The sequence below is a fragment of the Pavona decussata genome, unplaced genomic scaffold (assembly GCF_977016875.1).
Source record: "Pavona decussata unplaced genomic scaffold, jaPavDecu1.1 SCAFFOLD_234, whole genome shotgun sequence".
Classification (NCBI taxonomy): domain Eukaryota; kingdom Metazoa; phylum Cnidaria; class Anthozoa; order Scleractinia; family Agariciidae; genus Pavona; species Pavona decussata.
The window spans coordinates 1,818,619-1,962,797 of NW_028145639.1; the positions used below are offsets into that span (position 1 = coordinate 1,818,619).

The following is a 144,179-nucleotide window of genomic DNA, read 5'->3' on the forward strand; positions in this document are numbered from 1 at the left end:
CACAAGTGTGAAAATGAAACAATTTGGCAACTTCAAAAGTGGTTTGCATTTAAATCAGCTGGACTTCATAAAAGCGTGTCCTTTTTTGTGTACATTTGATATCAATTTTATTGTTTTAGTTTGTTTAAATTTGAGATCGGAGAGAAAAATGTGCATAAAAAGGTTTTTGCCTATCAGTTGCTAATAAAGAGCTGTTCTTAGTTCCAAGAAACAAATATTTAACACCGTGTGTCGAAATTGCATCCTGTAAAAAACTTTGTGCTTGATAAACTGTCATTTGCCAACTTAAAATACAAAGCATTCGACGACATCGACTGAGCCTACAATAACTAATTTATACCTACACGTTGAGCGATCAACAAATCAAAACAAAATCGTATTTCTTCTGTAGGTCCGAAGATTCAGTAAACAACCAATTTTCGTCAACACGAGATAAAAATTCGTCCAGACACTTTGACATAAAGTTTTAACACGAAATAAACCCACGAACTAAATCGTTACCCATCGAATGAATTAGAAGATCGCTCAACGTTCAAATGGTGGCTGATATTAACCTTAGTTATCACAAGTTCTTTTGTTTTTCTCCCACAACATGGACTCAACCCCGAAGTCGATCGCTTTGTGTTTGCACACACGCAATAAAATCGAAGTTGTTTTACTTCTCAAACATCTGCATTGTTTATTTCAATAAACGTTTTGGCTGGAAAAGCTTTTATAAATTCTTCTGTTTTTGCAAATTCATATTTGCGGTGTAAACATTGACAATTTGCATATCAAAGTTACTTGAAATTTGATATCAGCTGGCGCGGCCAATTTCAGCAACTGGCGTTTTAAAAATACATATAACAATTTTAGAGCTGTAGTCACTCTAAATTTTGTTGATTAGTTTGTTCTTTCCAGATCGGTCATTGTATTTCTTTGTGATGCAAAGAATCAAATCTCGTTCACATGTTGCTTTTGCAAGTCGATGGTCCCAGTCCAAAAGGGAGGTTCGTCCTTGCCCCATATCAAGTCCTATGTCAAGCTAAGATTTAGACTAGATAATGTTAACAATTCCGTCTGCGAATTCATTTCAAAATCCAATTCAAGTCAGTATTACGACAATTTGGAGAGTAGAGTCAAACAATTGGCACCGAGATCATTTCAAAATTCTTAAACTAAATTCATTTATAACGGGCCAAATTTCCGTGCAAAATAATTTAATTCCTGCCCCGTGTCAATTTTTACGGCTACACTGGGTGAATACGAAATCAGTTCACTCTTCTGTAAATTGAACGCATATAATAATACTACAAGCTAACAAACTTTTTCAGCCACCATTTTTCGTTTAACTAGAAAACATCAAAGTTCTTATCTTTGCCAAGTTCCTTCTGCCCTGTTCGTCCATTCCAGTTTGTTCTCTTGAATATCTTTCGTGTTTCCTTCCAACATAGTTTAGCTGTCTTTCTGAAAATGAATGATGCGGCAGATTAGTGCAATTGCTCAATGTTAAAACACAAAACGGAGAAACTCGTAAATACTGACAAATAATGTTTCAATTTTAAGGCGAGAAACAGTCCCTGCAAGCTTAGGTGAACGTCTTAAAAAGAGAACACAAACTACAAGCTCAGCTCAAACTGAAGCGACGCTGGAAGCACGTGCTAACTTCATGGAGAAACTATTTGCGCTCTTTAAGCCTTCTGGACAAATTTTAGGTTATAAATTTTAAGAAACAATGCTTACCTTGATTGGAGTTGTCTTATAGACTCTTTTCACTGTCGTTAATCTTTCCAGCGTCCTCACGTTTCTCTCAGAGTTCCCTCAAAAGCACGAACTTTTCTCTACAATTACAAGACATCTTCACACAGTCACGGCCTGTGTGGTTATGGCAAATTCAACAGTGTGTCATGAATATTGATTAGAAAATGAAACCAATCGCGGGCTACTACTTCACTTGACAATAGTTTGGTATGTGTGAACGTTATTTTACGCATTTTTTTAGCTGAAATGAATCCCAAAGCGAAAAAGGAATAACGAAGAAAAAAAGACGGCCATTGCGCGCGCTAATGGCAAATGGCTCGCGCGAGTGGCAAATCTCTGAATGTTATTGCCGCATAAATCGCTTTTGCCCCATCAAATTCAACGACTTTCATAATGCGATCTAATGATTCTAGTTTATGAAAGCATTTTTTAAAATTGGGACAGATAAGGCACGAATCTGCTCTTAGATTCAGAATTGGAAAAATATTCAACGAATGTTTGGTTTATCAACAGAATTACTAACTAAAGGTAAATTGACTAACGTAAAGATATTCGAATCCAAAAAAGGAGTTCTAGCATTTATCGAGGATGAATGAGCAAGGAAATAAAAGGAAATAGAAACATCGCAAAACCTTATTTGTTGATTTCATTTTCTAAACGCCAAGTTTTCTTAAAATTGGTTTGCATAACGCGGATGCTGTACTGATTATGTCATATTTTTAATGTTTTGCTCTCAAATTAATAGCTTTAGGTCAAGATGGTGTCACAAATTTAGCAGCCAAGTGAAATAAGCGATCATCGAGAGGCATCTATTATGATCTGTTTGACACGTTTTCAATGAATTTGGCAAAGTTAATTATCGCCATTTGAAGGCTTCGTACAACAAGTGCCAACAAACAGCCGTAGTCTACTGTATTTGCGAAACTATTTCTGTGTTTTCTGGATGTTGGAGAGCGTTTTTCGAGTCATATTTTCTTTTAAGTTACATGGAAAGGTTTAGGCTCCCAATCTGGATAATTGAGAAATACTATTTGGAAGCACCGCTGTTGCTGCTTTTCAAGTTCTTGAAACCAATATGTGGAAACATCAATGATATATTTTATTTAGTATAAGGAAGACTTGTGCTTGTCAACCAATCGTGGTATTTGTCCTTGCATCAAATTTTAATCGTTGTGAGAAGCTACCAAAGCTGTTAACATTTTGCATTTCTTCATTACAAAAAAATTTAATGTTGGCTCACTGAGGCCACGCATTAACTTTTACAGCGAGAATTTAGGGACGTTGCCTCCAAATACAGAGGTATTTTTGCTCATTTTATAAATATGGGAAAAGCAGATCTTATCAAGGGCTATTGGAATCCAGGAAGACCTTGTTGGGTAGACCAAACATTTTAGTGCGAAACTTGGAGGGAAAACAAATTAAAGCACAATACACAAAAACCTGGGCCCGGTTGTTCGAAAGGCGATTAACGCTAATCCCCGATTAAAAGTTAACAGAGGTTTGTATCTTGCCCGGTAAAACTGTTTTTAAAGGCTGATTTTTAGCTGAAGGTAAAGACACGTCTAAGTCAAAACTGAAGGGCAAAAATCTTTTGGAAAAACAATTAATATTGATTAGTAATTAAACTCGGATCAAACTTCACGTTAACCCAGGATTAGCTTAATCGGGCTTTGAACAACTGGGCCCATGTTCAGTCTGCTCACCGCACACTGAAATAAGCAGCGTATCACCTGTTCTAGCTATAGGAATTTTACAGGTTAAAAACAACTTCATGGATTGATATTTATTATTCACAAACGCAAGGTTCAAGCTCAACAGGTTTTCACAAACTTCCTTCTACAATTACATTTATTACATAAGTGAGCAACAATGACTGAACAAATAGAGCCACCATACATATCTCATGCATGCCATATTCTCTGAGAACTCGTTTATCACTTCACGTTTGATTAAACAAATTGCCATTCTGCGAAAGAGGTAAATAGAATTTTTACGGTGGCTTTTTTTAAAAGCATGATATTCGTAAAAACACATGCACTGGAACTCATAGGGCCAGTTATTTAAACAGTCTAACTTAGGCCGTGACTTTAGACAATCAGTGGGCCTCTAAATCTGTTGATAAGTGTTTTATTTTAAGAAGATAAATAATTTTCTAGTCTGGGATGCAAGCCTTCTTGCTACCGTCAGCAATAGACAATGTTTAGATATGACTGTTGGCAAAACTGAAAAAACTGTCCTTAACAACCGACCCATATTGTCTTCTTATCGACTGTTCCTTGTGCTTATGTACTGTTCGGTGAGTTTTTTTTTTTTTTTTTCGTTCGTACGTTCGTTCTTCTTGACATAACTCTTCTGTCTTTTATCATGTACATGTAATTGCGAACACAGCGCTTCATAGAGTAAGTGTTCATCTGGCGACCGGCATGGACACATCTCCAGAACTGGACTCTCGCGGCGGACTCTGACAAGGGACACAAACACGGCGCTTTAGTACCAAATGATGGATCACAGAATAAGGTTTCAAGTTTTCAAGTTCAAGTTAATTCAAAAATTTAGCAAAAAAGAGAGACTGGCCCGCAGGTAGCGCCGGAGAGCTAATCTAGATGGGCCAGACTTACAACTGTTTAAGGACAAAATTAATAATATTACAGTTATTACAATCAAAGACAGAACAAATAGAATTTAGGGGAGGTACAGAAATCACGACGAACACATAAAAAAAGAGTCGAGAGTCGAAAAATGAACGAAAAACAAAAATTGACGAGTTGCAACTAAGGTCGCGATCGTTTGACCGTATTCTGGAATAAGAATAAACGAATATCAAGATCTGTCACAGAGTAAATCTGGAAAAACGTAGCAGCAAACGTTTGCTTGCACACGATGTTGCAGACCGGCTGCTCGAAAATTCTTCTAATAATTTGGGGATTTTCAGTAATGATTGCATGTATTCTTATTCCGGAATAGGGCCAATCGAAGATGCTCAAACTCTGCAGAGTATGTTTTAAAGTGAACCCATGAATTTCCTACTGAGACCACACGAGGCAAAGAAACAATCTCAGTTCGACCTGTATTGGACAGGGGGATTTCTGTAACTCCCGCCTCCAAGACAACGAATCCAGTCGCACATTGTGCAGCTGAAGAAAGAATTTCAACGTAATTCCTCTGGAGAGGAAATGTTCCATCGCAGTAAAAGTTGATTAAATCACACACTAGAAGTTAGAATTTTCTGCTTGCACTCTGCCAGATGGTTTGATTTCCGTTGCTCTAGTACCCTTGATTATTATATTCACCCTGTCATGTCAAATGCAAGAGTCTCGAAGAATAACAAGTCCCCTCGTCTCGCCTATAGGACATTAAGGCCCCGTTTACAAGGAGAAAAGTTGTCCAGGGAAAGAGGGTTACCCTCCCAGCCGAGTCAACTTCAGCGAGCGTTTATATGAGAAAAAAAGTTGACTCCTTTGCCCGAGCCAACAGCGCTCGCGCATGCTCTGTTGTCTTACATTGACGGAGTTGACCCGGCTGGGCGAGCCGAAGTGTTTATATGGAGAAAAGTTGGACCGGCTAGGAGGGTGACCCTACCATCAAAAAAGGGTGACCCGGCGAGGCGGGTCACCCTTCCAGCCGAGCCAACTTTTTGTTTCTCATGTAAACGGTTCGCCAAGTTTTGTAAGGAAATGTAGGAAAAGTTGGCTCGCCCAGGGTAGCTCGGGTAGGCGAGTGACCCTTCTACTCGGGACAACTTTTCTCCGGCCATATAAACGGGGCCTAAGAAACTCACAAACTATATCAAATGAAGCATTCTCGGCCAATGTATAAAGAGGAAAAGAGTGCTTACTTTTACAACGAGTTGGTTGCGCAGGATAGCTCCACGGAGAATTAACGCCTGAAAAAAATAAATCAATAAATAAAAGCCGTGGTTAGCATTCACACTCTAGTAAAAAGTATACAATTTATAAATATAAATTCACACTGTTTAACATCAGCAATCGTAGCAACCTTTATATGGAAATCAGGCTGATTTAAAGCATAATTACCAATTCATGGTACTAATCGTTCACCGACCTTGGTTCGTTTGTGATAATCCTTTCCCATTTCCAACGCTTTTTCAAACGTGACACTTCGTTGATCCACGTTTCGTGCGAACAGGACCTAAAAATACGAACAACGAACCAATCAGAGCACTTAATGAGCGGATATGAGGGGACGAAACTCCATGGCATGATGGGGCAGTAAATGATGACAGCATCTTTTACAGACAAATAGGTTGAAAAACTAAAAAAACAAACAAACAAACAAACAAGCAAAAAACAGCACTTTGAAATGACCTCTCCTTTTTACTGTAGCTTAAGTACAATGTATTTTTGTAAGCACTGTAACTATTGTTAGAGAAAACGTTGTTCCTTGATCCTGTCATATTGTATCAAACAAAAAAGTTTCGTTTTCAGGATCGACAATTTATATTGAAACGCAAGCTACACCACTACACCACTTGACAAAGATTCCGAGACTGAATCGAAAGCTTGTGTTTCAATATAAATTTTCGATCCTGAAAATGAAACTTTTTTGTTTGATACTGTAACTATTGTTTTTTGTATTTGTGGTTTTAGTTTATGCCTGTACCTTTTCTCCAACACGTTTTGAAACTAATGTAATCATTATATCGTCCCTCCTTGTAATTAGTCCGTATCGTAAATTTTGCCTCTTGTCACTCTGAAGCTAGGGGGAGCCTGGACCTTATAAGCCCCCGGCTTCAAATTCAGGCTTTCCAGTCACCAAACCTATTTTGTACGTGTAGTGTGTAATATTAAGTTACGTGCGACGAAACATATAAAATCGTTTAACTTGTTTTGCTCATCTTGCAGTGTAAATCAGAGTTCAACTTTCAAGAGCCTCTCTTTTCCCATTTTTTAATCAATAAATTAAAAAAATCAAGATACCTTTAGAACAAATATCTATCTACAAATGTACAATCTCCCATCATCCCGGGACATCTAGTTATCACGAGGAGTTGGTGAAGCAAACGTTCAGTAGAGTGCTTAGTAGAGCAGGATTGATACGCTTTCAAATCCAGAATGTGAATCACTTCAGTTCAGCTGATTCCAGAGCGATTTGGTTTTGTTTTTGTCCTTTTTTTCACCTTAGCTAACTCGTTTTACATTGGCTGGGGAAACTCTTTCAAGAAAGCGGAGAAATGAACCAAATCTAGGATTCGTGTGAGTATTTTTTTTCTTTCTTCAAAAACCTGGGTCAAGAAGAATCTCTGAAAATAACTTCAGCTATTACTAATACGGACTCATGTTGTTACAGACACCAAATCCATGTCCTTCACTGTGATATTTATCCACTATACCTTGTTGTGCGAGTCAATCCTGGCCTGTATCTGCCCATCAAGTATCAGGTTTGACAGCTCGTCTTCTAGATTTGACACTGTTGTGTTAAACGCACGCGCCATCTTCTCCATGTCGGCCGACACGTAAGGGCTAAAGTACTTCAAAAGAGAGGGCGTATTATCAACATCTATATTCTCCTTAATGTTCTCTGCATTCCTTAAGTTTCTAGTTGCGAGAATATCTTTAAAAATCAAGTTACTTCGTCTTCGGCTTTGTTCTCATGACTTGTATTTTATGCATTTAGTAGTGATGCTGTGTGGAGAAATCAGAATCTGATCACTGCTGTTAGAAGTGTTGTTCCACTAAGCAATTTTCCTTGCAACTTGTCTCGCAATCTTGTTGCGCTGTTACGACAGAAGTTGCATGGATCGTTGCCTAGTGTAACATACATGAACATGTCTCGCAACGCTTTTGTTGCAATGACCGTTACACGAAGTAGAATCGACTTGTACGTTTCGCAACGGTTGCAGGAACAAAAAATTTGCGACATATTCATTTCAGGGCATATTACACTAGGTAACCATTCGTGCAACTTATGTTACAACAAAATTGCGAGACAGGTTGAAATATTGCCCAGTGTAACAGCGCCTTAACTGTCATCAGGTTGTGCTGGTATGACTTCCGAAAGCTGAAAAATAATTTTATGGTATTTCAACCAAAACTGCTTAACCACTTAAACAGTTCTTATAAAATTATCACTTCACTGGAAAAGTTGGAAAATTAATTTAAATACAGTGTCATACACGTAAATGACATGAAACTAAACGATTAAGAAGATTTCAAATTTTATACATGTTCTGAGCAAATTCTGTATAAACATTTAAGTGCGTCAAGTAAAATTGCTTAATAACTGAGAACGTCTGTAAATTTGTAAGATTGAAGCATCACATTGTTCCCCAAGCTGTAAAAGGGATTTAGTGCCACTCACCTGTACAAGAGCTCTGTTCCTGATTTGGCTGTACAGGGTGTTGACGTGTGGCGATAAATACATGTCTAACATGAAGTTGTCCTATAAGATGAAAGAACTGAAGCTATTGAAATGTGATTTGACTGTACAAACTAATGACATGGTACTACAGTCAACTCCCTTTACTGCGGACACCCTCGGGGCGGCGAGTTAGTGTCCTTAATAGCGAGCGTCCATAATAGCGGGAATTTATTTCAGCCATGCATCTGTAATTTATTTATGCTGGGAATTTAGCTGCTGTCCGTATTATCGGGGTGTCCGTAATAGCGAGCTGTGGGCAAGGCGAGAGTTGACTGTACTAACAAAGCCACCTGTCACGCCTGATAAATACATTAATTTTTTTCTCAGCACGTAAGCGGGCGCAATGATCTGATGGGTTCCGGCAACGGGCGGAATTTTTCGATCTTACCCGCTAACTCGAGAGGGATTTGTTGCAAGATCTGGGCCTTGTTTTCTTGCGAAAAAAATGTTACTCACCGCTCAGGAGCTCCGTATTGGGGAAAAACTACTGTGCCCTCTGTCTTGAGTATGACCCTCGGCCGCGTTACTCAAGACCTAAGGTACAGTACGGACCTCCCGGGCGGTGAATAACATAATATTTATGCACTGATTACAATCATCAACATCGACCTACCCTGCTAGCAGAGGTTTCTTTCTAGCAAATCTTTTAGCATGTACCAAGTCGTTCGCGTCTCTAGTACTTCACGTGGTCGGCGTGTTTACTTCCCCGAGTACGCGAAATACGAGACGCGAACGACTTCGTACATGCTAAAAGATTTGCCAGAAAGAAACCTTTGCTAGCAGGGTAATATCCACCATAACCTGTCGTATTAATCTTAAGCAGCTTACAATTCTTTATGTAGATCCTGAACCTTGGAGTTCTCTTCCATCACATAACACTGGTTCATCTACAATCCTGCCCAATATTTTCTGGGACAGATACGAAAATAGCGTTTGCAGTGTACCTTTGTGTTCTGGAAATCTATAACCAGTCACCTTAAGTGATGCCGTGCATTGCGGCGTTTTGGAAGCCCTCCCCCCTCCCCCAAGCAATGTTGATAGCCACTAAAATCATTCGGACTGTAGATAAACACAGCAACAGGAGAACATTGCATGCAGGCGGGGTGGTATTTCGTGTTGAGTTTTGGAAATCGTCCCGACATTTTTGGCCAGGATTGTAGCTTTTCTACCTTCAGGAAACAAAAGTACGAGGTTTTATTGCAAAAATTCTGATTTGTTCTTGCCACACATATGCAGCACTATTCTGTATTATTTTGTGTTTTCGAGGTGAACTCTTTATATAATCCCGATAGTTTCTTGAGGTCTCCTCGCCATATCATTGCTGCTACTTTTGTCTTTGATTAATGTGTTTTATTGGAAATAAAGATGATGATGATGATGATGATGATGATGATGATGATGTTGATGATGATGATGGTGATGATGATGACGATGACGATTAAGATTTGCATACCAGACATCCATGTACATGACCTACCCTCATTTCATCCAGTAGTTTGAGACAGGCGGCATACTGTGACTCGTGGAACTTGTACAGCACGTCTCTCAACTGTGGCTCCAATTCCAGAAACAGCTTAAATGAACTGCAAACACGTACAAACAACACTTTGTAGCTTTTGAAAAATTTACAATGCCCTGGCAAGAAAAACTACTCTCTAACAGGTCACGAACGTAAAAAGGGCACCTTGAAATGCGCAAAACTTGTTACTTTGAGTATTAAATATCTCGCAAAAAGCTGATTATAATACAGCGTAAAAACAGAAATTTGTTTTGAAATCTTGAGAACATGGTAGACAATTAAAATTACATGATACACTGCCATACATTAAAAATTAATTTTTACTCGAAAATAATTTTCATGTACCTATATTACACATCCTCGTTTAAATGCTAGACATGCACTGTACTTCTACAGTACATGTATGTACAGTACATGCAACGATCAAACTTGTAAGTTTTTCTACAAGTAATTTACAAACTGCGCTTGTTTTTAACATGTTACAAATTATTTTAAGCTAATTCCCACTCATCTACAGGGACAACAAAGGAATTTAAAAGGTTGCGAGAACTCCACACAATTAAACAAATAGTAGAAACATTCAACTGTGGCTTGTTTCCATAAGCTTAGAACTCGTTTGCCGAGACTTTTTTCCCGTGTTTAATTTCCATCATGTTGCTATCACGCGTATATCTCGACTCTATAGAAGTACAGGTGTTTTCTTTTTCTTATGTAGTACTTAATAAATTCTCTAGGTTGAGTGAATCAACCACAGCAATTGGGATCAAAAGCCCAGCCTTTCAACTACCTAAGAGAGATGTGGTACCTGCTTGATAAGACCTTCTTTTGAAGCTCTTGTCTGTCAAAGGAAGCTAGAGCACACAAGCCTCCATACACAGCTACATTGTTGGGTGAGATAATCTGGAGCATTACAATAAAAACACATAATTATTAAAAAGAATGAACGTCTCAGCATAAAGCGTTCAAAGAGAAGAACTCTACTTCTAATATTAATTTTAACATCTGGACCCAATAATGAATCCGGGATTATGATGTAAAGGGGAGTTAGGGACGGTGCCTCCTATGCTTCTGTGCAAACAATGTACGCATCTTGAGATGGTCTGAGAAGCTCAGACTTCTTAAGGACAGTCAGAGCGTCTACTAATTCAAAGAAAGAAAGAAAGAAAGAAAGAAAATCTTGGCAAGGGCTATTTAAATCCCCCCCCCTCCCCCCCCAAAAAAGAAAGAAATTGCATTTATGTTTTGTTGAAAAAAAATAGCACACAGATGAGAATACTAAAAAATAACTCTGACCTCTGATGATAGTAATGCAAAACTACTCAGTTTTTGAGAATGATGTATTAACCAGTAAATGACACAGTCATACTCGGAAAAAAACCTGAGTGCTCCTATCAGGAGTTGAACCTAAGACCTTCTGATTACTAGTTTGGATACTCTACCACTGAGCTACAGGAGACTCGTGGGAGTTAAGGCCATTAAACTAGGTTCAGTTTAAACTGAGAAACTGAAAATATAGGGTAAACATGGTCACATGGTCATTTCTGCTATTTGCTGTAAACATACATGTTATTCTAAGTCTCTCTATTGTTTCCCACTGACCTCAGGACATTCACAATTGTCAAAGGAGGCTTGCAAGAAATTCTTGGCAGCTGATTTGTATTTTCTGGCAGCAAGCTCTGCGAGACCTAATAACACAACATAAACAGTGGCTAACCATGCACGACCCGTAGGTAGCTGAAGTTAATCAAGGAAGGTTGTGCTTATACATCTTTCGTCGATATGAAAAGAAATTATTTACAGATATCAACATTACACAAAACATTATTAGAGGTTTACATAGAAATTGATCACTGCCAGAATACAATCAAATGATGAAAATAAATGATCAAATTATACAATTGACCGGTAAGTTTCAAATTCTTTTAAAATTCGAGAGTTGGTTGCTACTAGTTAGCCGAGATATTTTGCCCTTTAGAAAGAAAAGTTGGTGCTTCAACATACGTGTCCTCTGCATCAAAAATTGGAAAGAGCAAAATTATCATGAATTTTCCTTTTGAAGGCAGTTTTCGGCAGTTCACACACTTGAATTGAGAGGCAATTCCATACTTTAGCCCCAAAATGTGTAATACATGTAGAGTTATGGCATTGAGACTTTACAGTGTATTTCAACACTTTGTACAGTTTAGATGCATGCAGATGAAAGTATCCCTCTGAATGCCAAAAAACAAACAGATGTATTTTCATCATACAACATTTTTAATAAAGTTACCATACCTGCTGCGCACTTAAGCCTTGTGAGGGTCACTAAGTTTGGGCGTCGGTCTTTCTGCTGTAAAAAAGTGATCAATGCATGTTGAATAACTTTCATGTAATAATCATTTCTTTGAAAACATGAACACTCAATAGTTAAATAATATAGATTCAGTGCAGAATTTCTGTATGATCCTTACCTCTGCAAGTTCAGAAGTGTTCTCAGCCTTGTTGACATAATTCAACACATGCGACCAGTTACCCAAATGGATACTGACCTGTCAATCAAATGTGTCAATAATTTTCACTCATGTCTTGGTCAGAGGAATTTTTAACATACAGTGTACATTAATTTGTTCTTGGGAATCTATTTGTTGCATAAAAGCAACTTTCCCTGTGCATTTCACGATTTTTCCTCAGACACAAAAAAACAATATACCGGTAAGTTCAATAAATAAATTGTTATAAAAATTAATATCTAATGATTTTTCTTAGCCAATACATGTAACAAACTTACTATAAGACTCCCTAACTCAGGATATTAGTTAATCTAATTAACCACATTGACTTACTAAATTGTAGTCGTTTTAACTGCCCAAGCGAAAGAAATATTTGACAAAATACAGGGATGCTCAAAAGTGAAAACAATTCCTCTAACAAATTAATGTAAAAAATTAATCAATCAATGATACCTCCAAAAACCAACAAACACTTTGTTTTTTGAACTACCATCATTTGCAATCATTTACGACACAACCAATCCCACCAGGGAAATTTCTACCCAGATTTGGATAGAAATTACGCCACAAGCTGACTAGCACACAATTTCTACAGTCATTGCTCAGACGCCACTTTCACAGAGAGATTAGTAGTGGCTTCCCAAAACAATGTATGATTACTAATGTCGTAAACTCTTTTGTTGCTTGATTTGCTTTTTTGATCGTACATGCACATCCAAGCAGTACATTGTTGATTGACATTTGATCCCATATTTTGATTGACATGTGCCTCATGATTCCATTGGCACATTTTCCTAATAAATCTTTCATATTGTTTGCATGCGTATGACGCTTAGTTGCTGTATTATGCAGTTTGTGTAGAGATCGGTGAATTTTGATTAAACTGTTAAAATGCATGCACAGCACGTGGTTTTCTTCTGGTTCTATTTTACAACAACTGAGGCCGCAACCAATTGGCTGTGAAAATACAGAAACCAACAATAAAAACCCACCAAACACAGTGTACAAATGTGGACCTATTGACTAATTGCTAGATATGTACATGTACATACCTTGATGACGTTAACACACATATTTACAACTTGTTTAGCACTCATGCAGTAATCTCTTGCCCTGGAATAGCACTTCAAAGCATTGCTGTCAATTGTTATGGCAAGAAAAAAAATCAAATGAATAAATTATACCATTATTTAACCAGCTATAAGCCAAGAGATTTTTATACAAACTCAAGCTAGTTTTCAGAAAAAATGAATCAAAGAAGGGGGTTTGGATAAAGCCTAAATATTTTGCCAAACAAACAAATTAAATAAAAAATTTTCAGTAAATACAAATGTGCACATTTAAAATAATAAAATGAACAGAACAAACAAGTTACAAGTTATCTGCCTGGATATAAATTTTACAAACTAACTTGACTATTACATGTATATTCTTTTGTTTTGAACTGATTATGGATTGGACACTTTAATGATTGTATATGAGACAAATTAGTTGCAGTAAATAAAAATTAAACTGGTTGGGAATTATAAAACATAAAATAATTTATTTCTGCAATACCTGAGTGTACATCTAGATACTCACTTTAGGTCTCCACATTCAAAGTAGTGATCTCCAAGATCATCATGTCCACGCCTGCCAAATGTGATAAACAAAGCAATTCAATGACCAAGTTAACAGTTACGTGAGGTGAATTATTATAAGCTGCTACTGTAGCTTTTAACTTGAAATATAATACTTCTTCTGTAAATTAAACTGTGAATCAATAAAAATTACCCTTCTCCCAAAGGTATGTGAATAAGTATTCATTTAGAAAAATTGTGATAAACAAAGCAATTCAATAATCAAGTTAACAGTTACGTGAGGTGAATAATTAAAAGCTGCTACTGTAGCTTTTAACATGAAATATAATACTTCTTCTGTAAATCAAACTGTGAATCAATAAAGATTACCCTTCTCCCAAAGGTAAATGAATAATTAGAAATTTAGAAAAATTGGGCACACTGTTTATGCCCCACACCCCGCTGTAACAATAACTGAGTGTGATATTATTACTTACATAGAATGTCTCCCTGGACTGTGTTCATGTTGTTGTATAAGTAAAATAAACTTTAAGTGAATGACTTTCTTTCAATACACAGCTGTACCTTTATTTAGGTCCTCACCTGATGCTTTCCTTGATAGAATTACTCTTGTAATTTTTCAAATCTGTGTCAAGCTTCTCAAGCTGCATTGAAAATAAAATACCAGTAGATCTAAAACAGAATTCTTTATTTAATAGTCAGAACAAAAGAAAAAAAAAAGGACAGTAACCCACGCTGCAAGGTACATTATGCAGTTAATAATGACAGTTGAATCGCTTTGTTTTTAAACAAATATATAATATTTTAGTGAATACAGGAGGTAGCCAATTCATCAGGGCTGGTAGTCAGGACTACATTTATATTATTTGAATTAATTAATTAATTAATTAATTTGTCAATAGTAAATACATACGGTATAATTACATTGAAATAACACAAATGAATATGTACAAAATTGCCAATTAAAAAGGATGGAACAAAAAATAATTGACATTAAAGAGGTTCACTAGTCACTGCTCTTTTGAATTCAGTTTTTTTTATTGATCTAATGATAATTACCCTAGGGAGTGTGTTTCAAATTTTTGTGCCATTTATTTGAAAAGACACTGGAAACTTCTTAAAGTTCATGTAGTTCTCAAAAGCAGGAGCCATAACAGTTCCTTCATCCTTATCCTATCCTATGTCCAAGTGGACATACATGTTCATGTACTGTATGATGAGAATCATTTTTAGTACATGTACTGTAGTTAATCTGGGACACTGGTGCTAGCCTGTAAATCCGCTTGAACTCAGGCATGAACTTGAAGAAGTCTTGATGACATTGGAGACTAGGCAAATAAACTCAACAACTTTATTGCACATAGAGCATAATTCATGCTACCTTGAGCGCAGCCTTTTTGCTTGTAGTCTCCATCCATGCAGTGTCAATAGGAGGAGATTCCAGTTCACTGCGACTGCTGAAAGTAAAAAATATTCCAATTAACGCCTATGTCGCAAATGGTTGGGTGCCTAGGAGCCAGGGGCTGGTACTGCCAACCCAAACCCAGGTAGGTAGAACACCCCATAAGCCTGCCCTACCCACAACCCAGCCACGAGCCCCGCCTGCAACCCAACCCCAACCCTAGCACCTGTCACACTGAGACTAGAAGCTCAGTGAAAAAATAATAAGTATACAAGACAAAGAACTAACCCTAACCCAAACCAATCCCCTAACACTAACACCAATCCCAAACAATAACAACCTAACACTACCGGGAGGGAAGGGAGAGAAAAAAAACCCGAACAAAATGCGATAAACTAACCATGCCACGAAAACGCTGCGTAGAGTAAAATTCCGAGCACGTGCAAAGGAGCATGCCTAAACTGCAAGAGAATACCGCTGGCCATGCAACTGCCTGCAGACCTGACCCAGGCCCAAACAGTAATGTAACAAACGCCCAAACGCTAATGTGCCACCAGTGCCCAAACTATACGCCAACAAACGCTAACGCCACACTATGCCACCAGGGAGCAAACTTGCTCCAAGTCGTTAACTACGTTAAATTACATTTAACCCTATTTAAAGGCAAGTCATACCGTACATGTACATGTAGATGTATACTGTGTATAGTCATAAAAAAAAGAAACTTGCAGTACTAGTACATGTATGCAATAAACTGAATACAGTGTACATGTACATGTAAAGAGCCTGGGTTGTCACTAGTCAAAATTATAATGTGTGGTTCCAGAAAGTATCCATACCGCGCCCCCCCCCCCCCTCGAAGAAGACCCACCCACCCACCCACCTCGAAGAAGACCCCCCTTTGAAGACCCACCCACCCCCTAGGAATTTCCAACTTTTGCTTTTCACCTGAAATGATGTCCTTTGCAAATAAAAATTCCCAGACTGTTCACTGACAAAACACCAGTTTTCACTGATCACAAAAAACAATTTCTTCCCCCATATGTAAAGCCACAGACTGAAATAAATTCCTTTGTAGATGTCTTCTGAAGCACTATTATTTTATTTAATTACCTAATGATGCCAACAAGAAAGCACTCTGCTAAACCTCGTGGCTAACCTAAAATAACATTCCCTGACTTTGATGGAGAATTTAGCATTTCCCTGACTTGATACAGAATTCCCTGTTTTTTCCCTGCTTTCCCCTGATTATAACAGGGTGCATGCATAGTGGAGTCAGATAAAGCAAACTGTTACTCTGAGGCTTATTGTGTAGCAGACAGTAACAAAGACTTCTGGCTTCAGAAGTCTTTGTTACACAGTTCATCCTGTGACAAAGTTTTTCTCTACGAAAGAATAATTTTTCTGATACAAAATTTGTTGTCAAAGTTCTCAGCAAGCAACAAGTGTACAACATAACACATAATATACCAAAATAACTAACCAGGCTTCAGTCATTCTTTTCACAATTTCCTGATACAACTGCACATTGAATGTTTGCTTTACATAACTCAGGGCTATCCTAAAACCAAAAAAAAAAAATAATAATTTATACATGTAGTACTGTTTAAATAAAAGTTGATAGAATTAATTAGAGCTGGAACACTGAGCATTCTGTGCACTCATTGTTTCTACGTGTAAGTGTATAGTACGGCATAATCAAAAAGAGATTTCTAGCACTCAAGTTGAAGCAGAATGTTTCAAATACTTAAGTTTGGATGAGTTCTTCAAACAGTATGTGCATGTAAATAATTTTTTTCAAGTTTATCCAAGTTCTACATACACTGTACTAGTCTTTTTTTCTTTTTTAAATTTTACAAATGATTTTTTCTGCCAATATTGTTTAATATTGTTTGAGTATTACAGGCTAAACCAGGGATCTTTACAAAACAACATATTAAATACATGACTACATAGCATTCTTGAAAACAACAAAGTGCAGAGTTCTTGGTGTTGATGGTTAATTTGTTGACCATCAGTCAGCTCTTATTAAAAATCCTACAGACTGTACTGGCCACAGAAATAGCAGCACCTACATATGCATATAAAAAAACACACACAGTATGGCAAATTAACATGTAAAATAGTGCATGCATAACACAAACTAATTACACACAAGCCTGCATGTAATTTGTCCAAAGAGAAATTGCCTTGTCCGTTACACGTGAGGTTTACATGTAATCTTAACTAAGCAATGTTCATGAAAAAAAATGACAAAAGCTTGGGGTAATATAAGTATTTGAAAGGAAGGTAAGAATCTCAGAGTCCATATTTCAATCTTTGAAAAATTCAGCCTCGTTTGTATTCTGAGAATCAGTTTTTATCTTTGGATTATTTCTGTAAGCTTTACCTCAATGCATCCACTTCCAGTGCAGGGCAGTGACGGGCCACAAACAATAACCTGTTGAGCTTTGTTAGGCCAGTGTAATTAGATGCATATACATCAAGGTCCTGAAAGCACAATTCCGTAATAAACTTGTTAAACAAATAGATTCCATTTTGCCTATGTCTGTACTCTGATAACCCACAAAATAATGATGCGGTAAGATTAAAGAACAAAGTACATGCTGCAGATGGTTAGCGTGACTTCAATGTTCTTACCATGTTTTGATGTCCTCTGTGCATTATCAGAGTACAGACCCCATTTGTTTTATACAATAACCAAGACATTTTAGGAGTGAGCATCACGTTGACTGAGCTGCATCAAAAACTTCAAGCAACTTTCTAGACTACTGCACACGTGCAACTGTGATGACTGATCTTCCAAATTAGAGGACAATACAAAAGAATTTTACAAAGTACATGTAACAATATTTTCAAAACTAACATTTATCCTACAGTGTAGAACGAATTACTGACCCCAAAAACATTACAGCATGTCAGTCCCTATCAGTGACATTATTATTTGGGCAAATACTTCCTTCCTTTTCACATCACAACAAAGTTCTAAATATATTTCTTTAACCTGGTTGAAGTCACTCGCAAATTTTGCAATGGTCATTGTTGGATTTGTCACCAGATAGTTTTACTTTCCTGCTAAAATTTTGCCTAAAGTAATATGTTTGTCCTTCTTAGGACTACACTCACCCGAGTAATTGTAATTTACCTACTTATGAGTAGTATTTTTCTTACCAAAGTTGCAGACTCAATGGTGAAGTTGTCTTCATGGGGAGTGTGGTTGCTTTCAGCTGATATATCAACCTGCATTGGCTCTACTGGATTCTTCACCAAATTAACAAAATAAAAAATAAATGAAATATTTTTTTAAAAGAACTAATAAAATTAATAATTATGTAAGTAAAGGTTTGGTAATCTAGATCAAGCAAGACCTAGCAATATTAATAATTGTAATTGGTAAGGAACCAAGAAAACACTTGAAAGGTGAACTCTTTCCAGCTCGAGCATGCACGTGCGCACATCGCTCCAACAAAAATGCAAACACAGTTGGCTGTCTCTGCAGAGTTGGTTCCTGTAAAAAAGAACCAAACTGTAGCCTCGGATAAGACGTGTGAAAAACTAATCACATGAAAAGTTCTTTGTTTCCCTGTCTGGAAACTCGATGCACTTGACTCGATACTTGATGCACTCGACTTGAGCCTCAATGCTTGAAGCTTTCGAGTTTCGAGGATCGAGGATCGAGTCGCGAAGTTCAAGTTTCGAGGGACTGTCAACTTACATTTGCAGGGTACTGTATCCTTTACCTTAATGATGAGACATTATTATTTTTGTAAGTAAACACTCAAGGGACTAACAAGCTCTAGAGCAGATGGCAAAACCTACAAAGTACATTGTACAGTATAGGCGGTTAAAGTGCCTATGAAGTAAAAAATCATTTATGCCTGCAGTGTAGTTGAAAGACCTTTCAAAGAGAACATCATCAGTTTTGAACAAAAACCTGCAAATTTCTGGAAAAAGAGAAGACATTAAAAAAAAAAAGATTCCATTCCTGTTCTTCTTGAAAGGCCTTTAAAAAAGCATAAATTATTTTTCTCTTTAAAGGCCACCAATTCTTACCAGAAAGCTGTCAGTTTCAGAGAAATTAAACCGCAAATTTAGGTTAATTTGTTTCACATACATGTAAATGGTACATTTTGCTATTTTCCAGCTGTTATTGAAACCTCTGCACTCTTATGTACAAAGTACACACATGTCTTCTTTTTCATTTTCAACTGCTGTTTGTGCCTTTGTTTACAAATTTACATTTACATACTTTACATGTATGTTGTACCCATGGATGCACTTGGTCTAACATGGACTCTGATAAATTGTACTGTGGAAAATACAGTGTATGCACCTACACACATCAACATAAATTAGATCAAAAACCAAAACGTTTTGTCAAGTTCCTTTGCTTTGTAGCCTGCAAATACAGCCGCCTCTCATCGCTCCAGGCCCCCGAGGGTCATTTCTCGCGAATGCCCCTCAGGAGCCAAGAGCGATGAGAGGTGGCTGTGGCTGTATTCGCCGGCTACTTGCTTTGGAGAAGCATTTGTTATTAAATCAAACATCTCAGAGAGAGGATGGATCTTGCCATGAAATCCCCTCCTCTTAACTGCTTTCCCTCCCCCATTCCCCTGTGGGATTTGTGTACACTGATAGGTACTGTACATAATTATGTATATTACATTTAGTGGCTTGAAGATCAACTCTTCAAAGTTTTTTTTTTTTTTCTTGCTGTGAACAGTGACAGCACTGGGATGGACCTACTGTGGAAAGGCTATCAAAGACTATCTTAAGTTCAATACAAGAGTCATAATTATGTACATGTACACTCATACAGGTACAGCTGCATATATATTTTAACTACACTGCTGGCTAGCATCACAAACTGCAAAGTCTTGACCACATTCCTATTTGATCTTTGTCGCTTTCTAACGTTGTTTAAAAGAGTTTTAAATAGAAGTTATGTACACATCTTATGTACGTGTACTACATCAAGAATCAATTTTGTAGTCAACTTTGTTGAAAAACGTTTGCCCTGCACAATCTACCAAATTACTCACAACAATGCCTTGCAATAAAAAAATTATTTGACTAAGCATTGAGCAGAGGGGAGAATCGTGTACATTCATAGGTGCATTATTTTATCCAAGTGTGATTAGTATAAACTGTGGCGAGCACCGATGGTTATGGTTTACTAGTGCAAATTTGCAGAAATTTGAACAGGCCCAGCAATTATTTTTCGGAATAGAAGAAGAAGTCAGATTCCACAAAAAAATTAACAGTCTAGATGCAAAATAGAAAGTTAAAGGAATTCTACGTACCTCATGAGGTCGACCTATTCTGGCCGGTAAAGGCATTTTCCTTGTTATAAACTATAAATTAACCTTTCCTTTCTTGCAGTAAAGTGAACTCCTCACACTCAATCAGTGCGTCATGTAACTGGTCACCAAAAGTTGATCAGCGGCTTGCTTACAAGGTCGTGTAGCTCTCATGGAACGTCACATTTCAAACCTCCCTGGTCAAGCGAGGAAGACCATTTTTAAATCGGTGAATTTTCCGCTTGAATCTTCTTCGCCGAATCTTTTTTCACCCGTTTTGACTTGCCCTTGGCTTTGTGTGTCCAGGCATCGGGGATACTGCCTTTGGGCAGGCTAGTGTTGTGTGACGAACGAGTGACAAACTTAGAAAAGAGCTTGAGGGAAGGAAAAATAGAATGACGTCATTTTAGTAATATGGTTGCCCTTGCGTAATTTGACCAATCGATGTGAAAGCAAACCGTGTAGTTGCTGAACTTTAGACCAGAATTACAAAGGAGGGTGTTTGAATTAAGCTGATGCAAGGTTTCTTCAAAGTTATATGTATATAAATCTGCGAAGGACGACACTCTATGACCTTAAAAGCACTCGTTTCGTTTGTTTGCTTCAGCTCTATCCTGTGGCTTCCAAGGTGACAATTCATGATCCATTGGGGATTTCCTTCAATAGGTGCTAAAATCCCTGGTGAAAAAGTGTGAAAATGTCAGAGAAAGACGATGAAAGCGAGAAGTGGTGTGCCGTGTGCAAAGACAGCTCTTCAGGCTATCATTACGGCGCAAACACTTGCGAGGGATGTAAAAGTTTTTTCAAAAGAACAGTGCAGAAAGATTTGCTCGATAAGTACGTGTGCATGCAAGCGTCTGGCGATTGCCCTGTTGACAAACAGTCTCGTGCTAAATGCCAGGCCTGCAGGCTGAAAAAATGCTTTACGGTGGGCATGGTTGCAGAAGGTATTGTTTAATTGATCATAAAGCTTGTTTACTTAATCAAAATATAAGCTTAACTGCAGATGTTCTCGCATAAAGTTACATTTAAATTCAGACCATTTATCTAGAGTTGAGCTCATTGATATAATAATTGTTATGCTGTACAGTATACCAGTCTTGCCTACAAAGGACAGACCACGAGCTCAGTTAAGGTTGATTAATGATCATCGACACTTGCAGTTTAACATTTACAATAGCATAATAGGAATTATTTGAACTGCAGTCCAGCAATCAGTTGTCATTGGCCGGATTGGTAGGTGGCGGTGGAAACATTCAGGAACATGGCTGAGAAGGGGGCAGGGACTTGGGGAAATAGTAAAATTGGGCAATTGGGGTTCGGGGGGTGGGGTCAGAACCTGGAGAGAAGCAGAAGGCAATTTGAGGAAAAGGGGATCATGACCTAATTGAAAAAGGGGCCAGTTTCAATCTTGCATCTGGCATGACAGAAATACAATATGTAATAACAATGCATGTAGTGTGGGTGATATACAGGCCCAATGATATTAGAGGCTCTAACGAGCTGCATGCTATCTACTTTTTTATTCCAGGAGTCAGGAAAGAGAAGAAGCGTGGTGGACGATCATTCTATCCCTTGAAGAAAGAAAAAAGTGAACAAGGAACTCAAACTTCCTCAAATCAAGATATACCAAGCAATGTCACATATTGTTCTGAACTCATTGAAAACTTAATGAATAGCAGTCCATGCATCATACCCCCAGGTGAACCAAGAACCTCAGGGGACGAAGTACAAGAGAGCAAGCAAGGACTACTGATAAGGCTTTCAAATGCAATCACTAAAGAATTGTACTTGATAGTAGAATGGGCCAAACTCGTTCCAGGATTTGACAAGCTTTGTCGACAGGATCAGATGGCTCTTCTAACAGCTGGCGGCATGGAACTAATTGTATTCAGAGTCATTTATAGGTCTATTCCTTATAAGGAGTATGTCTATATGAACAGTACCACACTTCTTGTGAGGGAAGATTGCTACAATGTATTGAACAAGGAAATTGTTGACATGATTTTAGACGTTGTGGAAAGGCTTAGGCCTCTTGCTATGGATGAGGTAGAATTTGCCTGTTTAAAGACTATTCTCCTTGTCGACCCAGGTAAAATATTTTAATGTATCATTCTTTCAGCGTGGCAGGGAGGGAGGGGAGCAAGAAATGTAATTTCCTTGTTTCCACCTCTCTGGAAAATTATTCAAGTTTTGCTTTCTTGGTTTGCTTTAATAATTTGGCTTTCGTAACCCCCGACCCCTAAGTATTTTCCAATAACCCACCTTGGAGTAAGCATGGATAATTTGTGGAAACATGCATTTCCAAGATTTGACAGCATAAAATCCAAAATGGCACCATGGGGGTAACTGCTCATTTTTCAGAGATAATTTTAAAAGCAACAAAAATCCTAAAAAGCTTTAAGATGTACAGATGACAAATTATGTATGGAATTTTTTCCAACTTGAAGTTTAATTATCTCTCAAAATGTTTGGCTACTCCCTGAACTTTCTTTTAAAATTTTAATAGCCCCTGCTAAGATCTTCTTTTCCCACTAAGTCATAAACTGTACAAAATACCTTTGAATTAGTAGCCACCGTCCTTAAGAAATCAGAGTTGCTCATACTGTACCATTCTGTGATATGCAGAACATACAGTGTATGGACAGTAACAAAATTAGGCACCATCCTTAAATGCCCTCGTCAATTTTTAATGTACGGTTATAAATGGTGGATTTCCAGGAAATATTTTAAATATCAACCATTGGTTTCCTGTAAGGATGGTGCCTATACTATTGTTACTGGGCATAATTTTATGTTCTGTGCATCTCTAGATACTCAGGTTTCCTACTGCTGATGCCTACTAATACAGGGATATTTTTGCGCAGTTTAAAACTATGCGGAGAAAGGAGAACTTATCAAGTGCTCTCAGTATCCAAATAGAAAATCTGGGGTAACCATGCATTTTTCAGAGATAACAAAGCTTCAATTTGGAAAAAAGAAGCGCTATACATTGCTTTGTGTTTCACTGCTTTTTAGAATAATTGTTGCTTAATTATCTCTAAAAAAATGCGTGGTTTAACCCCCAATTTCCTCTTTAAATTTCAGTAGTCCTTGCTAAGATCTGCTTTCCCCGCATAGTCATAAACCGCGCAAAAATACTTCTGTATTAGTAGGCACTGTCCTTAAGGTGCATTTACATAATACATACCCAAATTTCCTTTTTTTTGTCAAGTATGCCTGTGTCGCTGAAAACATACCACTACCATACAAATTTCTTCTATTTCTGTATTCATTGCATATTGCAGAGACTTCAGGACTGTCTGACAAGTTGGCTGTTGCAGAACTACAAGGTTCATTTCTTGCAGCTCTAAAAGAACACATGGAGGCAACATATCCTGACCAAACTGGACGTTTTGCAAAGTTACTGCTTCGGCTTCCAGCTTTGCGTGATGTGTGCACCAAGGGTTACCAGTATTTTTTGTTAGTGAGAGCCAAGCTGGAAGGAGAAGTCCCTATGTCTACTCTCTTACAAGAGATGTTTGAGTCTGCGAGGTTTTAGTAACATGATAGCTCTCCAGGGTTGAGGTGATTATCTTGTGACCTGTTCCTTGGGAATCTGCAAACTTCAATTTTGTCCCTTTTTTGCAATGGTGACAAATTGTTAAATTCTTGTGAATAAAAGACACTATTTTTTTTACAAAAATGATTATTTGGGATTTTATGCCAAGATGTGTATATTTTTGTTATTTTCAGACATTGCCTGAGTAGGTGTTTGGTAGTACCTATAAAACCTGACTACTGAGTAGTTGCAAATGAGTTTCTATTTTGTCTGCTTAACCAAGACGTTTTGCGGTAAATAGGAAGGTTCCTACTGTCTCCTTTGTTCAGTTGAAATGTGTATGTAGACTTGTTTCAGTCCAGGCTAATTCTGAATCAACCATCAAATTACTGCTTAAGGTGATTCCACTGAATTGGATTGCACATTCTTACTTCGCATAATTTCGTGCGTCATTTGCGCGTCTAGCGCGCGCACGTTGAAGAGGTACTGGCAGGTTTTCCTTGGTGCCATCTAATTACCAAGTGGTTATTTTCTCCTCAACGAACACTGTGGTCTATCTGGTCTATTACCCAGAGGACGACAGAAAAATGAGTCATCGCCAGATGCACAAGCTCATCTATCACTCGCGGGCATAAAAAAAGTAATAATGAGAACACGCATGTAAGTACCGTTTTGAGTCAATACTGCTTGATATTGTGCTTCCATTAGGTCGCTCCTTATGCACCATAAATTCTATGTACAACGTCTTGGGAAGTTCTGCCTTACCTTGGTGTGTGTAATTCCTATTCCCACCAGACATAGCAAGAATGTCAAAAATTGTTCAGACAACTTTTACTTCGAAGGAATCACCACAACGTTCATTTAATAAACGTGTTTATAGACGTCAGTTATTATAGTCTACTGTGATTGACAACTACAAAAAGCAATAATGGTCCAGAAAAGCCATTTCTACGTCAGAACGTCATGGTTAATGGCGGGTTTTCACTTGGACAAAAGTTTGTGAATAAAGATAAGCAAGTGAGAACACCAGCTACATCATCCTCGGAGACCCAGGGACAGTTAGTCGGGTGGAAGAGATTTTTGTGGGCGAAAGTTTATTGTAAGAACGGGAGAGCCCATAGGCAAATACTCTTAGCGAACCAGTTCCAGAAGCATTTGAATTTCGCCCACGAAAATCCCTTCTACCCGACTAACTGCCCCTGGATCTCCGAGGATGTAGCTACATAATCATAAGGACGTGCACGTGCAGAAAACCATTTCTTGACGGAATTCTCGATACGAGCTCCCCCCTCGAAACGGTTGACAGCTTTGTGCTTGTGCCTACGTCGCCCCTGTTCTCGTTAGTGAAAACTGCAATATAAGCACTACAAGAAAGAACGTTTTCGTTCTTCTCGTTCTTATGCTTATAACGTTGCAGGTGTTCTCACTTGCTTAAGCGGCGTTTGTTCTTGTCCTAGTGAAAACCAGGCTTAATGGATAAGCTGAGGATCCTCCTGCAGGCTTCAATTCAGATTGAACTTGATTGGGCTAACTAGCAGGCTTAAAAAGCGATTGCCCGGCGTCAGTAATCTTTTTATCATCATTATTTAATACGATTTTCCAGACAAACCATAAAGTACCGAGGCAAGCGTCTCTCGAATTAAGTGTTGGTCTGTAGTTTCAATTTTTGCCATTGAGAATGGTTTGCCTAACATTTCAATTCCTCGTCATTTCTAGCCAAAGGAAATCTTGCTACGGATCAATTGGAAGGTCAATATTTACATTTGCAAGTAGAATTTTTCTAGACGCAAAATAAATTTCAATTGATTGTCCAGTGTATTTGTTATGTAACAGAAAAGGTAGCGAATTAATAAATTTATTTTACTATGACTCTAAGAGGTGTTGGCGTATTGCTTCTTCGAATTACTGTAGTTGTTGGTTAAGAATATCCCCTCTAGTCTGGCATTCTTTTTCTGTGTAATAGTGTTTATATTCGCTCTAGGCCTCTCATAAACCGATTCACCGAAGATTTTGTGAGGTAGATTCTAGTTAACAATGAACGTTTGTTCATCAATTGCAAAATGCTACTTTCTCAACCGGAAAGCTACAGATGCTTCAGTAGCTTGAATCTTACTTCCGATACATTCCCCCTTAAAATAGAAACAAACTTAAAAGGAACTCAAAATATTTCTTTTTCAAGAAAGCAATGTTAGTCGCGGATAATTAAGACAGGTAATTAAACGTCAGATTATTGTCACGAGAAAAAAACAGCCCTACGTTGTGAGAAAGTTCGGAAACTTATTTAGCCTACAAGGAATCCACAATGGAAAAATATCAGTTATGTTGGAGCGATACTGAATCAAGCTTCCAGTCTAGTCTCGAAGGATGAAGTCCATGGAAAAATTTTTAAAAAAGTAGAACCCAGATAGACTATTGACCGGAGCAAGATAGAAGCTTGGTTGGCCATTGACAATTCAGAAAAAAAAGAAGATTCCCCACCCCACCCCTCTTTATCTGGTTGGCTGGAAAAGGCTACTGGGTTTCAGCCTTAAAAGACTACAAAGCGTCAGTGACAACCACAAAGAAAACAATTCAGTTCATATTCTCCACGTTCCAGAGAGCACTGAAGTCTCATCGAGATCAGAATATTCTCATCTTACAACAGAGTTGAGCCTGAGAAGTCAAATAAGAAATAAATTATCACTGTAAAATGAGTGAAAAATTCAAACATTCCCACATAGTTAACCTTCCTACACGGTAGATGTTGGAATATAGAGTTCATACAAGTGAGCTCAGGAATTGTCTAATATAAGGGAGAAAAGAAAAGCGCACATACATCAGTGCTTGGGGGAGCACGGAGTCCGAACAAGACGGGGATTAAGAGTTCAACCAAAGGATGAATTTCAGGTATCTCATGACACTTTACGGCCTTTTTCTTCTCGTCGCCGGCTTGAGAGAGCACTCGACGGCTTTGGTTCAACCCACCATGCCGGAAGCTACTTGACCAGACACGAGTAACGAAGGACTTTAAGAAAGTCTACCTAGGTTAGAGCTTCAGTGAAAATTTAAACGAGTTACGTAACAGTTTACGTTAAGGGATTTTACATAAACCCGCCCTTGAGAGTCATGCAGGTCTATCAACCGGCTCACGTTTTCAAGAGCCATTGCCATCTGCTTATTGAGATACAGGAACAGGCAGGGGCCAAGATGTACTCTTTTAAGAAGAGCTATACCTGGTACCAGTGAAATGAGATGTTATGTTGTTAGTTTGGTGAATAAATGAGAAATGAATTTTTCAGTCCGCTGTGACGCAGGCACTCGGAAAAGGAAAATCAGAGTTCTCCCTAAAGGACACGAACCTATGTCCTTCTGATTACTAGTTCAGATGCTCTACCAATGAACTGCAGGAGACCCGTGCGAGCCAGTTCATTAAACTCCATGTGACAAACATCTTGCATACTGCTTACTTTCGGGCAGATTAACTTCAGCCGATGTGTAACACATTTTATTTCAACGAATTTCCCCAAATGTTTTTGTTACAGCTGTATGTATGATCCCAATGATAACAACAACATTCTAAAACTAAAGAGGATTCCACGTGCAAGTATAACTAAAACTAATGTCCAGTGTTATTAATTGGTAAAGCGTTTCCTCAGCTCTTATTCAGCTTTGTCAGTGAGTTCAATAGAGTCAGCTTTTTATAGAGCGCAAATAGTTGAATCTTGCTGTAAAAATGAAGAGTTACGCAACGGACTGTACTGATTCTCAGTACGCCTGTTCTCCTCAACGGTTGAAAGCTGGAACTTGGCTCAGTAAAACTCTGTTGCTCTTGCTGCCATCAGAACAGATGGCTACATGCTTATTGAATCTTGCCATTGAAAGTAACTTCAGAGCTAATTTGAATTTCAAGACTTTTTCGCCTTATATTTTTAAATATAAAAACCTTGCTGTGTATTAAAAATTCTACTCCGAATTATCTTTAGCCAAAGTCATCATTTGTGCCTACTTTGTGACAATAGAAATGCAGACTCCGAACAGCTGCTATAAATGAGAAAGCAGCATGTATTCCACTTTATATAACCCGAAACTGAGAAGAGTGCAGGTAGAATTCAAATTTTTCCTGATATTATCCATTAAGTGATGTCTGCACCAAGATGCCGTTTTCTATGTCTGTGTCAGACGTCAAAATAGCCAAGACATTTTCTTACAGAAAGAGTTATTTCCTGTACCACTGTTATTTTAATCTGTGCTTACACGTACCTGTTTCAGTTTTAAAACTTAAACATCAATTATTCAGCGTAAATTAATCGAGCCTCTGAGAACAAATTCAATAGTTCGGATCAGTGGCTTGGTCGTTTAGGACCCTTTAGTATACACGTGTGCACCTCGCGTTAAGAGGGCATGGGCTTTCATTGCGGCTGGTGAAGCTATTTCTCACAGCACTGAATTAAAGAGTGCACACAAACATACGAACCAAATGAACCCTCTGGAGTTGTCTCTCTTTACCTACCTAAAAAAATAAGTAAGTCAGCTTATTATACCGGTAAGGCCGACTATATTTTAATACTTATTAAATTAACGGAGTCTTCCAGTAGTTTGATTGCACGGCAGAGCGGCGTGCAGAGGACAACATGTTCAGTGCTGCAAACAGTATTCCACGTTTCTTTCGCTTAGAGGATGCGATTCATCTATAACTTTGCGAACGAGATCAATCGCTTTTCACTGCGGTTTAGCAAAGATTATTTTTGACAACGCGTTTCGCAACATGTTCATAACTGCATTTCGAATGTGTCTCATTTTCCAGCAGTAAATCAGAGGATTGAGAGAGGAATTGAAAAATATCAGAGTCATGAAGTAAGTACGTAACATGACGTTCAGTGGTTCATCCGTTAGGGCAGTAGCCCAAAACATACAAGTGTTTGGCAAATAACAAACCAAAAACACGATGTATATGTAAACTACTGCCATCGCAGATTTTGCCTGCCTTCCATTATTGGCAATTCCTGCAGTAGTATCTTGTGCCAGTTGCTGTACCTGCAAATTTTGGATTTGAGTTTGGTGCTGTCGCACCGTCCTGTATATCTTGTAATTAAGAAATGCTGTCGTTATATAACTGGCAGCATCAATTATCCCAAACATGACAAAAATAATATTTTCTGGTGTCCACAACCTTAACAACAGAAAAAGTATGCTTATTACCCAGATTGAGATCACCCCAGCAACAACACGCTTGTTAGTCACAAGTTCTTGGTATCGGAGATGAATATGAATGGCCAGAAATCTGTCTACGCTCAGAGCTGTGACACCAAAGAAGGAAGACCATGAAAATAAATTCACCATGATAACGAACAGCTGTTTAATTTGTTTGCTTTCATCAGCGCTTGCAGTTTGCTGTTCCAACTTCGTAACAAGAAGGGAAATGTAACAAGGCTGCACCAGTAATCCAACACCAAGATCAGAAACAGCCAGGCTTAGCAGTAACGTTTTTAAAGGCTTTGGCAACGATGAAGTTTTCCTTATCACCAACATTGTTATAATGTTCAACACGATGTTGGTGTAACACAAGAAAGCGTTGAAGAGGCAGTTAACGACGTATGATGAATAGAATTCTTCAGCTACTTCCATTATTTAAAACGTTCTGAGAGAAAACAGTGGTATACTGAGTAGAAATTTCTGAAAACTCAACTCAAGTCAGGTCTGACTCTTTGACCTCTTTGAACTGTAGTCCATAAGAGAAAATAAATTTAGGTTAGTGGGGCTGTAGTGAATGAACGGATTGTTTTTAGAACACAGATGGCCGGCTAAACCCTATAAAATGCTCAAAAATTGAGTCGAATTAATTGAACGTCACATATATCAACTGTAATTACCAAGTATCGTCGATTTTCCTGCGTCGCCTCATCTTAACTATCCATAGCTGGAGTAAACTTGTGGCTTTAATATATTTTTCACACCGAATCGCTGCACCTAAAACAGATGGTTGTGAAAGATTGCTCTCAGGATCGACCAACATTAAATGTCGTTCACTCAGGAAGCGAGAATAGCTATAAGTGATTGGTTATTAAAAAAACATATGGCATCAAATTAAAAAATTAAACGAGCGGTCCACTCTGTGAAAATGGTGAGAGCTTGTATTACCTTAATAGAACTGCGAGCGGTCCCTTATTTTTCTCAGTGATAATAAAACGAACGAACGCCAGGAGCGGCCACGCCAACGCATGGCGTCTCTTCGTGGGAAAACAATTTTCGCGCGCCTTCGATCGCTTTACTTTCCCTAAGAAAAAACGGATGCAACATGTTGAACGAAGTTTCATTTCCATCAATCACCTTCAACATCGTCCATTATTTCTTTTGTTCTCAGGTATAAACAACAATGTTGCATTCGTTTGGCCACCATATATTCAGCATTGTTGAACGCACGCATGCCCACTGAGTTGATTTTGCGGGTATCTGTATCCATGGCGATGATTTTCTGTCTATATTTGCTTCGCTCGTTGCCACGTAAGTATTCAAGCTACAGTATGGCGCCCAACGAACAATATTTTGAATCTCTCAACGACGAAAGCTTAAACACAAACGTTAACGATCTCTCTTTAAATAAAAAAAAGAGAAAGGGGAAAGAAGTAAGTGAAACTGTAAGACCAGGAAAAGCGGGAAATTGGTCTGACGCGAAGGTCGATCGATCGATTGGTTTAGGCAAACCAACATGGTGCGGGTTTCCTAATACTAATAAGTTCTTGGAAAATAGATAAACTGGAAAACATCTTAAGAAGATTTATCAGTCCCCATTGAAATATAGTTTCTTTGTTTATTTTTTTACCGAAGATTGGAATAAGTTATAAACTGATAGTTTAGTTTTTACTCAGAGGACACGTTGCCAGAATATCTGTTGACAAGATATAAGGCCAATTAACAACTTGTGAACACTGGTCTTGCCAAGAGGACATTAAACCATAAATACACATACATACACTTTATTTATACACTGTGCAGTCGAACTTTTTACAGTTCTAGCGTTCTTACACGTGAACGTGTTGAAAAACTAAGAGCTAAAACTTAAGGGTGCTAAGCATCAAAATAAAAAAAATAATAAATAAATAAAAAGGGGAAATCTTCATCAAACGAACTTACATATTTCTGGTTATTCATCAAAGTTCCCATTTCTAATTAGTTTAAAAAAAATTTTCATGTTTGTCGCCGACCGTATCAGTTATCTGTTAAGCTGTTCCAAATCCTTGTGGAATCGTATCTAAAAGAGTTCAATCCGTATGGTTGTAGAATGCACTATTACATACATACATACATACATACATACATACATACATACATACATACATACATACATACATACATACATACATACATACATACATACATACATACATACATACATACATACATACATACATACATACATACATGCATGCATACATACATACATACATACATACGGTTTGTGGCAACCCAAAGGCTGGTGTGGACCTGCCAGGAACTAAAAAACTACTTAAATATATGTACAATTCTAAATTCATAAAAGTTCACTCAACGTAAAGAAATTTCAAGAACTTAGAAATATAAAAAATCCGTTTGCTTTGATGTTATCAAACAGGCCTCCTTTTCGAATTGAATACGATCTAATGTCCTTGAGGCCTGTTTATTGGTACATGCAGTAAAATCAATGAGTTTGCTTTTCTTTTCCATTCTATCGGAAGATATCGTGGTTTTTAATATCGCTTTTAATTGATTTTGCTTTGTATGTGTTCTGATTTTTTATCAGAATTTGAAACAATTTTAAATTCTCCTGTAAATAACATAAAGAATATGATGATTATTACTAACATAAAGGGACGAAGATTTGCCGACGACTAGCCCTATACCAGTTCTGTTACATAAAGCAGTTGCTCAGCAGATTATTCCTATCTTTCTTATGTCTTCTGGGACCATCCGCCCCACCCCCCCCCCCCCCCCTTCAACTCCCCCGGCCTCCATAACTTTGCAAGTATAAAAGCTATAAAAATAAGATAGGACGTCAAAAGATGTCTCCTTTGACGTCCGCAATCCGAAGTGATGACGTCATATGATGTTGTAATGACATCATGATCGTCAAATGGCGGCCATCTTGTATCCGCCACCTTGGATTTCTGGTTTTCTCCAAAACGTCAGGATAGTGTTAAGGTTAATTTACTGATTGAGCCGGAATAAGATTCGGTCAGGTTATGGTTATCACATTTCTTGGTGATCAAGAGATAAGCGACTGAAATTGTCCTAAGGCCACGTACTCCACATTACAACATAATATGGTTTTATAAGTTACGAAACCTCTAAAAGAACAATATTATTTTTATTCGGTGCCTTCTCAAAACCATGCGAAGTCATTATGAACCTCGGAACTCTTCCTCCCAGGGACCTGTGCAGTCAAGCCACATATAGCTCTGGAGTCGAGAACGTATGTGGAGTCTGGCACGAGTGAGGAATTGTGAGATCGTTTAGGGAGGAATACGTAACTTTTCAAAGTGGCAGTAACAGTCAGTAACTGACCTCAGTTACTTATGTTTATTTTTTGCTAATTAGATCTTTTAAGGATCCTGCATATACTTGCAGCATTTTCGTTCGCGGTTCTAGATCTTCGCAGTTTATTCTTCTCTTTAGTAACAGTCAGCTGTAAAGAAAAGGTTTTTCCGCCGTAGGAGATTTAACAAGAACTTTTTCACCTCCAGAAAACACAAAAAAATAGCGCACTTTTTGCAGTCGGCACATATTCCTTCCATTCCTCAACTGCAATACAAAAAGATATTTCTTGGTATCCTCACGACAGCGTGTCGAATGTGTCTCATCTTCCAGCAGTAAATCAGAGGATTGAGAGATGAATTGAGAAACACTAGCGTCCAGCTATAAAAGGAGAGAGGAGTTGTCTTTGCAGTAGGGACTCCGGAAATTATCGCAACAACCTTACCACAGATTCCTGGGAGATAACAAGCGAGGAAAACCAGACATACGTAAAATGTACTGACTGCGGAGTTTCTCATCCTGATCAAATGTGCCATTTCGTCGCCATTTTGGGCTTCCTGGCGTACTTGTAGGGATTGAATTTGATTGGTGTGGTGTCGTACGATTAAATAAATTTTGTAATAGAGTAATTTGACGATTACTATACAAACAATCTCAATAACGGTAAAACATATTAACACGTGCTTTGCGTGTTCTGGAATCCAAAACAAAAATGACGCAGCCGCACTGAAAATCCAAATTGACATCACCACAGCAATGGCACGCTTGTGAGTTACAAGTTCCCGATATCTGAGATGAAGATGAATGGCCAAGAATCTGTCAGCACTCAGAGCTGTAACACTAAAGAACGAAGCCCAGGCAAAGACAATCATCGTGGTGAGGAACGTGGTGAACGCGGTGTTATAAGGGGCGTAAGTTTCATCTTTATGACCCATTTTCATCACGAGAATTGCAATGTATAGCGGTTGTACCAGTAATCCAACACCAAGATCAGAGACAGCCAGACTCAGAAGCAATGTTTTAAAAGGTTTCGGCAACGATGAAGTTTTCCTTATCGCGTAAATTGTGGCACCGTTTAACAAGATGGCGGTGTAACACAACAAAGCGTTGAAGACGCAATTAGCGATGTACGACGAATACAGGCCTTCCGCTTCTGCCATCATTGAACGCTGATGGTTGCAAATATTTTCAAAAGCCTTTTCTACGGCTGTATCTGCGAATCAAACGTTTGAGGTAAGTCTGCTAGCTTAGATATATTTTTACAAATGGTGCGTGAATCAGAAAAGGAACAGGAACAACCTTCCAGAACACATAATAAAATACTTGCAATGTTTCTCTTGTGCTCTTAGATCGTTTTGTGCTAAATACATATTTGTGTAAGCTAATACAGTTTGATCTGTTTGGATGCTTTAACTAAAAATTAAAGTTTCAAGGAACGGAGTCTTATTCCCCGATGATTTTTTTTCTTTGTTGTTGCCTTTACGTATTCTCAATGCGTGCTGAACTTTCTTCGCATTTTAAACGACACATAAGCCTCTTCGAAAGTAAAAGGAATTAGTTTTACAGAGTGACGAAATTTCAGAGCTGACATTTTGCTAAAGGAAACTTCAGATTTTTCTTCAAAATTAGAATCTGAGGTGATTAAGGCCTCACGAACTGATCTATATAAAAACACTTAATTGAAGCGCAGTGAACCCCTTTCCGCATAATATAAATTAAAATTTCCCCTTTTAAGCGCACAGATGCATTTGTAAGCCATGCGACTTTCCGAGCGGCAAAATTAGGTTAAACATCGAGCTTACTTTACTCAGAAGCTTTAACTTTAATAAAATACTCGCTTGACTCCAAACAACAAACACAAGGAAATAATTGAAGTCGTTTGTTACATTTATACCTTCCCTCTGCTCCTAAAAAAGCAATAGTCTCGGATTTCATCATTAGAGCTCATTTGAATTTTTTTCTTTAATAAATGAGGAGATGTAAGAGCCTCAAGCGGTGTTTATAAGATTCGCCCATTAAGGAACGGGGAAATTAAATATCATTTCCGAGAAAACAATTTTCTAATTAAACTTTACTTCCACAGTTGTGTGATAATCCCTCTCATGTTATTGGCCGGGGAAAACATAAAAAGAGATCAAAATTTAATTGTGGGTTTTCTTTTGTCCATCCCTAATCATCTTCTAACCAAAAATATTGTTTCCCTGATCTGGATTATGATTTAAATGCATTGATAAAAATTTTTTCCTATATATTTGATCAGTCACAATAAAATATGTGAATGTCAATATCATGTTCATAAGGGTCTATAAAGGGATAAAGTAATGTCATAGATATGGGGTGATTCGAAGCCATTATCTCTATTCAAAGAGAGCTCTCATAACCAGATCTCAAGTTCTTTTCACGAAAAGCAACGCCTTAAGACATCATGCAGGAAAGCAATTGAGATCTGGTTACAAAAGCCCTCTTTGAGTACAGACAATGGCTTCGAATCATAGCCAATTTTAGCCCCCCTAAACAGGAAGTTTCGTTATAAAAGGAATCTGGCTTGGACATTCTCACCTTCGGTTGACAATCAACCATCAGAGCGCAAACAATTAACAAAAACACTTGCTTAACTGTGCCTTTTTCTGCGGTTCATACTGATAAAATTGGCTTAGTTTTCGGAAATTAGAAATTGATATCGTATATTAATGTTGTGATATTATGAACTTTTGAGAGACGCTCGAGTCAACAACTTGCCACAACCGAACGAGATCTAAATTTGCATCTCACGCCCAGAAAGGTGTGAAATGAAGGAGGGGCTTGCCCTTTTATAGAGGAACTTCTGGTTTAATAAATGAACCAACACAACAACAACGTTAACAACATGACTTTTACTAATATCAATTCTTACCTTGTCCCTTCCTTCTTCTCAGCGTCATGGGCGCGCGCTGTGAAAGATACAAAATCTGTAAAGGAAGAAAAAAAAACACTTACATCAGTATCTGAACTACTTTTTCAATCCATACCTTAAGCAATTATCTGCGAAGCCAAACTTTACTTTTTTCCTGTTAATTGATTTGAATTCTTGGTCGCCGAGGTTCTTTTCACTCAGGTAACGACGTATATGCCGTACACAATCTGATATAGCGTCTTTGGAGGATATCTCTCCTTGGACGGCTTTGCCACTTCTTGAAGAAATTTTGTCATCCCGAGTAGTTTAGGCTTAAAGCATCCATCTCAACTAAAGGTACATTCAAGGACTGGACTTTGTGAAGATCGTAATCTTTGAACAAGCAACCTGGTTCCAACGGTGGCAATCTTAACGTGAGCAAGCCTTGTCATTCCAAAAAAAAATGGAAGCCGCCCATTTGTTTTTGTAGAGGGTTGACTTTGGTACGGTCGTTTCTATGCAAAGCTCTTCGTCTTGTGTTGTATTTGCCGGTCTGAATCTATCAGCCACAACAAAGCAAACTACTAATCAAAGTGAGCACTTCAATCAAATGACCACGAAGCGGAAGATATCAATAATGAATACAGATGGTTGCGAAAACCTAACAAGTGAGTGTCAGATAGCCGTGACAAAATCAACAATTGTGATAACCTAGCAAGTAGGTGAAATTATCAATTCCAATGCAACAAGTATTAAGAAACAAAGAACTCTCTCCGAATAGGCACCTCAAAATACTCAGAAAATTTTCTAATTGTATTTGTTGGAGAAGTAAATTAAAAAAACTCGGGCTTCGTGTTTCGATGGGTTTCCAAACACTCGAAAACAATAAAAGGACCTGGCCTACGGCCTCGTGCTTCCATCTGTTTCTCATGTTTGGAAACCCACTGAAACACTCGCCCTCGTTTTTAAAAGGTACTTGAAAAACTGATAAGAACTGGAACCAAACATGTTGCCTTGCCAACATAAATATTTATCTAGAACGTACCTTTGGTTCTGTACTTTAATTACTCCACCAATTAACTTTCCCTGACTGGCTTTGACCAAATGGGAAAATTGTTGCATCGCGGCCCTCGAATCAAAACTCTCATGTAATAAGCTATAGGCAAGCTTTGCCAGCTCTCGATTCCCAATCACTGTTCTGTTTTCGGGTGTACTGACCATGTACCCAAAATTATCAAATATTTGAATACTATCTGGACCGAAAGGGGGGGGGGGGTTGCCCACGGCGACTTTGAACCTGCATAACTCTTTGAATATTCGAGCAAACGCCCTGAAACTTCGGGACTTCTTCGCTAATTTATCTGGAAACAATTTCATTTGGTTGGTTAATTGACTTTGGTGTTACTATAGCAACAAAGTTTTGATAGGTAGTTCCTTAGAGAATATAAAATCCCTTTTCAAAATGAAGAAAATTACTTTTCTCACCGTAACTTTTATAAGTGTTTTTAGCTCATGTTGTTTTGTTCAAATTGGTTTTTATTATTGTTAACTGCCACAGTACACATACTAAATTCAATCGTGCTACTGTACTTGAAACTACATTGATATTACAATAATTTAGAAATCAATAAGTCAGTTTGATCGTATCATTTCAATTTACATACAGTTATTACAATAATATATTGTTATAATTATACAGTTATTAGAATTTCTGGCTTCAGCTAATATTATATTTATACATATATACATAAAAAAGAGACCTAAATAGAGCGAATTTGGGAGGAGTCCTTTTCTTATATTTCTAGCGTATTAAGCTGACATTTTGCTGAAGAAAACTTCAGATTTTTCTTCAAAATTAGAATCTGAGGTGATTAAGGCCTCACGAACTGATCTATAAAAACACTTAATTGAAGCGCAGTGAACTCCTTTCATTATATAAATTATAATTCCCCTTTTAAGCGCACAGATGCATTTTTAAGCCATGCATGCGACTTTTCGAGCGGCAAAATTTGGTTAAACATCGAGCTTACTTTACTCAGAAGCTTTAACTTTAATAAAATACTCGCTTGACTCCAAACAACAAACACAAGGAAATAATTGAAGTCGTTTGTTACATTTATACCTTCCCTCTGCTCCTAAAAAAGCAGTAGTCTCGGATTTCATCATTAGAGCTCATTTGAATTTTTTTCTTTAATAAATGAAGAGATGTAAGAGCCTCAAGCGGTGTTTATAAGATTCGCCCATTAAGGAACGGGGAAATTAAATATCATTTCCGAGAAAACAATTTTCTAATTAAACTTTACTTCCACAGTTGTGTGATAATCCCTCTCATGTTATTGGCCGGGGAAAACATAAAAAGAGATCAAAATTTAATTGTGGGTTTTCTTTTGTCCATCCCTAATCATCTTCTAACCAAAAATATTGTTTTCCTGATCTGGATTATGATTTAAATGCATTGATAAAAATTTTTTCCTATATATTTGATCAGTCACAATAAAATATGTGAATGTCAATATCATGTTCATAAGGGTCTATAAAGGGATAAAGTAATGTCATAGATATGGGGTGATTCGAAGCCATTATCTCTATTCAAAGAGAGCTCTCATAACCAGATCTCAAGTTCTTTTCACGGAAAGCAACGCCTTAAGACATCACGCAGGAAAGCAATTGAGATCTGGTTACAAAAGCCCTCTTTGAGTATAGACAATGGCTTCGAATCATAGCCAATTTTAGCCCCCCTAAACAGGAAGTTTCGGTATAAAAAGAGTCTGGCTTGGACATTCTCACCTTCGGTTGACAATCAACCATCAGAGCGCAAACAATTAACAAAAAAACTTGCTTAACTGTGCCTTTTTCTGCGGTTCATACTGATAAAATTGGCTTAGTTTTCGGAAATTAGAAATTGATATCGTATATTAATGTTGTGATATTATGAAATTTTGAGAGACGCTCGAGTCAACAACTTGCCCCATCTGAACGGCATCTAAATGTGCATCTCACGCCCAGAAAGGCGTGAAATGAAGGAGGGGCTTGCCCTTTTATAGAGGAACTTCTCGTTTAATAAACGAACCAACACAACAACAACGTTAACAACATGACTTTTACTAATATCAGTTCTTACCTTGTCCCTTCCTTCTTCTCAGCGTAAAGGGCGCGTGCTGTGAAAGATACAAAATCTGTAAAGGAAGAAAAAAAAACACTTACATCAGTATCTGAACTACTTTTTCAATCCATATCTTAAGCAATTATCTGCGAAGCCAAACTTTCCCTTTTTCCTGGTAATTGATTTCAATTCTTGGTCGCCGAGGTTCTTTTCACTCAGGTAACGACGTATATGCCTACTTTACTACTATACTTTGTACTTGAATCAAAGTTTGTTAATAGAAACCAGGAGGAGGAGGATGAGGGCTTCCCTGTTCATCCTGCAAGTATAGTTAAAGTATCTCATAAATAGGGTCGTGTAGTTAAATTTCTTTAAAACACCCAAACTTTTGTTGAAAATAGTTCAATTCGAACAATAAGATAGGACGTCCAAAGATGTCTCCTTTGACGTCCGCAATCCGACGTGATGACGTCATTTGATGTTGTAATGACATCATGATCGTCAAATGGCGGCCATCTTGTATCCGCCACCTTGGATTTCTGGTTTTCTCCAAAACGTCAGGATAGTGTTAAGGTTAATTTACTGATTGAGAATAAGATTCGGTCAGGTTATGGTTATCACATTTCTTGGTGATCAAGAGATAAGCGACTGAAATTGTCCTAAGGCCACGTACTCCATATTACAACATAATATGGTTTTATAAGTTACGAAACCTCTAAAAGAACAATATTATTTTTATTCGGTGCCTTCTCAAAACCATGCGAAGTCATTATGAACCTCGGAACTCTTCCTCTCAGGGACTTGTGCAGTCAAGCCACATATAGCTCTGGAGTGGAGAACGTATGTGGAGTCTGGTGCGAGTGAGGAATTGTGAGATCGTTTAGGGAGGAATACGTAACTTTTCAAAATGGCAGTAACAGTCAGTAACTGACTTCAGTTACTTATGTTTATTTTTTGCTAATTAGGTCTTTTAAGGATCCTGCATATACTTGCAGCATTTTCGTTCGCGGTTCTTTGCAGTTTATTCTTCTCTTTAGTAACAGTCAGCTGTAAAGAAAAGGTTTTTCAGGTAGGAGATTTAACAAGAACTTTTTCACCTCGAGAAAACACATTAAAATAGTGCACTTTTTGCAGTCGGCACATATTCCTTCCATTCCTCAACTGCAATACAAAAAGATATTTCTTGGTATGCTCACGACAGCGTGTCGAATGTGTCTCATCTTCCAGCAGTAAATCAGAGGATTGAGAGATGAATTGAGAAACACTAGCGTCCAGCTATAAAAGGAGAGAGGAGTTGTCTTTGCAGTAGGGACTCCGGAAATTATCGCAACAACCTTACCACAGATTCCTGGGAGATAACAAGCGAGGAAAACCAGACATACGTAAAATGTACTGACTGCGGAGTTTCTCATCCTGATCAAATGTGCCATTTCGTCGCCATTTTGGGCTTCCTGGCGTACTTGTAGGGATTGAATTTGATTGGTGTGGTGTCGTACGATTAAATAAATTTTGTAATAGAGTAATTTGACGATTACTATACAAACAATCTCAATAACGGTAAAACATATTAACACGTGCTTTGCGTGTTCTGGAATCCAAAACAAAAATGACGCAGCCGCACTGAAAATCCAAATTGACATCACCACAGCAATGGCACGCTTGTGAGTTACAAGTTCCCGATATCTGAGATGAAGATGAATGGCCAAGAATCTGTCAGCACTCAGAGCTGTAACACTAAAGAACGAAGCCCAGGCAAAGACAATCATCGTGGTGAGGAACGTAGTGTACGCGGTATTATAAGGGGGGTAGTTTTCATCCATATGACCCATTTTCATCACGAGAATTGCAATGTAAAGCGGTTGTACCAGTAATCCAACACCAAGATCAGAGACAGCCAGACTCAGAAGCAATGTTTTAAAAGGTTTCGGCAACGATGAAGTTTTCCTTATCGCGTAAATTGTGGCACCGTTTAACAAGATGGCGGTGTAACACAACAAAGCGTTGAAGACGCAATTAGCGATGTACGACGAATACAGGCCTTCCGCTTCTGCCATCATTGAACGCTGATGGTTGTAAATATTTTCAAAAGCGTTTTCTACGGCTGTATCTGCGAATCAAACGTTTGAGGTAAGTATGTTAGCTTAGATATATTTTTACAAATGGTTCATGAATCAGAGAATAATTAGGAACACGCTTCCAAAACATATAACGAAAATACTTAAAATGCTTCTTTTGTGTTCCAAGATCGTTTTGTGCCCTTTTGAATACATATTTGTGTAAGCTAATACAGTTTGATCAGTTTGGATGCTTTAACTTAAAATTAGTTTCAGGGAACGGAGTCTTATTCCCCGATGATTTTTTTCTTTGTTGTTGCCTTTACGTATTCTAAATGCTAGCTGAACTTTTTTCGCATTTTAAACGACACATCATCAAGGTTCTTCGAAAGTAAAAGGAATTAGTTTTCCAGGGTGACGAAATTTCAGAGCTGACATTTTGCTGAAGAAAACTTCAGATTTTTCTTCAAAATTAGAATCTGAGGTGATTAAGGCCTCACGAACTGATCTATAAAAACACTTAATTGAAGCGCAGTGAACTCCTTTCATTATATAAATCATAATTCCCCTTTTAAGCGCACAGATGCATTTGTAAGCCATGCATGCGACTTTTCGAGCGGCAAAATTTGGTTAAACATCGAGCTTACCTTACTCAGAAGCTTTAACTTTAATAAAATACTCGCTTGACTCCAGACAACAAACACAAGGAAATAATTGAAGTCGTTTGTTACATTTATACCTTCCCTCTGCTCCTAAAAAAGCAATAGTCTCGGATTTCATCATTAGAGCTCATTTGAATTTTTTTCATTAATAAATGAGGAGATGTAAGAGCCTCAAGCGGTGTTTATAAGATTCGCCCATTAAGGAACGGGGAAATTAAATATCATTTCCGAGAAAACAATTTTCTAATTAAACTTTACTTCCACAGTTGTGTGATAATCCCTCTCATGTTATTGGCCGGGGAAAACATAAAAAGAGATCAAAATTTAATTGTGGGTTTTCTTTTGTCCATCCCTAATCATCTTCTAACCAAAAATATTGTTTTCCTGATCTGGATTATGATTTAAATGCATTGATAAAATTTTTTTCCTATATATTTGATCAGTCACAATAAAATATGTGAATGTCAATATCATGTTCATAAGGGTCTATAAAGGGATAAAATAATGTCATAGATATGGGGTGATTCGAAGCCATTATCTCTATTCAAAGAGAGCTCTCAGATCTCAAGTTCTTTTCACGAAAAGCAACGCCTTAAGACATCACGCAGGAAAGCAATTGAGATCTGGTTACAAAAGCCCTCTTTGAGTACAGACAATGGCTTCGAATCATAGCCAATTTTAGTCCCACTAAACAGGAAGTTTCGGTATAAAAGGAGTCTGGCTTCGACATTCTCACCTTCGGTTGACAATCAACCATCAGAGCGCAAACAATTAACAAAAAAACTTGCTTAACTGTGCCTTTTTCTGCGGTTCATACTGATAAAATTGGCTTAGTTTTCGGAAATTAGAAATTGATATCGTATATTAATGTTGTGATATTATGAAATTTTGAGAGACGCTCGAGTCAACAACTTGCCACAACTGAACGGCATCTAAATTTGCATCTCACGCCCAGAAAGGTGTGAAATGAAGGAGGGGCTTGCCCTTTTATAGAGGAACTTCTCGTTTAATAAATGAACCAACACAACAACAACGTTAACAACATGACTTTTACTAAAATCAATTCTTACCTTGTCCCTTCCTTCCTCTCAGCGTCAAAGGCGCGCGCTGTGAAAGATACAAAATCTGTAAAGGAAGAAAAAAAACACTTACATCAGTATCTGAACTACTTTTTCAATCGATATCTTAAGCAATTATTTGCGAAGCCAAACTTTACCTTTTTCCTGTTGATTGACTTCAATTCTTGGTCGCCGAGGTTCTTTTCACTCAGGTAACGACGTACATGCCGCACACTATCTGATAAAGCGTCTTTGGAGGATATCTCTCGTTGGACGGCTTTGCCACTTCTTGAAGAAATTTTTGTCATCCCGAGTAGTTTAGGCTTAAAGCATCCGTCTCAACTAAAGGTACATTCAGGGACTGGCATTTGTGAAGATCGTAATCTTTGAACAAGCAACCTGGCTCCAACGGTGGCAATCTTAACGTGAGCAAGCCTTGTCATGCCAAAAAAAAATGGAAGCCGCCCATTTGTTTTTGTAGAGGGTTGACTTTGGTACGGTCGTTTCTATGCGAAGCTCTTCGTCTTGTTTTGTATTTGCCGGTCTGAAGCTATCAGCCACAACAAAGCAAACTACTAATCAAAGTGAGCACTTCAATCAAATGACCACGAAGCGGAAGATATCAATAATGAATACAGACGGTTGCGAAAACCTAACAAGTGAGTGTCAGATAGCCGTGACAAAATCAACAATTGTGATAACCTAACAAGTAGGTGAAATTATCAATTCCAATGCAACAAATATTAAGAAACAAAGAACTCTCTCCGAATAGGCACCTCAAAATACTCAGAAAATTTCCTAATTGTATTCGTTGGAGAAGTAAATTAAAAAAATCGGGCTTCGTGTTTCGTTGGGTTTCCAAACACTCGAAAACAATAAAAGGGCCAGGCCTACGGTCTCGTGCTTCCATCTGTTTCTCATGTTTGGAAACCCACTGAAACACTCGCCCTCGTTTTTAAAAGGTACTTGAAAAACTGATAAGAACTGGAACCAAACATGTTGCCTTGGCAACATAAATATTTATCTAGAACGTACCTTTGGTTCTGTACTTTAATTACTCCACCAATTAACTTTTCCTGACTGGCTTTGACCAAATAAGAAAATTGTTGCATCGCGGCCCTCGAATCAAAACTCTCATGTAATAAGCTATAGGCAAGCTTTCGCTAGCTCTCGATTCCCGATCACTGTTCTGTTTTCGGGTATACTGACCATATACCCAAAATTATCAAATATTTGAGTACTATCTAGACCGAAAGGGGGGATTTTGCCCACGGCAACTTTGAACCTGAATAGCTCTTTGAATATTTGAGCAAACGCCCTGAAACTTCGAGACTTCTTCGCTAATTTATCTGGAAACAATTTCATTTGGTCGGTTAATTGACTTTGGTGTTACTATAGCAAACAAGTTTTGTTAGGTAGTTTCTTAGAGAATAGAAAATCCCTTTTTAAAATGAAGAAAATTACTTTTCTCACCGTAACTTTTATAAGTGTTTTTAGCTCATGTTGTTTTGTTCAAATTGGTTTTTATTATAATGTTAACTGCCACAGTGCACATACTAAATTCAGTCGTGCTACTGTACTTGAAACTCCATTGATATTACAATAATTTAGAAATCAATAAGTCAGTTTGATCGTATCATTTCAATTTACATACAGTTATTACAATAATATATTGTTATAATTATACAGTTATTAGAATTTCTGGCTTCAGCTAATATTATATTTATACATATATACATAAAAAAGAGGCCTAATTAGAGCGAATTTGGGAGGAGTCCTTTTCTTATATTTCTAGCGTATTAAGCTTTCTACTTTGTACTTGAATCAATGTTTGTTAATAAAAACGGGGAGGAGGAGGAGGGCTTCACTGTTCATCCTGCAAGTATAGATAAAGTATCTCATAAATAGGGTCGTGTAGTTAAATTTCTTTGAAACATCTTTTCATATGTACCAGCTAAAATGCCGAAAGCTTTTCTTCCACTGCTGGGGTAAATTGAGAATTGTTCAATGCATTAAACCAGTGTATAGCGTTATCTACAAAGGACTTGGCGGTCAACGAACGCGTGGTCAATGGAATCATGTTCATCGCAATACAAACATTCGTCGTCTGGTTTAATACCATATCTATATAGCTTCTTTTTGATAACTATTACTCTATGAATTAATTTGAATTGAAATTCCTTTCAATTGGTTTCCTTACAAACGCTATTTAACGAAGAGAGGATTTTTGTCCAGGCGTCGCCACTTAGCTTATATTGGTGTTCCTTTATCGGTTTTGATCACTTTTTGTTCAATTTCGGCTACTGAAGTTTTAAGGAAATTTAGAAATCCAGAATGGCGAATCCAAGATGGCCGCCACTTGCCAACCATGACGTAATTACTACGTGACATGAACTTATAATTTCGCGTTGCAAAACATCTTTGGACGTACTTTTAATCCTCCAAGTCTTACTGTCAAAACTCGTATACCTTCAAGGTCATGGAGGTGGGGAAAAAAGCACGTTCTAGATAGGGTAAGCGTAAGTAAAATATCATCAAGTTCTTTAAAACACACAAACCTTTGTTGTAAATCGTTCAATTCGAAGCGGCATCAATTATTGTTCAAGTTTGTTTGCTATGTAAAGGTAATAAGACTTCATGCTCCATCATAGTAAAACGAGGAGAAATATGGTTGTAACCCTACTGTTTTCCAGAAGGGTTGCACAATGAAACCAATCACACAAGACCTTATGAGAACCGCTATATCGCCTCAAATTTCGTAAGACTGCAAAGTTAATTCCGTTTAGTTTTCGAAGGGGCAAAGGTGTCATTAAAATGCAAAGAAATGGTCAGCTAGTATTTCGGTAAAGCGATGATGTCTTGCAATACAACAATAAGATCAGGGTTACCCAATTCTTTAGCTGAAAATGCAAACTAAATTGCCGAAAATTTCAGGGAAGACAATCTTATTCCCTAAATTTACGAGCTGTTGTTGGCTTTCCGAAAGGCTAGTTCGATCCTAGTTCGACATTTTTGTATGCAACGAACCTAGCTTATCCTTTAAAGAGACTCTTTCAGATTACGTCTGCCACTGAAACATTTAAAGTACGTTCATCTCAAGGGATTGTCAGAGATTTTTCGGTCATTAGCAGAAGCTTAACTTTGCAGGGCGTAACACCCACTGAGAATTTAACTGAGAAAATACTTATAACGTTGTCTCCTGTGTTCCAGTTCCCTGTTATGTGGCCTTTTAAAGGTATGTTTGTGTAAACTTATACAGTTTAATCTGTTCGGATGCCTTAGCGGGAAAGTTAATTCTCAGAATGTTGTAGGAAAATAAATCTTTTCCCCAAATTTATAAGTTATCGATGACCTTGTTGACCTTATTTCGCATTTTGAACGAGATATTTAACCCCTTACCCTCCCACCACCAAAAGCAAAAGAAATTAATTTTCCAGTGTTAAGAAATTCTAACCTAACATAACAAATTCAAGTTTTTGAGGCTTTTCTCAATTATGACATGAAAATACGTTTCTCAGTATGTTCATGACAGCTTGTCGAATGTGTCTCATCTTCCAGCAATAAATGAAAGGATTAAGAGAGGAATTGAGAAATACCAGTGTTCCTGTATAACGATGAACAATAGTGTTGAGCGGTAAGTTAGGGTTTATGACGATAATCCACAAAATGCAAGCGTTTGGCAAATAACAAAGCAAAAATAACAGATATATGTAAATTGTAGCGACCGCAGATTTCTTTACTCTTCCAACATTTTCCACTTCAACATTTTGTGCCATTTGCTGCACCTGAAGAACTTGGATTTGGTGTGCGTGGCGCCTCACGGCCATATATATCTTGTAATTGAAAAAGGCTGCAGTTATCAAACAAGCAAGATAATTGCTGGCAAAAACGGCGAAAATAATATTTACTGGGATCCACAACCTAACCAACGAAAGAACCGCGCTGAACGCCCAAACTGAGATCACCACAGCAACAACACGCTTGTGAGTCACAAGTTCCTGGTATCGGAGATGAAGATGAATGGCCAGGAATCTGTCTGCACTCAGAGCTGCGACACCGAAGAACGAAGCAAAGGAAAATAAGTTTGCATGGCTGACAAACGCCAGGAACGTATTTCTATACGCTGGGCTGCTTTTCGTCATACCTTCCATCTCCATCACAAGAATTCCCAGGTGTAAAGGCTGCACCAGTAATCCAACACCAAGATCAGAAACAGCCAGACTCAGGAGCAATGTTTTTAGAGGCTTTGGCAAGGACGATGTTTTTCTTATTGCTTGGATTGTTACAATGTTCATCGCAATGGCGGCAAAACATAACAAACTGTTGACAACGATATTAACGATGTAGGACGAATAAAACACTGGTTTCATTATAACTGACAGACTTTTTCTGACGTTACACTGAATGAAAAATTGCAGAAGCCTTCCGTATACGAACTGTTAGGCGTGATAAAACACTGTTGTTAAAATCTTAAGATCACAGATTGCTGAACGTTAAGTCATACGTAAACCAAGCGACCGAAGTATCGTTGATTTCTTCCTGCAACAGCTGTTCACCTTCAGTTAATCTCTTACAGCTGGAAGTTGAACAAAACTGCAAATGAATGAAGTACAAAAGAGAGATTTCTGATCTCTGGATACCTTTCATGCTAACTTCCTGGGCTTGAAAAAGATCACAAAGAAAATTGATTTTCAATCAAATGTTTCACGCGGCGCGTCAAATTTTACTTTGTCGACTTCGAAATACAGGTCATTTTGTTGAGGTGATGGAGACGTAATTAAAGACTTTAATATCATGGGTGACAAATTATTAAGTTTTGGCGTAAAATTTTAGGTAGCTTTAATTTAAAGTTGCTATGGCAGCATTTCTCGATACAATAAACAAGCCAAAAACTTGCGATTGAGAGCGTCAATTGTCACCGATGATATATTAAAGGCATTCAAATGGTATACAGCTTAAAACAGGGAAATAATTTCACATGCGTTTTGTCAAAATTCTATTAATTTCGAATTTTGACAAAACTTGCGTAAAATGTTTGGCTAATCTCACTCGTCACCATGTGATTAACGAATCTTATTGCCTGTTCAGTGTGCATCTTTCATCTATGGTGACAAATATGACAACCTTTTCCAGCTAGAGCGTCACGTGACCATGCTGGTCTGACACAAAGACAAACAGACACATCCGATGAAATTATACGTACTCTCGAATTTTTTATGCGGTATATTTGGAAAACATTCTTTGTAACTGATTTTTCAAAAAATCCTGCAAAGAACAAGTTATTATTTTTCGTTCTAGGTTCATTATCCTCCATGTGAATGGACACATTGACTCAAAACAGCTGCTATGAATATTCATAAGTAGAACAAGTTTGACCACTAATTGAATGTGCCATGACATTAACATCGTCGACGAAATTTGATTTAATTTCCAATTTAGTGAATATGTGTTCTAAAAGGAGAATGACGTGTGTATACCAAAGGTTTCTGGGAGAATTTAAATTCTTGTCTTACTGAGTAATTGCTTCAGGACCCGATAACACAGTCTAAAACAGCCAAACAACCTTTACTCAGATCACAGACTGCGTTATAGAATTAATAAAAGTTTTATTGTTCATTGTTATATTTGTAGGCTAATATTTTATTTCTTGCGGCCAATATATATTTCTGAATTTGCATTCTCTTCAAGAAATTGATGCGCCATGTCCCAAAACAGAATCATTCTTCGTTCAGTAAGCAGCCGCAACTTTTGCTATAAAAATACATTGACATAAAAAGACTTTAAATGATTATAAGTATCTGTTGATTTTTGCGGGGATGTTCCGTCTTTTTTGGTCAGTAAGTAATTAAAACAAGAAAATCCCACAACTCTCATGCATGGTGTCACGTGCCCTGTCATTCACAGCAAACTCAAAACCCTGGCACATAACGAAATCACAAAAAAAAAATAATGTTTAAACAGGTCATAGAAGTACATTGAAAAAACGTAAGTTGCTCTTTAGGAAGCTTTCTGAAATTATACAGCAGACCATACGCAATTATTTCTCGCAAACATCGTCGCATTGAAGTGGTATATAGCATGAAATCACCTGTCAAGAAAAACTAATAGAAAGCGTTGAAGCATTATTCATACTAAATTCCGTTTCGCATGTTAGAGATCTCGAGTTATGTAGACTGGGCACAGCCGTGTACTTTTCCGTTTGTTTTACTTTTGTTTAAAAATTTTCAACTTTCCTTATTTCTTGCCTCAAGGCTCATAAAACCTAACTTGTATACTCAAACGTCTACACAAGTATGAGTATTGTATAACCTCAGTTCCTATGAATAACTTCTTCTTATTTTTCAACTTAGCTCTGTAGATATTATTAATGACTGGAGATAAGTTTTCATCATCGGTCTTAATAGAAACGAGGTCGTCCAGCCATCTTTCACCCTTCCTGAGACTGTATTAAATGGCTGCGCGCAAACATGACTTGCAAATATTAAAGAGTGGACGGAAGCTAAATTAGTTCCAGCGACAAGAATGACTGAGACGATGGCCAAGGAGCATGATTAGATCTCTAAAAGTGTAGGTAAGGCCCCCTGCGTTTTCACTGACAAAGAGAGCATCACAAGTGCTTGACTTATGTCAAGGATCTTTATTCAACCTACTTCCCAAACTCAAAAGTAATAATATTTTCAGGACGTTTGCCCATCAATAAATGTGAATTTATTAAACCATTTCCTTCTTAAAGACTGACAAATTTACCATTTTGACAAAATTGACAACGAAATTTTTTTGGCCTGCTAGCGGCTGCAATATTTAGGTTCAACCGGTTTTTTCAGTACCTTTTAAAAGTCACCACCATTCACAATTTCATTCAATATCATTGACTAACGTACTTTAAAAAAAAGTTGGCAACGGAAAGACAGCGAAACAAAAGAACACTTTTAGTTGCTCTTCGCCCAAGATTATTGATTGCAATGTGGCAAAACCTGCCTTAGGATCATTTTGTTCCTTGAAATGCTTTAATTTTCTGTCAAACAAGTTTCAATACTCCTTTTGCCAATCGTAAGCTACAGTATTTGAATTACAGAAAGGCTTCTAAGGCCAATTTCGAATAACAAAAAACGTTTGCAAACCAACGGACCTTGACCGTTCTCCTTCAACATTTTTGCCCTTAAAAGCGTGTAATGTTTTGCATACATAACCTACCAGCCGTCTCAAGTACCAAATCCTTAGAAATAAGCGTCCATTACTCTGATCATGATAAACGGAAAACAACGACCTCAAAACGACAAGGGAAATAATCAGTCTCGTTAGGTTTTCACATAATGCCTTTTTTCATTACTAGGCATACGTCTTATGATGACAACACTTGGAACGTACAGGCGTAATCGGTGATAAGTCGGTTCCTGATCTTCACAGTCAATTTTAATTGAAAAACATACACAGATATATTGCAAACCTTTCGTAGACATACTGAAGGACTGAAGACTCTATAAAAAAAGATAATGAAATATTGTTTACTCAGTTCTAGCACTGATATTTCACTAACTTAACGGTTCATTTCCTACTGCTTACCGAGAAAAGACGGCACGTTATAGGTATGTATGACTAAATTGTCCTTCTTCGACGATCGCATCGAAAGGCAAAGTACTGTTCTCAATCTGATGAAACCGGACTCCATCCCACCCTCACGTCCTTTCAGTTGGTGCCACTTGAAAACGTGTTTCTAACTATCTCCGTAACAGCGTGTCGAATGTGTCTCATCTTCCAGCAGTAAATCAGAGGATTGAGGGATGAATTGAGAAGCAACAGAGTGAGGGTGCCACGCCTCATTACTGTATTCAGCGCTGGCTCAGAGGTCGTAAAGGCAGTAATCCACAACATACACATGTTTGGTAAATAACAAACCAAAAACACGAGATACATGTAGACTGTAGCGACCACAGATTTCCTTACCCTTCCAACATTCGCCACTTCGCCATTTGGCGCCACTTGCTGTGCTTGAAGAGCTTGGATTTGATGTGCATGGCGTCAAACGGCCATGTATATTTTGTAATTGAGAAATGCTGCAGTTATCAAACAAGCAACAAAAATGATGACAAAAATGGGGTAAATGACGTTTACTGGGGTCCACAACCTAACTAACGAAAGAACCGCGCTGAACGCCCAAACTGAGATCACCACAGCAACAACACGTTTGTGAGTCACAAGTTCCTGGTATCGGAGATGAAGATGAATGGCCAGGAATCTGTCTATACTCAGAGCTGTGACTCCAGAGAACGAAGCTAAGGCAAAGGGATTCGTTTGGCTGAACATCCCGAGAGTCATTATATTATATGTTGGATTGTCCTTCGTCGTCTCTTCCATCTTCATGATAAGGAATGCAATGACCAAAGGATGAACAAGCAATCCAACACCAAGATCAGAAGCAGCCAGACTCAGGAGCAACGTTTTCAATGGTTTCGGCAACGATGAAGTTTTTCTTATCACGTAGATTGTTGTTGTGTTCAACAGGGTGGCGGTAAAACACAAGAAAGCATTAACAAAGCAATAAACAACATACCACGAGTAGAATTCTCCACCAGCTTCCATTATTTAACTTTCCCAACAGAACACGAGTTTTGAAATACTTCAAAAGGCCTTGTTGGAAAGTGGCTATTTTGAAAGAGAAGATTAGCTTGGTTTATTATTCCGTCCTGTAAAATACTTTTTTGAAGTAACGGCTTGCGCAGATTGTTAATCTAAGCTTGTCGTATGAGTAATTTACTCGAATATCTTATCTGCGAAGAGTGGTTAATTGCTCCGCACAGTTTACCTTTAATTAAGCATGGAGTTGATGAGCATGAATTAGAGTCCGAAAAAAAAAGAGGAATGCTAGCTGCTAGTGTGGTCTGTGTTCTTTGAATATTATCAGCTGTAAAATAGAGGACTGTTAAGTCGTTAATAATTTAAGGCCTTAAGTTTGTGTTTGTGACGATGTGTTTGATATTCATAGCGAAAAATGTTAAGCTTGTTCCAGTTGCACAACGACATACTGGGACAACAACAAACACAAGAAATAAACTTTATTGGAAAAATACAGAATACAATGGACGGACCCGAAAGTTAGTTATTAACGGTTATGTTAATTTTAAGAGACAAATGTCATAAAACGAAAAACAAAACGAAACCCGAGAAAATGAGAAGTGTTCGTTAATGCTAAGTTTTAATTTAGTTATAAATAGTGAAAAAGAGGACCGTGAACCACCTAACACAAACTGAAAACGAAACTGCCAAGTACGGTTGTGCTAAACTCTTAAAGTTTTAATGTGGTGAATTCTGTTGGGTACGAAGCTTTGAAAAGGGGCAGTTTTACTACAGACTCGTCATTTTAGTAGAATTGACTCTTGACTTCTTCAAATTACCTGCTACAATATTATTATTACCTTAAACGCGACGATATACTGGCATATAGAACTGAACGACGAAATTTGTTTTTATCTAGCTATAGTTTTGTACATGTCTGGTATTTAAGAAACTGGTGCGCTAATAATGCTTACATACCTTAGCCAACTACAAGAGCGATTTGGAATAATTTCAAATTCTGATCTTTGTATCGGTTCTTCTATGTACAAAGCTCAAAATGTTGTGTGTTATTAGCTAGCCTTGTTTAACACAGCTCTGTAACATATGGAAACGCATGTTGTTTGATGAAACGTTTTATAGGCTTTCTGTGGCATATGGGAAGTCACCCGTTCAACGTCATTTTTGTTTCATTGTTTTGCCGTTTGGGCTTTCGTCTGCTCCTTTCCTTTTCACTAAAATGTTCCGTCCGCAGGTTCGCTTTCACGGTGTTTGGCCGACGGAGCTGGATGTAAAAAAAGACTTCTCTATTACACAATGTTGTTCAGACATTGCCCCGTCAGATCTGGTTTCAGCAAGATTGGTGACTAACTGTGCCAAATCCGTTTGGTTCCCTGTTCAGCCTTTAGGGGATTTCATGGGGCCTTTTTGACGCCGTTTTGTCGTTACCTTGTGTTGACTGATCTGACCGATTTTCCTTGAATAATCGTACCCATAGCTATAATCTCAGGCATCCATTTTCTTTTAGCTTACCATCAGTTGCAGAACAAATATCAGACAAATTTCTGTTTTCTCTCACGGCCCAAAGTTTTTAATACTCTTCGTTCTGAGGTCTCTAACTATATATCTCTCGCGTCCTTCAAAAATAAGTTAAAAGGTTTCTTTACTAAGAACTATTAATTCCTTTTTAAATACAATTGGTTCTCCGATCCACTGCCTCTAGCTCATCCACAATTAAAAAAACATGTCTATTCACTCTTGTATTTTGTGACGAAACCTAATTTCTTATAAGCCTCGTGGTTTCGGTTAGGTCTCCTCGCCATTTTATACCTTTGGCTCGAAAACCTGTACTTTGGATTGTAATTTCTAATGTGTGTGTGTACCGTAGTATGGCAAAAAATAAAATATTAAATGTAAAATGAAATGATTTATATCTGGCTTCAATATTTTCAAGGATAATTGCTTGTTGTCACCCCTCGTTTTATTGCTGCTATCGTCATTAAGATCATCTCATTATCACCATGCGTTGGTCACGTGTCTTTGATTATGTCCGAGATATTACCAAGTCACCATTACTTTTCGCGACGCCAGTGATACTCCTCTCGATTTGACTCATTTCCAATTTAACTCAGAAGGCGTAAATAAAATTGACTTTACGCTCGAGAATTGTGTAAAGCTTAACTGCAGAATTTGTTTGTGTATTTCCAGCCACGAGTCGAAATCCAGCCGGTACCGATAAAGATGGCGACTGGTACCTTTACCCATAATTCTTAGCGTGCGAAAACCCTAAAGACGCTCACGAAAACGTACAGAAAAGTTCTAAAAACTTCAAACCTAGCAAACGCAATGCTATTAGTGCGGGGACGAATTTTACAAAAAAGTATAGCTTTCTATATGCTTATTAGCTATGTTAGGTTGGCAAGTTATTGTGGTAAAATGTACATCCGCCATCTTTTTCGGTTAGGTGTATGCCAGTGTTTTTGCTTGTGGGGGACATGCTCTTTTTGTGGGCAAACAGGAATTTTGACCGTTTTTACAGGTTTTTTTCTTTCCTAAAATCATCCTTGATAGATATGGCAGGAATCTTATAGCTATTCTTTATCAGATGCACTTGTGTCGTTTAAGTCGCTTGATCAGAGTCAGCTAGTCAATTGTGCACTGACAGCAAAATCTGTTACTCACGTTGTAGCTTTTCAAAAAAGTCCTTCGTCCGATTTATATCGGCGCGAAACGAAGACTTGTCGCGACTTCGTAACTTGCGGTCTAAAAAAGCTTATAAAACAGCTCGCCACTGCGCCAGGTCGACTTGAAGGAACTCTACTCACGTTGTTGAATTTCCGGATCCTTCATCGTTTTTGCTGGCGGCTCGAGCGAAGTGAAAGAGAATAAAATTTTAATTTACGTTTTTGTTTCTCTTTGCACTCGCTCCTTCATTTCAGTTCCCCATTAAGTCGTAAATACAATCTTTTACCCTTGTTTTTCTCTTCTCTTTTTAACCATTTAATAGCTGCTCTTTTTATCCGGTCGTGATGTGCATTATGGTAATAATCCTTTTTGGAATTGACACAAGTTCCCTTGATGAGCCTTTTAGTTACCATTTTGACATAATTAACAAAATCATATCTTGAAACTCCTTCCAGCGACCGTAATAAGATTCAACTGTACTTTTAGTAGGTTTGGTAGCCATTAATTCACTGATTAATGTACTCGGCAAAAAGGTAACAACCGAAAGACAGAAGAAATACAAATTTCTTTTAGTTGCTCTTCGCTCAATATTCTTGATAGCACACGGAAAAAACATGCCTAACAGGAATAATTTGTTCCATGCCGGGAATCTTTTTCTGTGAGACAAGCCTGTCGTAAGAGATTTGATTTACAGAACTTGGATTTAAAGTCGATTCGGAATAATAAGTTGCGTACCAAAGGAACTTGTCCTTACTCCCTCAACTAATTTACGCGTTGAAGCAGGGAATATTTTGCATTTACACCCAACAGCTGTCTCAACTAGCAAATCCCTTAAAGTAGGAAGTTCATAGTTTACAAATTTATTTTGCACCCACTATCTTATAAAATAGCCACAAAACGCCGACTTCAAAACAACAATGAGAGAGAGATTCATCTCGCTGACGAAATTTTGGCAAAATATCAGTAGAAATGTAACTTGTAACACATTTCAGATAAGTGACGTTTTCGTGTAATGCCTTTTTCACTACTTCTTATACATGTTATGCTAACAACACTCTGAAAGTGGAAGTATAATATAAGTCTAAGAGTTGCTGATCGTCACAGACAATTTAAATCTAAACGCACGCGCAGCTTTTTTTGCTAACCTTTGGTAGACACACTAAAGGTTCTATAATGAAAGATCTCTTACAAAGGTTTAGGACTGACATTTCAGCGACTTGGCGGTTGATTTGCTTCTGCTTATACCGCGAAATCATTAAGTCGGCAGTTATAGTTATATATGGCTGAACTGTCCTTCTTGGACGATCGCATCGAAAGGTAAAGTACTGTTCTCTATCTGATGAAACCGGACTCCATCCCACCCTCACGTCCTTTCAGTTGTTGCCACTTGAAAATGTGTTTCTAAGTATCTCCATAACAGCGTGTCGAATGTGTCTCATCTTCCAGCAGTAAATCAGAGGATTGAGGGATGAATTGAGAAACAACAGAGTGAGTGTGCCACGCCTGATTACTGTATTCAGCGTTGGCTCAGAGGTCGTAAAGGCAGTAATCCACAACATACACATGTTTGGTAAATAACAAACCAAAAACACGAGATACATGTAGACTGTAGCGTGCAAAGATTTCCTTACCCTTCCAACATTCGCCACTTCGCCATTTGGCGCCACTTGCTGTGCTTGAAGAGCTTGGATTTGATGTGCATGGCGTCGAACGGCCATGTATATTTTGTAATTGAGAAAGGCTGCAGTTATCAAACAAGCAACATAAATAGTGGCAAACATTGAGAAAATGATGTTCACTGTGGTCCACAACCTAACCAACGAAAGAACCGCGCTGAACGCCCAAACTGAGATCACTACAGCGACAACACGCTTGTGAGTCACAAGTTCCTGATATCTGAGATGAAGATGAATGGCCAGGAATCTGTCTGCACTCAGAGCTACGACACCGAAGAACGAAGCAAAGGCAAAGAGATTCAGTTGGCTGACCCACGCGAGATTCATTTTTTTAAATGATAGATTGTCTTTCGTCTTCCCTTCCATCTCCATGACGAGAACTACAACGTACAAAGGATGAACAAGCAAACCAACACCAAGATCAGAAGCAGCCAGACTAAGGAGCAATGTTTTCAAAGGTTTCGGCAACGATGAAGTTTTTCTTATCGCGTGGATTGTTGTAACGTTCAATATGGTGGCGGTGGAGCACAAGAAAGCGTTAACAACGCAATAGAGAATGTACCACGAGTAGAATCCTTCACCAGCTTCCATTATATACACTTTCTAATGTTAACAGAGCACGGGATTTAGAAAAAATCAAAAGGTCTTGTATGAAAGTGGCTTTTTTCAAAGCTAAGGCTTAGCTTGGGTTGTTAGTCCGGAAGATAAAAACCATTTTTAATGTTTTGATAGCGCAGATGGTAAATTATAGCGTGATATATGAACAATTTAGCCTAACATCTTAATTATCTGCAAAGAGTGTTTAATTTCCCCGCACTATTTATCTCCACTGACTGACTATCCTCGGCCTTAAGCTAGGACTTGAATAAACATGTATTTAAGTGTCCGAAAAAAAAAAAGAAGCGACTAGTAGCTGCTAGTGGTCTTTGATCTTGGGGTGTATGATCGTCGTAACTTTAAAATAGCACTGAGTTGCATTTATTATTAAGTCGTTAATAATTTAAGCGCTTAATTTTGTCAGTGTGTCGGTGCATCTTTATTTTTCTTTAATCGCCTCAGAAATTCGGATTTAGTCTTAAAGAAAATCTGCAGTTTTCTTCGTTAAATATTAGCTCAAAATAATCTGTTCATGTTGTCTTTCAGCAGCATGGTTAAAAATATATAAAAAACTGTTCAATTGAGGCCTTAAACTGCTGTTTAAAAGTAAAAACTAAAATCCAAGCTTTCGCCGATCAACGGCATCATCAGGGATGAGAAAATATTCCGCGCGCGCTATATATATATTTGCACCCTGAAGAAGACCGACAAGTCGGTCGAAATATAGGTGTTCCTTTAAAAAGTGTCTTGTCTTCATTTGTGTTTGATATATTTGCACATATATATAGCGCGCGCGGAATATTTTCTCATCCCTGATGATGCTGTTGATCGGCGAAAGCTTGGATTTTAGTTTTTACTTTTAAACAGCAGTTTAAGGCCTCAATTGAACAGTTTTTTATATATTAGCTAGAAAATTTACCACAACACTGCGAAACTAATTCCTTTTGTTTGCGAATGGAGCAATTATGTCGTTAAAAATGCCACAAAAAGTCAGCTTGCATTTTCGTAAAACCAAGTGAATGAAAGCTGAATAAATGCAGGGAATCACTGTATTCCATGTCCATGGCAAGAACAGCAATGGACCAACATTAAACGATTAAACCAACATCAAGATAAGAAACGACCAGACTCAATACATAAATTTATTAAATCTTGAGGCCTTTCTATACAATTCGCTCTTTGCTATTCTCTCCTGATTCTTCAAATTTAATATGAATTGTTTTTTTTTTGCGGTCGACTTCTCTCTTTTCCTCTCGGGTTAAAATGGTGACTCAGTCATAAAGGTTTGATGTACCTCTACCAGGCGTCAACCGCAATAAAAACACTCAGCACATTTATGGAGTCAATGATATTTTGCACATAATTAACATTACTCGTGAATAATGCAAGAAATATTGAAAGAAAATCAGGGATAAAATGGAAAAAGGGCGAATTGTATATTATGGCCTAAGGAATATGCCAAAAATATGGGAAAAAAAAAAAAAAAAAAAAAAAAAGGGTTCGTGCCGGTGTTAAATAAATCTTTCAATTTGCCCTACAAATTCTGCTGTTTTCTCTCCTTTCTTTAATTACCGCGCGCTTAATCCCCAAATATTGAGCTTGGGCTACCTGTGCTGACAGAATGCTGGATGTAAAATTGCACCAGACCCTATCCGAACAAGCTTTAGGAAGCGAAAGTTCAAATTAGATATTTTAGGCCGGATAAAACACTGAACGTTTAGTCATATATGTAAAGCATTTAGTCAGACATCAAACTACCGAAGTATCGCTCATTGCTTTCTACCGTTCGACTTCAGTTAAGTTTTTACAGGTGGAAGGTGAACAAAAATGCATTTGAATTGCAAAAAGCCCTTTCATGCCAAGTCGTGGGGCTAATAAGATCACAAAGAGAATTGATTTTCAAACAAGTGTTAATACGTCACGCGGGCGCCAAACTAACATTAAAGTTTGTCGATTTCGAAATAGTGGTCTTTTTGTTAAGAAAAGGCAATGGCGGACGTAATTAAAGAGTTTAATTGTCTGTTCAGTGTTCATCTTTCATCTATTGCAACAAATAGTCTCAATCTTTTCCAGCTGGAGCGTCACGTGACCATGCGGGTCTGACACAAAGACAAGAAGACAGATCGCACGAAACTATGCTCTTAAAGTTTCTATGCAGTATATGTGAAAAAAAAGTGTAAGAGACTTCAAAAATCGTGCAAAGGACAGGTTGTTATTTTTTTATTCTAGATTCATTTTCTTCAATTAGAATGGACATATTGACAAAGATCAGCTGTTATTAAAACGAGCTTGACCACTACTTGAATGTGCCATAACATCGACCTCGTCGACAAAATGTGTTTTAATTTACAATTTTGTGAATGTGTGTTCTAAAAGAAGAAAGGTGCGTGCATACAAGAGGAGTTTGGGAGAATTGCTGCGGTGATTGTTTCAGGACCCAAGCCCAACTTAGAAAATTGTCGTTGTTTTTGAAAGAAAGCAGCTGTTATATTTTAAGGCCAATCTCTTATCTGTTGCGACAAATGTATTTTCCTGAATTTGCATTCTCTTGGCACAAAACAAAATCAACCTTCGTCCAGTAAGCAGCCGGGAGTCTTTTGCTATTAACAAACTCCGAGATAATAGGACTTTAAATGATTCTAATTATCTTTTTGTTTTTTGCGGGCACCTTCCATTTATTTTAGCCAATAAGTAATTGAAAACAAGAAACACCTTGTCATTCGCAGCCTACTAAAAAACTAACACATAAAGAAATCGGAAAAAAAATTATATGAACAGATCATAGAGGTACATTGAAAAAATTCTTCAGCAGACCGTGCACAATTATTTCCGGCAAACTTGTATTGAAGTGGTATATGGCCTCAAATCACCTGTTCAGTAAAACAGGCTTGTCTTAATTAATGGAAAGCGTGGAAGCATTATTCATTGTAAATTCCGTTTCGCATGTTAGAGACCTCGGGTTAGGTAGACCGTCAGTACTATTGAGATAGGATAGATAGATACTTTATTCAGATTCATAGAAACCAGAGGCTGAATTGCATATCGTTAAATTACAAACTACAGCCAAATATATAAAAAAGTTAAAAGTAATAATGTTTTCATGACGTTTGCCCATCCAAAAATGGGAATTTATTAAACCGTTTACTTCTTGAAGACTGGCAAAGTTATAATTTTGAGAAAATTGACAACAAATCTTTTACGGTCTGCTAGCGGCGGTAATATTAAGGTTTACCATGTCCCACCATTTAGAATTTCAGTCATGATCATTGACAAATGTTAAGTAAACAATGGAAAGACAGAGGAACAACACAATTCTTTTAGTGCTCTTCGCCCAAGATTCTTCATCGTACACGGGCAAAACGTGCTTTAGAAATTTTTTGTTCCTTTTTCTGTGAAACAAGTTCCAGTACCCTTTCTGCCAATCGTAAGCGATTTGATTGACTGACAGGCTATTGAAGCCGATTCCGAATAACAAAGAACCTTTACAATTCAAAGGATCTTGTCTTGTCTTCCAACATTTTAGCGCGTTCAATTAAAGCGTGTAATATTTTGCATTTACATCTACCAGCTCTCTCAAGTAGCAAATCCCTAAAAATAATTTCAAATTAAGATTTTTTCCACAAAAAAAGATTCAAATACAAATAATTTAGGGCCAATAACGGAAATTGGCGTCTTTCATGTGTTGCGGCAAATATATATTTTCTTCAGTTTTCATTTTCTTTAGTAAATTGAGATGTCATGTCCACATGAAAGCAGAATTAAAGTTCGTGTCGTAATTGGCCGCAAATTAAATTTTTTCAATTAAAAAACACCGACCCAATAAGACTTTTAATTAACATTTTAGCTACAGAGAGTAGCTAAAATCTTAGTTTCGGACGGTAAAATACCGTTTTTAATTTAAGGATAGCACAGATGGTTATTGTCAAGCCTGGCGTATGGGTAATTTAGTGGAACATGTTATTTGAAGGGTGGTTAATTTCCCCACACAGTTATCTTCCAATTAAGTTAATGGACTTGAATAAATTAAACAACCATTATAGTCTGAAAAAATATGACTGTTTGCTGTTACTGTGGTCTCTGATCTTTGGATCCTATCAGCTGTAAAACAGATAACAGCACTGAATTATTCAGTTATATTAATAAGTTGTTAATTGTTTTTGTGTCGGTGTATTTTAAAGCTAAAAATATTAAACCTTTTCCAGCTGCACAACAACATACAGGGATAACAACAAACACAAGAAATAATTTATTAGAAAAATAAAGAACATAAGACACTGATCAGAAAGTAACTATTGTTATTCGCGGCGGGTTAGTTACTTTAACAGAAAAATGTCATAAAACGAAAAACAAGACTAAAGCAAAGAAAATGAGAAGTGTTCATTAATGCTCTGTTTTAATATGTGAAAACGAGGACCGTGAGCCACGCAACACAAGGTGAAAAATTAAGAAGAAGCCAAATACGGTGGCTCTAAGCCCTCGAATGTGAATATTGTTGTGTACTATGCTTTTAAAAGGCGCAGTAGTAGTAGTTAGACTACTACTACTACTACTACTACTACTACTACTACTACTACTACTACTACTACTACTACTACTACTACTACTACTACTACTTCTACTGCTACTACTACTTAGTAGTTAGACTTTTCCATATATAAGATTCAAATACAAAATAATAATCAGTATAGGGGCAATTAAGTAAATCGGCATCTTTTGTATGTTGCGGCAAATACATATTTTTTGAATTTTCACTTTCTTTAGTAAATTGAGATGTCATGTCCCCTATGAAAGCAGAATTAAAGCTCGCGCTGTAATTAGCTGCAAAACGTTTGTAATTAAAAAAACACCGACCCAATAAGACTTTAATTAACATTTTAGCTTCTCTCTGCACACGCCCAATTATTTCTACCAACAAGTAATAAATACAACTTTTTTTCTACTTTTTTTATCGTTTCGTTCCACCTTGAAAGAACGCACTCCTGATAGCTGGGACAATCATTCGATCAATCGATCAACGAATCAATGGATCTTGGAACGCGTATCTGGTATACCCCGCAGATTTTGCAGGGGCGGGTGACAGAGCCTGGGATCGAGATCATCGAACGCACTCCCTTATCTTTGATTATTACTAGTTTGCAACCATTTAATAGCTGCTGCTCTTTTTATCCGCTCGTGATGTGCATAAACCTTTTTTGAACGACATACGTCCTCTTGATGAATCTTTCAGTCTTCTTAGAAAAACCATTGTTTCGTGTAAAAACAAATCAGCCCTAAATTCAAGCTGAGTATCACGTAACTCACGTAACCTAGTAGGTCAGTCAATTACGAAAAGTTGTTCTTTAGCAAGTTGTTTAAAATTGAAAAGCGGATGGTACACAGTTATTTTCCACTAATTGCATTAATCTAAACTTATGTTCACGTATAGATTGGCTGTAATTAAAAACAAGAACTGAACCAACCACTTTCAAGCAGGGTGCCTCGTGATCTTGTTGTTCACACCCAACTCAAAAACTGGCACATAAGAAGATCAGAAAAAAAAATCTATCTACATACCATAGTAGTACATTGTAAAAAGTTCTTTTCTAAAATTCAACATTAGATCATACACAATTATTTCCCGCAAACGTCGTTTTATTGAAGTGGAATGGCAGTGACCTGAAATCACCTGCTAAGTAAAGAGAGTTTACCTTAATAGAAAGCGCGGAAGCATTTTCAACAAGCATACTAACTTTTTGTTTTGCATGTTAGAGATCGCGAGTGAGGTAGCCTAGGTGCAGATTTTTCGTTTCGTTTTGCTGTCTTTTTAAACGATCACTTTTCTTTATTTCTCGCCTCAGTACTCGTAAAATCTAACCTGTAACATACGCCTATCCCGGTGAAATAACCTTTTGTTATTCAACTTATTTGAGTACGTGAAGATATTATTAATGACTGGAGATAAGTTTCCATCATGGGTATTAATAGAAACGAAGTCGACCAAGCGTCTTTCACCTTTCCTGAGACTGTATAGAATGGCTGCGTGCAAACATGACTTGAAAATATTAAAGAGCGTACGGGAGTGAAATTAGTGCCAGCGACAAGAAATGCTGCGAGGACGGAATTGGAGGGGAGTGTAATAACGGCCAACTTAGGTTATGGAGAGTGATGATTGTGAATATCGCGTTAGATTGTTTGTTTTTGAAACTAGTTTAAAAAATCGAGCCATGTGCTCGCTAGTGGGAGATCTGTAACCTGTCGGTGTGATTGAACTTGCTTCGTTTGATCTGCGGCGTGGTTGTTCTTTTCCTCTCAATCAGCATGATATCAGAATAAAACTCCACATTGTACGGTTCCTCTTATACATTACTTTTTGTTAAATTTGATCTTCAACATACATGGCAGACAGATGTCGTGAACCCGAGAAGCTTAGCTTTGAGGGCGCGCTAAAACTGTAAAAACTTTGGGCAAGAAGTGGAAATATTTTTCACTGCCTGCCGCGCTTGGAGACAACTATGAGAAGACAAAAGCGTACATCTTCTTAAATTTATCCGGAAGAGAATCGAGAAGAAATCGTGCGTATATGTAACCGCCATACGGAATTCAGACAGTCCCGCTAGAACCTCGTGAGAGTATCGCCGTGTTAAAACGGAAAAAAAATTTCGATAATCGCGGAAATGTTATTATGGAAAGGCACAAATTTAACGCAAGAGTACAGAGAGTTAAGAGCGGCTGCCTGTAAGAATCGAGAACTGCATTTCAGCGACCACTTGGTCGAATTTCTGATATTTCGCCTGAAGATACCCTTGGATTAACTATTTTCGAAAATCATATTTTAAAGTTCCAAGGTATTTTATTTTTTGAGAAAATTGCGAGAGTTTGAAATGCGGCCTAGGTGCGGTCACGGGCCGATGAAAACCGCGAAAATTTAGGTCAAAGGACGAAGCCCCGTTCACAGTGTAAAATAACCCAATGAACTTGAAACTTTACACAAACCTGGACAAACCATCTCACAAGAAGATTAATACTATAAACATTCCAAACTCGCTGGCTGCTTTCTAAAGCAAGCAAGTGGTCGCTGAAATGCAGTTCTCGATTCTTACAGGCAGCCGCTCTTAAATCGTTTCAGTCCTTCGTAGCCGACCTCAGAATGTTAGCGAGCACAAGCGAGTATGGCACTCTAAAGGACGAACTTATCCGTGAGAAAATAGTATGTTACGTCGCATCTTCGTTCGTCAGAAAGCAGCTTTTGAAGGAGAGAGACCTCACACTCGACTGCGCCATTGAAATTGGTATTGTTATCTTAATTGTCTGACAGAGACAACACCAAGCAGGGGCACCCAACGGATCGTTTCGGTAAATTATCTGTTCGGAAGGCCCTTTATTCCCTACAATTTTCTAAAAATAATTTTCGCCTCGAACTTTCGTGATATGGGAAATTTAAGGCCTGGTGTTTTCGGATTGATAAAAATGTCGTTTCGGGTACCGAAAAAAGGTCAGCTAAGATTTTCGGAAAGGAAATAAGACCCAGGTTTTTTGTAAAATGGACAAAAATGCCCTAGTAATTTCGAAAAGACTCAAGTTCCCCTAGAATAACCGAACAGATAAAAATATTATAGCGCAGCTTTAAATGAATCTACAGAGCTTTAAAGGTACTCCAGATAGCCTAAAATAGCGTTTCAAAGGATCTGAGAGAAAACTCCCATTGGGTGCCCCTGACCAAGCTCTCAAGCAAGCCTACTTGCCCTCAAAGAAGAAGTCCACAGCGTTAGCAGAGGAAGGAAAGTTTTCTCTAAAGTAGCATCCATAACCATAACTGCAAGAATTGTGGTGGTGACCATCCACCAAAATACTGCTCAGCTTTCGGTAAAAAATGTCTTTATTGTGGAAACCTGAACAATCCATTACTTCGAAAAGTTATCGTTCTAAGCGAGCGAGAAAACTTGCGTACACAACCACGCGTCGGAGATGATTTGTTTGTTGTTAATGCAGTTGCCGAGTCAAGGTGTTATTCAATGCAATTAATTCAATTAACTTTATTTAACTTCTTTTTCCGATTAACAATAGGATAATTTAATAAACTAACAACAATCTCTACTGAAGGTAAAAGAAGGTATAAACAAGTGGAGCTGAAAATTAACGCAGGGGCCAAATGCAAATCATCACACTGGATTTATTTACAAAGCTCAGCCTTGGCGAAGAAATAAATTAGCCAAGGGCGGTGCACCTGGTTGCCTAAGGTGGAGACCTGTTATCTACATTGGGTACGGCAAATTTCGTCTGCAAGCCGGAACTTGGAATTTCATATCGTTGACAAACAATTAACATTTTTCCATGATTTCATGGATTCTTTAAACATGAATCTTATTCAATTACTCAGTGAGGTCCATGAGATAGACACTGTTGATACTTTCCGGGCAACAGTACTTGACGAATAGAAGGATTTAATTGAAGGTGACCTTCAGTTGGTAACCTACCTGTTGTTTACAACATGAGGATAGACTCCAACTCCACTCCCGTTGTCAGACCAAGGCGTTAAAGGACCCTAGTCAGCCTCCGCCATTTTCGATGCCATCGAAATTATTGATGTTGCATGGTGAAGCGAAATCTTATTGCTTAACTGTAAGTTGTGTTCCTGAAAGTATGTTTCATTATCTTTAGTAGTTTCACAGTGATTTCGTTCATTTCGACATGCTCCGAATAAAATATAATAGCCAAACTCTCGCATATAAACAAAAACAAAGGTGTGGCTGACTAGGGCCTTTAAGTTGCCCTTGTAATGGGAGAGAGTGTTAAGAAAACTTGAGAGGATGGTTAAAATCGGAGCGATCACACCTGTGTCCGAACCGACGGAATGGCTCTTACAAATGGTGGCAGTGAAGACGAAAGACGGTATTGTTCCATCTGTATTGATCCAAGAGCCCTCAACAAAGTTCTTAGAAGACCTCGAAATCCCATGAGATCGGTAGAAGATGTTGCCTCGCTCATAGCGAATGCCACGGTATTCTCTTCGCTACTCACCACTTTCAACGCACCATTTGGGAGATACAGATTCCTCCGCATACCGTTTGGTAATACTTCTGCATAAGGGGTTTTTCATCCCGAAATGGATCCGGAAGAGCTGTTTCCTGGTAATATTTGTGCTATCACTGTGGATGACCTGTTGGTATGGGTCGAAGTAGAGTGGAACATGACGCAAATCTGAGGAAAGTTTTAAAGAGGGCACAATGTCACGGAAATTTTGAAACTCCCACGAAATGCAATCTGCGCCTTGATCAAGTACCCTATGTTGGGAATCTCTTCACGAAAGGTGGCCATGGTCTCAAGCCTGATGTAGCCAAAGTTAAAGTCATTAAAGAAATGCCATCTCCTGACATTCCAGAGGCACTTCGCCGATTTCTTGGCATGATAAATTATCTTCACAAGTTCATCAGCAATCTTACTGAGAAGACTGGGCCACAATGCTAATTTCTTCGGAATGATACACACTGGAGTTATTTACATTTACATTTACATGTTATTTGGTTGGTAAAATCATTGATATCACACCAACAGTAGAAATAAAAAAAAATTAGTAAATGACTAAAACCAGGCTAAAACACAGATATATCAATATATAAAATAATGATATAAAAGTCAAATAAAGAAAACTATATATGAGGCACCTCAGCAACAACTTTTGGGGACCCTGAAATTAGACAACTCTCAAACACCAGTTTGTAAGTTTTTCAATCGCTCTTGGCCTGTTACTCTGTCTGTCGATGCCTCAAGAAGTGACCTTAGTGCTGTCTATCTGCAGGATGGGTCCGCCTGTGGTGTATGCTTCGCGTGCTCTAACAGAAACTGAAACTCGATATGCACCAACCGAGAAAGAACTGTTTACTGCGCCGTTTGCGTGCAGAACATTTCGCCTATGGTCGTAAAGTCATCATCAAAACCGATCACAAGCCTATAACGGCAATTGTAAAAAAGCCTTTACATGCAAGCACTGCCCGTCTGTAACGTATTTTGCTAGAGCGTCAGAGGCACAATTTGAAGTTCGTCTACAAGAAGGGAACAGAGCGTTTTGTAGCAGATACATTGTCAAGAGCATACACTACAGAAGAATCTGGTGGTGAGAATGATGATCAGCTTGAATTCTTGTGTTTCATGTCAATCTTTCCAGTTTCTGACCGTTATATATATTGATGTAGAAGGTGGCTCATTTCATTGAAAATGGCTGCCGTCAAAGCTCGGGAGTGTACCTGAAGAAGTGAAAACGTACTTTCCAATTAGAGATGAGCTGATTGTGGACAAAGATGTAATTTTTAAAGGCCTTATAGGGTTGTGGTTCCACAGACTTTACGTGGAGAATATGTCCAGCATCTCCACAAAGGGCATTAAGGGCAGATGCAACCAAGAAAAGAGAAAGGAGTATTGTATATTGGCCCTCCATGCTGCTCGACATTGCAATAGTGCTACGTCACACCAGCTGAAATGCTTCTTGTTCACCCAGTTCCAGACCTCTTATAAGTACAGACATATATGATTGGCAGTCAACAACTGTCTAATACTGAACCGTGATTCAGAAGATGAAGCGTGCACGCTTCTGTTCACGAAATACCTTACAGGTTGCTGATCGAAAAGGGCCCACAATTTTTCAGTAGAGAATTTCAAAGCTTCGCCTAAGAATGGAATTTTGAGCATGGCACCAGTAGCTCTCACTTACAAAAGTCCAATGGCTTGGTCTAGAACAAGCAGGTTCTTGGCTTGTAAGAAGGATGGTACAGATCCTTTGCTTGGCCTTCTTAACCTTAGCATTAACGTTCTAAGAGATCAATGTCTTGGCTCTCCTCTGCAGCGTTTGATGTCCCGCCGCATCAGGTGTTTTCTTGCAGTTGCTGAGAAGCCCCTTGCTTCCAGGACCCTAAAAAACAAACATGTTTTGTCACCCCTCAAGTTGAAGCGTATGCAGCAAAAGGCCTGGTACGATCGTGTTGCCAATTTCTTTCATCTCTCAATCTCAAGCGGGTTGCGAGACTTCAGAGCAACAAAGGCTATGAGAAAGTTGGCACTGTGAAACAACCCGTTTGAAAGAATGTGTGAATGTTGGAGGGAATGAGTGCCATAGAAACAGCAGACATCTTCTGGCTGTCCTTTAACCTGTTCGTCCTCGTGTCCCTCCTGCAGCAACCAATCTGTTGAGCCTCCGTTCCAAACCAGCCTTCAACCATGACGTCTTCCAAGTCTCCAGCTTTCACCTGCAAGGATGCGTGCACGACCTCAAACTCCACTTAGGTCTCTGTCAAACACGTCTACGTCAAATGTAAGAAACGTTCCATAGTATAAAGTTCTTGGTTTTCCTGTGCAGCGTTTGTGTAATTAGTTTTCTTTTGTTTCTTTACCCATTGTTAAAGTATGTATTTATTTTGCAAAGGAGGATGTAGGATAGCAGGATATGTGTAAATATTAATAAGAATGCTTTTCACTTGGTCTTTGAAGTAGTATAAATTATTTCGAGCCATTTTCTCGCTAGTGGAAGATCCTGAACGTGTCAGTGTGATTAAACTTGATTAGTTTAATCTGTGGCCTTGTTGTTATCTTCCTCTCAATCGACAATGGTGACGATTCCTCGCACGTTTTCACCGTCAAAGAGCGCTTAACAAGTGCGTGGCTGATATCAAGGATCTTTATTCAGCCTATTTTGCAAACTCAAAAGTAATAGCCAGATTTGCTGATGAAACTGGACTCCATCCCACCCTTGCTACTTCCTTTCAGTTGCGATTTGAAAATACGTTTCGTAATATGTCTACAACAGGTTGTCGAATTTGTGTCATCTTCCAGCAGTAAATCAGAGGATTGAGGGATGAATTGAGAAGCAACAGAGTGAGTGTGCCACGCCTTGTCACTTTATTCAGCGGTGGTTCGGAGTTAGTTATAGCAGTAATCCACAACATACAAGCGTTTGGTAAATAACAAACTAAAAACACGAGATATATGTAGATTGTGGCTACAGCAGATTTCTTTACCTTTTCAACACTCGCCACTTCGCCATTTTGTGCCACTTGCTGTACCTGAAGAGCTTGGATTTTATGTGCATGGCGTCGAACGGCCATGTATATTTTGTAATTGAGAAAGGCTGCATTTATCAAACAAAAAACAAAAATAATGGAAAAAATGAAGAAAATGACGTTCACTGGAGTCCACAACCTAACCAATGAAAGAGCCGCGCTGAAAGCCCAAACTGAGATCACTACAGAGACAACACGTTTGCGAGTCACAAGTTCCTTGTATCGGAGATGAAGATGAATGGCCAAGAATCTGTCTGCACTTAAAGCTGTGACACAGAAGAACGAAGCAAAGACAAAGAGATTCGCTTGGCTGAGACACGCGAGATTGATTTTATTATATGATGGATTGTCTTTCGTCTTCCCTTCCATCTCCATGACAAGAAATGCAACGTACAAAGGATGAACAAGCAAACCAACACCAAGATCAGAAGCAGTCAGACTCAGGAGCAACGTTTTCAAAGTCTTTGGCAACGATAAAGTTTTCCGTATCGCATGGATTGTTGTAACGTTCAATATGATGGCGGTGGGACACAAGAAAGCATTAACAACACAATAAACAACATACCACGAGTAGAATTCTTCACCAGCTTCCATTATGTAGACTTTCTAACAAAACACGGGATTTTGAAAAATTTCAAAAGGCTCTGCTCGAAAGTGGCAGGTTTGTAATTTCGTCCGGTAAACTACCATTTTTAATGCAATGAAAGCACAGATGGTTAATTTAAGCTTGACGTATGTTTAATTTAGTAGAACATCTTATCTGCAAAGTGCGTTTAATTTCCCTGCACAGTTTACCACCAATTAACTAGTTATGGACTTGAATAAATTAAATTAAACATGCATTAGAGTCTGAATAAAAAAAGGGAATGTTAGCTGCTTCTGTAGTCTCTGATCTTTCGATCTAATCATCTGTAAAATAAATGAACAAACTTTAATAGTTCTGAGTTGCAGCTTTATTATCAAGTCGTTAATAATTTAAGCGATTACTATTGAGTTTGTGTCGGTGCTTTGTTTGCTTAAGGGACAAACGTCATAAAACGAAAAACAAAACGAAAACAAAGAAGAGAAAAGGTGTTCATTTTCATTTGTGAAAAAGAGGGCCGCGAGCGACGCAGCGCAAAGTGAAATATGGTGGGGCTAAAATCTTAAAGTTTTAATGTGGTGAATACTGTTATGTACGAAGCTTTTTTAATGGCGCAGTTTTACTACAGATGCGTCATTTCAGTAGAATTGACTCGACTTCAAATCACTTGCTACAATATTATAAATAGCTTGAACTGAAAATTATACTGGCATATGGAACTGAACGACGAAATTTGTTTTTATCTATAGTTTTGTAAATGCCTGGTGTTTAAGAAAAATGGTGCGCTTGCATACACACGTTAGGCGAATACGAGGGCGATCTGGAATAATTTCATCTTCTGATATTTTTATCCAATTTTGTAAGCACGAAGTGCAAAATGTTGTGTGATGCCATCAGCCAGCTCCCCAATATATGCCGGGAAACACATGTTATTTGGCGAAAAGGTTTATTTGCTTCTTGATCTAAAAAATAACTACAACATTGTCAATTTTATTAAATAAAAGACTTTTCTATGAAAAGGATTCAAATATAAACAATCTAAGGCCAATAAAGTAGATCGGCATTTTTTATAGATGCTGCGGCAAATAAATGTCTTTTGAATTTCCATTTTCTATAGTGAATTGAGATGTCATACCCTCTTAACAGTTTTCAAGTTTTCCTGTCGGCAATCAAACACATTTGGTATTAAAACACAACGATCTACTAACCCGACTGTTGATTAAAACTTTTGCTTCCCTCTGCATCCGCTCCTTAAGTTTATTTTCTCCAACAAGTAATAAATACAACCTTTTCCTCTGTTTCCTGTTTCTTTTGTATTAACCATATTATAGCTACTTAATCTGATCGTGATGTGCATAACAATACTGATGAAATATTTTGTAAATAATAAAAGCTGTCTTGACGAACTCTTTAGAGTCTCTTTCAGAAACTATTGAGAAAAAACCATCGTTTAAATTAAAACAGACTTTTCAAGCAGAATGGGACGTAACTTAAAGAAATTGATGAGCAGATCAACGTCAGTCAATAATGAAACTTTAGCTTTCAAAATCTTTATAAAATTATACAGCAGATGGTAGACGGTTGTTTTTTAATAAAGCCGCTGTATTGCCGAAATTGTAAAGGCTTGAGTGAAGACCACGAATCCCCTACTAAATAAAAGTGGCTTATCATTATAGAACGCGTCGAATGAGTTAATATTTCAGTTATTTTCCTTTTCCTTTTTAATGAGATTCGGAGCTATTTTTTATGATCATAGAGTGGAAGGCAAATTAGTTGTTGATATGTACTGCTCAACACTCTCTGTTAGCAAGATAGTCAATTTGGTTAATTTTTCTGGCCGGTTTATTTAAAATAATCAAGGATCCAACATACCACTTCCAAATTTCATTCATTGGCTAAAGGTTTGTTTCTGCTGAAAAATTAAAGCACTTTCTTAAAAACAAAACTTTTAATTTTCTACCTCGTGGGCACTTTTAATTTAGAAGCATTAAATAACTGTTTACGTGTACTTTCCCGAATTTACATTTTCTTTCACAACTGAAATTTAATTTCCCGAAAGAGCATCAATGTTCGTTTATTAGGCTAGTGAACAAAAAAACAAATATTTATGACTATAAGCAGACGTTCAGCAAATAGAACTTTCTGATCTTTTTTTTGTTTATTTCGGCAAATAAATATACATCAATATACATCCAAGTATAAATTGGCGATAAGCTAAGTACTACTGGTTGAATGTTTTCTCGCATTAATATTTTAAAATTAGACAACCCTTCACAAACTTACTGATAAATAAACAAGCTATATGAAATGCGCCGTGACTATTTAACGTTAGCAGCATTGTACTTAATGGTTTATTGGTTCCTGCTTACTAAGAATATGTCCCTTTTAATACCAGAGACGCATAATCCGTTTTTTCAACTTGGGCAACGCTTGGCAGGTCCACCTGGTTCGTGTCCTATAAGGACGGACACAAGATGGATTATCCGTCTTGAGGAACTATCTTCGACAGTGCGTCGTTCTGGGCGATAAGGTTCAGTTTTTCCAAAAGCATAATCTGTCTTGTACCCGTCTTTATACTACACGAACTCAGAAGAGACCCATGACCAGATGTACTAGATCTCAGTGCCCAATTTCGCCTTTTATGCGTCGATTCTAGCATGAAAACGGCCAATGGTTCGGTCGCGATAAAGGTATATAACATTAGATTAGTTCTGAGCCTGTCGACCATCGGATACGGCATGCACTGACGTGTTTCTAATCAGTCACTGATTGCTTTGTGTTAAAGTGGTCCAAGTAAGAAAGAATTCTGGAACTACAGTTATCTTCAAGGCATTGTTTTTCTACCTTTCATTTGTCACTAGTAGTACTTTTCTAGTTCTGACTTGAAAATACATTTCGCAGTGTATTCATCGTCGAATGTGTCTCATCTTCCAGCAGTAAATCAGGGGATTGAGAGATGAATTGAGAAGCACAAGCGTGAATGTTCCATACTTTATTACTGTATTAAGTGGTGGCTCGGAGCTGGTAACGATTATGCACAAAATACAAGTGTTTGGTAAATAACAAATCAAAAACACGAGATATATGTAAATTGTAGCGACCGCAGATTTCCTTACCCTTACAACCTTCACCGCCATTTCAACATTTTCTGCCACTTGCTGTACCTCAAGAGCTTGGATTTGATGTGCATGGCGTCGCACAGCCATGTATATTTTGTAATTGAGAAAGGCTGCAGATATTAACCAGACAACATAATTGCTGGCAAAAATGGCGTAAATGATACTTACTGGGATCCACAACCTAACCAACGAAAGAATCGCGCTGAACGCCCAAACTGTGATCACCACGGGAACAACACGCTTGTGAGTCACAAGTTCTTGATATCGGAGATGAAGATGAATTGCCAGGAATCTGTCTGCACTCAGAACTGTGACACCGAAGAACGAAGCAAAGGAAAATAAAGTTGCTTGATTGAGGAAAGCGAGATACGTGTTATCGTAAGTTGAAGTGCTCTTGGTCTTGTGTTCCATCTCTAAGGCAAGAATTGCAACGAATAACGGTTGAACAAGCAAACCAACTCCAAGATCAGAAACCGCTAGACTCAGGAGCAATGTTTTCAAAGTCTTTGGTAGCGACGAAGTTTTCCTTATCGCAAGCATCGTTATAATGTTCAACATGATGGCAGCAGGAGATAAGAAACCGTTGAAGGCACAATAAACATAGTATGATGTATGGAATTCTCCACCTGCTCTCATTACAAAAGACAAAAACTCCACGAGACTGTCTCCGATTTTTGAAGCGAAAGTTTATCTTAGATGACAGAATGTCGTTTTTTATATATTTTTTTAAGGGGGCAGCTGGTCAGAAGTTATTCATAAAAAATAAGTTAAACATCTTATTTATCAAGTCAGATAATGTGGCATTGTTTTCTCTGTCATCCTGTTGTTCAGGATGACATAGAACATAAGAAGATAGAGCACGAGTAACCGAAAAAAGTAATTGCTTTTGCGCACATGGATGTTATTTGATATTAATTCCACGCCGAGTCGCTGCGCCTAAAACTAATTCTCATCAAAGAACATGAGAATTGACTTTCGGGCACCAAACTGCCAGTATCAAAACTCTGTAATTTTTAGTGTAACAACAAACACTAAAGAAGAGCAAGGCCCGAATTGTTTGGAATTAGATCAGTATAGAGTGTTTTCGCATGACGTCACGACGGCCATGTTGGCGTCCCAAAACAAAGAAATGGCGGCCATGCTGGTGTCCCAAACTAAACCTCTGGGAATTGAACTCTATTTTTATACGAATACTTTCTTTTGTTTCAGTAAACCAATATGGCCAGTAGTCACGTGAATGAAAACGCTCTATTCTCTTGTACACTTAGGCATTTTTTTTCCATCTAGTTTAATCTTCATATTAATAATTTTCTGTTTTTGTGAAGTTCATTACTTTCTACAAAAAACTTATAAACATATGAGGAACAGGTGACTATGTTGATCGTTAGCAAAGACCGAACAAAAAGCGAAATAATTGAAGAATTAATTAAGAACCTACGCAACTAATGCATTAGCCATTTCCATCAGCGCCCTTGTCCTACCGTACCCTACCGATCCCCGGACGTTAGCATGTTGAAAAAAAGAGGCAAATACCCCTCGTCCGGGACAAACGAGCCGTTTAAATGCCCCGCTGTACAATGTAAACGTAAGTTGATTTCTCCGTTTCTGGGCTTATCTTCATGTTACTGAAATTTTACCCAAATTTTCAAGTACTCAGGCCAAAAGAAGTCTCAAATAAGGCTCATTTCCCATTATAGTTCCAATTACCGTTGTTTCTGTGGATCTAGCATCTCATTTTTGTCCTCCGTAGACCTAGGTAATGACAAATTTACTGTCTTGCTGGTGAACGTATAAGTTAAAGGAAGTGAGAGTGGTATGACGCAAAAGTCACGAGGCCGTCAAATTTTGCCATTCACCATAGTTCATCCCTGTCTAGACCGGATGTTTTCTTTTTTGTCGTCTGGGGCCGAGGTGAGGCTAATTCCGTCACCCCTCCATAACTTCGCAACTATAGAAGCTATGACGAGAAGGCCTGTTAGAGGATAAATAGTACATCTAACGATATTTCCTTTGAGGTCCGCAACAAGAAGCGATAACGTCATATGACGTGATAATTACGCCATGACTGTTAAATGCTGGTTATCTTGGATCCGCCATCATTGGATTTCCCTAAAACTTCAGAAAAGCTCCAAATTTTTTTAAAGGGGCACTAATATAAACTAAAAACACAAATGTTACACTAAGAAAAGTATTTTTCTTCATTTAAAAGGATTTTTCCGTTTTGCGAAAAAAACTGCCTCTCAAAAATTAGTTGCCGTGGTAATATGAAAATTAATGAATGCTAATAAAAAAAATACTTTTACTAATTTGGAGTTATTTTGTTGATCGTCGTAATTTCACCAAATTGTCAATCTTGACGAACTTCAATCTGAAATAAATAACTGGTGTGAATTTATATCGATTGGTTTGTCTGCTTAAGTCTGCTTAATAGGCGGGTGAAAAGATTTGGTATGGACCATCATAAACTGTATTCAAACGCTTTAATCAAGCCTTTAATTGTTACTTTAATCATGGTAAATATCAGGCGCGTAGGAGGGGGGGTTCGAGAGGTTCGAACGAACCCCCTTTGAAGATCGATAATGGCGGAAGAAAAACTATTAAATAAAGTTCCTGTGGTCGAAATACATTAACCAAAGAAATAAAGAGATATAAACCCGTGCTTTAGGCCAGAGGTGGAAAATTATGGTTCAGGACGGACGAATTGTTGCTGATTCGTGTGCTTCGTCACTAAAAGCATGTGATCCCGACAACTTCCCCAACCTGTACATGCTCCTGAAAATTGCTGCCACCCTTCCAGTCACCACTTGTGAATGTGAATGTTCCATAAGCACAATGAGGAGGTTGAACAACTACATGAGGTGTACCATGGGAGAGAGTAGGCTGTCCGCCCTGGCTCTGATGCATATCAAATATGATCTGCCTGTCATTCTTGACGAGATGGTCAATTTGTTCGAAGGCCTACACCCGAGAATGATGCAGTTTACCAGCTTAGTGTATGACTATCAGCAGATCGAATAGCTATCAGAACTTGACAAGGCGCGGAATGTACCTTGAACTTGCTTGTTTAAGTTGAAACAATAATTATTATGCCGTCGAAATGATGTATATAGCTTTAAAAGCTGCTATAAAACAAAATTGTGATTTGCCTAAAATGGGTCTCAAATGCAGGAAATGGAGTTTCTGGGAACCTAGATTTTCAAAAATTTCCGGGGGAGCACACCCCCGGACCCCCCTAGTAAGAGCGCCTCCGGCGCTCAGCAAGATTTGCGGCTCAACGAACATCCCTCTCGAAACCTTAGCTACGCGCCTGAATATGCACTTACACAGCAATCGTATATCATTAATTATGTACAAATAAAACAAATGATAACGAGAAGACAACATTTAAATTTTTTTGATGTAGCATTATTACAAACCCATTTAAGGGTTATGTCTCGGGGGCCTGTAATGTCTCTTCAAAATTAATAAAATACTTTGTCATGGTTGGCATTTTGGTAATTTCATTTCATGTCAACCTATAACAGTTGTGTTCCAGAGCTTGAACGAGGCAGAGCTCTGGCAGACTTACAACGTGATGTTGTCTATCTTTAATGTTCCCAGATCATTTTCTGCCTTGCTATAAGACAAATCTGGGCGAGGCAATACAGTCTGTTTGGATGCTTTAGCTGAAAATCTAAGTTGCAGAAAGTTTTAAGGAGCAGCATCTTATTCTGCGAAGTTAATATTTGTTGTTGGCTTTACGAAACTGCTAGCCGACCTTTTCTTTCGCAGTCGTAATGACAAATTTTCCCCTTCGAAAACGAAAGGAATTAGTTTTCTAGTGGTACGAAATTTTGAGACGATATTTTGTGGAGGAAAACTTGACAACTTAATCCGAATTTCTGAGGCGATTAAGTCCTCCCGAACATATACTCACCGAAAATGGCTTTTGGGTGAATTTTCTATGACAGTTTTCAACAAATTTTTCACAATATAGCTGAAATGAAACTTTGATAACGCTATCCTATTGAAATCAAAACACTATCACTTGGCATGCGTAATTATCGCTAAATACCATTTTCATGCTCATTGAATATGTGAAACACGAAGAGGAGTGTTTCATCTAATTTGCAAACACCGAGAAGTGGGTTGAAAAACGAGGTGATTTACTCTTCTTGAATTACCAATGATTTCTAGAAGTTTCTACAAAGTACCATGCATATATAAGTCATAATATTGCTAGTGAATTACTAATTCACCTCATGGCCAGTTTGAGGATTGCAGTCGTTCGTCACTTGCATTGCTGGCCAAGAGCATGAGTTGTTGTACTCATAATGACATAAACGTAATGATCGAAAACTGAAGAAGAAAGGCCGCTATAATTGAAGGGGAATAAAACATTTGGCCTTCTTGCTCCGTTAATGACAATCGAGTTAAATTGAGTTTAAGTTCGTCTTCCACCTTGGTACATTTTGTAGTAGACCAGTTATGTACAATTGTTTGTTAGTCCACTGTCCAGTTTACATTACATCTTCTTCTCTACTTAGTTCCTAGTTAGAAGATTCCGCAGCATGTCCATGACAGCGCGTCGAATGTGTCTCATCTTCCAGCAGTAAATCAGAGGATTGAGAGAAGAGTTCAGGAACACGAGCGTAATAGTGTAAGTATGTATAAGAGCATTTATTGGTTGCGAGCTAAAAGCGCTGATCCACAAAATCAATGTGTTTGGCAAGTAACAAACCACATACACGAGAAAGACGTAACCTGTTGCAGCGGCAGATTTTCTCAACCTTACAACAATCGCCACTTCCTGCACCTGGGCTTGGATTTGATGTGCATGGCGTCGAACGGCCAAACATATCTTGTAGTTTGCAGTTGCTGCTGTTATGAGGCAAAGAACAGAAATAATGGCAAAAATCAAGAAAATAATACTCACTGGAGTCCACAACCTCACCAACGAAATAACTGTACTGAACACCCACAACGGAGATCACCAAAACAACAACACGCTGGTGGGTCACTAGTTCCTGATATCTGAGATGAAGATGAATGGCCAAGAGTCTGTCTACACTTAGAGCTGTGACACCGAAGAACGAAGCAATACCAAATAAATTTGTTGAGATGAGATAAGTGATCTGCGTAACAGTATAAGCTTGATTGTTTTCAATGTTTTGTTCGAGCTTCATTGCAAGCAACGCAACGGACAATGGCTGGACAAATAATCCAACACCAAGATCAGAAACAGCCAGACTCAAGAGCAATGTCTTCAAAGGTTTTGGCAGCGATGAAGTTTTCCTTATTGCGTGGATTGTTATAACGTTGAGCATGATGGCGGTTGGAGATAAGAAAGCGTTGAGGACACAATTGAAGATGTACGATGAATAGAATTCCTCGTCTGCTTTCATCGCCTTTGAAAATTGCGAGGAGCGATGAAAGTGTTCCTAAAGGCACTCTTCGAAAAATATCTATTTCCCAAGAAAAAGTTAAACCGAGAAGTCTTAGTTCCGTTAAACCATGGGGCAGATAACCAGGATGTTTAAAAAAAATGTTAAGCGTCTTATTATTGTTCTCTCACAGCGCTGTTCAGATAAAAATACAATATGCTTTTGAATCTTATATACACCCCAAACAAGACACTTCTGCTACTGCTTTTTGATTGCTGGGTATATTCCACATGGAGTCCCTATGGTGTCGCAGATGTTTGTGAAGAGAAAAGCAAAGTTGATTCGCCTTTCATCATTTTCAAGAAGAATGAAACAGCATCAAATTTCGTCGTATTAGTAATTAAGGACGTTATTGTTGAAAAAGGCATCAAAATTTAAAACGTGCATGTATTATTTGTTGAACTAAATACTTTAAACAGCAATTTTCAGCTAAATGTAGCTGTAGCAGTTTAATGTCTTCAGCGTCGTTTTAATGGTACGTGTTCTCAATCATGACCAGCTGCTATAAGCAAACGCTGCCTGTCGATTGGATAAATTCTGTCGGCAGAATTTCGTGCATAATTCATCACCTGTGGCACTGAGCAAATCGGAAGGTAAAACAGCGAATTTTCGAGCACAATCCGGGCACAATACGGAAAAGTCAGTAATTATACAAAAGGTATACAAAACAGTTTAAGGAATATTAAAAGCAGTTGATAATAAATTCAAAACAAACTTGCATGAAAATAGCTAAAACGCGCCCACTTAGCCACTTTAAACCAAGCTGTGTTAAAAAAAAAGATAATTCGGTTATGGCGAATGCTGTAGATACAGCTTAGACGGCCACAATTTCGCTGCACAAAGTAGCATTGTACCGAACAGAATTCGAGCAGAATAGCCTCTATCCGATTAGAATTTTGAAAAGAATACGCAGTTTTAACGAACATTGCCGTAGGCCGGAACAAACCGAATTTAAAAGCAGAACTTAACTGAGGCCATCGCAATGCGCCGGCAAAATATGCTTCATTTCTAGTTTCGGGTGTCATTTTTCAAGAATTTGGTGTACTTACTTAAAACCAGATGAAAAGATGAGAGGTCGTGAGGAAGATCAGAATTATTTTTTTCTTAAAATTATTATCCGTACAAGCAGCTGTTTTCTTTTCCTTTTAGAAAATAAAGCTTGTCAAATGATGCGACTAGCGCCATACGACCCAAAAACGTCTTCGCAACCAATTGGAGCACGCGTCATGGTAATTGAATAGAGCTTTTACGCAAAAGTTTAGGAGATGGCCCGAGATGTTGTGTTTTAAAGAAAATCACATTGTTTAGAAAATAACCTAAGATATATCATTGGTGTTTTAAAGTTTATCTTCTTAGTTAACTGGACTGAGAAGGGCATCAAGGTTTGGCCCTTTCGCAGCCGGTAAATTTTGTGATCTAAAAACACCGGTCTAGTTATACTTTAATTTTCTGTCTTTCTTTGCATCTCCCGTTGATTTCAGTCAATTTAAAAAAAATACCCTTGGCTTTCTGTCGGGCTCATGTGACCTGCATTCATAGCATAATTAGACTTGAGCACATTCAACAACTGATCTAAATACCAGATGGTTCAAGACGCTCTTCAGGAACAAAACGTTTTCCTTGATCCCGTTTTCTTCCATAACTGATTAACTGAAGAACGTTGAAGGGGCTGATTATGAAAATAAATAAATAAATAAATAAATAAATAAATAACGTTTTAAAAACGAACTTGTCTTTACATCCTCAAATTTTGTAATAAGACGTTTAAAAAAGCCCTTTTATTGCCTACAGCTGACAGTCGGTGTTATGCTAGGAGCTCTGGAGATAAAAGGCTCACCCGAGTCTAGAAAAAATAAACTGAGCAACTTGAAAGTCCGGGGGATACGTTTTTACCGGTAATGGTGATGTTTTGTTGCGAGGAAAATATTTTATATTTTCTGAACATGCTTGACCTCTGCAATGTTGGTGCATTGTTTTACCAACTGAGCCATCAAGGCAATTGAGAGGTGACTTCCCATTTTGTTAGAGCACTACAACGATATCGCAGAGGCGATACGTTTGAGACCCGTTCAAGCTCGACATTTTTTCAAGTTTCTTTCCGTAGCTTCTTAAGTTGTGTGCATGACTACCATGGTATTATTAATTAATCTGTTCCGACCTGCAATTCGTTAACAAAAGCGTGACTGAAGGGTCAGTTAATTTGAATCCATTCTACCCTCCCCCCATCTCCCTCCACTTTTTTTGTAGTGCAAAAAATCGACGAAAATCTCCATTTCCGGGAAAAAGAGCTTTGTGTTCTCTTCAAGCTCCACATCCTTAAATTTACTAATCTTTACAATCTCAGTTATATTTCATATTTTACATTCTTCCATATTCCTTAATGTTAGTGTTACCATTTGTTGCTTTATACAGCTAGTGTTGTAATTTAGTTACAATTATATATGTACGATATTCGTAATTTCTTTTCTTCTCCCCACTCCTCGATTGTTTATTGTTTTGGTAGCTTTGGTGCCACAATGATTGCCGTTTGGAGGTAGCTGAAGCACTGGCCATTTTGCTAAGGGTGTTATCGACCTAACTGTAGGCATCTTATTCAATTGATTCAACACCTAACAGCGCGGATGAAACTTGTCACAAAGAATCATTTGTCTCATTAAAAGAAATCGATACGAACAAGTGCATTTGCTATGTGTTCTCAGGCTCCTCTGTTTCAGTAGAAACAACTGACAAACCAAAATAAAACGGACACTTATAATTACTTATTTATTTTAACTATTTTTGTTCTCATTACCCCCCAGTTACATCTTTTAGCGTTTTGCTGTTCTGACATCTTGTCTTTTTAAACTATCATATGTTAATGTGAGATCCAGGCAAAATAATTTGTCAGGCTGTGAACTATGTACATATTTTAGCGCTTTTTGTTGTATTTACATATGTGTCCTGTCAAAGTTGTATATAGATGTCGTAGTTCGGGTTTATTCAGCTGCACTACTATCCTGTAGTTTCATTAGCAAGTCTTAACACTTGCGGGGCGTCAGAACAACCGAAAACGCCCTGTCTAGCTGGGAAGATGTTAGTATTATAGCAAAACGTGAAAACCTGATAGCAGTCTTGCACTACGCTTTAAATACAATACATGTTGCTGGCTTAGCAATGTCTTCCTGTTCATAACCTACCCTCTTTAACGTTCTAATGGTTTGTAGCTTAACATTAAATAAATATAATGTTCTCAGTTCATAAATATATACATCACTGACTGCCCGCAATATATTGAAACAAAAACACAGACCCCTCGCTTTTTGGGTTATTGTAGGTTTCTTATTTGTAGAAGGATTAAATGGTATGATGATAATAAAGCTTCAAAAAAGCAACAGTCTACTCGTTGACAATTGGCCACTGTTTTGCTCCCAGTTCTAGCATGAAAATGCGTTTCTCAGGATGTTCATGACCGAGTGTCGAATGTGTCTCATCTTCCAGCAGTAAATCAGAGGATTGAGAGATGAATTGAGGAATAAAAGGGTTACAGTGTAACGTTGTATGACGATATGCAGGATCCGCGGCTTAGAGCTGGTTATTGCCACAGTCCATAGAAGGCAAATGTTTGGCAAATAACAAACCAAAAGCGCAGCGTACACGTACAGCACAGCGACTGCAGATTTTCTTAGTCTTTCGACTTTGGCAATTTCTACATTGAACGATACTTGCCGCACCAGAGCGTGGATTTGATTTGCATGGCGTCGCACAGCTAGATATATCTTGCAAGTCAGAAATGCTGAAGTGATAAGGCAAGCAGCATGAATTATGGCAAAAATCACGTAAATAATCTCCTGTGGGATCCAAAACCTTACTAACGAAAGAAGTGCACTGAACAGCCAGGCTGAGATAACCGCACCTACAACACGCTTGTAAGTCACAAGTTCCTGGTATCGGAGATGAAGACGAATGGCCATGAACCTGTCTGCACCCAGAGCTATAATACCAAAGAACGAAGCAAACGCAAATAAATTTGCTGGGAAGAGTAACACTTTGAAGGTCGCCTTATAAGCTGGATTGCTCTCTGAGTTTTGCTTTGGCTCCATGACAAGAACTGCAGTGTACAATGGATGCACCAGTAAGCCAACACCAAGATCAGAAACAGCCAGACTCAGGAGCAATGTTTTCAAAGTCTTCGGCAATAATGAAGTGTTTCTTATCGCGTGGATTGTGATGCTGTTCAACAAGATGGCGGTGCAACACAAGAAAGCATTCAAGACGCAGTTAGCGATGTACGATGAATAGAATTCTTCACCTACCGCCATTGAAAAATGAAGGTAAGAAACTGAATAACAGTCTCTTAAACAAATGTTTTTAGTCAGGTAAACGGTGTGCAAGAGTCACTGAGGGTGATAAAATTGGACAGATATCCAAAGATGTGTCATCAAAAGCTGTCAGGCGTATGTAAATATGTTGTGGTTCTCGCCCCTCCTCCGAGGGTTTTTCTCTAGGTTCTCCGGTTTTCTTCCCTCCACAAATCGAACACTTCCAAACTCCAATTTCCCCTGGAACTCTTTGTTGCTCTATCAGGGTAAAAAAAAAATATCATTTACATTTGTTTACCTATCTTGGAAACCTCATGCTCAACATATACCATGAAGTAAGAGAGACTTTATAAAAAAGACAACTTAACCTTGGCCTCCTGTTAAATGTACAGCATGGTTGTTTGTATAGAGCGTTTGGTGTAGTCGAATTGGTAAAATGAATTGTGGAATATTTGGATACGGTGGCGTAAGTTGTCAGAACGAGAACGATATGTTTGCGTTCCTTTAACCGTTGGTCGACGTTACTGGGCGACTTTAAGTGGCCAACTTAGCAAAAGAATATAGGTTTGCGCACACGACACCTGCATTGTTCAGTAGGGACAATTTTAAAGGAGTCACTCCGTGAAAAACAGTTCTCAACGGGACATAAAATTACTGTGTTGTACCGACAATCTATGGGTCCTTACATTACACAACCTTTTTTGTCTTTCAACATGCTACTGATCATGTTGTATGCTTTAAAAAAAAATGATGTATGATGACAAAAATAAAATAATAAACAAACAGAAAAAAACAAGGAAACAAACGCATTTGTCCACTGATTTGAGTCCACCGTTTTTCAAAGAAGTGAAATTAATTGGATGTTCGACAGCTTCTCATGGCAAAACATGTCCATCCCCGCGAGTTGCAACTGTCGAGCCGACCAAATCTCGCAGATATGGATTTACTTCACTGCTTTTAACTGATGAAACGGCGCTCTTAAAGAACAGCTACTGCCGATTCTCACTATCACGCCATAAAAGAATAAAATTGAATCCGTTCAATGAAAGAAAGTCAAGAAGTTGAAATATTATAGAAGATAAAAAAGTAAACAACCATTCTCAGTCTCAGGTCTTTGCGATGTCCTTTACTTGAGTTATCTGTCAAAATGCTCGACACAAATTAACACAGCGCAGTATGGAAACGCCATAATTATTGGTGTCTCTCGGTGGGACACCAACATGGCTGCAAGAAATAAATGAAAACATGTGGAATTCACCGTTTACGGAAGCGGTTAGTTTTCTCTCGTGAACTTGTGAATATTCACATCAACTTTTAACACACGAAACAGCTGTGTCAATACCGCCATCTTGATGCCACGTGCGGTGAAAACGAGGGAAATCCTAAATGCTCTATATTTTAAAAGGGTAGGACGATATATACATCTGTAAAGTGGTAAAAGATGGATTTTAAGGTAATATTACCTCGATGAAGGTAAAACTGAATTCTAAAGGTCTGGCAGTTTTGGTGGGGTCATATGAAAACTAAGAATTACACGCAGAAACGTAAACGGAAACTAGGCATTCTGTCACTGTTCGCCAAACAGAAATATTCATAAAAAAGTAATGAAGATTTTCAGTGGTGTTTCAGATGACGGCGATAAATGCACAGTCATACGCGTACTGTGCTCGCTCCTGCGATTTATACGCTTCTCGCCAATTAGACTGAGATGTTTTAACAATATACTTTTCGAAATGGCGGACAATAACGAACTGGAGTAAAAAAATCAAACTGAATCGGCGGATAAATCGCCTGGTGAGTTCTTGACTTATGACAATATATATCACTGGGATAACACTCATTAATGATGGCTGGTTGCACGAATAAGGCCATCCCCTGTACACTTATATGTGATGTTTTTCTAGCTCGTCACATTGTAGTTTAAGAAAACGTACTTTTAGTACAGTATACCAACAGAGGGAAGAAATTCATTCATTCACCTTCAGTTAAATCCAGGCTGCTTTTATAACATAACTAAAGTAAAGCGCTTGCTCTATCGGTCAATTAAGCATTTACTATTTGCCCATGAATGCACGCTGGCGTATGAGGTAGCACGAGCTCAGGTCGTCTAAAACGCCTTGAGTCAGTTTGAGATAATATAATTCTGGTTTATAATTGTTTTCGGATTAGCAACAATAAAATGTCCTACAATTGACTTGCAGATGGAAAATAACAGGATTAAGCCAAAAACGTGAGGTTTTTTATTGATAGCTCTATGTAAAGCAGGATTTGTGTCTAATACATGCCATGTAGTAACTCGACTAAAACAAATTCTATTCTCTGTTAAGATTATGTTAAAATGGTAAACAGTTCAATGTACACTATTTAGTTATGGATGCGGTTGGGAGGTTTGCCAAGCACTCAAGAAGCTTAGTACGTCTAGACTTACTCTTACTCAATTGTGCACGCTGAGCCGTTTACCATTTGTAATATAGTAATATATCAAACACGAGAAAGCGTGTTTCATCAGATATACAAACACTGAGAAGTAGGTTGAAAAAACGAGGCGCTGCCGAGTTCTTTAAACGACTTCGAGGTGTTTGGATATCTGATGAAACACACTTTCGAGTGTTTGGTATGGGTTCTCAAATGATCGATAATTCTTGAAGAAATTCAAGGCTCAAGTTGGCAAAATTTTATGGTAATTAGGAACACATATCCAAACCACGGTCACAGTAGTGATTTTCTTTGTTTTCTCTTAAAGAATTATTAATTAATGAGTTTGAGAATCATATTTGACTATCTTGTTATCTATAACTAGTCTTTTAAACTTCTATTTAAAAACTAGCTTAAGTTATGTCATGGTACTTTTATAGACCATCTTTCATTATAACTAGTATTTTGGTATATAACGTGCACGTGATTTTCAATGAACTGCGGCAAGTAATTTTACACTTGCTTTGGTTTTCCTTGGCTACGTGTACGTTCCGTGATTGGTTAATACTGAAAACTCACGCCACTTTTTCAACCAATAAGAAGCCTGTTGTTATTTGTTAGAGCAAATAATTTGGTATTGGTTTTACTACCCTTAGGTAAAAAAACCCGCTCTATTATAATTCTTTTCTAAACAATAGATAACTGGCGTATTCAGCCACATTTTTGCCATGTGGCTTTAACAAGATAAGAAAACCCCAAGGAACAATATTTACATGGCGTTTTTACTGCAGCACTCAGGTTCCAATGCTAAGCTTTATTCATCTGTGATTTGAAAGTGCGTTTCGTAGTATGTTCTTGACAATGTGCTCAGTTCATAAATAGAAACATCAGTGAAGTCAGTATAGTCCTCCTTAGGGATGACGCCGAAAAAACTGAGAAAAAAAGGACTGCCCGCAATATTGTGAAACAAAACACAGACCCCTCCCTTTTTGAGTTATTGTGGGTTTCGTATTTGTAGAAAACATTAAAAGGTATGGTGATAATAAAGCTTAAGCAACAGTCTACTCGCTGACAATTGGCCACTGTTTTGCTCCCACTTCTAGCATGAAAATACGTTTCTCAGGATGTTCATGACCGAGTGTCGAATGCGTCTCATCTTCCAGCAGTAAATCAGAGGATTGAGAGACGAATTTAAAAGCAGCAGCGTTACTGTGAAACTTTGTATGTTGACAAAATTTTGTGGTTCAGAGTTTGTAGCCATAATCCATAAGACACAGATGTCAGGTAGATAACAAACCCAAAACACTACATATACGTAGACTGTAGCGACCGCAGATTTTCTCAGTCTATTAGCATTGGCCATTTGGCCATCCTGCGTCTCTTGCTGTCCATGAAGCACCTGTATTTGATGCGCGTGGTGTCGAGCTATCAAGTATATCTTATAATTTAGAAACGTCGATGTTAGGAATCCAACAGTCTCAACAATGCCAAAAATTACGTAAATAATATTTAATGAGGTCCATAACGCAACCAAAGAGAGAAATGTGCTCAACATCCAAATTGAGATCACCACCGCAATAACACGCTTGCGAGTCACAAGTTCCTGATATCTAAGATGAAGATGAATAGCCAGGAATCTGTCAGCACTCAGAGCTGTAACACCAAAGAACGTAGCAAGAAAAAATAAATTCATAGCAACGAGGTACGCGCTGTGCGTGATATATAAAGTCTGGCTGTTTTCAGATTTTTGTTTCAATTCCATGACAAAAGAAGCGATGTTCAAAGGTAGGACCAGTAATCCAACACCAAGATCAGAGACAGTCAAACTCAGGAGCAAAGTTTTTAAAGGCTTTGGCAACGGCGATGTTTTTCTTATTGCATGAATTGTGGCACTGTTCAATATTATGGCGGTATACGATATCCAGGCGTTAAAGACGCAATATAAAATTTCATACCAATGTAATCCACTTTCTTCCATTGTTATCTGAAGAAAAGTTTCTTGAGTTCTAGTAGACAACGGTCAAGAGTTATCTATTGTAGAAAGGCGAGAATTGATCCTAACAATCCCGTTAAGCTTGCAGCAATTCCAATTTCAGAATAATGTCTCATACAACATGGAACGAAGGTTCACCTTGTACAAACCTGGTAGAAAATATCGGATTCAGCGGTTGAAAGCCATAGATGACTGAGTTTGTTCAAACCATTTAAACCGATCAATATACCAGTAACTTGGACGCAGGATCGTCTGCTCATCTTTGAATGAATTTTACGCTTTGTCGGTGTTTTAAGACTCCCACGTCTCTTTTCTTTTCAATACTACACTTAATTTGAATATTAAAAGAAAATTTTTTTCTCGCATTAAAATGACAATAGGTTATAACTTCCGCTATGTTCTAGTCTTAGCCGAGGGTACTGCATCGACTAATATCACAGTAACGCAAGCCAAACCTACTAAATTTTCTTTTAACTCCGATTTGAAACGAAGTTATGTTTAAAATTTAATTTTGGTCTTTTGGTCAAGACAGACTTCACATCAAAAACATATGTTTACACACGTCTAGTGAACCTGCCAATGAATGTAAAGGCATATCGATGTTCGTCCAATAAGAAGGCAAAAATATTTAGTTAAACAACACCATTTATAGCTTTCACTGACGAAACTGGAGGTAAAGACATATTCCTCAATGCCAGTCTTGCTTTGTTTCAAATGAATAATATGAATTGCAAGGTTGATAATTTTGGGAGGGAAAACATATATGTCCGTCAGGTCTTTGGTTATGATGAAGTGTTTGTAATGACTGCAAAGAGAGGCGGAATAAGGCGAGAAAACTGAAAAGTTGTAAGTAGCGACATACGAATAGAATTGTTTAACTCCAGCTGTGACGAAACCGGATTAAATACACACCGTCATAAAATCTGGTAACGGTGTGGTTGTGAATAAAATGAACAACAGCTTGTCAAGGGTTTGTCAACACGAAATCAAAACGTCTTGCTAAATATAATTTTCAAAAGCATTGATAGCAGTCCAAGCCACAATACTTGAAGTTTTAAGCTATTGAGGACAGGAAACAGAGCCATTGCCACTAACTGTTGTGATCAACATGTACGAGATCATAGACAAATAACTTGATTTAAAAAATTTATCAGTTGAGTTTTTAACCAGGCCAGCTCCAGCTTCAGTGCTGAGTAAGTAAGCAGTTAAGTAAGTATTCTGTGCAACAACAATCATCTGTTTTAGCAATTGACAGTCAATTTGATCGAATGTTTGGTTTATAAATTTGTGCTTGTCAAATTCAACAAATAATTTCGGCATCACTTGTTTGGATTCGGCTACGTTAGTTGTCTTAGCGAGTATGATATATTTCCGTCCCTTTAATTGTCGATCGCCATTGCTGGATCACTAGTCAACATAATTGGTTTTTGTCGTAAAAAGAAAAAAGTTAACAGTCGTCTAAATATTTAAACAGGACAATTCCTGTCTGTGAAAGGGGGAAATACTGAGTTATATAAAAGGAAACTCAACAAGTTCATTATTCCACAGCTACAACTTGACATTAAGGATAGAAATACGGAAACGAGATATGAACATTACAACGAGAGAAACTAACAACCGAGTTAGGAACCGAGTTGGGAACCAAGTTAGGAACCGAGTTGGGAACCGAGTTGGAAACCGAGTTGGGAACCGAGTTAGGAACCGAGTTGGGAACCGAGTTGGGAACCGAGTTAGGAACCGAGTTAGGAACCGAGTTGGGAACCGAGTAAGAAGTTGGCAAGCGAGTTAAACAAACTTTGGGCGATTTGGTTATTGATTTGAGACAGGTTTTTGGCTGTTTTGTTGTTGTTGTTGTTGTTGTTGTTGATTTTCAAAGTAAATCGTCTTTGTGTTAGCCTAGCATCAGTTCCGATCAGCACTTTACCTCTAAACTAGGGGTTTCGCCTGGTTAGAAATAGAATGCCCTATTTGAAGTTGAACCCAGAATTTTGAAGTCAGTCAGGTTATGGTCGGGATGACCACGCAATGTTTAACAACTTTCTTGAAATAACTTTGTTTTAATCGATCTAACAATGAATCAATGAAGCAGTTTACAACAAAACTTAAACCATGTTTTTCTAAGACTAAAGTTCAAATGTGAACGAGAGGGGCACAAGAAAGAGCGGAAAAGATATTGCGAGTCCTGAAAAGAAAAAAACCGCTACGCATCCTATGTGTAGCCTCTGTTGTCCACTCCGGCTCCTCTCTCCTCTCATTTGCTCCTTTTCACACTCCATTAGGTTTCGTGCGCCCCACGCTGTCGCGGAAAGAAAGGTTTGCTGAATTCAAAGGAAACAAGCAAGTCATTATGCGATTTAACGCTATTATGTACTTGAAATCTGGATCGTGACAAATCTCGGACATCGAAATTAATTTTAAGTCAGTCATGCAATGGTCTCAACCGCAGGTTTTCACAGGCCGGCATGATGTCAGGAAAGATCGAGTGGTCAAATACAAAGTTGTTGATCGCCACTTTTAAAAGAGCCGCTGATCAAAAGAAGTATTACCAAAACGAGCAATTTGAACGCGATTTGGATGATTTTTGGCGAGATATTGTAGAGCGAAGGTCTTTGATTTTAGCCGTGAATAATTCTATTGTATTTTATCGTGTTTTGGACCCTACGAAAACGCAACAGCTACAAACTCTTGAGAGAGATCCTGTGTTGTGCCTTTAAAAGTTTGACTTCGATAGATTGAAAATCGCAGTGAGCAAATATGAAAGCGAGATACGAGCCCGAGGCGTTCCTGAAAAGTTGGTTATGCTGTTTTCAGCCTTCGGCCATACTGTCCTGTCGGCGATGAAGTACTCGAATCCGTTTTTATCTCCAAAACGTACGCTGTTAATCGGTTTCGATCTACCTAAAAAATTGCTGTGTTTCTGAACCACACTGGTGACTTTCAGAAATGAACCTTGCAAAATAAAACAATCGCATGGAAGTGTGGCTAGCTGAGGTGAAAGACGGAGACTTTAGGAATTTACCACATAAAATAGGTTTAATGAGCTACAGGAGAGCTAAAATCACAGTCTAAAAATGTACGGTATTTCGTTCTGGCGTAGATATAATATTCATACAGTGGGATTATGGACACTTTCTACTGATGGATTCCGACCTGGCAACTGTTACAGGTACGCAAGAAGTTTTTCTCTCCCCAGATGAAAGAAAAAGCCAATCGTTTACTACATATATATATCTAATCGATATATGGGTTCCTAACTCGGTTCCCAACTCGGTTCCTAACTTGAAAGATAGGTATCCTCCATTACAACTACGTACTAACTGCGAGGATCTTTGTTCTATCTAATCTTTCATCCGCAGTTCAATATATCATGTTTCATATATTCTTCTTAAACTCATTAATAATTGAAAAGCCAAAGACAAAGGAAATCATGCACCGTGACGCGTTTGGATATCTGATGAAAAACTCCTTGTTTTTGCATACTTAATTTCCCCTTCAAAATTAGTTTGTTTGAGAAGTTATATCAAACACTCGCCAGAGTGTTTCATCAAAATATCAAAAACCTCGAAGTTCGTCAAAAATACTGCGCTACGCGTCGTATGTTTAACTCTCTTCTCGGTGTTTGATATGTGATGAAACGCTGTGTCTCGTGTTTGATATATTACATATTCATTTATTCGTCCTTCACGGGTATATTACGAACTCACAATATGACCAGAGCATCGCAGAGGTTATGGGTTCGAATCCCGTTCAAGCCTGAATTTTTTTCAGGCTTTCTTTTTGCAACTGCCGTTAGTTGATCTTAGTTGCGTACTAACTGCGAGGATCTTTCTTCTATCTAATCTTTTATCCGCACTTCAATATACGATGTTTCATATATTCATATTCAGTTACAACTACGTGTTACCTCAAGAATCTAAAAGATGTGACGTGTTTTTTCTTTTTTAACGTCTTTGTCTTTTACTATTTTCATTTTTCATTTATTTCTAAATGTTTTAACTTCAATGACAGGTTTCGAGTCTAAGCGTCAGTCAGTGTCAACACAAACAGTCTTTCAGGACTATATTGACCAGCTGGATGATCATACTACGCAGACTTATGAAATGACGCATGGGTTCGAACCATTTGAAGTTCTGCCTCTCCTTTGTATTGGTGGATAATTTTTGTACCACATCAGGAACGCACTTTTTTCATAGAGGTCTTAAACAGTTATAGGAATATTAGTTGAACACAACAGCGACTGGTAGTTTTTCTGAATAAAAACGCAAGCTCAAAATTTCCCGCGTGCTATAAAGGGGACCGGCTTAAAGTCAAAGAATATACATACTATTCTGCAAAGGTGATAAATGTCATAATTTATAACTGAAAACCATTCCCATGCAAAGACGAAAACAAAAATCACCTATGTATAGCGCTTTGTTAGTCGCTATTCACTTGCTTGCCAAAAACTTTCTTCTTTTGTGACATGCTAACGTCTTTCGAAGTAAGTTCATGACAGAGCGTCGAATGTGTCTCAACTTCCAGCAGTAAATTAAAGGATTAAGGGATGAATTGAGATACATCACCGTTATTGTAAAGTTCTGTATAACATTATTTAGCGGATGAGACTTTATGGCCATAATGCACAAAATACAAGCGTTTGGTAAATAACAAACCAAAAACACGATATATATGTAAATTGAAGTGACCGCAGATTTCCCTACAGTTGCCGTTTGAACATTTTGTGCGGCTTGCTGCACCTGAAGAGCTTGGATTTGATGTGCGTGGCGTCGTACGGCCATGTATATCTTGTAATTTAGAAATGCTGTAACAGTTACGCAAGCAACACAGGTGATGGGTCCGATCATGTAAACGATATTCGCTGGGATCCACAATCTAACCACCGATGGAAGTGCGGCACTGAACGCCCAAACTGAGATCACCACAGCAACAACACGATTGTGAGTCACAAGTTCCTGGTATCTGAGATGAAGATGAATGGCTAGGAATCTGTCTGCACTTAGAGCCATCACACCAAAGAACGAAGCAAAAACAAATAAATTTGTTGACAGTAGGGACGCCAGCAACGTCGCATCAAAAGCTGGATCATTTTCTCTGATTTGTTTGGACTTCATTACAAGAAAAGCAATGTTCAAAGGTTGAGCAAATAAACCAACGCCAAGATCAGAAACAGCCAGACTCAGGAGTAATGTTTTTAACGTCTTTGGCAACGAGGAAGTTTTTCTTATTGCGTGAATTGTAGTACTGTTCAACATGATGGCGGTATAAGACAAGAAAGCGTTCAAGACGCAATTAGTGATGTACCATGGATATAATTCTTCACCTCCTGCCATTGAAAACTTATCAACAGGATGAACAACAGAGTTATATTTTTTAAGGTTAGAGACTGCGTATTTGAAGCTTTCAGCTAATCGTCAGGTTGAGCTAACGGCGTGTTTGAGTCACTGACGTTGCACAAAATGAACAGATGTTAAACTTGTCAGAAATAAAACTTCCAGCGTTTGTAAATCATAGGTAATATGATTTCATGAAATGACAAGTGCTGGCCACTCTACAAACAATGTAATAAAATCTCGTTCACATAGGGAACAGGGCTAATCTTGATCAAAATACTAATAAGAGACCTTTGTGAGGAAATTCAGTTTTTCCAAATTGATTAAAATCACCATGCGTAAAGTATAAAAAAACTTCACAATATCGCTCACCGGCTTTGTGGTTCTTTCAATTTTCAAACTAATGGTGAAACTGATTGAAACTTTAAACGTGTATTTTTTAAATCGATAAAATTAATTGCACAATAAATTGGAAGGCTTTTGTGTTTATAGTCAAGGCCAGCTTGATATTCGTATTGTTCCGTTTAATTCTCTATCGATGTCACTGGACCACGTAGTGGTTTTTTAATCATTCTTTTTGTCTGCTGGTGGTGGAAAATTAAAAGTTAAAACAGAATGAACATAAAAGTTCTCTATTGGTCTCTGTTTTCGAATAGGATACAGAGGGGAAAGCTTTTGAGAGTTGTCTTATTAGTTGTCTTATTGGTTGGACATTGCATTCACGGAAAACAGGTCAAGGTTTCTTTAAGATTAAGAATTGTTGTTTAGGTTTAAGATTTTTATACATTTATACATTTTGATATTGATGGATCACTTGTACGTTTATTTTTATCGACCTGATGAATTTTGAACCATGTATAAATAAGTAAAGATTGTTGGTTGAGTGATTAGTTGATTGATTCATTGTTTGATTGATTGATTGATTGATTAATTGATTGATGCATTACTAAATATATTCACTGTCACTGCCGGTGAAATGAAGATAAGAGGACCTCCCCTTTTATTTTTTATATTTTAATATGTTTTTTAATTCTTTCAGTTTTAACAGCCCATTTTTATGTCTTACAGCACGCATTTAAACACAGTATTTTTTCCACGAACTGTACGAGTGTTTTCTTTGAGAAAAACGTGATTAAAACAGGCAAGCAAACACGCACACACAAAAAAAAAACAAGAAACTAAACAAAGAACCGAATAAAATGAAAAGCATCAAAACTCGGTTGCCAACCTAGTATTGCAGATTTCAACGTCGGTAAAATTAGGTGCATACTCGAGAGGTTTGCATTTGGGGGAGCTCAAGACATTTAGGTCAAGGAACAAGTTGTTCCAGTTTTTTCACCACAGACGTACCGCCTATATATAATAATACCACAGTGACAACCTCTTTCGTTGCACTAGAAATTGATGAAACTGCGTACTGCTTTTGACTGCTTATTGTTAAAGGGGAAGTTTCACGGTGATTTCGACCTTCGCGATGAAAATGGTACTATAATTGTGGAACACTGTGAAAGAAATCGACTAAATTAATTCTTGAAAGATAAACAGATCGCGATAGGTTCTAGTGCATTTTGGAACGGAAAATGCAAGACGTTGGGCAAGGTCGTTTGCCTTATTTGTTCCAACTTGCAGTCAATTCTTACCCGATCGACCCATCTATGGCCAGAGACACGCACTGCAGGATAGTATGCTGAAATGGTAATTTATGACATAACTGTGCCATCATATTTAGGTTTCTCATAATACAGAAAAAATGGGTTTTTGAAATGATATAAAATCCCCATGATCCTCCCATTTTAAGAAACTAACTCAAGATCAATACTCTTTGGAGAACAGCTATAAGAAGAGCTTTCAGCCAATAGCCATCACAAACAACAACCACCGGGAAAAAGCCAATCTGCACTCACATAACAGCTGCTTCTTACACCATAATTTCCGCAGTTAGACGAAGCTATATTGGGGTTGTTTTCCCTATCTTCAAGGCTGTTCAAATCTAAATGTGAGTTCCAGTTTGTTCAAGTTTAGGCAAATTGACCATACGATTCCTTGTCAAGGTCGATTTGCACTCCATCTTTTGCATCACTGGCACTCACAAACGGGACATCGAAAGGTGCATAAAGGAATTATAGGCCAAAATGTAACATGCCACAATAAAACTTGAAACGGCTGTACTGTTTGGTAGATTGCCCCGTCTCTCGGCTTTTTGTCCAAGACAACACAGTTTGATTAGTCGACCCCATGTTTCCCGTTCCTCATGGTCTTCCAGGGGCGCTTTCCGTTCAGTCAAAATTAATTGCTCGGTCGATCGGAAATTCTGGAAACTTTCTGTGTGAAATGGAAACGCATTAATATTTTTCTTTCGTTCCAAACTTACAATGTCTTTGGTAGATCAAAAAACGTAAGTGGTGGCGCAATGATATCACGAGTCTCAATACAACAAAGGGGGCAATTTTGTGCAAATGGAGCGGTAACTTCAGTTCCGATTGGTTCAGGAAACGGACAAAGTGGAGTACCTCCGAAGGTTGTCCGTATGTTACGCGTTCCATTTGGAGTTCAACCTCATTTCAACCGTTGTTGTTGGCTAAATGAAAAGCACCCCAGATTTCAGGTCACTAGCGTTGAAAAATTAACTGTTATTAACTGATTTATATATCTATTTAAATAAATTTAAGCGAGGATCTTTTAAAAAGCTCGACAGAGCTTGCTGGATCTCCTGCCTCTTTGATGTAACAGCTTATTTCAGTTATTTTAAAACAAAATGGTAAATAAAGGCACTTCTTCTTCTTAAAATACCAAGTGAGATCATGCAATGGGTTAAATGGTTGAAAGTTAAATGTAGCAGTATGTATTTATACAAATTCATAGCTTTGCTTCTGTGGTCACTATTTTTTTGTAGCCTTATATTAACGCTACAATCCTGAGATTTGCTTTATCTTTCGTAGTATCTCGATAACAGCGTGTCGAATGTGTCTCATCTTCAAGTAGTACACTACAGGATTAAGCGAAGAATTTAGAAGCAATAGGGTCACCGTGAAATTCTGGACGATAAAGACTGAATCTGGTGGTTTGGTGGTTATAGCTATAATCCATAAGATACAGATGTCTGGTAAATAACAAACTAAAAACACAAGATACACGTAGACTGTGGTGATTACGTATTTCTTCACCCTCTTGACATTCGCCATCGCAGTATCTTGTGTCTCTTGCCGGACCTGAAACATATGGGTTTGATCTGCGTGGCGTCGGGCGGCCATGTATATCTTATAATTTAGCAATGTTGCCGTTACAAGACATAAGATCTCGATAATGGCGAAAATAACGTAAATAATATTCACTGGGATAAACAACCCAACCAACGAAAGACTTGCGCTAACCACCCATATTGAGATCACAACAGCAACAAGACGTTTGTGAGTCACAAGTTCCTGATATCGGAGATGAAGATGAATGGCCAAGAATCTGTCTACACTCAGAGCTGTGACACCGAAGAACGAAGCAAAAAAGAATAAATTCACAGTAGCGAGATAAACTTCGTGAATGATATTTAAAGTGGGATGGTTTTCAGTGTTTTGCTCCAAATATTCCATAACAAAAGAAGCAATGTTCAAAGGTTGAGCCACTAATCCAACGCCAAGATCAGAAACAGAGAGACTCAGGAGCAATGTTTTGAAAGGCTTTGGCAATGAAGGTGTTTTTCTTATTGCATGAATTGCGACAATGTTCAACATTACGGCGGTATATGATATCCAGGCGTTGAAAAAGCAATTTAAAATTTCATACCAGTATAATCCACCTTCTTCCATTGTCAACACTGACTGGATTTCTGAAGATCGCACCTGGCTGCTCCTATCAGGAGCTGTCTTAATACGAGAGAATTCAATCTTTTGAACTCCTGTTATACTTCAGTTATTTTATCCTTTTTCACTGAAAATTTTTTAGTAATGGTAACCGTATTAAATGAACAAAAATACGCCTACAGCAGACGTGTTGAATCCTTTGATCAAACAACTTTCCGCTGATTTGAGTTTCCTTTTCTTGCAAATTAGGATGATGCACTTAAAAAAAAAATAAAAGCCGAAACAGCATTGAAGTTCATCCAATCAAAAAGCGGGTAATTACTCAATTAAAAAACATCGGTCAACACCGCCTCAATTAGCGGTTAAGACTCTTGAAAGCTACCGTTTAAATTGTCGATGAAAACAAGTGTGATCAACCTAGTTTGTTCCCAGTACACGTCACAAGACCACTTTGTCGGTCTTCTTTGTTTTTCCGTCCAAAAAAAGCTAAGGGTAACATTGCAATTTAATATTAGAACTTCAGTTCGTGAGAAGGATATAATCACAAAAAGAAAAGCCAGTATTAGGTTCTCCGGTTGGTTTGACAACTGATAGCGTTGCGAACAGCTACATTATTCATTGTTTTTGCAGAAGAAAAGGCGTAGCTAGAAGCAAAATTCAGTACTGCGATGTACCAGTCCGTGGTGATTTGCAAGCCTGTTATGAAATTTTTTACAATTTCATAATAAAAGTTTAAACACGACATTTTCCATTGTCGATTTATGAGAATGAAAACTTTGTTAAATAAACAAGAAAGTTCAATTAAACTTCGCCTTTGATCAATTTGTTAGTGACGCTCTGCCTGCAGCAGATGGTTATTTTCGTCTTGAACTCTCCGATAAAAAACCTTTTAATGATTAGAATTTGTTTTCCTTTTAAAGAAAGATGAGGTGTTGAGTCACCAAAACAACATTAAACACCCATTTCAATGGACTTTTTCGGCCATCTTGAATTGTAATGTATTATGGGGAGTCCAAAGGGCAGAACCGGTAACAGAAATAGCGGCTTTAAAATTGTATGAGCTTCTGGCTCTGAATTTCGCGATGAGACAATCCAAAAACATAGAAATAATATTTTGGTGGAAAAATAGAAACAACCCTAGTCTGTTTAAGAAAAAAAAAAATAACAACAACAACATCGCGATTCATTTTGTTTTAGGAGGAAAAAACGGACCCCAATTCTATTTTGCGGTAAAACTGAGCCGCACTTAAGTGCATTTCTCAACCTGTTAAATATTTCGATTAGTATTGTTCTACAAAAAAATTGTAATTAAAAAGTTTCGTCGCCTTGGTTGCATGCATGTTTCCTTCTTAGATGTAATTGTAAAAAGGTTGACTATATTGCAAAGGCATTGTTTTCGAGTTGCGTGTTATTGAAGAGGGCATTTTTGCTCAGTTGAAGATTAAATTTTGACACGAATTCATTAAAGAATCCTGATAAAATTGTTAAAAATGAATATTTTTGTAATGAGCAATGAGTAATAATGAGTAATATTTAGAATTTCCCAGTTATAAATGGCTGAAACTGATATTCACGCTAGAACAAGTGTTAACACTTGTGTTAATTCTATTCATTTCACTTTACTTATTTATTTTGCCCAAATTGAGTATTTATTTATTATATATTGACACGTATCACTAGTAGTACAATATTGAACAGGAAATCTCAAAAGCCTTTCTTGGCTTGCATTCTTTTTTGTATGAGAATGTCTAATTCTGGTGCTGAGGCTGAACGTTGATAACTTCTTTTTTTTGCGGCAATTTCAGCGTGAAAACGTTTTTAAGATGTTCAGTAAAGGCCCGGCCAAACAGTTGCAACATTTGATGCAACATCGTCCAACATTGTTGAATCTAACATGTTGTGTTTGGCCAGCATGTTGCACGATGGTGAACGAAATTTGATTTCCATCAAACATCATCTTCAACATCCTCCAACATGTCTTTTGTTCTAAGGTGTGAACAACAATGTTGCATTCGTTTGGCCACCATATATTCAACATTGTTGAACGCGTGCATGCCCACTAAGCTGATTTTGCGAGTATCTGTATCCATGGCGATGATTTATCGCTTCGCGCAATGCCACAAGAGTGTTCAAGCTACAGTAAAAAGAACAAAGTTTTGAATCTCTCAACGACGAAAGCTTGAACACAAGCAAGATTCTTCAAATAGAAAGAGAAAGGGCAAAGGAGTAAGTGAAACTGTAAGACCAGGAAAAGCGAGAAAACGGTCTGACGCGAATCGAAGGTCGATCGGTCTCGCGCAATGTTTTGGCAAACCAACATGGCCCAGGTTTGTTTCTAAGGATTCTGGGAAAATGTTTGTCTCAGACCCTCGAGTCCAAGCGTTGCATCAAACATGTTGCATTCGTTGGCCACCTCTTTCAACACTTTTGGATGATGTCGCACTCGTTTGGCCTGGCCTTAAGTTACCTGTTACTGTTACGTACGTAAGACCAGAAACCAATCAAAAAGCATCATTTGCTGTGTAATGCGTTATCAAGTCACCTGTGACATGATTGCGCTGCTTAATCTAGTGTCTTCAGTAACGCGAGCATTTATTGTGCGTTTAAAAGTTGAATGGATGTTGGACAAATTTTGAACGGAGTGTTCAAACGGCTTCAACACCATTCAGCATTTTTGAGAACAAAGGAAACGTTGTATGGATGTTGAATGAAAGTTTAAACCGATTTAAATTTGATTCAACACGCTTTTTTTACGCTATCAATGTTGGACGACCTGTTCAAACGCCCCCAAAATTTGGTTCAACAAAGTGTTGAACACATGTTAAAACAAATGTTGAAACCGTTTAAAGGGACCTCAAAGGAAATTTATTCCTACAAAGAATAAATGAATTTATGCGGCTCGCTACGTGAGTTAATGTTTGACTAGTAGGGGTCAGTTTACATACGGGACTCTTAGTTCTGAGTATTTAATCAATGCAGGCCAGAGCTCAGGCCTCTTTTTCTCCAGCTTCAGTAGGAAAACGTTTTCCCCACCCTTGGCCCTCCCTCGATAGGTAATTAAATGAAGTTAATGGGGGGGGGGGGGGGGGGGTATCACCTGGTTCAGACGGCAGGTTTGCCCCCACCTTTGCTGGAAATAAATTACCATTTTAGATTATGTGATTCAGTTGACTTGTTAGAAAATAAACGGCCACACTTGTGGCCAATATATGGCAGAACTCATGATCTCAGTTTCATTACTTACTCCCAGCAAACGGAGCTCAGCCTTGGCTATGCGCCCCTACCCCCCCCCCCCCCCTTTTTTAATTTAGTTTAAGATAACGAGCGAGAGGCATAAGACATAAGAGAAGACATAAGAGCTGTGACACCGAAGAACGAAGCAAAAAAGAATAAATTCACAGTAACGAGATAAACTTTGTGAATGAAATTCAAAGTGGGATGGTTTTCAGTGTTTTGCTTCAAATATCCCTTGACAAAAGAAGCAATGTTCAAAGGTTGAGCAATTAATGCAACGCCGAGATCAGAAACAGAGAGACTCAGGAGCAATGTTTTGAAAGGCTTTGGCAATAAAGGTGTTTTTCTTATTGCATGAATTGCGACAATGTTCAATATTACGGCGGTATATGATATCCAGGCGTTGAAAAAGCAATTTAAAATTTCATACCAGTATAATTCACCTTCTTCCATCGTCAACACTGACTGGATTTCTGACTATCGCACCAGGCTGCTCCTGTCAGGAGCTGTCTTGATACGAGACAATTTAATCTTTTGAACTCCTGTTTTTCTTCAGTTATTAATCCCTTTTCACTGAAAAATTTTTAGTCATGGCATTAAATGAACAAAAATCTTATTTTTCTGATCGAATTTATAAAAACCCCACGCCTACAGCAGACGTGTTGAATCCTTTGATCAAACAACTTTCCGATGATTTGAATTTCCCCTTCTTGCAAATTAGGATGATGCACTTAGGAGCCGAAACAGCATTGAAGTTCACCCAATCAAAAAGCGGGTAATTACTCAATTAAAAAACATCGGTCAACACCGCCTCAATTAGCGGTTAACTCTTGAAAGCTACCGTTTAAATTGTCGATGAAAACAAGTGCACGATCAACCTAGTTTGTTCCCAGTACACGTCACTGGACTACTTTGTCGGTCTTCTTTGTTTTTCCGTCCAAGCTAAGGGTAACATTGCAATTTCATATTAGAACTTGTTCGTGAGAAGGATATAATTACAAAAAGAAAAGCCAGTATTAGGTTCTCCGGTTGGTTTGACAACTGATAGCGTTGCGAACAGCTGCATTATTCATTGTTTTTGCAGAAGAAAAGGCGTAGCGAGAAGCAAAATTCAGTACTGCGATGTACCAGTCCGTGGTGATTTGCAAGCGTGTTATGAAATTTTTCACAATTTCATAATAAAAGCTTAACACGACATTTTCCATTGTCGATTTCTGAGAATGAAAACTTTGTTAAATAAACAAGAAAGTTCAATTAAACTTCGCCTTTGATCAATTTGTTAGTGACGCTCTGCCTGCAGCAGATGGTAATTTTCGTCTTGAACTCTCCGATAAAAAACCTTTTAATGATTAGAATTTGTTTTCCTTTTAAAGAAAGATGAGGTGTTGAGTCACCAAAACAACATTAAACACCCATTTCAATGGACTTTTTCGGCCATCTTGAATTGTAATGTATTATGGGGAGTCCAAAGGGCAGAACCGGTAACAGAAATAGCGGCTTTAAAATTGTATGAGCTTCCGGCTCTGAATTTCGCGATGAGACAATCCAAAAACATAGAAATAATATTTTGGTGGAAAAATAGAAACAACCCTAGTCTTGTTAAGAAAAAAATAGCAACAACAACATTGCGATTCATTTTGTTTTAGGAGGAAGAAACGGACCCCAATTCTATTTTGCGGTAAAACTGAGCCGCGCTTAAGTGCATTTCTGAACCCGTTAAATATTTCGATTAATATTGTTCTGCAAAATAATTGTAATTAAAAAGTTTCGTCGCCTTGGTTGCATGCATGTTTCCTTCTTAGGTGTAATCGTAAAAAGGTTGACTATATTGCAAAGGCAGTGTTTTCGAGTTGCGTGTTATTGGACAGCGTATTTTTACTCAGTTGAAGATTAAATTTTGACACGAATTCATTAAAGAATCCTGATACAATTGTTAAAAATGAATATTTATATCGCGACATTTGCCTGTTAGACCGGCTTAATGTCAAACGTGCGCTCTGTGGTAAATTACTGTGGTAATGCCCACGCAACCGAGGAGCATAGGGCATAAAGCCACACAGAAAGGGAAGCCAAGTCGTTGGTCCCGAGCTGTAAAATTACGATGTGAGGGGCAAAAGACCCAGCAACATCCAGGTCGTATTGAATAGTCTTAGCTACTGTTCTCCCTCCGGTCCCTTGCCATCTGATAACGAGATCATCACCCAAGTGAAAATTGGTCAGAAAAGCAAGACTATACTTTGCCATAAGAAACGAACGGAGACGGTGGATAAAAGAATGCCCGAGGATTAAAACACGAGTTTGAGCCATTTCGCGAAGAATCAAAAAGAAACTACTCGAGAGCGACACCAATCCCTAGAACAGGGGAAATGCTATGACAACAAACAAGAGTATTCAAAGTGATAACTTGCCTGAATGGGTATGTGGGGAAAAAACTTCTCTCTTGATATGAACACTCTGATGGCAAGGGAAGGAAGGCCGCTTTTGACAAGGAATCTCGACTATAAACCTAGTCTGAACCGCCCTAAAACCTCATTGGTTAGACGTACCTAGCACCGATGACGGCAACGGATTATCACGTGGGCATCATGTCGCGACATAAATAACACTATAGTTCCATGATGTTTGATTTTTTGTAATGCGTAATGAGTAATAATGAGTAATATTTAGAATTTTCCAGTTATGAATGGCTGAAACTGATATTCACGCTAGAACAGGTGTTAACACTTGTGTTAATTCTATTCATTTCATTTTACTTATTTATTTTTCCCAAATCAAGTATTTATTTATTATATATTGACACGTATCACTAGTAGTACAATATTGAACAGGCAATCTTAAAGCCTTTCTTGGCTTGCACTCAATCTTTTTTATATAAGAATGTCTCATTCTGGTGCTGTGGCTGAACGTTGATAACTTCTTCTTCTTCTTCTCCTTCTTATTATTATTATTATTTATTTATTTTTTGGGGGGCAATTTCAGCGTGAAAACGTTTTTAAGATGTTTGTAAAGGCCCGGCCAAACGATTGTAACATTTGATGCAAAATCGTCCAACATTGTTGAATTCAACATGTTGTGTTTGGCCACCATGTTGCACGATGTTAAACGAAATTTGATTTCCATCAAACATCATCTTCAACATCCTCCAACATGTCTTTTGTTCTCAGGTGTGAACAACAATGTTGCATTCGTTTGGCCACCATATATTCAACATTGTTGAAAGCGCGCATGCCCACTAAGCCGATTTTGCGAGTACCTGTATCCATGGCGATGATTTATCGCTTCGCGCGTTGCCACAAGAGTGTTCAAGCTACAGTAAAAAGAACTAACAAAGTTTTGAATTTCTCAACGACGAAAGCTTGAACACAAGCAAACTCTCTTCAAATAGAAAGAGAAAGGGCAAAGGAGTAAGTGAAACTGTAAGACCAGGAAAAGCGAGAAAATGGTCTGACGCGAATCAAAGGTCGATCGGTCTCGCGCAATTTTTAGGCAAACCAACATGGCCTGGGTTTGTTTCTAAGGATTCTGGGAAAATGTTTGTCTCAGACCCTCGAGTCCAAGCGTTGCATCAAACATGTTGCATTCGTTGGCCACCTCTTTCAACACTTTTGGATGATGTTGCACTCGTTTGGCCTGGCCTTAAGTTACCTGTTATAGAATTTCCATAAATCAATGTGTACGTAAGACCAGAAACCAATCAAAAAGCATTATAGCCAATTTATAAGTAATATAAATTTAAGTTAATGCAAACAACCATGAAAGGGAGGTCAGAGAATTGAGATGAGCTACCCTTCTGAAACAAACTGTTTGTCACGCAATATTCCACCGTGACAAGATTCTCTTTTTCCCCTCGTGACGCGTTAGCTCTAGACCAATCACATTCATGCTTTTCCTTCATGTCAGTCAAAGACCATGCGGCCGTATCTTCACACTGTAGTTCACTTCAAGTTCTCTGACCTCCCAGAGACTGTTTGAGAAATTCCCACCCACCCAACCCTCTTAGGCTTTCCAAGGGCCTTACCTTGTAAACATTTAAGTATGGCATTTACTGTATTGGAAAAAACCTACTGTTATGTAGAGGGTTCCTTTACCTATCATTCTGGTTTCAAGTATTATAGTTATCAAGCCCAGTGCTGTTGGTCTTGGGCAATGTCTTTCCTTATTGAGACATTTTTCTAATTAATATTGTTACTGTTATCGTTGGCTCTATGTGAGCGGTGTAAATTTTTAAGTAGGTATAGTTTTATCAACTAAATACTGCTAGACATAATTCATACCGCTTTGTAGTTGGTTCTATCTTTATTGGTACAAATTAATGTTCTAATTATCCAGCCCAGTGCTGTTGGACTTGAGCAGTGTGTTTGCTCATTGAGACATTCTATAATTGTTATTGTTATTGTTTCGCTCTCTGTGAGCAGTGTAATTTTTAAGTATAATGTTATCAACTATATTGGTAAAAACTGTTACTGTTAGTGTCAAGCGTAGGGCTGTTTGAACACTTGGACTCTGTTAGTAGCATTAGCTAATTCAAATATTTTGTTGTTCACTTTGGTTGCAATAGACATGGCCGCCCATCGGCTAGCTCACATGCCTAGAACAACATTTATAATTGTTTCTCGTTTGAAGTAAATAAACTGTGGGAAGGGGATGAAGTGCTCCATACAGGTCGCCCCATAGCCCCATAGACTCACATGGTCAGTTTTGGTGGCAGAATGGGCCCCCCATATATCCTTGTTACCATGGTAACAATGAACTTCTTATCATGGTAACAATGAGCTAAACCTTTGTTGTTGTTGTGGTTGTCCCCAGGGGGCCTGGGAATTAGGATCCCAGAGAGAGGATTAGGACCTCTCTGTAGCCTGGGGACTTGATGGACTCATGAAAAAGAGGGAGAGGATTACCACCTCTCATGGCCTGGGGATTAGGACTCCAGAGAGAGGATTAGGACCTCTCTTTAGCCTGGTTGTTGTTGTGTGACAAATGTTATTATTGTGTGAGTCCTCTCGTTCCCAACCACCTTACATTGTACCTGTTTCATCTTGTAAGATTCCAATAATATTGGCAACTCGAGCACTTCATCCCCTACCCCCTTTCTCCCATACATTTGTTGTTGTTATCTTGTTCGATATTTTCATGGGTTGGGAGCATTAATTGCTGTGTAATGCCTTATCAAGTTGCCTGTGACATGATTGAGCCGCTTAATCTAGTGTCTTCAGTAACGCGAGCATCTATTGTGCGTTCAAAAGTTGAATAAATGTTGGACAAATGTTGAACGGAGTGTTCAAACGGCTTCAACACCATTCAGCATTTTTGAGAACAAAGGAAACGTTGTATGGATGTTGAATGAAAGTTTAAACCGATTTAAATTTGATTCAACACGCTTTTTTTACGCTATCAACAATGTTGAACGACCTGTTCAAAAGCCCCCAAAATTTGGTTCAACAAAGTGTTGAACACATGTTAAAACAAATATTGAAACCGTTTAAAGGGACCTTAAAGGCTTTTAAAAGGAGAGCTGTTTCATACTTAAAACTCTTCAAGTAAACAGTGCAATCAAGCGAGCGTAACAAACGAAGAAGATTAAATTTGACCAAGTTGCCTTGCGGCGTTTTCCTTCTATATCTTGGCTGGGGGGCAAACACCTTTAAAATTAAAGGAAATGTATAGACGTCTGGCCGATTGAGCCCCCACTTGAATATGTATTCAAAAGGAAATGTCATATGATTATTTTCCAGCAATATGTAGGGAAGGTTCATGCTGTAATAGCCGTAAAACGGAAAAGTTGAAGATTCATACAAACCCTTCTGATCAAAACAGCTGCGAAATAGCTGAGATGAGAGAATTTTAGAACAAATCGTTAGAGTAATGGTGTGTCCCTTCCTCAGTTTCAACTTAAAAATGCGTTTCGCAGTATGTTCATGATATTGTGTCGAATGTCTCTCATCTTCCAGTAGTAAATCAGAGGATTTAGAGAGGAATTGAGGAACAACAGAGTTATAGTGTAACGCTGTATGATGATAAGCAGAGGCGTAGAGCTACCGGTTATAGCGATAGTCCACAAAATACAATTGTTTGGTAAATAACAAAACACAAACACAAGATAAATGTAAATTGCAGTGACCGCAGATTTTCTGAGCCCTCCAACATTCGCCATTTCAACATTCTGTACTAGTTGCCGTACTTGAAGAGCTTGGATGTGTTGTTGGTGTTGTCGTACTGCCATGTATATCTTATAGCTAAGAACTGCTACAGTTATTAAGCAAGCAACATTAATGATGGCAAAAATCACGTAAATGATATTCACTGGGATCCACAGCCTAACCAACGAAAGAAATACACTGAACAGCCAAGTTGCAGTTACCACAGCAACAACACGTTTGTGAGTCACAAGTTCCTGGTATCTGAGATGAAGACGAAAAGCCAGGAATCTGTCTGCACTCAGAGTTGTGACACCCAAGTACGAAGCATTAGCAAACAGATTCGCTAAAATAAGAAACGTCTTATACACGACATTATAATTATGAGCTGGATTATTTTCAGCGTTTTGTTCCAACTCCATGGCAAGATGTGTAATGTACACAGGTTGCACCAGTAAACCAACACCAAGATCAGAAACAGCGAGACTCAGGAGTAATGTTTTTAAATTCTTTGATAACGATGAAGTTTTTCTTATCGCGAGGATTGAGACGCTGTTTAGCATGGTGGCGGTACAGCATAACAAGACGTTCAAAATGCAGTTAGCGATGTACAATGAACGGTAATTTTGTTCTACAGCCATTGAAAACATAAAAGAAATTGAATGTACATCTTTTGCCGAAAGGTAAGAAACTTTAAGTTTGAACTTAAATACTCACGACGCTCCCTGTCAATATTCTTCAAGGAAAGACGTCCCTGTGCTTAAAATGACGTACAGTTATCAACTTGTGTATAACTGATGATCGCAGACCAGGTTAACGCAACAGCTTGAATTTCGTGCAGAATGGAAACAGAACTAGTGTACAACCAGCATAAGAGACATTTGTGAAGTTTCCCTTGAGATGTTAAGTGCAAAGCCAATATACGACATGGATCACCTGTTCTTCCAAATCGACAGTTAAATTGAGCGAAACATTGTTATATCAGTATAAGAAAGCATTTGTCAGATCCATAAAAGCAATTCCACAATTAGTTAGAAGCCCCTGCGTTAATTGTCAAAGTGAGCATGATATTTGTTTGTTATTTCACATCAGTCATCACTATATATAAATAGCCTCAGACAACTTGTAATTGTCTGAGGCCTTTTATAGTGATGAGTTATGTGGCGACTTTGCTAATATTACTTTCAAAGTCCAACATTTTTAACCAATTTTCGTTTCCCTTAAAGGTTTGAGAAATCGGGAGTCCACTGTACCAGTTTAAGACTTTTTACAGGAAGCGAGAATTTAAAAACAGGTCAATATAACCGTTCTACTTTACATGTTAATTGACTCTAAAAAGTTGTCCCAATTTAATGAGTAAAGGATTTAATGAAACTCTTGGACACGAACAGAAAAAAGCCTGAAGATTGGTTGTGCACACACTCAAATCATAAAATTAGGAAGTGATATATTCATTGGTCATAAATATTCAAGAAGCGGAGCTGCCCAAGATTCTTCAAATGAAATTTCCTGAATATTCATGACACTTAGCTTAGAGACTACGAGCCCGCGGACCTAGATAAACAGCAGAAATAGAGCACCCCTGCAAGGAATCATGGACTGTCTGCTCGATTTGTAAAGCTTCAATTCGGTTTGGAATTCATCTGTTTGATTTGTATATCGTCCACTCGACTAGTAAATAGTACGCTCAATTACTACACATCGCGTCTTCGATTCGAGAAAGAAACGCAAACATGCAGCTCATTGAGATAACACGCTGCTCAATTTGAACACACGTCGCTTGATTTAGAAACGTCGCTGTGTACATGATGCTCGATTTGCAATGCTGAATTTTGACAGAAAAAAACGCGCCGTAATTGGGCTACTTAATTAAATGAGGTAAGATGCTGGCAACCTTGGTGAGCGTGGCCGCACAACGTCAAGCTCCCATTACAATTACGCACTATTGAATCTGTAGAAACTCTCAAGAATTCAAGTAAAGACTTTCCTTTTAGGGCAATCTTTTCAGTAGTGGTCCAAAATACAAATTTTATATAGCTCATTAGAATTGTAATATTAATATCATTATATTTGAATTGGTCGAGATTTTAATATTAGTATTTAGTATTAGTGATTTTAATATAAGTATTCATCAAGAGTTGTATCAGTATTACTTTTTTCTATTTTGGTACTTTTAAAAATCCTTGAGACATTGATTGTAAAGCGCTATTGATCTGTCCTTGTAATAGCACTCTATAAGTAATAAATTATTATTATTTTTATCATCACCATCATCATTGTCATTATTGTTATTATTATTATTATTATTATTATTATTACTATTAATATTATTATTATTATTATTATAATAATAATATTATTATTATTATTATTATTATTATTATTATTATTATTATTATTATTATTATTATTATTATTATTATTATTATTATAAAGGAAGTATGTGAACATCTGAATGCCAGATATAAAATAAAAAAACACACAAGGAGCTAAGCGGAAACCCGTGGCTAGCCCTGCGTATAAATTTACAATAAAAACATGTGATAAACAATTAAAAATTTAAAAAAAAAATTAGTAAAATATAATTAAAAATAAAAATCTTAAAATGGTCTATGCTTAATCTAAATATTGGGTGGATGCAACGGGAGTTTGAGCATCTTAATCTAGCACAAGACCTTGAAAGTTCTGGCAAGGTTCAGGCTCAGATCATTTTAGATCACTAAAAAGGAAAAGAAGAACCGAGCTCGACTACTGAAGGAATGTAAGACACTATCAGTGGCCAATCTGGTAGCCTACATGAAAAAGGAAAAGTCGAAGTTAAGAAAGCTGAAGAGAAACTATTTGAACAAAAAGGAACAGGAGGAAGCTAGGAAGATAAAAACAGTTTGAGCTTGACCCCGGAGGCGTCTACTCGAATTTCAAGAAGATCATAGATAACCAAAAATTATATTATATTATTATTATTACGATACTAAAAATAATAATAATAATATTATTATTATTATTATTATTATTATCATCATCATCATCATCATCATCATCATCATCATCATCATCATCTTACAAATAAGGCACTCAAACGTGCTCATGAGAATAAGTCGGCCTTTGATTGTGTTCTTCCTCAATTAAGGTGTTTACCGATCACGGAGTATCTGTGAGTAGGTGGAAGTGGCGGCTCGTGTAGCCTATATAATTCGCACCGGACGAATAACATTTAAATTCATATACAACGCATTGCTGGTTTACTAGGGAGGGCTTTGTTTTCCGTAACTTTCAAATCTTCTAGGATTTCACTCTTCCAAGGCCAGGACCAAAACTGTATCGCACCGGTAGACAGCCCTGTAAGCATCACCTTGCCCTTCAGACCAAAGATCCGCAAACTTCGTACGTAGAGAACTACGCGATCTTGGAAAAAAATCGATCATGTATTACAACCAGTTTTCAGAAGCAAGAAAATCTCAGAAGATTTGCACGCGCTTTGACGGTTTTTTAAAACGCCGGTGTTTACCTTTATACATTTCACCAATCGACCTATATTGGTTGGGAGACATGGCTACTATTAAGAGTGGTATTTTGGCCAACTTTGAAACATTATAACTCCGCTCGAAATTAACAGACTTTAAAAATTATTTCTATATACATCATTTTTCTGATCAAATGTGAGCACACTGACAGACAGTGCAGCATTCCGTAAATTGTCATTAGAAATCTTCACACGTCGCTTCCAATTTCGCTGCAAATTTGCATGTTTTGATCAGGAGGGTTTGTAATGAAGTCTCAAAATTTTCGTTTTAGAGCCATTAGAGCCTGAATACGCCCTCCATGTTTTTCGAAAATAATCATTCGAGCAGAGGCTCCAAATCGACCAAACTTCCCATTTATCCCCAGGTGTCAAAATCGCGAGAATGTCTATCAACGGCACATTAAACGCCGCAACTCGGACAGATTCAAATTCTTCGTTTGTGGCGTCCACTTGATTAGGGAGAGTGTGCATAACACTTCAACTATTGAGCTGTTTACTTTAATACTTTCGAGCTTTAGACAGCTGCTCTCTTAAAACCCTTTAGAAATGCACATAAATAGCATCGGCAGATTAGCCGCTGCTCATCCCTGCTCACTCGGGTATAAACGTGACGGGGAGGGGTAGGGATCCGACGTATTTTTTTTGGGTCAAAAATTTTCAACTCCTGTATTTTTTTGGGTTGAGGATTTAACCGTTTTTGCAGTATTTTTGGGTCTAAAAAATCTGCGCGTATTTTTTTGGGTTCGAATTTCCGCTAGGCTTATAGTTCTTACGCAATTCAAGCCAAAGTTCCCGGATGATCCGAAAGCATGATTTGAATATTATATTGTTTTGAAGTTTTTTAGGTGCACAATATAAGTTCCACGTATTTTTTTGGGTGCAAAATATTAGGCTCCGTCGGACCCCACCCCCCATCACATTTACACCCGAGTACCCCCCCCCCCCACCTGGGGCTCATCGACTATCTTGGACGAATAGGCCCTGATTCGTTTGATAACTTTATATACAAACAACAAAGCACACAAAAAACCCTCTAGAAATTTCCCTTGGGCTACTGCCCAACGTTCCTATGAAACACCTGATTACTAATACTTCAGAGGTCTAGTGGTCTGAGCTCGTGCAGAAAAGGTAAATGATTGTCAATAGATATTTGCATACTCGATATGGCGGCTACACCTGTTTCTTATTGCTCCGCCAATTTGTGTCTGGTTCTTTGCCTGTTCGCAACTTTCAAAAGTTCAAACCGTTTGATTTTTCGGCTTCTTCTCAATTCTGGTCACGTGACCTACCAAGTATTTCTGCGACTGTTTCTGCTTCAACTGAGTTGTTAGCTGCTCACTGGGATTCGTTCGCGTTCTATGTATGCTGTTCATAGTGAACCTCCTCGATCAGTGACTTGTACCAAAAACCGATCGTCAGTACTTTCGCAATCTGATAAAAAGTACTACCTACTCGCACGCTTCTTGTTTCTCGATCATGCAGGACACGTACTTCTAGCTGAAATGAGAGAATTTCGTTTAAAGTAAATATATGAAAATTCATACATTTGAACTGCGAGCTGCGTATTTTAAAAAATTGCGATGAATATTCCCTTATTTATGAAAGAATTAAATTTCAGAAGAAATCATTAGTCCATTGTTTAGTTGGCGTCCTTTCCTCAGTTTTGACTTGAAAATACGTTTCGCAATATGGTCATGATATTGTGCCGAATGTGTCTCATCTTCCAGCAGTAAATCAGGGGATTGAGAGATGAATTGAGAAACATGAGAGTAAGATTGTAATGCTGTATGATGGTAAGAAGCGGTTCATAGTTCCCGGTTATAGCGATAATCCACAAAAAACAAGTGTATGGTAAGAAACAAAGCACAAACACAAGATAAACGTAAATTGCAGTGACCGCAGATTTTCTCAGCCTTCCAGCAATCACCATTGCACCATTCTGTGCTAGTTGTTGCATTTGAAGAGCTTGGATGTGCTGTTGGTGTTGTCGTACGGCCATGTATATCTTGTAACTAAAAAGTGCTACAGTTATTAAGAAGGCAACATGAATGATGGCAAAAATCAGGTAAATAATATTCTTTGAGGTCCACAGCCTAACCAACGAAAGAAATAAACTGAACAGCCAAGTTGCAGTTACCAACGCAACAACATGTTTCTGAGTCACTATTTTCTGGTATCGGAGATGAAGATGAATGGCCAAAAGTCTGTCAGCACTCAAAGCTGCGACACCAAAGAACGAAGCAGTAGCAAAAAAATTCACTAACACAAGAAACGCCTTATACACATAATTATGATCTGGATCGTTTTCAGCGTTTTCCTCCAACTCCATGGCAAGATGTGCGATGTACAAAGGTTGCACCAATAAACCAACACCAAGATCAGAAACAGCCAGACTCAGGAGCAATGTTTTCAAAGTCTTTGGTAACGATGAAGTTTTTCTTATCGCGAGGATTGAGACGCTGTTCAACATGGTGGCGGTACAGCATCTCGGCAAAGCGTTCAAGATGCAATTAGCGATATTCAATGAGTGGTATTTTTCAACTACAGCCATTGAAAATATAAAACAAGTTGAAATGTATGTCTTTCGGCCGAAAGGCAAGTTTGAACTAAAATAATACTGAGAATTTCCCTCAATATATTCCTCAAGGAAAGACGTTTCTCCGTCTTTTTGCTTACTAAATGACGTACAAAATTGTCCATCGGCGTATAACTGATGATCGTAGACCAGGTTACCGCAACAGCTTGAATTTCATACAGGTTGGAAGCAGAAATAGTGTAAAAACAACAGAAGAGACATTTGTGAGGCTTACCCGTAAGATGCAGTAGAAAGCCATGATACGACATGGATCACCTGTTTTTCCAAATCGGCAGTTAATTGAGCGACACTTTGTTTTTTCTAGGGTTGCATTTATCACATGCAAAATAAAAAAAAAAAAACAATTCAACAATTATTTAGAAGCCCCTTGATTAATTTTCAAAGCGAGCATGATATTTGATTGTTCTTTAATTGTTGATCGACATCATTGGGTATCATGGAGCTTTGCTAATGTGAAAATTCAACATTTCAAATTAAGAAACATTCACACAGCAGACGTTTCTCAATCAAGCAACATGTATACAAATCAAAGAGTGTGCACTCACAATAAGCGGCCTGTCTGCGTTACTTTCATGAACCGAAGTATTCGATTTACTGGTCGAGCAAACGACAAACGAATCAAACAGATGGTTCCCAAATGGAATCGAAGCTTCACATAACGAGCCAATCTCATATCCAGAGTCCTCAGGCTCATTGGTCAGCGGTTAATGACAATCTGATAAAAACACAACAATTTCAAAACTGACAGCCTAAGCTGTTTTAAAATAGCTTATGGGTGTTAAGACTGTTTATTCATTTTCTTGCTTAGTTTGTATTTCATTCTTTCTTTTTTTTTCTGATCTGGTCTTAGACGTTGTTCGTGAAAAGGATATAGGAAGTAAAGCCAGTGAGTTTACTTGAGGAACATAACACCTACATTATGCAACAACCAGAGATTATTTTAATATACTACTCTCCCTGACAGGAAAAGGAGAGACAAGTTATAAATTTGCCTGTTAACAGCAGTCTATCAGCCCAGTGATTATAACAGCCCCTTATAAAGGTAAAGAATTCATGTCACGAAGAAAAATAAGGGTCAGTCTCTGTATATAAAATGAACAGCAGGTGTTTGCTTAAGCATGTAAGGAAGATAATATTCAAACCTGATAAAAGCAGACCTGGCTACAAGCGGCGTCAGGCTAGATCCTTCAGATAGGAAACAAAGCCATTACCAGTAACTTGTGATCAACATATACAAAATAACAGGCAATGAGGTAGTTTTGCTGGAGTTGTTCTCAGGAAGTAAGCCATACAACGATGACCACTCGTTTACCCAAATGAATATTTAACACGAGGTGGAAAGATTGATGGAAAATTACTTTTTAATTTCTTTTTAGTCCATCTATGACACTCTTTGATTCGGCTACGTTAGTTGTCAAAGTGAAAACGAGTATGCTATTATACGTTGCTTTAATTGTTGGTCATTGAGGCCGGAAATCACTTATTTGCAAAATTAGTTTCTGTTGTCAAAATTTAAAATTTTAGACCAAATATCAAAAACAAGACAATTTGCTAGCAGTCTGCCGATAACAAGATCGCCTCCTAGACTGCGGAGCTCAGGCGCTTAAAACTCTACTTAGAATAGTAAAAAGTGAGCTTAGCATAGATCTAGTTTCTACGTGCTGTTTTCTGTCCCCAGTCTAAAAATAATTATTATGCAAAAGAAGTTCTATGTCGGAGGCAGTTCCCGCAATCAGCTGAAGATCATAGACCCGACGAAACCCGTCCAAGCCTCATTGATGAGATTTTTTCGCTGGAGATTCTACATGAAAAAGTAGTTTAAAGAGCCTAAGAGAATTGAAGAAGATCAATTGATTACGAGAGGCTTTGTTTATACACTGTTCGGTTGCGATAACCTTTCTTTTTTCAGCTATCACTAGAAAGTGTGCTTTATTCGGCTTTCTTTAAAAACGCGAAGCTGACAACTTCTGTATGACACGGTGCACAGGTGTGGATATTAGAATTTTCTTACTTGTCTAAAAACAAGCATATTTCACCCCACAATAAACCCTCTTAAAGAGTCCAAATTTTTGGGGGTGCTCAGTGGTCATAGTATCGACAACAATCAAGAGTTTTTGGGGGAATAGTGAGGGGAAAAGATCAAAAGTTGCTTTTATCTGGGATATCCGTATCCTGGATACTCCCACATAAACCCGGGAGTTGAATGGGTGTCTGCTTTCACTTTACTTTTTTTTTAAGAATTTCGTTCGCAAACTAAAAATTTAGATTTGCAATCTTGTGACTCATGAATGGCTTGACTCTGGCAAGGAATCAACATCAGAAAGAAAGAAACAAGCCAGCTGCGTTAAAACACTATTCGCCCAAGATATTCCGTGAGCAGCGATTAATCGCGATAATTTATGCCTAGATATACTTAATTTATGTATATTTCCCATGATTCTCTCATCACCTTTTATAAATAATTCTTTAAACTTAAGGGTTTTAAGAGGTCAGCTGTCTCAAGTTTCAAACTCTTTAAAATAAACAACTCAGCAGTTTAAATGTTGTGCACACTCTCCCTTAAAAATCGGACGCCAGAAACGAAGAATTCTTATATGTCCGAGCTATTTTGCGACGTTTTCTGTTGGTGATAGACACTTTCGCGATTTTTGACGATTGCGTCTTGACTGGGGGGTGGGAGGGGGGGGGGGGGGGGGGAACAAACACCTGTATTATAAAAGGAACTGTATGGACGTTTGGCCGATTTTTTGAGTCTCCGCTCCAATATGTGTTTTAAAGGGAAATGTCATATGATATGGTTATTTTCGAAAAATAAGGAGAGAAGATGCAGAGTGCAATGGCCGTAAAATGGAAATTTTAAAGCTTCATACAAATACTCCTGATTAATATATGCGAAATTATAAGCCGCGTGAGAAGATTTCTAATAAAAGTTTATGAATTCTCTAGTGCCTGTATCGAGCTAAAATTGGATCAGGTAATTGAATGATGTATATAAAAATAATTTTTAAGTTTGTCAATTTGGAGCGGAGTTATCATATTTTAAAGTTGGCCAACATCCAACACTTATTATTAGCCATGTTTGTCTCCCAACCAAGATAGCGTCTTCGAAAAGGTCGACTGGCCAAATGTATTAGGGTAAACATCTGCGTTTTAAAAACCATCAAAGCGCGTGCATCACTAGTCACAGTTGCCACAGCGTATTAAAAACAAAAAGTCAGTCAGACTTCGAGAAATAGAGGCAGCGTTTAGATTTTTCCAAGGAAGGGTAAAATCGAGCCCTCTTCAAAAATTATCAGTTTACGCAATGAATAGTAATGCTATATAAAACCGCAAGAATATTGACAAATATATGAGCATGACTGCCGTCAAAACGACGAGGTTAAAACAGTCGACCATACATCAGGTTCGCATTTTAGAGAACGATAACCACCGGTGCTGTTTTCAATATCCAAATTTTTACACCGTTTGAGTTCTTGGCTTCTTTCAATTCTGGTCACGTGACCTACTAAGTACTGTTGCGACTTGAAATTATGTTTGAAAGCCTCTTCCGTGGAACAAACATGACCAGACAGGTGATCCGAGGTTTAGACTATTTCCTAGATGCAATGTGTAGAAAACTTTCCAAAGAACTATCCATCCTCGTCTCACACATTACACCTGCTTCAGCTGAGTTGTAAGCTGCCCACTGGTCTTTTTCGCGTCATATGTATGCTGGTTAGTGAATTTGCCACCCTGTCAATCTCCTCGATCAGACTTGAACTACAAACCGACCGTAAATACTTGTCGCAGTCTGATAAAAATACTATTTACTCGCAAGCCTTCCTGCTCTCGACTTTATGAAGGGCACGTATTTGCAGCTTAGATGAGTGAATTTTAGAAGGAATCGTCAGTCCATTGTTTAGTTGGTGTGTCCTTTTCTCAGTTCTGAATTGAAAATACGTTTCGCAGTATGTTCATGATATTGTGTCGAATGTCTCTCATCTTCCAGCTGTAAATCAGAGGATTGAGAGATGAATTCAGGAACAACAGGGTTATAGAGTAACGCTGTATGATGGTAACCAGAGTGTCAGAGGCACCGGTTATGGCGATAGTCCACAAAATACAATTGTTTGGTAAATAACAAAGCAGAAACACAAGATAAACGTAAATTGCAGTGACCGCTGATTTTCTTAGCCTTCCAACATTCGCCATTTCAATATTCTGTTCTAGTTGCTGCACTTGAAGAGCGTGGATGTGTTGTTGATGTTGTCGTACGGCCATGTATATCTTGTAGCCAAGAACTGCCACAGTTATTAAGCAAGCAACGTTAATGATGGCAAAAATCACGTAAATAATATTCATTGGAGTCCACAGCCTAACAAACGAAAGAGATACGCTGAACAGCCAAAGTACAGTTACCACAGCAACTACACGTTTGTGAGTCACAAGTTCCTGGTATCGGAGATGAAGATGAATGGCCAAGAATCTGTCTGCATTCAGAGCTGCGACACCAAAGAACGAGGCAAAAAGAAAGAGATTCGCTAAAATGAGTAACGTCTTATACGCGACATAATGATTATGAGTTGGATTGTTTTCAGCGTTTCGTTCCAACTCCATGGCAAGTTGTGCAATGTGCAAAGGTTGCACCAATAAACCGACACCAAGATCAGAAAAAGCCAGACTCAGGAGCAATGTTTTTAAAGACTTTGATAACGGTGAAGTGTTTCTTATCGCGAGGATTGAGACGCTGTTTAGCGTGGTGGCGGTACAGCATAACAAAGCGTTCAAGATGCAGTTAGCGATGTAAAATGAACGGTATTCTTCAGCTACAGCCATTGAAAATATGAAACAAGTTGAATGTATATTTTTTGCCGAAATGTAAGAAAAACTTTAAATTTGAATTTTAATATTCACGACGCTTCCTACTAATATTTTTCAAGAAAAGACGTTTCCACCGTTATCCACCATTATCCACCGTTATCCACCGTCGTATAACTGATGATCGTAGACCAGGTTACTACAAGAACTTGAATTTCGTACAGGTTGGATGCAGAACTAGTCCAAAAACAACATAAGAGACATTTATGAAGTTTACTTATGAGTTACAGTGGAAAGCCAAGATACGACATGGATCACCTGCTTTTCGAAATTGACAGCTAATAGAGCAAAACTTTGTTTTATGTAGGGTTGCATCTTTCACATGCCAAAAAAATTCAACAATTATTTAGAAGACCCTTGGTTAATTTTCAAAGCGAGCATGATACTTGTTTGTACTTTTATTGTTGATTGACGTGTTTGGGTATCATGGCGCGTTATTATTGTGAAAATACAACATTTCAAATCAAGAACGGCATTTACACAGCAGACGCTTCTTAATCAAGCGACACATATACAAATCAAAGAGCGTGCACTTACAATGACTAGCCTGTCTGCGTTACTCAAAGAGATGGTTCCCAAATGGGATTGAAGCTTCACATAACAAGCCAATCTCGTATCCAGAGTCCTCAGGCTCTTTGGTCAGCGGTAAATGGCAATCTGATAAAAATACAACAATTTCAAAACTGACAGCCTAAGCTGTTTTAAAATAGCTTATGGGTGTTAAAACTGTTTATTCATTTTCTTTTTTAGTTTTTATTCTTCCTTTCTTTTTTCTGATCTGCTCTTAGACGTTGTTCGTGAAAAGGATATAGGAAGTAAAGCCAGTGAGTTTGTTTGGCGAACACAACACTTGCATTATTCAGCAACCATAGATTATTTTAATTTACTGCTCTCACCGACAGGAAAAGGAGAAACAAGTTATGAATTTGCCTGTTAAAGTGCCTATCACTCTTACAGTGTTAATGAATTTCGAAAATTTATGCATGTCTAAAATACATGTCTAAGGCTCATGTCTGAGACACATCTAAGACACACGTGCTCCATGTTTCATTTTGTTTTTATCAGAGACAAAATCCCCCAAAATATGCCGTTTTCCGCCAAATTGAATTAAAAAAGAGCAGTTGAGAGACTGGGAACCAACAAGCTTGTGACGTCAACCCGGTATCTCGGCCACAGAGCATATTTGCTCATTTGTCACTACATTCTCTGTACTGGACTTGGAATGTGCCAGGAAGGTATGTGGTAGGTGAATGTGCTGCTGTTTAGTTGAGCAAGAACACGCCGTTGAGAAGCACTGTGTCCTGTTATTTTAATGGCCGCTCAGACCTAAGATAGCAACTTATGAACTGACTCTGACACCCAAACGAGGCATGCCACAAACAATGCATATTGTTGCATCTTTTCCTTATAACAAAATAAAAACAACAAAAAAAAAAGGCCAACAAAGAAACAAGCCAAAGAAAACAACAATATAATGAACAACGCCAACTAGTTAAACTTTTGAGTTTGAGATTGTTACAGATAAAGCTCCAACGAGTGACGTCACACAATCCTTCGGATAAAGTTCCAACGAGTTACTATACATAATCCTTCAGATAACCCGGCCTTCTGACTACCCAGCCCAAAGGTGTCGTTGCGCCTTGCACAGGTAACGCCACAGGCTCCGGATTCCCAGATGGCAAAACAGGCTCGTTGGTTGCATCAGCTTGACTACTGGGGGCGTCTGTCTGGTTACATGGTGCGGCGGGCTCACGACTTGTCTGTCCCCGTTCAGGAAAAGACATTAACTGCTGACTCGGCTGCTTAGCGCCTTCTTCAGCCACTGAACTAGATTTAGCCCCCCCCCCCCCCCCCCAGTGCTCCTTTGTTTTCCTCAGGTGACGCCGATTGCGACAATATCTGGCTCCATCATCGCTAACCACCTCGTAGGACCGAGTTCCAACACATCTCTCAACTTTTGCCTCCACAGCTTCTTTAGTTGACGGCACGAATCGCACAGTATCTCCACTTCTAAGGGCTTTTAGATCCCTGGCCGACCTGTTGTAAGCAAGGACTTGTCGTTCCTTGTTAGCGAGAAGCTTCTGATAAGTCCCGGGATTAACAACTGGCCTGAGAATCTGAGGAACGATGGGTAGTTGTGCTCTCGTCCGTCTGTTCATCAAACGCTGCACTGGACTAGTACCCAGTCCCTGACTTGGGGTGTTCCTGCACTGAGTTAACGGCAGCTTCAACCTTTCCATTGCTTTGCGGGTAAGTTGGAGAACTCATTACAAGCTCAAAGTTCCACTGGCGACTGAATTCCTTAAATTCGACTGAGGCGAACTGAGGGCCATTGTCTGATACACACGTCTCCGGGGTTCCATGCTTTGCAAACTGCGATTTCAACTTCTGTATTATTGTTCCTGAAGTAGTGTTGTCAAGGGGGTCGATTTCCCAGAACGAAGAGTAATAATCAACACAAATGAGATAGTTTCGACCCCTGTAAGTAAACAAGTCAACTCCGACTTTCGCCCATGGCCGGTCGGGTACTTCATGAGGAATGAGTGTCTCCTTTGGCTGCTTCCGGTCAAACGCCCTGCAGACTTTACACCTTTCGATAAACTGTTTGATTTCACTGCTCATTCCCGGCCAGTATATGCTTTCTCTAGCTAGCGACAGTGTGCTCACAACCCCACTATGGGCATAATGGAGACGACGTAGCATGTCTCGACGCAGCGACAGAGGGACCACCACTCCTTCTCCTCTAATAACCACGCCATCGTAGACGCTCAACTCATCACGAATGTCAAAGAAGGGCAGCACCAGATGCGACAGCTCCCCTTTGGCTTCTGGCCACCCAGCCTCGATGACTCTAATCAGCTCTTAAAGGCTGTCATCCTCCTGCGTGTGGTCTTTAATTTCTTGAAGACTACTTGGCTTCAAACGGATGTGCTGTGTCATATTAACATTCTCAATCTCTGAAGCGACCTCCTGACTCCAGATGCATTGTGGATTCCTTTCTATAGCCAAGGTTGATATTATACATCTGAGTTCGCATGAACAATGCGCTGAAGGCTTTCGGCGCTCGATGCAACGGCTTCTTGAAAATAACTTTCAAAGGTTTGTGGTCTGACTCCACAGTCACTTGTCTAGCATAGGTGTAAGTGAGAAACTTTTCCAGGCCATAAACGACAGCCAAAAGTTCCTTTTCAATTTTAGCGTAACGCGTCTCCGCGTTGGTTAGCGCTCGGCTCGCATAGGCAATAGGCAGGCCCTTCTGAAGCAGGACTGCTCCCAGACCTTTATCTGATGCATCGCACTGTAAGGTGAGGCTCTCTATCGAGTCAAAATACTTGAGGACAGGCGCATTTGAAACTAGCAGTTTCACTTGTCGGACAGTATTGTCATGTACGTCAGACCAAAACCTTTCTACATCTGATAGAGTGAGCTTACGGAGTGGCTCCAATGCATCACTGAGTCGACGCAAGAACTTGCTTAAGTAATTCGTGAATCCAATGTACCTTCGTATACTGGCCACATCAGTCGGGGTTGGCATATCCAACACTACCTTTCCTAGCCGGAAATCAGTTATTTGCAAAACTGGTTTTTGTTGACAAAATTTAAAATTAAAGATCGATCTAGTTTCTACGTGCTGTTTTCTGTCCCCAGCCCAAAAAAGTTAATATGCAAAGGGAATTCTATGTCGGAGGCGGTTCCCGCGATCAGACGAAGATCATAGGCTCAACGAAACCCGTTCAAACCTTATTGATGAGAACTTTTCACTGGAGATTCGACATGAAACGGTAATTTAAAGAGCCTAAAAGGATTGAAGAAGATCAATTGATTGCGAGAGGCTTTGTTTATACACTATTCGGTTGCGATTACCTGTCTTTTTTTCAGCTATTACTAGAAACTGTGCTTTATTCGGGTTTCTTTGAAAAGACAAGGCTGACAACTTCTGTACGACACGGTGCACATGTGTGGATATTAGAATTTTCCTACTAGTCTAAAAACAAGCATATTTCACCCCACAATAAACCCTCTTAATGAGTCCAAATTTTTGAGGTGCCTCAGTGGTCATAATATCGACAACTTTTGGAAATCGGTTTTAAGAGGGCAGTTGTCTCAAGCTTGAAACTCTTTAAAGTAAACAGTTTAATAGTTTAAACGTTGTGCACACTCTCACTTATCAAGGGGACGCCAGAAACGTGAGTTGCTTTGCTGCGTTTTCTGCCGTTGATAGACATTTTCGCGATTTTTGACGCCTGCATCTTGACTGGGGGGGGGGGGGGGGCAAACACCTGTAAAATTAAAGGACCCCAACTGCATGTATGGACGTGTGGCCGATTTTGAGTCTACGCTCGAATATCTGTTTTAAAGGAAAATGTCATAGGTTATTTTTGATAAATAAGGAGGGGATATTCAAGCTGCAATGGCCGTATAACAAAAATTTTAAAATTTCATACAAACCCTCTTGATTAATATATGCAAATTTCCTGCGAAATTATGAGCCGCATGAGAAGATTTCTAATGACAGTTTATGAATGCTGTACTCTATGTATTGTGTTATATTCAATCAGGTAGATTATGTATATAAAAACAATTTTTAAGTTTGTCCATTTCGAGCGTAATTATAATGTTTCAAAGTTGGTCAAAATACAACACTTAATATTAGCCATGTTTGTCTCCAACACAAGATATCGTATGCGAAAAGGTCGATTGGTGAAATGTATTACGGTAAACATCGGCGTTTCAAAAACTGTCAAAGCGCGAGCGAAACTAGTGACAGTTGCCAGAGTACATTAAAAACAAAAGTCAGTAAGCCTTTGAGAAATAGAGGTAGCGTTCAGATTTTCAGAAGGCAGGGTGAAATCCAGCCCTCTTCAAAAATTATCAGTTTACGCAAAGAACAGTAATGCTACATAAAACAAGAACATTTACAAATATATGAGCATGACTGCCGTCAAAACGGCAAGGTTGAAGCAATCGACCATATATCATGTTTGCATTTTAGAGGTCAATAACCACAGGTGCTGTTTTCAATATCCAAATGTTTACACCGTTTGAGTTTTCACTGGCTTCTTTTTTATTCTGGTCACATGACCTACCAAGCACTGTTGCGACTTCAAATTTTGAAAACCTCTTCCGTGGAACAAACATGACCAAACAGGTTTAAACTATTTCCTAGAAGCAATGTCTAGAACACTTTCCATAGAACTATTCATCCTCGTTTCATTACTTCTGCTTCAGCTGAATTGTTAGCTGCTTGCTGAGCTTTTTCGCGCCATATGTATGCTAGTTATTGAATTTGTCAACCTGCCAACCTCCTCGATCAAACCTGAACTAAAAACTGACCGTAAATACTTAACGTATTCTGATGAAAATACTACCTACTCGCACGCCTTTCTGTTCTCAACGTTATGATGGGCACGTATTTGCAGCCTAGATGAGAGAATTTTAGAAGAAATAATTAGTCCATTGTTTAGTCGGTGTGTCCTTTCCTCAGTTCTGACTTATAAATACGTTTTGCAGTATGTTCATGGTATTGTGTCGAATGTCTCTCATCTTCCAGCTGTAAATCAGAGGATTGAGAGATGAATTCAGGAACAACAGAGTTATAGCGTAACGCTGTATGATGGTAAGCAGAGGTGTAAAGCTACCGGTTATAGCAATAGACCACAAAATACAACTGTTTGGTAAATAACAAAGCACAAACAATATATAAACGTAAATTGCAGTGATCGCGGATTTTCTAAGCCTTCCAACATTCGCCATTGCAACATTTTGTGCTAGTTGCTGTACTTGAAGAGCTTGGATGTCTTGTTGATGTTGTCTTACTGCCATGTATATCTTGTAGCTAAGAACTGCAACAGTTATTAAGCAAGCAACATAAATGATGGCAAAACTCACGTAAATAATATTCACTGGGGTCCACGGCCTAAGAAACGAAAGAGATACGCTGAACAGCCAAATTACAGTTACAACAGCAACAACACGCTTGTGAGTCACAAGTTCCTGGTATCGGAGATGAAGATGAATGGCCAAGAATCTGTCTGCACTCAGAGCTGCGACACCAAAGAACGAGGCAAAGCTAAAGAGATTCCCTAAAATGAGAAACGTCTTATACACGAAATTACTATTATGAGCTGGATTGCTTACAGCGTTTTGTTCCTTCTCCATGGTAAGAAGAGCAATGTACAAAGGTTGCACCAGTAAACCAACGCCAAGATCAGAAACAGCCAGATTCAGAAGCAATGTTTTTAAAGTCTTTGGTAACGATGAAGTTTTTCTTATCGCGAGGATTGAGACGCTGTTCAACATGGTGGCGGTACAGAATAACAAAGCATTCAAGATGCAGTTAGTGATGTACAATGAACGGTATTCTTCAGTTAAAGCCATTGAAAATATAAAACAAGTTGAATGTATATTTTTGCCGAAATGTAAGTAAAACTTTAAATGTGAATTTTAATATTCACGACGCTTCGTACTAATATTCTTTAAGTAAAGACGTTTCACTGTCCCTGCGACGCGACGTACAAAATTATCCAAAGTCATGTAACTGATGATCGTAGACCAGGTTACTACAAGAACTTGAATTTCGTACAGGATGGATGCAGAACTAGTTTAAAAACAACATAAAAGACATTTATGAAGCTTACTCGTGGGTTGCAGTGGAAAGCCAAGATACGACATAAAACACCTGTTTTTCGAAATTGACAGCTAATGGAGCAAAACTTTGTTTTATGTAGGGTTGCATCTTTCACATGCCAAAAAAATTCAACAATTATTTAGAATCCCCTTGATTGAATTCTAAATCAAGCATGATATTTGTTTGTTCTTTAATTGTTGATCGACGTCATTGGGTATCATGGCGCGTTGTTATTGTGAAAATCCAACATTTTAAATCAAGAAACATTCGCACAGCAGACGTTTCTCAATCAAGCGACACATATACAAATCAAACAACGTGCACTTACATTGAACGGCCTGCCTGCGTTACTTTCTCGAATCGAAGCATACATACTGATCGAGCGACCGACATACGAATCAAAGAGATAGTTTCCAAATCTAATAATGTAATAATGGAATCGAAGCTTCACAGAACGAGCTTATCTCGTATCCACAGTCCTTAGGCTCTTGTGGTCAGCAGTAAGTGGCAATCTGATAAAAATGCAACAATTTCAAACCTAACAGCCTATAAGCTGTTTTAAAATACCTTATGAGTGGTAAAACTGTTTATTCCTTTCCTTTTTTAGTTTTTTATTTCATTCTTTCTTTCTTTTTTTTTCTGATCTAGTCTTAGACGTTGTTCATGAAAAGGATATAGGAAGTAAAGCCAGTGAGTTTGCTTGGCGAACATAACACCTACATGCATTATTCAGTAACCATAGATTATTTTAATTTACTACTGTCAGTGACAGGAAAAGGAGAAACAAGTTATGAATTTGCCTGTTAACAGTAGTCTATTAGCCTAGTGGTTATGAAAGCATCTTATATTATTTTTTGTCATTCATCAATTGGTTTACCTTCAACATACTTAATGAATTCAAGTCACGAAGAAAAATAAGGGCTGTCTCTGTGTATAAAATATAAACAGCAGGTGTTCGCTTATGTAAAGAAGATAATATTCAAACACGATGAAAGCAAACCTGGTTACAAGCAGCGTCAGCCATTGCCAGTAACTTGTGATCAACATATACAAAATAACAGGCAATGAGGGTTTAGCTAGAGTTGTTCTCTAAAAGTAAGCCATACAACATCGATCACTTGTTTACCCAAATGAATATTTAAAACGAGATGGAAAGATTGACGGAAAGTTACTTTTTAATTTTTTTTTAGTCCATCTATGACACTCTTTGATTAGGCTACGTTAGTTGTGAAACTGAAAACGAGTTTGCTATTATATGATGCTCTAATTGTTGGTCACTGAAGCCGGAAATTACTTATTTGCAAAAAATTTAAAATCAAAGAACAAATATTTGAAACAAAACAATTTGCTAGAGTGTGCCGATAAGAAAATCGGCTCCTAGACTGCGGAACACTCTACTTAGAATAGTAAAAAGTGAGGTTAGCATAGATCTAGTTTCTACGTGCTGTTTTCTGTCCCCAGGCTAAAAATAGTTATTATGCAAAGGAAGTTTTATGTCGGAGGCAGTTCCCGCGATCAGACGAAGATCATAGGCTCGACGAAACCCGTCCAAGCCTCATTGATGAGAACTTTTCACTAGAGATTCGACATGAAACGGTAGTTTTCCCTAAGAGAATGAAAAAAATCAATTGATTACGAGAGGCTTTGGTTATACACTGTTCGGTTGCGATACCCTCTTTTTTTTCAGCTATAATAATAATAATAATAATAATAATAATAATAATAATAATAATAATAATAATAATAATAATTAATATTTGTATGGCGCAAATTAACATGTGCATATGATCAAATGCGCCCAACAAATTGTATATGTAAGAAATTATAATAATTAATTAAAAACAGTTATTTACAATTCTTACATCAAAAGCCATCCGTATTTTAGAGCAAGTCTAAATAAAAATGTCTTCAATTTGGACTTAAAACGTTTAAGATTATCCTCGTCCCTTTTTGCGCTCGGCAGTTTATTCCACAGTGATGGTGCGGCAGCAGTAAAAGCCCTGTCACAAGATACTGTGCTTTATTAGGCTTTCTTTAAAAACACAAAGCTGGCAACTTTTGTATGACACTGTGCACAGGTGTGGATATTAGAATTTTCTTACTTGTCTAAAAACAAGCATATTTCACCCCACAATAAACCCTCTCGATGAGTCCAAATTTTTGGGATGCTCAGTGGTCATAGTATCTACAACTTTTGGAAATCTGAAATCAAGAGTTCTTTGGGGAAATAGTGTGGAGAAAAGATCAAAAGTTGCTTTTATCCGGGAGATTTGGTGACCGGTAAGGGAGATCGGGAGATTCTTTCCGTATCCGGGATACTCCCACACAAATCCGGGAGATATATGGGTGTCTACTTTCACTTTCTGTTTTTTTTTTTTTTTTTTTTTTCCAGAATTTCGTTCGCAAACTAAAGATTTAGATTTATTATCTTGTGACTCGTGAATGGCTTAACTCTGGCAGGGAATCAAACGTCAGAAAGAAAGAATCAAGCAAACTGCGTTAAACCACTATTCGCGCAAGATATTCCGTGTGCAGCGGTTAATCGCGATAATTTATTCCTTGACATGCTTAATTTATATACATTTCCCATAATTCTCTCTTCACTTTTTATTAAACTAAAGGGCTTTAAGAGGGCAGTTGGCTCAAGTTTGAAACTCTTTAAAGTAAACAGCTCAGTAGTTTAAATGTTGTGCACACTGTCCCTAATCATGCGGACGCCAGAAACGAAGAATTCTCATATGTCCGAGTTGCTTTGCGGCGTTTTCTGCCATTAATAGCCATTTTCGCGATTTTTGAAGCCTGCATCTTGACTGGAAGAGGGGGAAAAACACCTGTCAAATTAAAGGAACTGTATGGACGTAAGACCGATTTTGAGTCTCCGCTCGAATAAGTGTTTTAAAGGGAAATGTCATAGGGTTATTTTCGAAAAATAAGGAGGGAAGATTCAGAGTGTAAGACCGTAAAACGGAAATCAGTTTGAAACTTCATTCAAACCCTCCTGATCAATAAATGCAAATTTCATGCCAACTTATAAGCTGCATGAGAAGATTTCTAATGACAAATTATGAATTCTGTAGTGTCTGTATTGTGCTAACATTCGATAAGGTAAATGATGTATATATACATAAAAAAAATTAAAGTCTGTCAATTTCGAGTGTAGTTATAATGTATCAAATGTGGCCAACATCCAACATTTAATATTAGCCATGTTCGTCTCCCAACCAAGATAGCGTCTGCGGAAAGGTCGATTGGTGAAATGTATTTAGGGTAAACATCTGCGTTTTAAAAACCGTCAAGGCGCGTGCATCACTAATGACAGTTGCCACAGCGCATTAAAAACAAAAGCCAGTAAGACTTTAAGGAATAGAGGCAGCGTTCAGCTTTTCCCAAGGCAGGGTAAAATCCAGCCATCTTCAAAAGACCTCTCAAAAGTTATCAGTTTACGCAAATAATAGTAATGCTATATTAAAAACGAACATTTACAAATATATGAGCATGACTACCGTCAAAAGGGCGACGTTGAAGCAATCGACAATACATGATATTTACATTTTAGAGAACGATAACCACCGGTGCTGTTTTCAATATCCAAACGTTTACACCGTTTTAGTTTTTGGCTTCTTTTTAATTCTGGTCACGTGACGTACCAAGTACTTTTGCCACTTGAAATCATCTTTGAAAACCTCTTCCGTGGAACAAACATGACCAAACAGGTTATCTGAGGTTTAGACTATTTCCTAGATGCAATGTGTAGAAAACTTTCCATAGTACTATCCATCTTCGTCTCATACATAATACATCTGCTTCAGCTGAGTTGTCAGCTGCTCACTGGGCTTTATGGCGTCATATGTATGCTGGTTAGTGAATTTGTCAACCTGCCAACCTCCTTGATCAGACCTGAACTAAAAACCGACTGACGTATTCTGATGAAAATACTACCTACTCGCACGCCTTCCTGTTCTCGACGCTATGAAGGGCACGTATTTGCAGCTTAGGTGAGAGAATTTTAGAAGAAATAATTAGTCCATTGATAGATGAGTTAATCGTTTGTCTCACGATTGAGTCACAAAGATGTGGATCGCGACGTTTCGACCGCTCTACTGCTTGTCTTCATCAGGCGATGGTGTCGACTGATTGCGTGACAGTATAAGTAGCACTTTGGTTTAATTGTGTTGACTGGTGCGTTTCGATCCTCTCTTAGGCTGTAGTCCATTGTTTAGTTGGTGTGTCCTTTCATAAGTTCTGACTTATAAATACGTTTCGCAGTATGTTCATTGTATTCTGTCGAATGTCTCTCATCTTCCAGCTGTAAATCAGAGAATTGAGAGATGAATTCAGGAACAACAGGGTTATTAGGTAACGCTGTATGACGGTAAGCAGAGGTGTAGACCCACCGGCTATAGCGATAGTCCACAAAATACAAGTCTCTGGTAAATAACAAAGCACAAACACAACATAAACGTAAATTGCAGTGATCGCGGATGTTCTGAGCCTTCCAACATTCGCCATTGCAACATTTTGTGCTAGTTGCTGTATTTGAAGAGCTTGGATGTCTTGTTGACGTTGTCGTACGGCCATGTAAATCTTGTAGCTAAGAAATGCTACAATTATTAAGCAAGCAACCTTAATGATGGCAAAAATTACGTAAATAATATTCACTGGGGTCCACGGCCTAAGAAACGAAAGAGATACGCTGAAAAGCCAAATTACAGTTACAACAGCAACAACACGCTTCTGAGTCACAAGTTCTTGGTATCGGAGGTGAAGATGAATGGCCAAGAATCTGTCTGCACTCAGAGCTGCGACACCAAAGAACGAGGCAAAGACAAAGAGACACGCTAAAATGAGAAACGTCTTATACATGACATTATAAGCTGGATTATTTTCAACGTTTTGTTCCAACTCCATGGCAAGATGTGCAATGAAAAAGGGTTGCACCAGTAAACCAACAGCAAGATCAGAAACAGCCAGACTCAGGAGTAATGTTTTCAAAGTCTTTGGTAACGATGAAGTTTTTCTTATCGCAAGGATTGAGACGCTGTTCAACATGGTGCCGGTACAGCATAACAAGGCGTTCAAGATGCAGTTAGCGATGTAAAATGAACGGTATTCTTCGGCTTCAGTCATTGAAAATATAAGACAAGTTGAAATGTATGTCTTTTGCCGAAAGGTAAGTTTGAACTTAAATAATACTGAGTACGTCCCTCAATATATTCCTTAAGGAAAGACGTTTCTCCGTCTCTGTGCTTAAATGACGTACAAAATTGTCCATCGGCGTACAACTGATGATCGTAGACCAGGTTACTGCAACAGCTTGAATTTCATACAGGTTGGAAGCAGAACTAGGGTAAAAACAACATAAGAGACATTTGTTTGGCTTACCCGACGGTGAATTGCAGTGGAAAGCCAAGATAAGACATGGATCACCTGTTTTTCCAAATCGGCAGTTAATTGAGCGAAACTTTGTTTTATATATATGGTCGTGTTTAACAGTTATTTAGAAGCCCCTTCGTTAATTGTCAAAGCGAGCATGATATTTGTTTGTTCTCTAATTGTCGATCAACGTCATTGGGTATCATGGCGCGTTTTTACTGTCAAAATTCAACTTTGCAAATCGAGCATCATTTACAGACCTTTACACAGCAGACGTTTGTCAAGCGACATGTAAACAAATCGAGGAACGTGTACTCAAAATGAGCGACATTCTTGCGTCACTTTCTCGAATTGAAGACATTCTGTATAAGTTGAGCGTGCGATTTACCGGTCGAACGGACGACATACAAATCGAACAGACGGTTTCCAAATGGAATCGAAGCTTCAGAAAACCAGCAGACAACCCATGATTTAATGCAGGGATAATCTATGTCCACTGCTTATGTAGTCCGCGGGCTCGAAGTATATCTTCTGTTCCCACGTGGGCGAAAACACAGGTAAACTAAGTTTCATGAATATTTATAATTATTAAATTCTTAGCCTCGGATATTGCATTTCTAGCGTTCTGATTGGTTCACTAAATCTCGGTTATCAGCTCATAGACCGTAGTTTGACCTTATATGGAAAACGATTGCCCCAGTTGTCGCTAAGCTAAATATAACAACAATAAAAGCCACAAAGTTCGGTATGACACTATTTAATGGTACGTATCTCTGAAGTTTCTTTTAAAATCTTCAAAATTGCAAGATTTTACGATTTTTTAGATAGATCACATAAGCTTAACAACAACAATTACAACCGGTTACCTTCAAAAATTTCAGGATGGCTTGCAAATCCTGGTGGTAAGAGGTTAAAACCAATCGAAGAAATTTCTCAGGAAGAGCTTTATGCCTGCATTTATGTATTTATGCATTTACGAAGACTTCAGGAAAAGTTAATCTATGAAATCCGTACGAGCGGCGGCCATAATGTTCGTTTCCTTCGCTCGGCACCACTCAGAAAAACATTTGCACAAATGTGCACAGCTTTAATTTACGCTTCTCAAATTGAAGTTTAAAAACTTGCACTGAATGCTTGTCTCAGTGAGGTTGTACCTCGTACAATTGGACTTGCCTGAAGTGTTTTAAATCGTCCGCGAGGAATTCAGTTCAGCATGAAAAAAGCCGTCCTTGCATGCCCTGATCTCTTCCTTCGCTCGGCACCATACAGCAGAACATTTGCTCAAATGTGCACAACTATTACGCTTCTCGATGAGCTAGAAAGCACTTGAATGCTAGTCTCAGAAAGGTTATAATTCGTACATTTAAACGTTTCTTGAATTTTAGATGTCCGACTGTGTCCGATTTTCTTCGCTTTCGATTCTTCATTCAACTCCGTTTGCAAAGAGCTGCGCGTGTCATGTAATCATTACGTTTCGCGCGCTTTGGTCGGAGGTTGCCTCAACTTCCGGTCGTTTTAATTTGAAATAAATTTTTTCTTAAAATATAAAAATTCAGTAAACTTCAACAGCAATATCCAAACGAGGAGAATTTAATAAAACAATTTAGTTATTCCATTCGCGCTTCTTGGATGAGATTAGTTATTGCCAACTCGGCGCTTCGCGCCTCGTTGGTATTTAATATGTATTTCCCATTATTCTCTCTTTACCTGATCATAAATAATTATTAAACTAAAGGATTTTAAGAGGGCAGTTGGCTCAAGCTTAAGAGCCAATATCAGAAAATATCGAGAATCTCAAATCAGTTCTAAAAATTCAAATTTTGGCTGATACCACCCAAACATCCCTGTGGGTGAACTATTTCAAGAAATGATATTAAGAAATCCCCAAGCGCTTTACATTTTGCGAATTTTAGAAAAGTTCGAAAATTCGCTAAAAATACATTTTTTTATTCGGGAAATGGGTGCAAATTTCAACAATTTTCATCGACACAGCACAAGCGCACAAGGGCTCCTATTGACTTGATATTACTCATGTATTTAGCAGACATGCAAAGCTTTAAGACCTCATAAAAAGGTTTGGCAAAATAACTATTGTAATATAGTTTCTGGCTTTTATTGTGTGCACCCTGATTGTGTGTTGTTTTGGCAGTCAAAATAACGCCCAACTTCAACCGTCAAAAGTTGATCCTGGTATGTCACAGATTGAAAAAAATATTATACTGAACAAAAGAACTGTTATTTTATTAATTATACCTGAAGTTTCAGCTCTGCAAATTAAAATGCTTGCGAGTAATAAAATTTTAACTTGAGCCCCCAATTCGCCGTGCGCGACAAGAACGTGGAATGTAAACAAAGGAAAACATATGCAAATCAAGGAGAAAATCACACGGAAGTTATAACTAGCCCATCAAAGCGCAAAGAATTGGTGGAAATTCTCTTATCTAAACAGGTATTGCTATCTGAGAGACTGATAAAGCGAAATTATCCGTACAATAATAATAAAAAAGGTATTTTAGGGCTAGAGGGCCAAGGGTCATGAAATCGGGTCGGATGAACTCGCGCGGATGGTTCCGAGGGAAAAAAAATCAATCATTTTAAGTCCAAACGCTCTTAAAGAAGCTTTCAAAATGGACCATGGAGCAAACAAACAATGTCAGTAAAATTAGATATTTTGAGGTATGATAGAAATGAACCATAAAATGTAAGTTTATTTTTAGAAATATAAAGAAATGACAGAGGCCATTACGGGCCATCGACGATTCCGTTTTAAATGGTCCGTCCCTTGGTTATACTACGCCATATTAAATCCAAAAAGTAACAAGATACAACAAAATAAATCAGAGTTTAAAATAATCTTAGAAAAGTATAATACTCACTTGGGGATTGGATTTCCCGCATCGCAAATTTCTAATTATATACATTTTAGGATTGTTTACTCACTGACCTTGTGTCGTGTTCCGTGTTCCAAGTTTGCACAGTTCTCACCAGAGTAAAACCCTCCGTCTTGTTTAAACATTTCATAAAAAAAGACTAACTTATTTGTTCATTAGAACTATTTATAGATAGGTAGTAAATAATCCTCGCATAAACACAGAAAACGAAGAAGCCACTTCATCTTGTTTATTTTGGTGTTGTGTTACCTGTCACGTTTTTCAAGTCACGTGTTGCTGTACATAGTATTGTGAAAATGAAATATAACATATTCTTTAGTTATTTCTTTTAGGGTAGTAAAATAAAGGGGACTAAATAAAGGAGGACTGTGCAATCAGAACTAAAAGAATCTCCTAGTGCACCTACGCCATCTCCGTTTATATCTTCATAAGCAAAATACTACTTCTCTCCAGAAATGAATAGGGGTGCCAATCGCACGCATGCCGGAGCCCTCAAGCCCCTTTCCAGGGTCATTCTTCTTCTAATCCCTGGAGTTAAAGAGACAGAAAGGGAAGTAAGAAGAAGAGACTACAAGAGTCATGAGAGCTTTGGCGGTATCTTTCAATGACTTTAAGTCCATTGATCCGTTAAAAAATGAGAAATGCTTGTCATTTGTTTCCTCATTTCTGTTGGACACCACTTGAAGAGGGCACATGTAGAGTACCTCTTCCAGTGTTTTGTAAATTTTCTGCCACGCGCTGAGCAAGTTTTATAGGGAAACATCCCCCGGCTTTAGGGGCAGACGATTAGAAAGGTTCTGGGGTGGGGACGAAGTACAAAATAAAAATATTTTCGCCAAGGGAAAATCTTATGAAAAAAAAATTCATGCACGCCGAGTAGCCTTAAAAATACTCCCGCATTGGCCTATAGGGGAAATGTTAGCGAAAACATTTATGCCGCTCTTAAATTCCCCACCCCCCATAACTTTCGTTATGGTCCGTCCCTTACAACTAAAGTATTTGAGATTTTCGTAGGCTCAATTACCAGAAGCTGTTTAGGAAATGAGCCCGCGCTCCTCCCCTTCTCGGGGAAAGACAAGATCGAACACGAGAGAACGGCGAAAACTGAGGCTTAGATCTCCACTTATTTTTCTTTACTTACATTAAATATTAGTTAAAAAAATGACAGACGGATTGGTGGAAGTAAAAAACGGAAAGGAGGTCTCCTTCTCGATGTTAAGGAACAGGGAGTTGCTAGAGTCACCTCTTCAGTAGTCAATTTCTTGGCTTTGGTAACTGCAATCACTAATGGCTTCTTTAAGCAACTTCGGGTATGGAGCTTTGCGGCGAATTGGTAGATTAGGGATGTCGAGATTGAGGCCTTGGCAATCACCTGAAGCAACGAAACCTTCAACCCCTCAATGTGTCTTTTTCTGCCATGGCATAGATGTTGTATTGGTCAAACATTATTGGATGCAGGAGGGTGACAGTCGCCATCACTTCGTCTCTGGCCGTAGAAAAGTTTATTTCTTCTTCAATAGCTGCAAGGTCGACTTCATGGGTCTGCTGGGGAGTTGTCGCAGAAAGGCGGGAGAAATATGAAGATATCTGCTGAGAGGTCAGAAACTCAGTTGATTTAAAAAGCCGTTCGCCATTCGAACTATGGGCACTTCTCATATCACGTGCTACAAGACCTGCGTCGACTTTCCGTCTAGTGGACTGACCAATGTTGAATTTATCAGTGAGGTAGGCCTTCTGATTTTCACTAAAACGATACGTTTTCTTAGCTGGTCGCAACCCCCATCCCTCTGTTAAACGTCCCCTGGATTGTTTGCTTGCAACACCGCTGGTTCTTAAGGTTGGTACAACACCGACGCCCTCTTCTAAAACCTGCTGATAGCCAAGCTTGGCAAGATCCATAAGAGTGTGTTTTTCCAGGGACCGTATGCATTTCTCAGAGGATAGATGTTTCGTCAATGCCGAATATCTCTGGAAAACCCTTGTACATCCACTCTCTAGGCAAGTGTATACACCATGCTTGGTCTAACTCTCCTGAATGTCACTGGAACTCTCTTCTGTTTTGGGAGACTCGTCGTCGTTAACATGCTTTTTGTCTTTATGGCCGAGAGACTTGAATTACCCCGGAGAAAATGCAGATTCTAACCACCTGTTTTCGGATTCTGTAATTAGGCAAATTTATAAGTGTCAAAAGAATGGGTAAACGAATACATTCAGTGTATTATGTTCTAGTTTTAAAAGAGCTTTGTATATTGCTAAATTTTGTTATTATTTTTTCTGTTGCTCTTATTAGTTTTGAGTTGATCTTTCCGCTTGATATTTTTAGTGAAAATTTAAAATAGTCGAGGGTCCCAAATGCAAACAACAACAACAAAAAAGACTGAACGTTACGTTTTGTCAAGGTATCGGCCTTGATTTCTTTTCCTCTGCAAATGTCATATGCCCTCCATGCTTTGATACCACCTTCTGTAAACTCAAAGTTGTTGAGTTTACTGACATTTTGGATCTTCGCTGTGTCGCTGATTGGTGATGCCGTTGTGATTACATCCAGACACACTACCAGAGCCGTTCTATCGATCCCTCATGAGAACTTCAGTAAAAATTACAATTCCTTCAAAATAAGTGAAGATAGTCGAATGTTTATTCTACGTGTTCCTTTCACTTTTGCTGGCTTATGTGCAATCTTTGGACTTGGAACCAAACACATAGTTTTCCCTGTTCTCCATCTTATACCATATTCCACCCGATGACGGAGACATAAAGTTATGAGTTCATGAGACACATCCGGCGAAAAAAATCCTGATAAAAAAAAACCTTTCGTTATAGTACTGTCACGCAATAATCACGCAACAAGATTAAAAACAAAGTAAAAATTAAACCAAATGTCGTTTACCTGCACCAGCTAGTAGCAGTTTCATTTCACTTTCCAACGATGGATCTTCACTAAGGCCATACATTTCCAGATGTCTCGTTCACATTTAAGAAGAGGTATACATTCGTATTGACCAGGATATTCCTGGCTAACATCGCACTTAGAATTTCCATCAACAAGAGTCGAAAAACTGCACAATATTTTTTTTTCCACACACAGCGTTATAAACGCTGTAGATTATACCATGTGTCGCTTATGCAATGTAGTTTGTTTGGATTTCGAAATACTGTACGGAATTAGGTGGGGCTGCAGGGTAATTTATTCAAATCACTGACCATACATGTAACTTGACACCAAATTAAAGAACCAACATTTGGCGCCGAAACCTTTGTACGGCCTGATATGTTCAATTTCAGTTACTTGTTAGTTTTTAATTCATTTTACTCAGGTAAGCTACAGACGCCTTACATCACGAGAAAGATGATGAAAACTTGCTAAGACTGTGACTGGGTGTAGGGTATTAGTTTCTAAAAATCCTGGACGAACATCGAAAACCAATTCTTTTGTAAGAGTAAGCTTATCTCAAAGCTTGGAGGAGATGGACGTCTGTAGAAGACCCTGCCTGGAAGGTGTGTTCATCATTATTGTAAATGTTTGCTTTGATATACTTACATCTTGATGCTTTTTGGCTTTGAGCACAAACAATTATTGTTTATTTTATTTGAGATACAATTATTACGGTCCGTTTTGTTTGTGGTCTTCATAGCCGGAGATAAACTAACAACCGAGTTAGGAACCGAGTTAGGAACCGAGTTAGGAACCGAGTTGGGAACCGAGTTAGGAACCGAGTTGGAAACCGAGAAAGGAGTTGGCAAGCGAGTTTAACAGACTTTGGGCGATATGTTTATTGAGTTTGAGACAAGTTTTTGGCTTTTTTTGTTGTTGTTGTTGATTTTCAAAGTAAATCGTCTTTGTATTAGCCTAGCATCAGTTCCGACCAGCACTTTACCTCTAAACTAGGGGTTTCGCCTGGTTAGAAATAGAATGCCCTATTTGAAGTTGAATCAGTCAGGTTATAGTCGGGGTGACCACTCATTGTTCAACAACTTTCTTGTAATAACTTTGTTTTAATCGATCTAACAATGGATCAATGAAGCAGTTTACAACGAAACTTAAACCATGTTTTTCCTTAGGGCCTCTTCATATGATCCCGGTTACCGGGATGGCTTGGTAAGCGGGATGAATTTTGCAGTCCGTTCATATGGGAAATTTCGTCCCGGTTACCGAGATGAAGAGTGGTGACGCGGTCAATCGGGCGTGACATTTACCGAACAAGCCCGGCAAGAATTTTTCATTTTTATCGGTTCTACAAACCTCAAAAGTATTATATCTTTATCTCTACTACGAAAAGGAATTATTTTGAACTAGAACATCTCAGAAATGAGCCGTAATAATCAAATATATCCGTTCTAAGACGCGAATGTTTGGTTATAGACTTCATCCCGGTGACCGGGATACCGTGTTCAAATGAGAAAATTTTCGTCCCGGACTCCCGAGATATCGGTCGCTGAAACCGAGATCTCGGTAACCGGGCTGGCCCGCCTTGTCATATGAACACATCGAATTTTTTACAAAAGAAATAGGAATAGGGCGAGATCTCGGTAAGCGGGCTAGCCCGGTCAACCGGGATCATATGAAGAGGCCCAAGACTAAAGTTCAAATGTGAACGAGAGGGGCACGAGAAAGAGCAGAAAAGATATTGCGAGTCCCGAAAAGAAGAAGACCGCCACGCAGCCTATGTGTAGCCTCTGTTGGCGTTTTCATCCACTCCCGCTTCTCTCTCTTCTCATTTGCTCCTTTTCGAACACCATTAGGTTTCGCGCGCCCCACGCTTTCGCGGAAAGAAAGGTTTGCTGAATTCAAAGGAAACAAGCAAGTCATTGAGCGATTTAACGCTATTATGTACTTGAAATCTGGATCGTGGCAAATCTCGGACATCGAAATTAATTTTAAGTCATGCAATGGTCTCAACCGCAGGTTTTCACAGGCTGATGATGTCAGGAAAGATCGAGTGGTCAAATACATAGTTGTTTATCGCCACTTTTAAAAGAGCCGCTGATCAAAAGAAGTATTGCCAAAACGAGCAATTCGAACGCGGTTTGGATGATTTTTGGCGAGATATTGTAGAGCGAAGGTCTTTGATTTTAGCCGTGAATAATTTATTGTATTTATTATATAAACACCAATGAAATACCAGGTGAGCTTTCGCGCGAGAACATGATATCTTCACACGTGAAATTAACATGTTATCTTCACACGTGAAAAGATCACCGCTGCTATGGTTCATGATAAATCGCGCCTTTTGCAATGAGTTGGTATTTCATTGGTGTTAATATAGTAAACAGAACATTACATGGCCGCTTGGAGATACGAAATTTCTCTTCTCGTGTTGAAAATTATTTCCCTCATTCGCTGCGCTCACTCGTGAAATATTTTTCAACACTCGAAGAGAAATTTCGTATCTCCGCGCGGTCATGTAATATCCTTTATTTATCGTGTTCTGGAACCCAAGAAAACGCAACAGCTGCAAACTCTTGAGAGAGATCCTGTGGTATGCCTTTAAAAGCGTGACTTCGATAGATTGAAAATCGCAGTGAACAAATATGAAGGCGAGATACGAGCCCGAGGCGTTCCTGGAATGTTGGTTATGCTGTTTTCAACCTTCGGCCATACTGTCCTGTCGGGGATAAATTACTCGAATCCGTTTTTATCTCCATAACGTACACTGTTAATCGGTTTCGATCTACCTGAAAATTACTATGTTTCTGAACAACAATGATGACTTTCAGGAATGAACCTGGCAAAATCAAACAATCGCATGGAAGTGTGGCCAGCTGAGGTGAAAGACGGCGACTTCAGAAATTTACCACATAAAATAGAAGGTTTAGTGAGCTACAGGAGAGCTAAAATCACAGTCTAAAAATGTACGGTGTTTACGTTCTGGCGTAGATATAATATTCATACAGTGGGATTATGGACACTTTCTACTGATGGATTCCGACCTGGCAACTGTTACAGGAACGCAAGAAGTTTTCTCTCCCCAGATGAAAGATAAAGCCAATCGGTACATATATATCTAATCGATATATGGATTCCTAACTCGGTTCCCAACTCGGTTCCTAACTCGGTTCCCAACTCGGTTCCTTACTCGTTTCCTAACTCGGTTCCCAACTCGGTTCCTAACTCGGTTCCTTACTCGGTTCCTAACTCGAAAGATAGGTATCCTCTCATAGCCGCTGTCATTCCATTTTGTTGAGAGGTCGTTTACGATAATTTTGACTTTCATTTCATAGTTCATTTTTATCTAAGTAAATTTATTATCTGTTGGCGAAGCTAATAAAATAAAAAAATAAACATAGTTTGCCGATGGGGTTTTGAAGTTGAAATGATTGATAGACCGAACGCCTGTTACTTCAGAACCGGGAATTCTTCGTGACCGTGCAAAGCCAATCGCTGTTTTTTTATAACTTTGTTTTAGGATATTGCCTTGTTTAAGATTATTCGACGAACAAGTGCGCTTTATTGGCTTCCCAGGTAGCAATACTAGTTTAGATAACATAATTTCCATCAATTCTTCGCGCTTTGATGGGTTAGTTATAACTTCCGTGTGATTTTCTCCTCGATTTGCATATGTTTTCCTTTGTTTACATTCCACGTTCTTGTCGCGCACGGCGACTTGGGGGCTCAAGTTAAAATTTTATTACTCGCAAGCATTTTAATTTGCAGAGCTGAAACTTCAGGTATAATTAATAAAATAACAGTTCTTTTGTTCAGTATAATATTTTTTTCAATCTGTGACATACCAGGATCAACTTTTGACGGTTGAAGTTGGGCGTTATTTTGACTGCCAAAACAACACACAATCAGGGTGCACACAATAAAAGCCAGAAACTATATTACAATAGTTATTTTGCCAAACCTTTTTATGAGGTCTTAAAGCTTTGCATGTCTGCTAAATACATGAGTAATATCAGGTCAATAGGAGCCCTTGCGCGCTTGTGCTGTGTCGATGAAAATTGTTGAAATTTGCACCCATTTCCCGAATAAAAAAATGTATTTTTAGCGAATTTTCGAACTTTTCTAAAATTCGCAAAATGTAAAGCGCTTGGGGATTTCTTAATATTATTTCTTGAAATAGTTCACCCACAGGGATGTTTGGGTGGTATTAGCCAAAATTCGAATTTTTAGAACTGATTTGAGATTCTCGATATTTTCCGACATTGGCTCTTAAAACTCTTAAAGTAAACAGCTCAGTAGTTGAAAAGTTATGCACACTCTCCCTAATCATGCAGACACCACAAACGAAGAATTTCTATTTGTCCGAGTTACTTGTGGCGTTTTGCGCCGTTAGTAGACACTTTCGCAGTTTTTGAAGCCTGCATCTTGTCTGGGGATGAACACCTGTAAAATTGAAGAAACTATATGGACCTGTGGCGGATTTGGAACCTCCGCTCGAATATGTCTTTTAAAAGGAAAATGTCATGTGCTTATTTTCGATAAATAAGGAGGGAGTTTTCAAGCCGTAAAACGAAAATTTTAAAAATTCATACAAACTCTCCTTATTAAATATGCAAATTTGCTTCGAAATTGGAGGCGACATGGGAAGATTTCTAATGACAGTTTATGAATTCTGTAGTGTATGTATTGTGCTAATATTCAATCAAGTAGACGAAGTATATAAAAATAATTTTTAAGTCTGTCAATTTCGAGAGGAGTTATAACGTTTCAAAGTTGGCCAACATCCAACACTTGACCATATTAGCCATCTTTGTCTCCCAACCAAGATAGCGTCTGCGAAAAGGTCGATTGGTGAAATGAGTTACGGTAAACATCTGCGTTTTAAAAACTGTCAAAGCGCGTGCGAAACAGTTGCCACGGCGCACTAAAAACAAAAGTCAGAAAGCCTTTCAGGAATAGAGGCAGCGTTTAGATTTCCCCAAGGCGGGGTAAAATCCAGCCCTCTTCAAAAATTATAAGTTTACGCAAAGAACAGTTATGCTACATAAATAAAGAAAATTTACAAATATATGCGCATGACTGCCGTCAAAACGGCAAGGTTGAAGCAATCGACCATACAGCATGTTTGGATTTTAGAGAACGATAACCACCGGTGCTGTTTTCAATATCCAAACGTTTACACCGTTTGAAATTTTTGCTTCTTTTCAATTCTGTTCACGTGACCTACCAAGTATTTCCGCGACTGTAAAACTTGAAAACCTCTTCCATGGAACAAACATGACCAAACAGGTGGCTGAGGAGGTTCAGACTATTTCCTAGATACGATGTCCAGGAACTTTCCATTGCACTATTTGTCCCCCTCCCCCTCTCATATATGACATCTGCTTCAACTGAGTTGTTAGCTGCTCACTGGGATTCGTTCGCGTTCTAAGTTAGTGTCCATAGTGAACCTCCTCGATCAGTGACTTGTACTAAAAACCGATCGTCAGTACTTTCGCAATCTGATAAAAGAAGTACTACCTAGTCGCATGCCTCTTGTTTCTCGGTCATGAAGGACACGTATTTGTAGTTAAGATGAGGGAATCTCGTTGAAAGTGAATACCGGTGTATGAAAATTCATGCATTTGAACTGCAAGTTGCGTGTGTAACTATGATGACCATTCATTTCTTTATGAGACAATTATATTTCAGAAGAAATCATAAGCACGTTGTTTAGTTTGTGTATCCTTTCCTCAGTTCCCACTTGAGAATGCGTTTCGCAGTATGTTCATGATATTGTGTCGAATATCTCTCATCTTCCAGCAGTAAATCAGAGGATTGAGAGATGAATTCAGGAACAACAGGGTTATAGTGTAACGCTGTATGATGGTAATCAGAGGCTCAGAGCTACCGGTTACAACGATAGTCCACAAAATACAAGTGTCTGGTAAATAACAAAGTACAAACACAACATAAACGTAAATTGCAGTGACTGCTGATTTTCTGAGCCTTCCAAAATTCGCCATTGCAACATTCTGTGCTAGTTGCCGTACTTGAAGAGCTTGGATCTGCTGTTGGTGTTGTCGTAGGGCCATGTATATCTTGCAACTAAGAATTGCTACAGTTATTAAGCAAGAAACAAAAATGATGGAAAAAATCACGTAAATAATATTCACTGGGATCCACAGCCTAACCAACGTAAGAAATACACTGAACAGCCAAATTGCAGTTAACATAGCAACAATACGTTTAAGCGTCACCAGTTCCTGGTATCGGAGGTGAAGATGAATGGCCAAGAACCTGTCTACACTCAGAGCTGCGACACCAAAGAACGAGGCAAACACAAATAAATTCAATGGGATGAGAAATACCTTGTACACGACATTGTCATTATGAGCTAGATTGTTTACAGCGTTTTGTTCCAGCTCCATGGTAAAAACAGCAATGTGCAAAGGTTGCACCAGTAAACCAACACCAAGATCAGAAACAGCCAGACTCAGGAGCAATGTTTTCAAAGTCTTTGGTAACGATGAAGTTTTTCTTATCGCGAGGATTGAGATGCTGTTTAGCATGGTGGCGGTACAGCACAACAAAGCGTTCAAGATGCAATAAGCAATGTAAAATGAGCGGTATTCTTCAGCTACAGCCATTGAAAATATAAAACAAGTTGAGATGTGTATTTTTTGCCGAAACTTAACAAAACATTTAAGTTTGAATTTAAATAGTCACGACGCTTCCTGCTTATATTCTTCATGGAAGGACGTTTCACTGTCCCTGTGCTTAAAATGACGTACAAAATTATCAACTGGCGTATAACTGATGATCGCAGACCAGGTTACCGCAACAGCTTGAATTTCTTACAGAATGGAAACAGAACTAGTGCACAACCAGCATAAGAGACATTTGTGAAGTTTCCCTTAAGTTGTAGTGCAAAGCCAATATGCGACATGGATCACCTGTTTTTCCAAATCGGACAGTTAAATTGAGCGAAACACCGTGATAGCAGTATAAAGTTGCATTTGTCAGATCCATAAAAGCAATTCCACATTTAGTTAGAAGCCCCTGCGTTAATTGTCAAATTGAGCATGATATTTGTATATTTCACATCAGTCAGCACTATATATAAATGGCCTCAGACAACTAGTAATTGTCTGAGGCCATTTATAGTGATGACTGATGTGGCGACTTTGCTAATTTTGGTTTCAAAATCCAACTGATGAAAGCAAGTACAGTCGGTGGAATTCTGATTTCTTGAACCTCAATCCCAATTTCCCGATTGGGCAAAAGTCGTTTCCCTTGGGTTTGCTTCACTGTAATTTTACCCTCGATACCCCAAACTCCCTATTTTTTAACCAATTTTCGTTTCCCTTGAAAGGTTGAGAAATCGGGAGTCCACTGTACTTTTTAGAGGAAATTACGAACCGATGACTGATGTGGCGACTTTGCTTATTTTGGTTTCAAAATTTTGGTTAATTTTGGTTTCGTTTCCCTTGGAGGTTTGAGAAATCGGTTGTCCACTGTACTTTTTAGAGGAAATTAGGAGCCGATGACTAATGTGGCAACTTTGCCAATTTTGGTTTCGAAATTTTGGTTAATTTTGGTTTCGTTTCCTTTGGAGGTTTGAGAAATCGGGAGTCCACTGTATTTTTTAGAGGAAATTACGAACCGAGAATTTAAAAAAGATCAACATAACCGTTTTACTTTACATGTTTATTGACTCTAGAAAGTTGTCCCAATTTAATGAGTAAGGGATTTCATGAAACTCTTGGACACGAACAGAAAAAGCCTGAAGATTGGTTGTGCACACAGTGATCACTCAAATCATAAAATAAGAAATTATAAATATTCAAGAAGCGGAGCTGCCCAAGATTCTTCAAATGAAATTTCCTGAATATTCCTGAAACTTAGTTTAGAGACTACGAACCCGGGGACCTACAATAGATAAACAGCAGAAATATAGCAAATTTGCAAGGAATCGTGGATTGTGAGTTCGATTTGTAAAGCTTAAATTCGGTTTGGAAACTATCTGTTCGATTTGTATGTCGTCCGCTCGTTGTGGACTACTTAAATACAAAATTTGAACACATCGTGTCTTCGATTCGAGATTCATTTCAAGAATCTTGGACAACTCTGCTTTTGAATCAAAAATTGTTATCAATTAAAATACCTCTTGTCGTCCTTTTCGACATAAAGGCTTCCGATAGCAAAATTTCATCTTTCTTCATCTACGCTACGGCACCTTTAAATAGAACAGAACGTCGTCTTGTTGGTAAAAGGTACAACAAAAACGAAACAAACAAAAAAAGGCAGGGTATAATTTCAGTAAATTAAATTTCGAGCGAGTTTTAACTCAACGATGCGAACAACATCAACTTAAAGGTATTTCAATGGGTAACAAAACATAATACAGTCAAACCTGTATTAAGTGGACCCCATATTAAGCGGAAACCCTCTATTAAGCGGACAGCAGCACAAGTCCCTTTCCCCCCCCCCCCCCTCCCCCTACATTTACTGTAAAAAGAACGTGTATTGAACGGACACCTCTATTAAACGGACGCAGACACTTTAAACTTGACTTTTATGGTAATTTCTATTGTTAAAAACCTGTATTAAACGCACGAATCAACGCTTTGTTTTGTACTTTTCACTTACAGTTTACTGTTGTGCACCACTTAAATACAAAATATTCTCACCAGCCTACTGCACGAACCACAGAAACGCGACATTTTATTTATTTCATTTTGTTTGCGCAGAACTTTTATTCTTGTTTTGATTGTGTGAACCTTTACATAATTCAATCAATACAGATACTGTTACGCCTTACATCTTCTAATAAAGCAAATGATCACATATACTTGCCATTGCAATTGCTTATGGAAATACGGCATTCCACAGTTATCGTATACGTTCACGAGAATGGTATTTGGCCCTTTCATGGCCTTTTAATACTGTGGAATATTAATATGACACTTTTAAAACGAACTCTAAGGGAACCTGTTTTCAGCGGACAACCTGTATTAAGCGGACACTAGGAACGGTCCCGATGGTAAGTAAGTAAAACGTTATTTACACAGGGTAGCCCATTCAGCTCTAAGGCTGATCTCCATAGGGGCCCTGTATTTTAAAACATAATTTACATCAAGAATTTTCATGAACTATTACATTTAAAATGGTGTCCGCTTAATACAGGTTTGACTGTACTATAAAAGTCAAGTTCAAAGTGTCCGCGTCCGCTTAATAGAGGTGTCCGTTCAACAAGGTTGTTTCTGCAGTAAATGTAGGGGAGAAAAAATGCGACTTGTGCTGCTGTCCGCTTAATAGAGGGTGTCCGCTTAATATGGGGTCCGCTTAAAACAGGTTTTACTATAGCGAGTATTGTTAATATGTAAGCTTAGGCGATCACCCCTTTTCTTCCCCGATTATCATCGTGCGACCTTATCAGGTTATGGCCGTTCTGAGTATTGATAGTGGTATTCCGTCTTCCAGCAGTCGTAGATTTTATACGGAAAGGTAACCTTTAGGTTGTAGTGGAGTGTCATTTACCTTTCTTCACGTGATCAGACCACTAGACCTCTGAAATAAGTGGTCAGGTGTTTCCTTAGGAACACTGGGCAGAGGTCTATGGGTAATTTCTCACGGTTTTTGTTTCTGGTGTTTGTTTCCTTTTTATATACCGCTATCAACGAACCAGGGCCTATTCGCCCAAGATATTCGATGAGCAGCGGTTAATCACGAAAATTTATAAATATTTCTTGATATACTTAATTTCTGTACATTTCCCATGATTCTCTCTTCACCTTTCATTAATAATTGTTTAACTAAACGATTTTAAGAGGGCAGCTGTCTCAAGCTTGAAACTCTTAAAGTAAAAAGCTCAGTTGTTTAAATTTTATGCACACTCTCCCTAACGAAGCGGACATTACAAACGAAGAATAATTTGTCCCAGTTGATTTGCGCCGTTTTGTACCACTAAATAGACAACTGTAAAAATACAGCAAATGTATGGAAATTTAGCCGGTTTTGATACGCCACTCCCACATGACCAAGCAGGTTATCTGAGGTTAAGACTATTTCCTAGATGCAATGTGTAGAAAATTTTCCATAGTACGATCCATCCTCGTCTCATACATTACATCTTCTTCAGCTGAGTTGTTAGCTGCTTACTGGGCTTTTTCGCGTCAAATGTACATGTATGCTGGTGAATTGGTCACCCTGTCAACCTCCTCGATCAGACTTGAACTAAAAACCGCCCCTCTGTTTTCGACATTATGAAGGGCACGTATTTGCACTTAGCTAGCTATAGATGAGGGAATTTAGAAGAAATCGTTAGTCCATTGTTTAGTTGGTGTATGAGAATGCGTTTCGCAGTATGTTCATGATATTGTGTCGAATGTCTTTCATTTTCCAGCTGTAAATCAGAGGATTGAGACTTGAATTCAGGAACAACAGGGTTGTAGTGTAACGCTGTATGATGGTAAGTAGAGGGTCAGAGTTACCGGTTATAGCGATAGTCCACAAAATACAAGTGTCTGGTAAAAAACAAAGCACAAGCACAACATAAACGTAAATTGCAGTGATCGCAGATTTTCTGAGCCTTCCAAAATTCGCCGTTTCAACATTCTGTGCTAGTTGCTATACTTGAAGAGCGTGGATCTGCTGTTGGTGTTGTCGTACGGCCATGTATATCTTGCAACTAAGACGTCCTACAGTTATTAAGCAAGAAACAAAAATGATGGCAAAAATCACGTAAATAATATTCACTGGGATCCACAGCCTAACCAACGTAAGAAATATACTGAACAGCCAAATTGCAGTTAACATAGCAACAACACGTTTCAGCGTCACTAGTTCCTGGTATCGGAGGTGAAGATGAATGACCAAGAATCTGTCTGCACTCAGAGCTGTGACACCAAAGAACGAGGCAAACACAAACAAATGCAATGGGACGAGAAATACCTTGACGACATTATCATTTTGAGCTAGATTGTTTACAGCGTTTTGTTCCAGCTCCATGGTAAGAACTGGAATGTGCATAGGTTGCACCAGTAAACCAACACCAAGATCAGAAACAGCCAGACTCAGGAGCAATGTTTTCAAAGTCTTTGGTAACGATGAAGTTTTTCTTATCGCGAGGATTGAGACGCTGTTCAACATGGTGGCGGTACAGCATAACAAAGCGTTCAAAATGCAATTAGCGATGTAAAATGAACGGTATTCTTCAGCTACAGCCATTGAAAGTATAAAACAAGTTGAATGTATATTTTTTGCCGAAAGGTAAGAAAAACTTTAAATTTGAATTTTAATACTCACGATGCTTCCTACTAATATTTTTCAAGGAAAGACGTTTCTCTGTCCCTGCGTTTAAAATGACGTACAAAATTATCAACCTTCGTATAACGGATG

The 144,179-nt window shown here is 38.3% G+C and overlaps 12 protein-coding genes and 1 pseudogene across 12 annotated transcripts; 1 reads left to right on the forward strand and 12 right to left on the reverse strand.

Moving 5' to 3' along the window:
• Positions 1-3,503: 3,503 nt before the first annotated feature.
• On the reverse strand, positions 3,504-20,545 carry LOC146458081 (COP9 signalosome complex subunit 1-like). The gene is made up of 18 exons (XM_085091122.1): positions 20,412-20,545; positions 18,280-18,369; positions 17,498-17,598; positions 16,592-16,669; positions 15,088-15,163; positions 14,289-14,350; positions 13,708-13,758; positions 13,179-13,263; positions 12,088-12,165; positions 11,912-11,966; positions 11,237-11,322; positions 10,443-10,537; positions 9,596-9,701; positions 8,059-8,139; positions 7,091-7,228; positions 5,803-5,889; positions 5,576-5,623; positions 3,504-4,201 (listed from the first exon to the last, which is right to left on the reverse strand). Exons 1-18 carry the CDS (start codon positions 20,445-20,447, stop codon positions 4,148-4,150), a joined length of 1,407 nt encoding a protein of 468 aa, XP_084947248.1. The 5' UTR covers positions 20,448-20,545; the 3' UTR covers positions 3,504-4,147.
• A 421-nt stretch (positions 20,546-20,966) lies between these two features.
• LOC146458082 (retinoic acid receptor RXR-alpha-like) lies at positions 20,967-24,085 on the forward strand. The gene is made up of 3 exons (XM_085091123.1): positions 20,967-21,355; positions 21,940-22,500; positions 23,696-24,085. Exons 1-3 carry the CDS (start codon positions 21,106-21,108, stop codon positions 23,947-23,949), a joined length of 1,065 nt encoding a protein of 354 aa, XP_084947249.1. The 5' UTR covers positions 20,967-21,105; the 3' UTR covers positions 23,950-24,085.
• Positions 24,086-28,484: 4,399 nt separating this feature from the next.
• LOC146458083 (melanocortin receptor 3-like) lies at positions 28,485-29,890 on the reverse strand. The gene is made up of 2 exons (XM_085091365.1): positions 29,799-29,890; positions 28,485-29,647 (listed from the first exon to the last, which is right to left on the reverse strand). Exon 2 carries the CDS (start codon positions 29,551-29,553, stop codon positions 28,648-28,650), a length of 906 nt encoding a protein of 301 aa, XP_084947491.1. The 5' UTR covers positions 29,554-29,647; positions 29,799-29,890; the 3' UTR covers positions 28,485-28,647.
• A 2,809-nt stretch (positions 29,891-32,699) lies between these two features.
• Positions 32,700-34,339, reverse strand: LOC146458084 (melanocortin receptor 4-like). Its single transcript, XM_085091210.1, has 2 exons — positions 34,239-34,339; positions 32,700-33,649 (listed from the first exon to the last, which is right to left on the reverse strand). The coding sequence occupies exon 2, from the start codon at positions 33,597-33,599 to the stop codon at positions 32,700-32,702; it is 900 nt and encodes a 299-aa protein (XP_084947336.1). The 5' UTR covers positions 33,600-33,649; positions 34,239-34,339.
• A 4,650-nt stretch (positions 34,340-38,989) lies between these two features.
• Positions 38,990-40,593, reverse strand: LOC146458085 (melanocortin receptor 4-like). The gene has a single exon (XM_085091340.1). It carries the CDS (start codon positions 40,466-40,468, stop codon positions 39,569-39,571), a length of 900 nt encoding a protein of 299 aa, XP_084947466.1. The 5' UTR covers positions 40,469-40,593; the 3' UTR covers positions 38,990-39,568.
• A 5,080-nt stretch (positions 40,594-45,673) lies between these two features.
• Positions 45,674-46,520, reverse strand: LOC146458086 (adenosine receptor A3-like). The gene has a single exon (XM_085091116.1). The coding sequence runs from the start codon at positions 46,478-46,480 to the stop codon at positions 45,674-45,676; it is 807 nt and encodes a 268-aa protein (XP_084947242.1). The 5' UTR covers positions 46,481-46,520.
• An 8,191-nt stretch (positions 46,521-54,711) lies between these two features.
• On the reverse strand, positions 54,712-55,708 carry LOC146458087 (melanocortin receptor 3-like). Its single transcript, XM_085091336.1, has one exon. It carries the CDS (start codon positions 55,685-55,687, stop codon positions 54,794-54,796), a length of 894 nt encoding a protein of 297 aa, XP_084947462.1. The 5' UTR covers positions 55,688-55,708; the 3' UTR covers positions 54,712-54,793.
• An 11,480-nt stretch (positions 55,709-67,188) lies between these two features.
• Positions 67,189-68,313, reverse strand: LOC146458088 (uncharacterized). Its single transcript, XM_085091211.1, has one exon. It carries the CDS (start codon positions 68,311-68,313, stop codon positions 67,423-67,425), a length of 891 nt encoding a protein of 296 aa, XP_084947337.1. The 3' UTR covers positions 67,189-67,422.
• Positions 68,314-79,059: 10,746 nt separating this feature from the next.
• LOC146458089 (adenosine receptor A1-like) lies at positions 79,060-94,780 on the reverse strand. Its single transcript, XM_085091191.1, has 2 exons — positions 94,658-94,780; positions 79,060-81,400 (listed from the first exon to the last, which is right to left on the reverse strand). Exon 2 carries the CDS (start codon positions 81,140-81,142, stop codon positions 80,258-80,260), a length of 885 nt encoding a protein of 294 aa, XP_084947317.1. The 5' UTR covers positions 81,143-81,400; positions 94,658-94,780; the 3' UTR covers positions 79,060-80,257.
• Positions 84,166-86,561, reverse strand: LOC146458090 (adenosine receptor A3-like). The gene has a single exon (XM_085091293.1). The coding sequence runs from the start codon at positions 85,533-85,535 to the stop codon at positions 84,657-84,659; it is 879 nt and encodes a 292-aa protein (XP_084947419.1). The 5' UTR covers positions 85,536-86,561; the 3' UTR covers positions 84,166-84,656.
• On the reverse strand, positions 89,540-90,907 carry LOC146458091 (melanocortin receptor 5-like). Its single transcript, XM_085091339.1, has one exon. The coding sequence runs from the start codon at positions 90,878-90,880 to the stop codon at positions 89,978-89,980; it is 903 nt and encodes a 300-aa protein (XP_084947465.1). The 5' UTR covers positions 90,881-90,907; the 3' UTR covers positions 89,540-89,977.
• A 14,392-nt stretch (positions 94,781-109,172) lies between the features above and the next one.
• LOC146458092 (uncharacterized) lies at positions 109,173-110,234 on the reverse strand (annotated as a pseudogene).
• A 9,880-nt stretch (positions 110,235-120,114) lies between these two features.
• On the reverse strand, positions 120,115-122,142 carry LOC146458093 (adenosine receptor A3-like). Its single transcript, XM_085091201.1, has one exon. It carries the CDS (start codon positions 121,394-121,396, stop codon positions 120,500-120,502), a length of 897 nt encoding a protein of 298 aa, XP_084947327.1. The 5' UTR covers positions 121,397-122,142; the 3' UTR covers positions 120,115-120,499.
• Positions 122,143-144,179: the final 22,037 nt, after the last annotated feature.

Excerpts from the sequence above, each read along its gene's own strand:
- LOC146458091 (XM_085091339.1), bottom strand. The coding sequence starts at position 90,880 with ATGGCAGGAGGTGAAGAATTATATCCATGGTACATCACTAATTGCGTC.
- LOC146458083 (XM_085091365.1), bottom strand. The coding sequence starts at position 29,553 with ATGGAAGTAGCTGAAGAATTCTATTCATCATACGTCGTTAACTGCCTC.
- LOC146458081 (XM_085091122.1), bottom strand. The coding sequence starts at position 20,447 with ATGCCTTTACCGGCCAGAATAGGTCGACCTCATGAG. Across the intron at positions 5,890-7,090 it reads GGATTGACTCGCACAACAAG|GTCCTGTTCGCACGAAACGT; the intron begins GTATAGTGGATA and ends TCGTATTTTTAG. Across the intron at positions 4,202-5,575 it reads GCAACCAACTCGTTGTAAAA|AGTCCGCCGCGAGAGTCCAG; the intron begins GTAAGCACTCTT and ends GTCCCTTGTCAG.
- LOC146458090 (XM_085091293.1), bottom strand. The coding sequence starts at position 85,535 with ATGGAAGAAAGTGGATTACATTGGTATGAAATTTTATATTGCGTCTTT.
- LOC146458087 (XM_085091336.1), bottom strand. The coding sequence starts at position 55,687 with ATGGAAGCTGGTGAAGGATTCTACTCGTGGTACATTCTCTATTGCGTT.
- LOC146458089 (XM_085091191.1), bottom strand. The coding sequence starts at position 81,142 with ATGGCGGTAGGTGAAGAATTCTATTCATCGTACATCGCTAACTGCGTC.
- LOC146458085 (XM_085091340.1), bottom strand. The coding sequence starts at position 40,468 with ATGATGGCAGAAGCGGAAGGCCTGTATTCGTCGTACATCGCTAATTGC.
- LOC146458086 (XM_085091116.1), bottom strand. The coding sequence starts at position 46,480 with ATGAACATTGTAACAATCCAAGCAATAAGAAAAACATCGTCCTTGCCA.
- LOC146458082 (XM_085091123.1), top strand. The coding sequence starts at position 21,106 with ATGTCAGAGAAAGACGATGAAAGCGAGAAGTGGTGTGCCGTGTGCAAA. Across the intron at positions 21,356-21,939 it reads GGTGGGCATGGTTGCAGAAG|GAGTCAGGAAAGAGAAGAAG; the intron begins GTATTGTTTAAT and ends TTTTTATTCCAG. Across the intron at positions 22,501-23,695 it reads TATTCTCCTTGTCGACCCAG|AGACTTCAGGACTGTCTGAC; the intron begins GTAAAATATTTT and ends TGCATATTGCAG.
- LOC146458084 (XM_085091210.1), bottom strand. The coding sequence starts at position 33,599 with ATGATGGCAGAAGCGGAAGGCCTGTATTCGTCGTACATCGCTAATTGC.
- LOC146458088 (XM_085091211.1), bottom strand. The coding sequence starts at position 68,313 with ATGGAAGCTGGTGAAGAATTCTACTCGTGGTATGTTGTTTATTGTGTT.
- LOC146458093 (XM_085091201.1), bottom strand. The coding sequence starts at position 121,396 with ATGGCTTTAACTGAAGAATACCGTTCATTGTACATCACTAACTGCATC.